Below are 112,172 nucleotides of genomic sequence, written 5' to 3'. Positions count from 1 at the left end.
CCCACCCGCGCGCACACCTGCCCGTCCTGCGGCCCCAGCGCATGATGTAATTCTGCTCCACGTTGCAGCACAAAATCCAGGGCTTTACAAGCTGTAGCTTTAACAGCTGTTTTCTGTCTAGTCCCAGACTAGTCCAGAAAGCCCTGTCCGCAGCACAGGCTGCCCAGCCATCTCCCACAGCCAGCTTCCCTTGACCTCGATTCTCCCTGTTCTCAGGTGGCAGCAGTCTGATGCAGGCAGCCAGGTGAAAGGAAGTGTCGCCGAACTCCTGAGAGCAGATTTACCTCCTTAGGACCTTCACCTCCTTTGTTTTCTCTTCTGCAGCACAAACCCCTCCACAAGGAAATGATCACTGGCTTTGCTCTTCAAATATCTCCTATGTCTCATTTGCATTTCTTTCTAAATTAACAGAATCATAGAGCCACCTAGGTTAGAAAAGACCTTTAAGATCGTAAAGCCCAATTGCAAATCCAGCATTGCCAAGCTCACTGCTAACCCATGTCCCTAAGCACCACATCCACACGTCTGTTCAACCCTCCAGGGACGGTGACTCCAGCACTGCCCTGGGCAGCCTGTTTCAATGCCCCACAGCCCTTTGGGGAAGAACCTGTTCCCCAGATCCAACCTCAACCTCCCCTGGCGCAACTTGAGGCCGTTTCCTCTGCTCCTGGCGCTTGTTCCTGGGGAGCAGAGCCCAACCCCCCTGGCTCCAAGCTCCTTTCAGGCAGTTCAGAGATCAGAAGGTCTCCCCTCAGCTCCTGTTCTCCAGCTGAACCCCCCAGCTCCCTCAGCCACTCCCATCACACTTGTGCTCCAGCCCCTCACCAGCTCCGTTCCCTTCTCTCCACTCACTCCAGCACCTCAAGGCCTTTCTTGGCATGAGTGGCCCAGAACTGACCCCAGGGTTTGGTCTCCCCAGGTCACAGCACAGGGACAGTCACTGCCCTGGGCCTGCTGGCCACACCAGTGCTGGTACCAGCCAGGATGCTGTGGCCTCTTGGCCACCTGGGCACTCGCTGGCTCATGTTCAGCCGCTGGCACCAACACCCCCGGGTTCCTTTCCAGCAGCTGTTCCCCAGCTGCAGCGTTCATGGGGTTGTTGTGACCAAAATGCAGGACCTGGCACTTGGCCTTGGTGAACCTCAGACAACTGGCCTCAGCACACTGATCCAGCCGAGCCAGATCCCTCTGTATGGTCTTCCTACCCCCAAGCAGATCAACGCTCCCACCCAATTTGGTATCCTCTGCAAGCACTCTTATCACTGCAATTAGTAGTAACCATAAATCTACGGTTTCTCACCTTCAAAGACACTACAAAATTCATAGTAGTTCCTCAGTTCAACTCAGATACTAGTTATACTGCCTTCTGTCTATACATAATTTACCACTGTAAATGGTAATATTCCTATTTTCCTAATAGAAACAAAATTTCCTATTCAAACAAATTCCAACAGCCCTAATTCTCATGTTGTTACAAGACAGTATTTGGTTTTTTTGTTTTGTGTGACATTTGTTTGTTTGGGGGATTGTTTATTTTGTGGTTTGGCTTTGTCTTGTTTTTAAATCTTAAGCCTATCACCTTCTGGGATCAGGAAACAATCTTCTCTGAAAGTCTCACAACGGTGCAGAAAACCTCATGAAGAGTGAACAATATTCAAGTGGTGGGGGTAGGGTTCAAGACACTTGCAAAGCCCCCAGTTTCTCAATAATTAGTAGAAGAATCAATTCACAATTATCTGACATTAAGATTTCACTATCTCCACACAAGGGAAAACAAACCAACCCCCAAAAGACTCAAAATAAGTACAAGGTAATCACTTTGATGGAAGGCTATCTGGAGATCACTCTGTGAGAACTGGAATTTGTTTTAATCTTCATAATGCACATGGGGCCTGCTCTCCCCTCCTCGCCACTCCAACTATCGGCAACGATAAACCTGACGTGTAATTGCAGCAACAGCAACACCGGAGTGTTGGTCACACACTCACAAAAAAGACAGAACAATGATTTAGAATATTATGTCAGCAGCTGATTTTTTATGTGAAGCCAAGCCTTCATTTTGATTTTTAAACAGCTAACAAGAAGCAGGAATCCCCTCATTTTATGCTCACCTGGCCAATTTTTAGCACATGCCACATCTTTCAACTGTGCTTCCAAATAAAAAGCAACAGGTTTTCCTCAACTCCTGCAGATACTGCTTTTCTTCTTCAGACGCTGAAATAGAGGAAGAATTGGTAAGAGAAAATTAATAGAAACTAAATTGGTACTTTCATCTGCCACATGGAACCAGGAGCTTTTATGGAAGCATGCTTGTTAGTGGCAAGGCATACTGGATTTCCTGCCTGGTCAGCAGTTATTTACCTCAGTGTAGAGCAAGCACAGCAGGAAGTGAGCAATGGAAAACAATGGCTGAGGGGAGTGAACACCCTGAGTAATCGTAAACAGAGTTCTACCTTGGAGAGAAAGCATGAAACCATCGTGGTGGTATTAACAATCTGTGTAGACAGACGTGCTACAGTCCACCTTCAGTCCTGGACACGACTGCAACAAACGCAGGTGGATCTTCATTATCTTCATTCAAAGACTTGGTTTTTTCCTCCCCAACTAATGAAAAAGAAAAAAGTCACACAGAGTAGCTGGTTTAATGAAGATTACTAAGTGAGGAAGGTGAGAACACAGGTTAATTTAATCAAACATTAGTCCTCACCAAGAAACCTCCAGACAGGGTTAGTTCACATCTTTCAAGCATTTCCCTCCTCCCCACGTCACTCTCTGCTCTTGCCTGGGCCAAATCCGGCTACGTTATTCTACAACCTGTTTTCAACGCTGAGCAGCAGAACGTCGGTTCCACCAGCTGTTAAGGATGAAGACGACAGAGCTGGCATCCCAGTTCTGTTCCAGTTTCCCCACAGCTCTCAAATCAAGGTTGTACAAGTGCTAAAGATTATTCACGAAAAATGATGGAGACTGAATAAAAATTTTGTAATAGCTATGGTTAGTAGAGTGACAACAGTGTCACTGAGTGATAACATGCAAAACAAGTATCCGGACACTTCTTCACATCCAGAAGAAACGATAGCCAGAGAAACATAAGGACAGAATAAAGAGAAGTCTGCTCACCACTACCGTAAAGAAATTTGTGTGGCTGAAGCTCCACTAGAGCTGAATCTGGCCAGAACTGCAAGGGACAACTAAAAAAGGCTTTTAAAATATGTTAATGGGAAAAGGCAAGCCAGAAATAACATGGTCTCGTTACTTGATGAGGATGGTCACCTCACGAACAGGGACACAGACAAAGCTGAGATATTTAATGCTTTCTCGCCTTCAACACCAATGATGGACTTGGGGGCCCTCGTAACTCTGGGCTAGAAAACCATGGCTGCAAGGACAATAAACTCCCAATCAATCTGAAATATGTGCAGGATTTTCTGCTCCAGCTTGATCCCTGCAAGTCAATGGGGCCTGACAGGATTAATCCAACGGAGCTTTAAAAACTGGCTCATGTCATAGTGAGACCCATCTCTGATTTTTTCAAGGTAAACACTTCAAAGTATCCATCATTTTTAGGGTACAGAGTCAGCACAGGTGTAATAATTTGTTAAAGCATTTTAATTTCTTTCATTTAAGAAAATAAAACTGTTCTTGATATCATGGTACAGAGCCACTTGTCTAAGGGTTTTGGAAAACCATGTAAGCTTTGCTCATTAAGTCTCATTTATCTACAGTTTTATTACTTCAGAGAACCATCAGGTTTCCTAAAATAACCCTCTAATCTGGCCCTGTTATATCTCCCGTGAAGAAACACTAAGCGAACAACAGGTTTATCACCAAGAGTTAGGTCAAAACCTAGCTAATAACTTTGGTGTGTCACCCAAGCGTCAGGAGGGTTTAAATATTTTCTTTGGACATGAAGAAATCTTGTAAGTGGACACAAGAGATGAGCAAGGAAAAAGAAATCTCAGCAGGGTGACAGCTCTGCTCTCACAGCTGCAATGAGCCCAATGCAGCTCCTATCGGCCCAGTGCTCGCAGGGCTCCGACCCGCAGTTCCACGCTGCCGGTAACTCCCGGCAGCAGCGACCGCTGTAGCCTCCACGAAATCTGAACCGGGATTCGCAAGGCCCTGCGAAGCTCGCGAGGACAAAAAGAACCGGGAACATGCGGGTGCGGGCAGCACCTCTGCAGTTCTGAGGCACAGCTGACTTCTCTTCCTCATCCCCAGAGGATGGCGGCCCGAGGCTGTTCGCCAGCAGTGCGGCCGCGGCGGCGGGGAGCGCACCCCGGGAAGCCAAGTGTGGCGGCGCCGCAGCGCTCCCCGCACTCACCCGCACGGCGCGCCCCGTGCTTCCGGCCCCGCCCGACTGCGCGGCGCACGTGAGCTCGAACCGCGCTCTGCTGGAGGGGATGGAGGGGCGGGGAGCGCTGCCGGGGCGTTCCGGCGAGCGAGAGGTGTTTGGGGCGGGAGCGCCGGGCCCGCAGGGCGGCGGCAGAAGGAGCGTTCCGGTGCAACCGGGCGCGATCGCAGCGGCTTGGGTCGCGTTCCGGCTCAGAGCAGAGCGGGAGGGGCTGGGTTTGCACCCGCGCTGCCCGCCGCGTGTCCCCCTCGCGCTGCGGCCGCGGGAAGGGACATTTTTTCGTTCCAGCCTTGACCCCCGTCCGTGGGTTTGGCGTGGCTGGAACTGAACGTGCCTGAGTGAGGACAAGGCTCCTTCCAGCTCTATTTCCTGCAATGAGGACATGTCACGGGAGCCAAATGTGTGCTAGAAGACACGACATGTTGGACATCAGGGATATGGAAGAGAATTACAACAGTAACATAACGCATTCTTATAGCACTTGCATGTACTTGCAGCTCATAGAATAAAAAGAATCTCTGTACTCACCTAATTGAATTATCTCAATAATGCAGGAAACAGAGATGCCAGATCCTTTTAATTCAAGCCATATCCTGACACACTTGACAAAGTGACACCTGCCAAGTTTCTCCAGTTAACTCTGTTCAATTCAGTTATTGTCACCTCTAAATTAATTTTCTGGATTCTGCAAATTAGGAGCATGAGAGGACGTGTGACATATGCTACAAATGCGTTTTGCTAAAAGCTTTGCAAACACGTTACAGGTCTGACTGGGATCACCGCTCGCTGCTCGCCTGTGAGCCCGGACCCGCCGCCACGGGCTGCCCCACGGCAGCAGACACGCACGAATTCCTTCCAAGCCACCAGAAAGTTAAACACGTGAAGTTACCTCGTAATCTGAATAAAAGCAAAACCACAACATGCAGATTATTGCCTCTGATATCCTAACTGATTACAAGTTTTTAATTCTATTTTTGCACTCTTCTGTTTAAGTTTGTAATGAGGAAGAGCAACAGTTGCTATGCACAGTACAAAGGCAACAGGTTTTGCTAAAGGTAGGCCAAATTTTCCTGATTTTCTTGCCCATCATTGATTCTGTTGGAGTACTTGACATTAGATGGGGCAGATTTTTCCATCATGTGAAGAATTTAAGATAATAATTTGCTAAAAAAATATATTGTCATCCAACAACTCCAAGGAATGATGGAGCAGATTTCCTCCGCCTGTGTGATACAGTGTGGCAGGCTTGATAATCAGATCACCTTCAACTTCAAAACCAATAAACTTACATTATGGTCCCAGAGACTGAACCAGCAGTAAAGTACCGCAGTCAGCTTCAGTCTCATACTACATCTACAAATCCTTCCTAAAATAACTGATTTTCTTCTTTAGGACTGTTCACAAATCTCTCCAATGTGCCACCTAGAATTTCAGTGGCTATCATGACCAGCCCAGTTCCCATCTGGAGCCACAAGAGAATGTCTCTTGTGTAGGAAAAAACATATTCAGGTCTGCTTATTCAAGAAAGAGAAATACCAGGAAGAAAGCTGTCTTGACAAACAACTAAAATTCAATTATATTTCAGAGGATAAGACATTTACAATTACTTTGCTTTGTGTAACACTATTGTTAATGTAAACAGTGATTCAAACACAAATTTCAATTGAATATCTGTATTTGAACAGACAGAAAAATAAGAGTCAACACCTGTCACAGAGGCACAGTCATCATGTAACGAGGACAGGTTCAAGGTGACTGGCGACATGTCTACTCATAAAATAGTAATTCAGGCCACCTGGGGGGGACTCCTGTATTTTAAATGTTCAGTTAGTTCCACATAGAAAAATCAGGTCCTTCTCCAACAGAAAGATGACTGAATGCAGCTCCAAAACACGGACTGAACTTGGTCTAGAAAGCACTCCTGGTTTCTAGGAACAGGGAATGTTCACTTTAATGTCCTCCTCCTTGTTCTTCGTTAATGCGATTTCTCTGGATCCCTCCACCTCTCCCATGTTTCACTGCAGTGGGGCTTGCAGGTGGTGCGTATGGAGAACAGGGCCGTGAGAGGACACAGGACAAAACCAGCCATGCAGCTCAATCCAAGAACAGAAGGCACATCGGTATCACAGGCACAGTGTAAGAGCCTGAGGAGAAAAGTCTATGATCTGCATAATTTTCTGAATGTATCAATTCACTGACAGGCCCTGTCTCTTTGACTTTTCAAAAGCAGAGAATACTAGACATTATTAGAATCAACAAAAAACAGGCAGCCAGATCACCTCTATAACTTCTTTCAAAATTCATTGCCACCTTGAATGGGAAAAAGATGTCGAATGGGAGTTTCCAGTGCACTTGTGGCTGGCCTCGTGGGGGCTCTGGCCATTCCGTCACGTCCACGAAAGTAACAACAGCCGCCAAAGGTACTGCGCTTGTGCTTAGGAACTGCGACAAGAAGGAAAGCACAGAGTTCAGCAAGCTTAATACAAAAGACAGATCTCTCCTCAATGCTAATGGAGACCCACTGTAGGTGACTGGCAAGCCAAATGCCTTTAGGATGGTAGGAGTTGAGTGTTGCAGATATATTTTTTTAGTGGAGTAACTCCTCTTCCCCCAAATCAATCCTTCTCTGGTAAATGGAGGGCACAGGTCCCAGGAAAGATCAGCAGCTACTGCACATCATATGCTACAGATCTCCAGAATGGACGCAGTGACTCCAGCTCTGCGTAAGCAAGCCTTCTACTCACAGGAAAGACACCGGCTAGTTGGTAATGAGAAGGAAAGCTAGCTTTATTTTTTATAAAATTGTACTTTTTATGTAAGACAAGATCACCTGGCTCTTTGAACACGTGATTGCTGCCAGAAACAGACAGGACTGCCACAAGATTTGATCCTTTCAAGAAAATGCCAATAAAATAAAGCAGGGACCTGATGCAACAAGGAATTTATTTCTCACGTTGTAGCATGGCGTTTCAGAAAGGAGGCAGATTGGTAGGTCAGGCGGTAAAGATGGAAAAGGGCACTGAACTTCCAAGGCCTCAGTTCCTTTCTGTTTCAGCAGAACGCCGTAAGACAACGCACACGCCCGCTCCTGGAGCTGCGCGGAGTTTCACGGTGAGCCTGGGCTGATCTGGGACCGTGCTGGGGCCGACAGAGCGACCTCGCTGCCTGCCCCGGCCTCCCAGCTCTGCACGCTGACCCCAGAAAAGGGGCCCGACCGGCAGCACCCCTCTGCGCTTGCACTGGTTTGCCAGCCTGTGAAACCACCACCTCATTCCTTCCCTGGAAACCAGCTGGAAGGTTGCCTTTAGGGCAAAGTTGTGTGGAAAGTATTTGAAAAAGCTCCAAAACAGAGTTCATTAGTTTAAAGAGAAAAATACTGAGAATCCTGCTGGGGAATTGCTGTGGTAGCTCACAAGGCAAATTAATAACACTTTTGTGCTCAAATATAAAAGCAAAATGTAATGAACAACGCATTGGGCAGAGTCCTACTGCAATACATGGTTCTATCACAGGTCTGCAAAGATGCGTCATGAGCAGAGCCCTTAAATCCACCTGCACCAGCCCCAACCCCGAGCGCATCAGCATGAGGCCCCTCAGCTGGGTCCATCCCCCAGCGCAGCTCTGCTGCCCAGAGGTGGCCGCTGAGCACCCCTGTTCCAGGGCGGCTACAACACATTTTACAAGGTGAACATTTTCTGCCATGTTCTTTTTTCACGTACATTGCAAGAAGGGAGGATAAAGAGGTACCAGGAGACACATCCAAACAAGTGGTGTAAAACCTCATTTAGACGGAGTCTGAGGTTCAAAGAGCAGCAGCAGATCAGACACTTGCCGTGCCACAGGAGCGCCATGGGCAGGTGTCAGCTGCTCCCCCTAAGCCTTGAAATCTACATGCTACCTGACTGGCTGTCGTGTCAGGAGTCAAGCCTTGCACCAAAACGGGGTCCACAGACACACTAGAAAAAGACTTAATTCTCCTGTGTGGACAGGTTAGCTCCACCTTCCTGCTGGCATCATAGAACCACTGAAGTTTGGGCAGGAAGGGACCTTTAAAGCTCAGCTGTCCAAACCCCCTCCAGTACACAGGGACATCTTCAATTAGATCAGGTTGCTCAGAGCCCTGTACAACCTGACTCTGAATCTTTCCATCATATAATCTTCTCTTAGAAACTTGCTTTCTCACTTACAACCTCTCCCTCTGGTTCTTCAAATCTTCTGCCATCAGCATTAGCTACCTCTTGGTGATTTCAGAGCCCCCAGAGAAACAAAAACATCTTATTGCACAGATGAGCAGCATGCTATGGAGTCTGTTAAATACACATCAACTCACACTCCCTATCAAGGCTTTAAGAGACAACTAGATAAACATACAGTTATTGAATATTTGTAACTACAGTTTTATATCCAGCATAATTAAAAGTTTAAAGTTTGAGTCCTTAAGTGGCAGAAGGCCGTTTGGGTTTGGAAAGAAGTCACCTTTTCCAGCTGTACAATTGATTGAGGACAGTCCTGGTAAGACCATAAAACCACCTTTCTCTATGGAGCTGTTAAATACGAACTCTTGCTATTGCAGCCAGATCATTGCTAAACTCAACTCAGTAATATCAAGATCATTTGATTCCTTGGTTTTTAAATAATGTGAATCCCATTCAGTTACCTCTGTGACAGGGAGCAGGTTTAGATTCCATACCTTCAGGGGCTGGCACTGATAAAGGTATCGTGCACCCAGTATCTGAGCTTGTGGGCTGGACAGGAGGCCAACCTTAGTCCACAATATCTGTATCTCCAGGGTCACAGGAACCATGCAACAGGAAGTACAATTCACAGCCTGAGAACAAAATATACCCCAAACACCTTAACATAGTATTTTAAATGTGAAAAAGGACCATTATTGTCAAAATCTCATTTCTTTTTTAGCATAGGCAACAAAGCCTGAATCAGTCACTTCAGCACTAACCCCATAACTTCTGGTCAGGTCAACCACCCATTTCAGAGCTGTATCTATCCATTTCATAGTCACCTCATTTCCAAACAAAATTGATCTCAGCTCTACCACTTGGATTTTTTATTCTATTAGGCCATCTCCCAACAGATTAATAATTATTAAAATAGAATTTCCTCCATAAGTACTTGGATTGCAAACTTTTACCCGTATTAGGTAATACATAAATATGGCTAGAAACTGGAAAATCAGAAAGGACAACAATATTAAAAGCACCACATTAACAGAAATTAACCAGGTAGTTTTAGTTCTAGAAGGCTATCAGAAAGCTAGGTAATACACGACCGGATTCACTGTTAAACTCCTTTTGCCCATTTAAACAGCAGGCACAGTGTTCAAGAGATATTAAATGTCAGGATTTTTTTTTAGTGAGTATCCCAATGCTACAAACCATAATAAGAGTGACTGCTTACACGCTCTAAGACCCCTGAGAATCAGTGGATCATCGCACAAAGAAAGGAAGCCCAGATAAACAAGCTGGTTCTTTTTTTTCTCCCATGTCCATGCTTCCCCGAGGGAATATGAAGATAAGAAAGGAAAAATGTTCACAGCTGGTGTTTTTGCATTCAGATTACCTGCACACTGCAGCTCTGAGTCAGAATGGGCGTCCACTCTTCTGCCTGGCTGGAACGAGCACTGCCAGTTACAGCCAGGTCTGCTCCGCTCATCCCCTGAAGAGCCCTGTGCAACTGCTGCTGGATGTCACTACAGGTATTGCCTTCCGGTGTTTGGGATAGGCTGGAAATGAGAAAATAACAGCTCTGACAAAGTGATCTCCTGGACAGGAAAAAACCACTATCAACATCCTTTGTTCGTAAAGCGTATTACTTCTGCTCTTGTAAAGAGTCAACAGAACCATGATGAAGTACTGATATTAAACGGACACAGTTTCAATGCTCTCTGCAATGAGAAGGGAGAAGAACAACATGGGAGGGTCACATGTGGTAAGGAAAACTGACAGCTGTCAGTCATCTTATCACATCAGTGGTCATATACCTGCCCCGTCAACAACAAACGAATGATCCAGATCATCAACACAATCACTAAGGTTGCATTATACTCCACTTTTCAAATAAAAATTCCACTCTTGCCCAAGACATGTTGCCAGACTACAGTGTCAACATGTTGCAGAAAACCTTCGCAATGTTCAGATTGTTCTGGAAGTCCAGCCTCTCTCTGATATTCAAGTCCTGTTAGCAGTATATGAAAGACCTGTAGCGACCCATTGGTGACCTCAGGAAGGATCTAAGCTCCACAGCAGTGTGTGAGACTACAAAAAACACGCTAAGCCAGTGCACGCCTCCCAAAAGTGCCAGGAAGGGCAACTGCAGAGTGTGTTGTTACCTGAGCTTGCAGCCTGTCCTCATATTTCTTCCAAATTGTACTGTGTGTCTGAGGAACCGTGAACAACTTCCATCACCTTCGCTTTGTAAAACGCTCATCTGACAGACTGCATGTCAAGAAGGCAAACAAAAGCATAAACAGACAATACTGGACATTCGGCTTGTATTTAACAATCCTCTCTCCCCACATTCCTCTTTATCCCCATCGCAGGACTATCATTTGGTCATGACCAAAAGGCCTGCTGATGGCTGCAATGTAATACTGAGGTACCTCCTCACAGGTAAAGGTATCTCAGGTAAAGAATCTCAGAAGTCCAGACAGTAGAGTAGCAGCAGTCAGTAAACCCAGTGATAAATAAAACCTGACAGCAGACAAAGGATACGTGCTGTGTGGCGCCACTGTGTGCAGTCAGCAGTGGTGCTTCGGGGATGTAGCCAGGGTTTCCACTTCTAGGCAACGTATGAGAGAGAGTCCTGGTCTATGAAGAGGCAAAGGAAGGAAAGGAAGAGGAAAACATTAGCATTGGTAAGATCCATTCTTCTCAGAAGATCAAATTCACATTCTCAAAAACTTAAATGTAACCCATTTTTTGAATGACCAAATATTACGCGCTACTATACATCCATTATTTGTTTCCAAACCCTCTTTCTTACCTGGCAAGATCATCTGCACTCTAGGAGGTAAAAACTAAACGTCAGTGCCCTGAAACGTGGATGCTACCAGGACAGTTCTTGAGACAACAAATTCCTGTTGCTCAACATTTGTCCCAAAGGAAGTGAACATACCTGTCTGGGCAATTCTACAGATGATGAGCAGAACAAACCCTGCCTTGACCCTGATTCTGAAGCGGCAGGTTCCACTTCTAAATTGTTTTATGGGGAGAACCTCTGGGGAAAACCTCAACAAGGTTGCACTGCACACTTATCAGCCCCCGAGGTCACCACTTATCCCACGTTACATTGCCTCTATGGGACAAGGTTTATATGAACTTCAACACACGTTAGTATTTCCCAGATTTCCACCCCCTCCAAAGTAACACTTTTTTCCCTGCTGCACAGGCCAAGTTAAATAAGTACCTGTAATGAATTTAGAAACTCTGTTTGCAAACACTGAATGCCTCAGATACAGCACAGCTCCAACCCTTCCTTCGCAACACTGTGCTGGTGATCCTGATGGTGTTCTCTCCCCTCCTCCCCCCACCAAAATAAATCCCCAAAGCAAATTAAAAAAAACCAACAAAAAATAGATTAAAATAATCACGTCCTTCAAGCTTGTGCTGTGCAAGACTGCATGCTTGCGCTGAGCTTGAGTTTTTCTACTAATATGATTTATTTGAGACCAGAGCAGTGCCCCTCCTTCCTTTGACCACCAGCTGTGTCCCAGGGTTCTAGTACTTCCACACCACAGTGACACTGCTCTAATCTTTCCACATGTCATCTGCACAACACTGGGTCACAAACTACAGACAACAGACTTGGCAAGAGTCCGGGAGAGCGCGGGCACTGACCCAGAAGTGGAAAGTGAAGCGCTGCTGCAGAGCGGATCCCGAGCTCCCAGAGACGCTGCTGACTTTGAACCGGACAGAAACGCTCTGGATCCCACGTGTGCCGCTGAATTCTATCTCATAGATCACCTGGAAGTCCAGTTCAGAGAAGGATCAGAGGCAGAGGCAGGTAACAGGGCCATGACTTTAAGCTAATGTTGAGCTGACTAAAGGAAAGAAAATTCAGATACCTGAGAAACAACATTGTGACATGTGTTATTCTTCATGTGAGGCACTCCAGGTGCTGCCACCGCGGTGACCTTTACCTGGAGACAGTGAGCACGTTAGCAATTAGCAGTTGTTTAAAACAACTGTGCCTTTCTCACTCTTTCCCACTGCTTTTCTACTTAAGTCAGATTTACCTCCTGCTGTAGCTGTGATCTGTGGGCACATAACCCTGCTACAGATGCCCATTTTTTTCTATGAAAACAAGCTACCTCCCTGACCCCAGCCCTATCTATGCCCATTCATTTAGAAATACATCTTTCCTTATATCCCTGATTTTTTTTCTATAATGTCACACTTCTGTCCAAAAAATTTGTCTCAGACACAGAACATTCCCATCCTCCAAAGTTCCCAACCCATGGACATTACTATGAATGCCTAAGATTTCAGGAATGTTTTATTTCAGAAGCAGAAATTATTTTCATTACCTTCATGGACTGCACGATGGTGTCATTAACTGGGACCTGGGGAAAACAAACAGAACAACATACATCACCAAACAGACAACCAGTTTCCTAGGTTTGCAAGTGCCTGAAGTCGTGAAACTATCACTAAATAGTGCCTACGTATTATATTGAGAAAAACTTGCTTTATTCCAGATATGTAAAACTTGTAATCAATTTGTGAAACCACACACATAACTCACACACACGATCCACAGAGAGCATTTTTAGAACATTAGAAGACAATTTATTTTTGGCCCTGCTAATGCAGGTACTTTAAAGCATCAGCATTTTTGATCCATTCCTGCAGCTCCCCCTTCTGGAAGCAAGTAATTACATCAGCTGCCATTTGAGGAGAAATTACACTTCGGGCACAGGGACAAAGAAAGGCCCGAAAACATGGTTAAATGTAATCAGTAGAAGACTTTATTACAGCTATGTAGATTTAGATTTCCAATAGAAGGGTAAACTGAGCCATTAGCCTTAATAAGGTGTTCATATTTACACCGCTGTTTTACCTTGGAACACCAGAGAACTCTAGGAGGAGAAAAGAGGTATTTTCTTTCATGCTAACATCCAGTAAGACCACCATAATGAACCCAGAACAATTAATCAGCTATTTTGAAACTATTGTCAGGATAAATAATGGAGAAATTGATATGGAATTCAATCTGTGAATGTAAATAAAGCTAATATTAATAAGTAGCCTTCAGTGTGGTTTTAGAGATAACATATTGTGTAAAACAAATCCTCATTCTTTACTAAGAACGTGCACATTGCTCGGCTGAGTCATGGAATGGACAGTAACACTTCGATAAACAGTCTGTTTAAAATGAGAGTTCTAGTTAAACCATTAAGACTATGTGTACTAATGAAGTACCTATTAAACGCATTAAGAATTTGCTAGTAACTGAAATTTCCTGGAAAGTAGTTTGAATTGAGGATTATCACTACCATGTCCGTTTTAACAGGATTTCCAGCAAGAAGGCCTTAACAATCCAGAGATCAGGGATGACACACCAGATGATCTTTAGTTTTCCAGATAGGTGAAACTGGAATGGAAAATCAAGCAAATACGATGTTGAACAAAAGGAAGAAATGTGACACACACCTTCAGCACAGAGAAGTCACGGTAGTAGGAGGCAGCATCTAGGGCAGGGTCAGTAACACAGCTCCTGCTCAAGTTGGCAAAAATCCGAGTACAGCTTGTGCTTTTACTGTCCAGGAAGCCTGAGTTAAGACATGACAATGGATAAAACAGACGTAAACCACCCCAAGAAATTCTTCCCCCTTTACTAACCAGCAGGATTTCCATCAACACAAAGTCCACTGGCTCCCATTTTTACTGGCTGTCTGAGCGTGCTCAGTACAGATGACGAATCGAAGTAGATCAGGATAGGATCACCAGCCTGAAAAGACAATTTGGAGAAATCACAGACAAAGCCACTGTGGGATACAAAGGCCAAGTGCAAGGTGACGACAGCACCAGGGCACAGAGGCAAATTTATACTTCTCCTTAGTTTTGTCTAACTTCTAAATACAAGAAACTAACAAAAAACTTTTCACACAACAAGGAATTAAAGGAGCAGAGAGATAATACGGATTACAGGTAGAAGAATAAGAACCTTTTCATCTGGTCTCGTTAGATCTCATTACAGACAGCTTTAGCAAAAACATGTCTGCAAACAGATTGCTGTTTCCTTTCAACTCACCCGGTAAAAGGCAGAGAACGACGGCTGGACTTGTGATGGTGCTAAGAAAGAGTGTTTGCCATACTTCTCTAAAAACTTCATAAAATCAGATTCCTTAATATCCTGTGGTTGCTGGAAATAGTTCAGCTTTGCTAAAGGGTAAAAAGAGAAAAAAAATAATCCACCAATATCAAATTTCTAGAAAAGACAGATCTAGGAAAAAATAAATATTGTGCCAATATTTTTAAAAGGAACAACTTTAGTAATCATAAGCTAGATAACACCTTATATTAATTAATGCACAGTAACACTACTAACAGGCTAATATGAGATATGAACAAGATGATATCCAGTTCACACTGTTTCATGGGAGACAGGTATCAATACACAAATGTGACTTTACAAAAAGCATGAAAACTGCTTAAGTTAACTATCTTAATATGTGCTCTAATTATTGTAGGATGCCCAAATTAGACACACGACATTTCGATGACAAAACACTACAGTGTGCGAGTTCACTAAAAGTAACATTAAATGGATTCAAAAGAATTAAGGGTGGTACACATGAATAGGAATAGGCATTCTAAAAAAACAAAAACAAAAAACCACCCAGACTTTCTATGGGTATCCCACAGTGATGCCCTCCTGACCCAGTGGTACTCGGTACAACTACAGCATTACAACATATTAAATTATTACTACAAAAACACTAAGTCATAAAATGGCAAATTATTAAGAACATACTATGTAGACTCATGCTAATGGACTTGTTTGAACAATAAACTTTTTAATCCGTCAAAATACAACGTCTTATGGAGTTCGAGGACTATAGATCATACCACAGAACCCCAGAGTGTCAGGGGTTGAAGGGCCCTGGAAAGCTCATCCAGTGCAATCCCCCATGGAGCAGGAACACCCAGCTGAGGTTCCACAGGAAGGGGTCCAGGCGGGTTTGAATGTCTGCAGAGAAGGAGACTCCACAACCTCCCTGGGCAGCCTGGGCCAGTGTTCTGATATCCTCACTGAGAAGTTTCTTCTCAAATTTAAGTGGAACTTCTTGTGTTCCAGTTTGAACCCATTACCCCTTGTCCTACCGTTGGTTGTCACCAAAAGGAAGAAAGGGCCACAGAGAGCACAAAAGAAAGAGGAGATTTGGAGTGACGAGCTATCAAGGTTAGAGGAAATGCCAGAGCTATAAACAGCTGTCAGATGGAGAACAACAGTCTGAAAAAGTAGAAAAATAAAACAACTGAGGGATGGCAATAGCCAGAAAAATAGGCAAGAAAGATGACTGGATAAAGCAAAGGATGTTCTACACTTCAGGGAAGACAGCTGAAATAGAGTACTGCAGTCAAGAAAGAATGAGGACAGCCACAGAAAGAGCACTTAGTGACAGGCAGAGGAAGTAAAAACCTGCAGTAAAACCTGCATCTTTCAGAAGTATCATAAAGAAGTATCAGTAAAACTTGAACACCACTCTGGTATCTGCTAGCAATGGCTTCAACGAGGTGAAGTCAACTTGTGCATCACGACCTCTGTTACTGGCCACAGTAATTCATTAGGTTCAGAGAAGGCTGGATTGTATTTCTGGCAGCAGTAGCTCCTGTCACCATCCACCCTGGAAAGGCTTCTTCCACAAGCAGTTGATGAGAACATACGTGTTTCTATATTTCCTCGGGGAAGGCCAATGGGGAAAAGGCTGTTTCTGCCAGAAAATTTTATCATCTTTCAGGTGATCCCAAATAGTCCTTCACAGATGTTCTTCCAACAAGCACAGAGAAGGAAAATGCCATGCGAGTAGTGAATTCTGTTGTTCCCAGGTGTGCTATACCTCACGTACACATGCAATCAAATGTCCAGGGCTTGTTCAGTGGTCCTGATCATGTGATAGATACAGGGTCCAAATATTAAATGGACAGAAAAATCTGGTACTGTCAATATGGACACAGATGATTCTTCCTTTCCATGAGATCTCAGACACAGAAGCAATTGATGAAGGCTGATTTGTGTTAGGCAGAGACCCTACTTTTAAACTGAGTACAATGATCTTTTTTTCCTGTTTGCCTTTGGTGATGGGACTCTGATTCACTATGGTCTCTCTAGAATTATAACAGCCCAAGTAATTAGTAACAGTTATCACATATTAATTTTTAAAAAAAAAATATTCCCTAAGCAGAAGCAACCTATGAATTAAACATGTGGAAAGAAAGGTCACTCACAGTCATCCAGCTGCACACAGAACAGCAGATCACGTCCACCAGGGACAGCAACGATATCAGTAGCATAAGGGGTGTTACTTCTGAATACAAGTGATTTCTCTACACACACTTGGCTCACAGACCTGCAAAGACAAGACCCCACCCAGCAGACTGTTAAAGAGGCTATTCTTGATCACTTCATATCTTACATTACCAAATGCCAGCAGACAACACAGTACTACTTTTCATCATCTTACAAGTTACTGCGGAATTTGCATTGCTAATCAATTACAGAAAGCCTCTCTCATCTCTATTTGTATATTTAGAAATCACTCAAATTCGGGAACAAAAAGTAGTGAAGAAATACAGTGTCTGTCTGTTACAACTCCTCTTGGTCCTCCTCACAACTGCAACCTGCAGAGACAGGATTCACCCGCAGATGTTTACTCTCCAGCTCAAACTGTCTTGCTCGCTGAGAGCATCTCACACTCTGTAATCGCTTTACTGTCTGTCAGTTGTGCATTAAAGTTCTTTTTCCCTCAGCCCCGCTCCCACTGCCAACCGCGTTCCCACAGAGCCGGGCTCGGCTTTGCCTGGGCCGGTGAGCGCTGCCTGCGGGAAACCCTTCCCGGCCCGGGGCGCACAACCAGCTGTGACCCCGAACCGCAGGCGGCCGAACCGCGGTTCCCGCGGGTGCCCGGTCCATCTCTCGGCCCGGCCCCTGCCCACCTGCTGCCGCCGGAGTGGCGGGACGCGGCGGGGCCGCGCAGGCCGGAGACGCCGGGTGGTCGGTGGCGGTCGGGGTGGCGGAGCGCGGCGCGGGCTGTCCGCGGGCGGCGGCGGAGCGGAGGAGCGGGACGGTCGCGGCGGAGCCCGGCGGCGGGGAGCTGGGCGCCGGAGACCGGGGCGGCGGCCCGGCCCGAGGCCGCGTCCTGGCTTCGGGGAGCAGCCCGGCGCGCGGCCCCCGCGGCGAGCTCGGAGGTGGCTCCCGGTGCGGGGCCGAGGCCGCGGGCGGGCAGCCGCGCCAGCAGCAGGGCCAGCAGCAGGGCCAGCAGCAGGGCCCGGGCCCCGCTCATGGCGTCGCTTCGTCGCTAAGAAACACGCAGAGGCGCATGCGCGGGCGGCGTCTGCGCCCCCCTCCCCCCCCCAGGCCGGGGGCTCCGGCGGGGCCTGCGCTGCCATCGCTCGGCGGCAGCGCGGGCGGAGCGAGAATGGCGGCGGGGAGCCGGTCCCGCCTGCCTGGAGCTGGGGCGGACATGGCGTCACCACCCTCATCGGGAAGCCCCGGAGACTCAGCTGCTGCTTCTCCCTTTTTTCGTTACGGAAAGGCTGACGTTGAACCAGCTCGCAGCTCGCAGCCGTCGGAACTGCTGCGCTCGGTTCCGTGTCCCGGCGCCGTTGTTCCCGCGGTGCAACCCACAGCGAACAGCTGCGGCCGGCGCGCGCGGCTCCGCAGGCTCGGGCTGTGACGAGCGGCACGTGCGAGCGGCACAGCGCGCGGCAAGCCCCGCCCGCACGGCGGGAAACCGCCGCTCCGGGAAACCGCCGCTCCGGGAAACCGCCGCTCCGGGAAACCGCCGCTCCGGCTTCGGCGGCCACCGCTGCTCTGCAGTCAGAGCGGTGCCAGCGCTTCTCCGGGCGTGGAAACCTTCTCAAGGCTGTATAGTGAAAAATAAAATGAACTTATGCATGGGAAAAAGTGGAAAACTCCACCTCACAAAAACAAAACAAACCAAAAACACAAACCAAAAACCCCACACAAACAAACCCCAAACCACCAACAAAACAAACAGGGATTTTAAATCTTTCAAAATAAATTATTTCAGTAAGAGACAGAACACTGAGGTTTAAAAGCGGAGCACTGAGGCCACTTCCCGCGTTTCGGAACGTCACAAGATGAGCTCACCGGGCGGGAGGAGAAGGCTCAGCCGCGCAACGACGCGCTCGCTCTGGCAGCAGACAACACGGCTCCTCCAGGGATCGGCCACTGCTTCTTGAAGATACTAATACCTTAATGTACAGAATCTGTTATCCTAAAGGCACGGGTACCTGCAGAGGCCTGCTAGAGGAGACGGCACCTGCTCAGCGCGGGTGGCTGTGCAGAAGGGCAGCAACTTACTAAGGACCAGCACTACCAACAGTTAATCATAAGTAGGATCATCCCAGCATAGCTCTGAGGTAGTGGAACTGGAGATTAACCTCTAACTAACCTCTAGTTGACATAGTCATCTAATGATGATCACCTCGTGCCTTCTGCAATTATTTTTTTTTAATTACTTATCCACATGTCAGAGTTTCCACTTTTGAGTAACAAGACCTTGTCCTTGCCCACACTGAGTCTTCCTTGCCCAGGGCTCTGAAAGCTAAAAGGCAACTGGCAGCCAAACCAAGTTTGTTAAACGTATTTCTCCGTGTTTCTGGCTTCAGCTGCAGTACTAGTACCTGCTTTCTCTTCCATTCAGCTCTCCAGGCTCAGAGCAAAACCCCCCAGATAAACCAGTTCTGCAGTTCTTCAGCTCTCTGACCTGTGATCCTGCTCAGAACAAATCCCCCGCGCAGGAGGGCTGGATGGGGCCCTCAGCCCAAGCCGGGCCCAGCGCTCCGCGTGCTGAGCCTCCATGAGGCTCCTCTGCCGCTGCTCCCGCAGGCGGGCAGGGCAGACGGTCTGTCCGCAGCCTGGCCGGAGCAGTAACGCATCTATCGATGGGCTGAACCGCGTCGGTTTGATTTTAACCTCAGCGAAAATTATTAGCCAAGAAAACAGAGTCATGAACATTAACAATAATTCTCATATCAATTATTGAGAAATATAATTTGTAAATGATTAGTGAAGATTCTTAGAAAATGTATTATAATGTTCTTTATTATAATACTTCATATTATAAATGATACTATTCTTTCTCTTTATTACATTTATATTGGAGCCTCTTTCCTTTCCTTTGTCACAAAGAGTTAAAATCTGTACAAGAATTTAAGAGCCTTTCAGCAATTTGGCACATCAGTTTTAGCTCAGCTATTATCTAGCTGCATCAAGATATTAATGTAGTCATCTCTCTTTAGTCTCAATGAATTGCTATAAAAATGTCAAACAATTAAGATTATATTGGCCAACACAGCCCTGTTTGATTGAGTACAGATGTAGGCCACGTCCCCTCAATCATACTGATGAAGAAGCAGAAAGGCTTGTAGAACTCCTGCACAAATTTATTTCAATGTATGTACCATTTAGGTTTCTAATGTCAGTACTTGCAATACTAATAAGCAAAAAATGCTAAATAGGTATTTTCAGATGGAATAAAAGTCAATGTCATTCAGGACAAATACTAATGAACTCCGTTGGAGGAGAAAAAAAGAACCCTATAAAAATAGCACAGGAGCCAGTACGGTGGTACGAACACAGACACTGCTCCGCTGCACAGGTGCGACTGCAGCGAAGGAGCAAAGGAACGTCTCTCACTGAATGGAATCGTGCTGCTTAAATTCTGCTTCTGCCTGGACCAGAAAATGTAACCCATACGATACTTCTAGCCACATTTACTCTGTGCAGATGTGCTTGCTGCTCTGTGCAGGTATGCGGGAACACGAGTAAACGTCCATTTGCTGAGATAAGCAGCGAGTAGCCAGAGTGCAGGATCAGAGCCTGAGTACCTGCAACTGGAGCGGGGCCCTGGGCCTCGAGGCCCGCGTGTCGGGGCGGCTCCGCCCCTCGGGGCGGAAGAGCCGCAGGCTCGCTGTGACGCGCAGCAGCGCGTTCCCGGAGCAGCTCCCGGGGGGACGCCCGGAGACACGGACCGGGCGACGACGTGCCGCGCTCTGTACACAACAGCAAGGCTCAGGATGACCCGGCTAAGGTAAAAGGACAAGAGAAGACATTTTGTTTACTTTTGAAAGACGTAACAGTAGTGGCTGCGGCAGGTGCCGAGTGCGCCAGTTCACGTTCCTTCGACACCGTGACCGACGCTCTAGCAGGGCACTGGGGTGGGCAGGAAAACCCACCTCTGCTCCCTCTCCTGACAAACCGCGTCTTGGCAACTGTGCCTCAGGTAGCAGCGAGGGCTGCCCGGGCTGGGAACGAGGAGAATCCCCGCGCCGGACACGGGCAGCCGCACAGGTAACACAGCACTGTTATCTCCAAACCCCCTCTGAAGCGAGTAGCTGCATTTTTTAAAGTGAATATCGCTGATCGGGTAGGTGAGAGTTCCTACAACTGCCAAGACATTTTGTTCTAGCTTTCTACTAATTATTAGTCAATGATGAAGACAATATGTTTAGATATTTCTTATGACTTCTAAGTGACATCGGGGTCCTGATTCAGTCACCAAGCACTGGAATAGTTTTTCTTCTGTTAAATACCAGGCCAGTATCACACTTATCGCCCTATGCAATTTAGCTGCTACCTCGCAGTCAGGATTAGCCGCATGATTACAGATACGTCACCTCAGCTGCAGCGTCTTTCATACTCATTTATCTTCTGTAAGCTACTTCAAGAGTTACAAGTCCAGATAAATTGAGGACATGACTGAACTGCAAATATTTTTGGAAATACTTTCTTTCCTTCCAACAGAAACTCTTAGTTAAGGCTCTGACAGTGTGTTGACAGGCAATTGATAAGTATCTGTCACAACAGTAGAACAACAGACTGTCCTGGCTGCTCCAAGAATGCTGAGAACTTAGCAGACAAGCTCATTAATACCAGAAGGGTCAGGTTGTCTGCTCCGAGCACACCTGATGTTTTCATCACAAACCTCCCCCCGGACACCGATTCAGCTCCACCTGTAACTCCACCGGCGCTGGTGTCTCCTCAGCTTTGCTCTGTACTTAGAAGTTGTTCTCCAGGCCACCCACAGCGGTTTCCAAACGAACACTTCAGGCCTGCAGCATGAAACCATTTTTCGTACTGACTGTGATCGCGCCTTTGTTGTGCTAACCAAAACAAACTGTGAACAGGGATCTGCCCCTTGAAATCTTGGCATTAAACAGAAAAGGAAGACAGAGAAAGCAGCGTGGACACTGTCACTGTGACACAATTAATAAGCGTATTCTGTTACCCAGTCAGATAATAAGACACCCACAATATACAATATTTTCATAAGCAATTTAGCACAGTTTCTGATTGTCCAGGAAAATGACTCGCTGCACTTCTGAAAACCCCTCTTCTCCCTCTTCTGCAGCCCTCCCTGTAGTGCAGCTGCCACCGACTTCTTTCACAACTGATACACTTGTGTGAAATTAAGAACAGTAATTCCCAAAATCAGTAATGGTCCTGATTCAGTTTACTGTTCTTATCTGTAGCTTACCTCAGTGCACCTACAGCATGGGAAACTTCTATGTCAGCTCTTAAATTATTGAATTGTTGAATATGAGTACAGGAAAAACCAGAAGTCTGAACCGTCCATTCTGGTAAGAAACTTAACACAGTAACTTCACTGCTTTTAAAAAAATTAAGTGATCCACAAGGTTAGACAGAAATACAGAACATGAAAAAATTATTTTCAGATATATATTCAGAAAATAAATACGAATTCCTAATTAGTTCAGCCCTTTTGGAAATTTCTGGAAAAGCTGTCCATGTTTGTGGACGCCGGGTTTCTCCTAACGATTTCAAATGGTAAATGCCAAGTATGAGACCACCAAGGAAAGCGAGGGGTCGCGAGCGTCGCTGCGGAAAATGGCGCAGACGGGGGTCAGCGCTGACCCGCTCCGTGCCGGCGCCGGTTTTCACGCTCTTCGTGTGTCAGGCTGAAGCACCATATGAAACACAGGAAAAACAAATCACAGTAGGAACTCGGTGATAAAGAAATACCTCCATAAATATTTCCCGTAGTAACGGACACTGCCAGGAAACTGAAAATCTCAGTGAAAGAGGGGGATGCTACATTTGAAAACATTCAGAAAGCTGGTCAAACGTGTGCAATTTCTATTAACAACACCCTCATTTGCTGATGGTGATACAAACACTAAGGCTTAAGATTATGACTATCGAAGATCATCTCCCTTTCTTGCATCTCCTTAGGCTCAGATACAGGCCTTTCCTTCTGAAAGGGGTCTTTATTTTGTTAGCTTCAACTGCACTGAACTGTTGAACACAACAGTACACGTATATTCTCTTGCCAGCAGAATACATTTCACAGTAGCTTTGCTACTGTAATTACAATGTTTATTTTAATGTCTTTAAAAATATACCTATATATAATAATAGGAAGATTCAGATTCCAGGGAATATAATTGATATTTTACATACCAGCAACATTGTTAATGTATCGCACTGCAACTCTGTAAAAATGGGACTAAGTTATCTAAAGCTATTCCTTACACCACCAGTCTCAGACAACCCTCTGGAAAGCTGCAATTTATGAAAATTGTTTCCTCTCTCCTTACACATAAGTGAAGACTTCAGTGACTACTGCATTTGAAATGGTACCTCCTGGGATCAGAAAAAACTGCCCAAGTTCTGCTGTCAGCGGCAGAGAAATTACCCCCTCATTACCCAGGTAATGGCTTGGTAGTTCCACAGACGGGTAAGTATTTCAAGACACCTAAACATGCCTTCAGTTTTAACTTGACCATATTCTTAAAATCCATACTATTAACTGTTATTGTATCCACACAAGGACAGTTCAGTTGGCATTAGTACCTGGGGGGACTTTACGAAGCTCTTCACAAGCCCAAGTGGGGCGGTCGGCCCAGCACCGACTCGCGTTCACACTCGACGGGCCGGCTCCGCTCGGCACCTTCCAGCTCCAGCTCAGGGGGTGAAGTCACTAAATCAACATTCAAACTCAAATGGGCTCAGTCATGGAAACGTATCTTGACAACAACCCCAAACCTGTTCTGTTCCCCCCCAAACACTCCAAGTTTGGCATCTGCTCCACCACACCCCTCTGCGAAGGGGACACACCTGCCCAGGCCCAGCTCGGAGAGGGCAGCACGTGGTGAGAACCCGCAGGGACCACTGACAACAGTTCCATTTCAGAGCATTCACAACCAGGTTATGGCAGTTCAGTTCCATTTGGGAGCGTTCACACCGGGTTCCGGCAGTTAGTTCCATTTCAGAGCGTTCACACAAGGTTATGGCAGTTTAGTTCCATTTGGGAACGTTCACACGGGGTTCCAGCAGTTTAGTTCCATTTGGGAGCGTTCACACCAGGTTCCGGCAGTTCAGTTCCATTTCAGAGTTCACAACCAGGTTCCGGCAGTTCAGTTCCATTTGGGAGCGTTCGCACCGGGTTCCGGCAGTTCAGTTCCATTTGGGAGCGTTCGCACCGGGTTCCGGCAGTTCAGTTCCATTTGGGAGCGCTCGCACCGGGTTCCGGCAGTTCAGTTCCATTTGGGAGCGTTCGCACCGGGTTCCGGCAGTTCAGTTCCATTTGGGAGCGTTCGCACCGGGTTCCGGCAGTTCAGTTCCATTTGGGAGCGTTCGCACCGGGTTCCGGCAGTTCAGTTCCATTTGGGAGCGCTCGCACCGGGTTCCGGCAGTTCAGTTCCATTTGGGAGCGTTCGCACCGGGTTCCGGCAGTTCAGTTCCATTTGGGAGCGCTCGCACCGGGTTCCGGCAGTTCAGTTCCATTTGGGAGCGCTCGCACCGGGTTCCGGCAGTTCAGTTCCATTTGGGAGCGTTCGCACCGGGTTCCGGCAGTTCAGTTCCATTTGGGAGCGCTCGCACCGGGTTCCGGCAGTTCAGTTCCATTTGGGAGCGCTCGCACCGGGTTCCGGCAGTTCAGTTCCATTTGGGAGCGCTCGCACCGGGTTCCGGCAGTTCAGTTCCATTTGGGAGCGCTCGCACCGGGTTCCGGCAGTTCAGTTCCATTTGGGAGCGTTCGCACCGGGTTCCGGCAGTTCAGTTCCATTTGGGAGCGTTCGCACCGGGTTCCGGCAGTTCAGTTCCATTTGGGAGCGCTCGCACCGGGTTCCGGCAGTTCAGTTCCATTTGGGAGCGCTCGCACCGGGTTCCGGCAGTTCAGTTCCATTTGGGAGCGCTCGCACCGGGTTCCGGCAGTTCAGTTCCATTTGGGAGCGCTCGCACCGGGTTCCGGCAGTTCAGTTCCATTTGGGAGCGCTCGCACCGGGTTCCGGCAGTTCAGTTCCATTTGGGAGCGCTCGCACCGGGTTCCGGCAGTTCAGTTCCATTTGGGAGCGCTCGCACCGGGTTCCGGCAGTTCAGTTCCATTTGGGAGCGCTCGCACCGGGTTCCGGCAGTTCAGTTCCATTTGGGAGCGCTCGCACCGGGTTCCGGCAGTTCAGTTCCATTTGGGAGCGCTCGCACCGGGTTCCGGCAGTTCAGTTCCATTTGGGAGCGCTCGCACCGGGTTCCGGCAGTTCAGTTTCATTTGGGAGCGCTCGCACCGGGTTCCGGCAGTTCAGTTCCATTTGGGAGCGCTCGCACCGGGTTCCGGCAGTTCAGTTCCATTTGGGAGCGCTCGCACCGGGTTCCGGCAGTTCAGTTCCATTTGGGAGCGCTCGCACCGGGTTCCGGCAGTTCAGTTCCATTTGGGAGCGCTCGCACCGGGTTCCGGCAGTTCAGTTCCATTTGGGAGCGCTCGCACCGGGTTCCGGCAGTTCAGTTCCATTTGGGAGCGCTCGCACCGGGTTCCGGCAGTTCAGTTCCATTTGGGAGCGCTCGCACCGGGTTCCGGCAGTTCAGTTCCATTTGGGAGCGCTCGCACCGGGTTCCGGCAGTTCAGTTCCATTTGGGAGCGTTCGCACCGGGTTCCGGCAGTTCAGTTCCATTTGGGAGCGTTCACACCGGGTTCCGGCAGTTCAGTTCCATTTGGGAGCGTTCACACCGGGTTCCAGCAGTTCAGTTCCATTTGGGAGCGTTCACACCGGGTTCCAGCAGTTCAGTTCCATTTGGGAGCGTTCACACCAGGTTCCGGCAGCTCCGTTTCACACCAGGGACTGAGGACAGAGCTGCACTTTGTTTTTTCACTATTTTGTAGCAGCCTTGCTGCAGTTCTTCCCTGCAGAACACTTAGAACTGCACACTCTTCTTGGACAGGCACCTACTGCTCAAATTATGTTCTTGTCCTAGAATATTACCAATAAAATCACCGTGATTTTTTTTCTCCTCACATTTTTTAGATCACATAAATTTTAGCTGACCAATTCTTTTCATCCTCCAATATATTACGAAATGTCATTTCTGTTATAAAAGCTAATTGATAATGTCATTTGTCACGTTGCTGAGACATAATTCAGAAAGTTATTTTAAAGCCGTTGATACATGGAACAGTACTAACTGTTTAATATTTCTTGTGTGAATGGATACAGCGCACGAGAACGACGCAGTGCCATGCAGATGAAATATTTTCAGAAGCTTTTATTCCTGTTTGGGCTTGTGCCAATGTCTTTCTAGTAGATAGCTCATATGTCCTAAGCTGTATCTACTGTAATTTATTCCTTGGTCATTAGTTAGTGGGATTTTTCCCTCCAAGTTGCTGAACAATATATAATATTTTACAAATTAAGAGCTCACAGTCAAATAAATGGAGAGCATTCTCTAGAATACTCCTCCAAAAAAGAAGAAAAGTTTTTGTATTTAATATTCTTAAATATTATTTAATAAAAATCACTTATCAGTTAATATAATAATTTTTCAGTTAATATAACAAAAATAACTCCTCACTCTGGCGACCCCCACATCCTGCGCCAGTCCTGGGTCCCAGCACAAGAAGTCCTGACCTGCCGAGCGGGGCCGGAGCCCCCGCAGAACCGACCCGGTGCTGGAGCAGCTCTGCCGGGGACAGGCCCAGAGCTGGGGCGTTCAGCTGGAGAAGAGAAGAGAAGCTCCGGGCAGACCTGGGTGCGGCCTTTCAGTACAGAAAGGGTCTGACAAGGAGGATGGAGAGAGTTTTCCCAGGGCGGGTGGTGACAGGAGAAGGGGCAGCAGCTCCGAGCTGCCAGAGGACAGGTTTAGATTGGAGATCAGGAGGGATCTGGCCCAGGCTGGCCGGGCTCTGAGCGCCTGGGCTGCCGGGAGGTGTCCTTGCCCATGGCCGCGGGTGGACCAAATAGTCGCCAAAATGCGCTTTCCAACCCAAACCGTTCTGTGAGTCTATGATTTTATTTACACAATATTAGTACCAGGACTTACCTTTTTGAATTTGTTCTTTGTACATACTCAATGAACAGTTTAAAATAATTGCATCAGCATTTCACCATGACTATTTCCATTGCAGTTATTAGGGAGTACTCTTCCTGCACAAAATCTTGTATGAAATTAATAGTCTTAATTCTGCTTTTGTATCAGTAGCTGAAAATTTTGCTCCACTCATTTCATACCCAATGAAGACCTTCAGCGTGGCACCTTGTATGACTATACTACTATTTAGTTCCCCAAATAATCCGAAGCCGAGGATGCTCTTGGCGGTCTCGTACATCAGGCTGCCACAGACAAACGTACCCTCTTTGCTCCCTCTGTGCTGCACACAGGGGATTTGTTCTGCCTCCACCGCCGTCTGCTGGCTCACTCTGGGGACAAAGCCCGCTGTTGTCAGTCCAGATGATCTGCTGTGACAGCACCTCACTTTTTTGTTTTTTGAACCTGGACTTGAACAGAGGTGATGTTCACCCAGACCTCCACGTGGCCTGTTGGGAACTTGACACACTCTTCATTCCATGACCGCAGAAAACATCGGGGAACCTCTCTATTTTCCATTTCTTCACTCCCACTCTCGCCCCCCGTTCCAGACTGAGCAGCTGCCGCCTTGCGCGTCTCAGCTGATGGCAAAAGGACTCAACAACAAACGGGAACATCCCCATTTGGTCTGGCGCGGGTGCCCTGAACTATCTGTCATGCCCCATTTCCCGGAACAGAGCTGGCTGACCCCAAAGGTCTTAAGTGAGAACAATCACATTTCTGCAAAAGCTTCTAAATTGCAGCAGGTGTTTGTGCGTGTGACAAAGCTGTAAACTTCGGACTTATTTAGCATTTCAAATGCTGAGACTCGTTAGGCATACTACAGTGCATTTATCATTAACTGTAAATTGGGCCTTTTTATGTTTCCCAATTAAAAGTAACTTGTCCTCACAGAGGAGTCCTGTCTAAACTTTCAATCACAATCTGAAGAATATCAGATGACTTTAAGCTTTTAGTTGCCTATTTAGATCAGGTTGTGAAACAATTTTTCTACAGCATTTCTTCTCAACCTTTGGTCAGTTCCACTCACATTTACTGTCGTTTATAGATAAGCATTCTGAGCTCGAAACCTGTATCAGCTGAGCTGCTGAATCCTTCCTCTGTGTAAGAAGCAGCTTCTTTTCCTTTGTTAAATTGCCATTGTAAATTTAAAATATAAGAGATGTTAATTTGTCTATGCTCTTTTTCTTTTTAAATTATTCCAAATTCCACTATGTATCTTTTCCTGAAGTGACTCTTTTGTACTAACATATAATAGAAAAGCAGGTATTACTTGTGGTACTAATTCCTGAAGGAATGAATGAGATGATCTCCCGTGCCACTGAATGCATACCCACTGCCGCCTCAAGGACAGTTTATCGTCTGCTCCTCTCGTCCTACTACCAGCAGCGACTTTCCCGACTGGGATTCAGCACAGCAGCACGCAGAACACTGCTAATACCCCGGGCAGTGTGGCTCTTCGTTACTGCCTCAGAAATACCGACCAGACACACTGTAGCTGTGCATCCGTCCTCTTTCGCTGTACGTACCCAGCACACAGGGCCATTTGAAGGTTCTCTCTGATTAGCGTTTCCAGTACCTTACTCTCAACAAGTAAAGCTACTGGTCCGGTTTCCTGGACAAGGCCATTGCTCTTTATCAACTCTTTATCAACGCGCTCTGATAAAGCGGTGCTGTCAGACCGTAAGGACACTTCTGGCCATACTCATTCATCTTCCTGACAGAGGCTGCTGCAATGGAGTTAGGGCTGAGGTATCAAATACCAATGGGAACATTTTGGGAGAAAAGCACTTTGGCAGGTGAAGTTATTTCCATCAGTTTCATAAATAAACCACAGTATTAAGCTATTGAATGAGCCCATTGTACTTGGATATCCGTGGTTCTTCTAACCTTTGCAATCTTGCAGTTTTATCCTGGATTATTCTCAAAGAATGACACTGTCATTTCTGAAGAACACTGTCCTTTTCATACTTCACTACTTATGAAACTTCTTATTTCAGAAAGGTGGAAGGTAATACAAATTCACGGAAACTGTCACGTACCAAGACAGATGAGGCTTCACGATTCCCATTAAATATACTTTTTTCAAAGCCTTTTATGTTACAGAAAAAGAGACAGCACCAGAAAGATGCCATTGCAGGTAGAAAATGCCATCAACAGCAGGGAAATACAATTTCATAGCAATGAATGTGTTGGAGAATGATGTGGAAATTAATCTCAGAAACAAAGGAATTAATGATATAGTGGACATTTGCTACACTGAACAAGCGTGGACCTCTGCTTCTTCCAAGAGAAATTGCTTCTTCAAACTCAAATACTTGAGGTTCCCAAATACCATGCATGGGATCTTAAGGAAGCAGCTGCGTAATAGTGATGCACCGAAAAGGACTTAAAAGTAAGTAAATAAATAAAATGCGAGAACTTAAGGAAAAGGACCCACGGCCACGTCTGGTGAAACACGGCAAGTTCAGAGACTCAAAGATTTTACACGGAATCCTTAACTTAAACACAGCCTATGGCCTCGTGGTTACTTCATTTGTATTGTACCAAATGCCCAGATACACTCCATTAAAAATACATGTCCTATGTCTAAATAATGGGAAGGAAGCACAAATTTATACTCTATTGTGTGCATTTAAAAGTATTTTGCACATCATGATTTTATAATTATGGTCTATATAGCCCTATAACCCTTGTCCGGTTGTAATTAACTCTAGCACAAGAACAGTATCTTTTCAGTGCCGTTTTAATGCTCTATCAGGAACAGAAAAAAATGTATCACAGGAAACAAACATTATTGGGGGAAAAATGGGTTTAGTGGCAATAATGGTGAAAGCCTTGTGTTTTCCGTAAGTGCTAATTATTTTACATTTACCTCTACTGTTATCACTACAAATAGAAGTTTTAAAGTCTGTATTTTAAAAATGCGCTGCTGATTAACAGGCCATGCCACAAAATCCACACGTTATAATCTGATTTGGGATTTTTGAATAATTTAATATGTGTTAACATGTTATTCAGGAAAACTACAGGGAAATAAAGAAAGCAAAACTTATTAAATGTTTTATTTAATACTGCCTCGTTTTCTAATTAAACCACAACTACCACTAAATAAACAGTTAAACATCAATTCACTCAGAATAAGGTGACTCGGCGCATTTTTCAGCAAAGCTCCTGAAAAATCTGCCACGTAAAAATAAAATACACCAAGGAAAAGTCTTTCCAAACGGAGGAATTGACAAGGACACATTCCAACTCCACTCAGCCAAAAACAATAGTCTAGCTTCCTTAAAGCTGTGTTTGTACTCAAATTCTTTTGAGGTATTCACGGCGTTCAGAAAACCTTGGCGTACTCGCTGAAATCTCTGAAATACAGTTTTCGTATTCCTGACACTTCCTCTAACACGGAACTCTCTGCGCCTGAAGCAGGAATCCGCCCGTCAGCACAACGCGCGCTGCGCGGCGCCCGGTGCCGCAGACCACGCCACGGCCACGCCGGGCAGCCCGTACAGCACGCAGCACACGGCCCGCGCGGCCTCGTCCTCAGCAGAACCGCCAGAGTCCGCTGCCGCTGTGAAAACATTTTAAACATTGCTGTTTCTGAACACAGCTGAATAGAAGGGTGCTGTAAATGCAGTAATTTATCACATCTTCTCTTTGACTTATATTTGTGGTTATTTTACATTCTTTTAATAACATTAACACCTGCCACTATATCCACGAAGCATTTCTGAAAAAACAAGGCAATGTTTCTGATCTGCACTCTTTTCAATTCTACAACAGTGTAAGTTATAATTAAAACTTATTTTATTGACCCTTGTCTTAAGAGCTAAGTCCTACACAATGAAAAATATCTATGTAATTTCACAAGCAGCATATTAAGAGTTGTTTTACTCAAAAATCCTTCTCCCCTCTCCAACCAGACGCCAGGTGGAATTCTGTGTATACAGTGTGCCCTTTGCAATGCAGACTGTTCGATCCCTGTAGACTCAACTTATCTTTTTGCATAATCCATACAATCCATACCATTCATATTGTTCATGTCATGCTCCTCAAGTAACTTTTCAGTCACAGTACTTCATTTTACAACAGTTCAATGGAGAGAAAATGTCAGCTTTTGGTCAGTTGTGACAAAGCCTCCCCCAAAATTTTATATATACAAAATACAGCTACTCCAATTATAGAACCACATCAGCGGTCTTCCCACTCTCCATTCTTGTAAGAAGTGTCACAAAAATTTGTCAGAGCTCATCTGAAAGATTTAATTTATACCTCTGAACTACCCATGGGTCTACTGGGTTCCTGTTAAAGCTGCCAGTCTTTTGTTCTACACTTTTTAATTCTTACTTTTAATGGAATCCGTTTCCCCGTGAATCTTCCTCTTTTGAAGAATACGGATTATCTGCCCAGTTGTTCTACCAAAGCTCAACAAATCTGGAAAGAAATGTTAGTTGCTGTTAGTTTTTAATTAAAGTTTTGAAAAAAAAGAAAGTATCAGCCTTACAGCCTGGTGTCCTCCCGTTTCAAAGCCGATGAAAACAGATTCCTTCACAGATTTAGTTCTGCGTCTCTGAAGACCTGAGTTATCTCCAGCCTCTGTTTCTCCCACAGCTGTCGGCACTACGGACTGCCGGGTCCCCGGCGCCGCTCCTCGCCACAGAGGTCACCCTGACCACACACAAGCCCCGCTGAGGCTGCTGTGCTGCGTGCGGAACTCGGTGAGGCGCAGAGCAAGAGGAGAGATGGGAGACAAGGGGGCACGAACAGCCCACGAGTGCACACGCACCACTGTCTGAAACAACACAGGCAAGCGAAGAGGAACGTGAAGGCGAACACTCACTCTCGGACAGAACGTCCAGCCTCTCCGCGTTGTCCCGCAAGGTCGTGTACCACTGGTTGGCCAGCACGGCACGCACGCCAGCGAGGCTGAGCAGCATGGCGCTCTCCGCGGGGCTCTCTGCCGCAGCACGGGGACCACTGCGGAAACCCAAACCATGACAGCCAGGGACTAAACACGTACAACATATCAAAGATATAACTAAATATACACTGCTTTTTAATAGAAGGCGAAAAGGAATGCCAGACTGCGTTTTCACGTACGCCGAGCATAAAGCGTTCTCTACTGTTCATACAACACCTTCAATTTAATTCAAAGCATGTACGTAACTTCCCCTCTACATCTTTACGTGACGCAATTTGACAATGTGGATTCTTCCATCATGGCACCATCCTGGGCATCTCAGGAAATGTGAAAGGGGTAGCACACCGACTTTCACAAAATACTGCAGAATACCCTTTATAAGATGGTCAAAATGTTGGGAATCAGGTGAAAAGACCTGTACATTCCTGCTTAAGTTGCTAAAGGGAAACATAAAATATTGCAGGAACAGAAAGCTTGCTCTTTGTGATAAGTGTGGCATTGATTTGGAGGCTTAAAATCAAATAACTTGTATAGTAGGATTAGATATTTTATTGCTGAATATTTAAATAAGTATCTCTGGTATTATTGTTCCAGTGATGGGAGGGGGTGATACTCTAGTGTTGGAACTGCCGTAAACTGAAGGCTAAGTTTTGGGTTTATTAGCCACTGCTTTTCACGGTAACCTCATCAGAAGATGATAATTACAGCTTTCTGCAATGTTTCGGGAGATGCTGATCGTCCATGCAGTTATGTGACTCAGTTTTAACTGACTCTAAGTTTGCTGGAAGCTTTTAGGCTTAAACATGTTGATAAATTTACCAATCTATTAGAATGAGACTTCCAAGTTCAGAGTTGGAAAGGAACCGCATTTTGTTTTCATTTAGGAAACGGTTGTTTGGGGGAGGTAAAAAGGATATTAAAAATAAAAGGGAGGTTCTTGAGGCACTCAGATGCGTGTATAACCTGTCTCACACAAAAGTAATTTTAACTTACACATTGTTGCATTGATTAAACAGTATTTTCAGAGAAGCACTTTTTCTATTTATTTTTCATGGAATGAATAATCAGAAAAGTCAAGAGGTGTTTACGCAGCCCTAACAGGACTGGATATAAGATCTGACTGGCTGCAGAACTATGGTAGTCCCAAAAATGACATGGATGAAGTACATTTTGATATGGTCTCTGTGACAAGGACGGTATGGGATGGCACGGCACAGAGTTATGGGTCACGTGCCGTCTGTGAGAACGCACGACGACACGCAGTGAGAGCGAGTGCACCCTTCCACCTCCCGACGGAAAAGCAAGGAAAACACCGAAATGCTTTTAAGGCTAAAAATGCTCTGATAACTAATGGTAAAGATTCTGAACAGGTTATATAACATGCCATAATAATTTATTTAAATTAAAAATGGCTGGTTGTTAAACTCTTCAGTGTATGAAACTTTAGACAGACTCTTAACAGTTTATCTGTTAAAGGGAAGTTTTATGTATCTAGTTAGAAGATTCTGAGAGTCCTGAACTCGGAATTGGAAGGTATATGTGTTTCTGTGTCACATTTTCTGGCCATTGCCTTTAACACAGCTTTCAACTTATTTAGGTCCTATGTAGAGAATGAAGCTACAAGATACAGAGCCAAACTTCTCCCTTCGGTGCAAATACGAGCACTTCTACTTGCAGAAGTAAATAAGAATATTTGTAATTCAGAATTTTAACTTTACTTTGGAATAAAAATAATCTGCTTTAATGTGGACTTTACCAAAATAAACTTTATCCTACCTTTTGTGGATACCAGAGTTTGTAATTCTGTGATAACTTTCCTTTGTTCGCACCAGATCTAGAAGTACCATCAGATGGCATTCTGGAAAACAAATAAATTGCAGCAATGGTATTTGCACTAATAATAATGCATACATAATAAATATAAGTAAATCAGGCCTTTCTTAAGTTAATGACTTCTTGAACACAACCCAAACAACTAATATAAATGTGATATATTTGAGCCAAAATAGTCAAATATTAAGCAAAAGAACACTAATAAAGTCATCCTAACAGTATTTGATGTAACTTTGCTACACTTTTCCACAGTGTCTTGCAGGGTTTCTCCTGTGCTACCACAGTATAACTAACAACGGAATCCACACACCACCCTACTACCGGCCAACCTGTACGACCGGTTGTGTAGTCACAAACTCCTGCCAAATGGTGCGGAGATGTCACCCACTGCAGCTCCTCCCACAAATCAGGACCAGCTACATACGAGAAAACAGACTTTGCTACCAAATGCTCAATTCCATAAAAGGGGAGAGGAGTTACCGGGAAAACCATCGGATTATGACTCAGTTTGTGGAACTTAAGAAATTCCAACATTGGGAAGAGGAGAAGGACTGACTTGTGAGGAATAACAAGAAAGTTGTGCAGCGAATAAAATCTACGTAAGTTTTTCCTGTCAAAGTCCTGGATCTCGAAAAAAGCCCTTAATGGGCAACGTCAATACTGTGATAATGACACAGCATGAAATAAACACAACTGGGAACAAAAGGTGGTGTCATTAGAAAGGATTTTTGAGTTATCTCACGTGGGATGTTCATGGCGACCAGCCTGTCGAGTACAACGTGAGACAGGAACGTCTCCGTCCCGTAGAACAGGAACGCGCTGCAGTGCGCCAGCAGCTGCTCCCACTCGGCCGGGCTGCAGGGAGGAGGAAGGGACCTTACCGCCGGGCCACGGCTTTACAAGAACGTTCTACAGAGAGTATCCAGAGCAAACACCGCAGCGGTATCTACTCCAGAAACGTTTGTAAGAGAAGTCAGCATGGAAAGCAAGGAGATAAGACTGCAGAATTCTATGAAAAGTGTAATAACTCACGTGGACTATTAATAATTATTATTTTAATACAGAGGGATACTTAGTTTAGTAACATCTCATATTAAACAAACAAATATCATCAATGTGTGTATTGTACAGCTTTGAAATAACAGTATTTAGTCTGACTTTCAACAGTATTCGCATGTGCACCCACCAAGATTCGCAGAAATTAGGGTTTGAAAGGAGATGCAAATAACCAGCCCAGCTGGCAGCAAACCCGTGCAACTGCTATCAGGTCACAATCCTTGTGACCGCTGTGAGGAAACACTAGAGCACCTACACAGCGACTTCACCTACGCAAAGAAGATTTCAAAGCACCGATTAACCTGGCGGTTACAATGGAAGGCCCAGTGGCGGTTGTGCCGACTCACAGGACCTGTCCGTGCTCGACCTATCAAGATCCCTTTTATCCCTCTGTTTCTATGATCTTAAAAGTACTTCTACAAAGAATGGAGTCTGTTTGTGAATAAACTCCGTTAAACGGTACTGTTTCACAATAAGATGTTTGAAATTGTAGCCTGTGAGATGTACCTTCACTACTTTGTGTCTGCAATCAGTGCACCAGTCTCAGAGCTGGCTCAATGTGCAGGGGGGTGCTACAGCTTCTAACATTTGGATTTAAAAACAGTTACGAGCACAGCCAGAAATCACATTTAAGCTGACATATCATATTAATCTAAGACTGCACCAGTAGACTTTCTGCCAAAATGACATGGTCTACATATATGGTAACTGATGCAATCAATCTGGCTAAATCACCTTATTTCAGATTCTTAAAATATTCTGTCTACAAATCTAAGTATGCATTTGAAACGAAGACAGTGGTTAGCTACGTGTTTACCAGCTCACAAAAAATCTGATCCTATTTTATGTCTGAACAGGCACAATTCTGCGACAAAAGGGGTAAAACGCGAAAGCGGGTGGAACGTGACCCACCTGCGAAGGCGCTCGCTGCCCATCACTCCTCGCCACTGGAGCTCACCGTGTTTTTCCAGGATTTCCTTCAGTTTTTGGGAAGGACTTAAAGCTTCTGTAACAACAGAATTTAATCATTACAAGCGTAATACGCTACAAGGGATGTTGGGCAATCTTAATTTCAACTATTTATAAATGACAATATAACATCTAGGGTTTTTCAGGCCATCATTAGGCCTTAAGTTTTTGAAACCTAAGTCTGGCTTTTAAAACTGTAGTAGTCGTGCTATTTTCTGGGTAAAATTGTTTTCAATTCCCATTTGAAAGGTGTATTTTATGACTGACAAGGATTATTCAGTAGACAGGTTAAAGACTTTAAAAAGACAAAGAAAAAATTCTAGATACCCTGAGGAAAGTGTGAAGAGTGGAACACAGGAGGACGGCTCATGGAGGTGGGTCCCAGGGGCTCAGAGAGGGGAACAGCCGAGCTTACAGAGCCCCGACTTCAGAAAGCAAGACTCCAAACCCACCTCTGCTCTGCACGGACACTGCACACTTAATGATAATTCCTTTTCTCCTTTCTTGAGTACATTTTGCTACTACTGTACAATGCAGACACACTCTACAGTCAGATATGAGCACATGGTAAACAGTGGTGTAGTTTAATCTGCTGTAAATGAGAAACTGCAAACATATTATGGTACCGATTGTTCAGTAGCTTCTTTTGCATTTAGGTTTAATAACTATATCAAATAAAAACCTTCATTAAATCAATTTTCAGCATTTGATATACATGTGAGTTCATTAATGAATGTGAGGCAGTTAAATTCTCACACACACTGGTAGAAGTGAGGTAAAACTGTATTATTAAGGCGTCTGTCAAACTGAGTTAGTGCATGCAGAGGAGGTCACGGAGCGGGGGACGCGCTGCAAGGCGCTGGGGGAGGACACGGGGTCTGTCTGGTTTGGAGGGGGCTGTGCGGTGACCCCGGCTTGGCAGCTTCAGGAGGGACGTGGGGAGGGGTGCTGAGCTCTGTCCCGGGGACAGGGCCCTGGGAATGGCCGGAGCTGCACCAGCGAGGCTCAGACGGGACGCCAGGAGCCGCTTCTGCACCCCAGGGCTGTCCAGGCCGCGGCGCAGCCTTCCCGGAGAGGCGCCCCGTGCCGTCGGTGCTGAAGAGGCTGCGGACAAGGCCCAGCGACGCACTCTGGCTTTCGGTCAGCCCTGACGGGGCCAGGCCGCTGGACCCAGTGACCGCTGAGCGTCCTTCCAGCCCAACAGTCTGTTCTATTCGTGTTCTATTCTATTGATACAGTAAACGCCTACTGCCTCGACAAACACAACCCAGAAGGATGTAATGACTCTCTCAAATACCCTTGTAGGCTCTGCGTCTATCACACTGCCCTTCACCTTCCAAGGGGCTGTAAAAACTCCACGTTACACTCGCTTTTTGTGCAGTCTTCATTTTGAGAACTGCTGGTGAGTCCCGCTGTCCTGTCCCAGCCCCTTCCCACTCAACACCTTTTCTTCCAAGCCCTCTCATGGCTTTCAAGCAAATTTCTTGTATAGCAAAGGTCATACAAAGCATCACAGCCTTCCAATTAACCTAGCCAGGGACACTGTATCATAACAGCATCTAGCTGAAAATTAGAAACGCTATAACAAGTTCCTCAAAGTAAGCAAGTGTTTTTAATTGGCTTGCATCGTAAGAAAGATTACTCAAGTCATTATTTTCTTGGCAATATTAGGTCAATATTAAGTGATATGAAAGACATAAGACAATGTCATTTCTTTCCTGAATCTAAACCAGGTTCTATCGTTTCACGGATGCACCATTTGACAGGCGATAAGCAGCTGCTGTTCCAGTGAACAACCAGACTTTTCTGTCAGCATCTTGATGCCATGGCTGCATCTTCTGTTACAGAAATTTCTAAATTCCATGGCTAGTTTATGGTGAAATCATCACTTAATATACATTACCTGCCTCTCTTCCTTCATTATAGGGATCCACAATATCTAATAAAAAGTGAAGTGTAAACAATACAATGTAAAGAACAAAAAAGGTAAGTTTAACTGATAGACTTAACTAATAATTCACAAAAGGATACATTTTAAATGACGAGTATCAACAGACAAGCAATTAGAGGGTAAATCACGGTTAACTGGTGCCTACAAGTGAAAACAATACATATTCTATTACATACAGGAGTTTCAACCAAATATTAACAGTATTGCATTTTTTGTGTCAAAGAGCTATCAAAAACATGTCGGGATTAAAAGCAGCACGACACTCAATTGTCAACGGAAAGTAAAAGCACAAGCTATTTGCATTATCTACAATGCATATACATACATTACATATAAATATATACACACATGCGCACAAGCACACGTACATACATACATTTATAAAAATATGTGCATCCACAATATACAATATACTATATTGTTTGGGAAGTATTTTAGCGAGTCGGAGCAGCTCCCGGGTGGGTTGTTACGTCTGTCACACAGGGACTGTGATTTTCAAAGAAACAACGACTCTGTCACTATTGCAAAATCAACAAGAAGCAAAGTCCCTACGACCCACAGCAGAACCGCAGAGCCCAGGGTTGGAAGGGACCACCAGGATCATTGGGCCCAACCTTTCCTGGCAAAAGACTTACATGATATTTATTTCACTTCAGTATTACAGCATGTGTAATGAGTTTCTATAGCAGCTACTTGTTGTTCTTTAACATTTTTACACAAAAAGAAGACTACTGCTATTGAGTTCATTTTTAAAATGTGGAAAATTCACCTTTTTGCCATTCTTCTTCTGATGAGCTTTTGATTTATTTTCTTTAGACTTGTCAACATCCGTTTTAACATCAGTCTCTGTGGAATCGAAAAGAACATTTTGTAAAGATATGGGCAGTTCTAGAAAACACGGCTTTCCTGAAGGACTACTTGTCTTTGTTCTGATGCCGTAACAATATCAGATTAAACTACAACAATAAAAATTAATTTCACAGCACAGCAAGGCAAGAACATTCCCCAAACCTTCCTGCCTAAAAATATTGGTTTGAAAGCGGAAAACAAGCAAGAGAAGCAATTCCTTGGACATGCAAATGCTTCGTTACATCACAGGTTTAGGCCGGAGTTGAACAGTGGTTACCAAAGCACTTTCTAAGCAGAAATTAAAAGCAATAATTGCACTAACGGACTTTTCAACTACGCTTCCTCTCATTTATCTGCTTCTAAAATGATGCAACTACAAGAAGTTTCATGTTAAAAAAGGGAAAAACAGAAATGGAAAAAACCCCGTGTTCTAAAACCCCTGTTCCTAACAGACCTGTAACGGTACATGCTGTGTATGTAGACTGAAAATGTTCTGATCTCTGATTATTCACAGTCCTTTCCCTTTAGAAAGGAGGCGTGAAACAGAAAACCCCAAGACAGGTGACACTGACAGCGCTAAATATCACAGATATGAACACATACTCAAGAGTCTCTCTGAACAGAGCAGTTCCACAGTACACAGCCAGATTTCTAAACTCGGCCTACTTTTATAGTCTTAATAATCCAGTCTGAGTTAAAATGTGCTTTTATATCTCCCTTTCGCCCTATTGTGACTTCCAATTTTTTAACTTTGGTAACAAAAGGTATCTTTGATTTATACAAAAAAAGCTGCTTAGTGCCTGCATTTATTACTCACTTTCAGAATAAATAAGAAATGATTTTGAAGATGCCATAAGGACAAGTTCACCACTGTCCAAGCACCCGACTAACACACCTCACGCACACTCTTCGCTCATTTTCCTCCGTGCAGCTGAAAACAGCTCTGAAGAGTTTAAGATCATACTTGTATAACTTTGCAAGCCATTTTGGATTCCATTGAGTTTTACATAATTCTTTCATATGTAGAGGTCATTTTAAATTAGCACTGCAACTATAGTCAGCCTGTACATCAGCAGAAAAAGTCTACTCTACTATCTATTCCATCTGAAATACTGGAAACCTGTTGTATGCGGCAGTCTTCCAGTAAAATACAATACACAGAGTCACAGAACCATACAATGGTTCGCCATTCATATTGTTTAAGTTCTAAGCACTTTGTTTGCTGCATCATTATGCTAATACAAAGAATGTCTAATAGTACCTGATTCAGCCATATGTATTCGATTGTAGAGAATCTGAAGAGAAAAATCTCTGGATACAGAACTTATTCCTTCTGCTTTAAAGATCCTGAGAGCTTCCAAAGGCAATTCCATCAGCGATGCACCTCCCAGCAACACCACACTCAGTCCAAAGTCCGCGGCTGCACCTACGGAACACGACTGAGATTTAGTAGTTCTTGGTAGACATGTAAATAATTCAAGTTAGATGTAAAAATCTACATTTCCTCTATTGCGTGACACCCAAACTCCATTTTACTGTGGATTAAGTGCATTATGCAAAATTATTTCTTTTGATACGGTCACTTCTAAGATGCCATCAAGCTTCTATGCACATGCACTTGTGAGCACCAATTCTTCAGAGGGAAAACTGCCCATGTGTCAATAACCAGCCAGCTCAGATGGAAGCCCAGGTACAGGTATTCAAGAAAATGATTTCTGGAAATGCAAAATTGCCTTAGTGGTGTTTGGCCAAACAGTACAGAGCTGTAAAGGAGCTCTTATCCAATACTAACTGTGCCTTTCTGCAGGAAACCTTTGGGTTGTTTTTAGGAAAACAGTACTGAATCTCATTATGACAACACTCTCCTGTTCTGCAGAAAGACAACGAACACACGAAGACAAGTTATTCAGTCTTTGCAGAACAACAGAAGCAACCAGCTGCCAGACTGCAGAAAGAAACTCTTCTAAGTAAAAGCAAATGTCTCCTTATTTTTAGTAATTTTTCATTGAGAAACTTCACTGTTCCCCAGCATAAAGCAAAAACCTTGTCCCGCAGGCAAGCCGTGGGGCTGACGCCCAGGGACGCGTTCCACCACCAGCCTGCGTTACCGCAAACAACCCGGGAGACGCCATACAGGAAAAAGCACAAAAAGACAAAAACACACAAAGAGACTTAAGAAAGTTCATTCTTTTGGCTTTTCTCCTGAAAAGTCTGGTTTGTAATAAAGGCATTTAATTAGCTGCCTAGAGCACACACAGTTTAGAAGACTCTAAATACATGCAGAAGGATAGGTCCATCTCACGTATCAATAGTCTCTTTGGAAGTACACTAAAATATTTGATATGGAAAAGAAACAGACCCACTGCTAAAGCCATCTTCTTCTCCCTGATGTCAAAAAAACGGAAACTAAAGGGACAGGACCTTTGTTTATTCACACACACACTGCACTTGAGCGCACGTACCCTGCATCCGAGTCTGCCCGGGGTCCTTGTCTTTCGCTTTTGCTTTCCCCGATCCAGCTGCTGAAGCCGATGTGTCCTGTTCTCTGCGCAGAGGAACCGCAGTGAAAGCATTGCCAGCACTAACACTTGTGTAAGGAAAAGTTCTCACAGCAAACACAAGGACAAAACTGCTGCAATCTCAGTGACGTGTTACACCACCAAGGATGTGCTCCCTCTGGAGTTCCTTTCTTTGGAAATCCCACCCTTGACTAGTTACATTACAACGTTTCATCCTGAGCTCACTACTGTATAACTCAGTCTATCATATGGTTCAATCCGTCTCTCAGGATGTAAGAAGTTCATTCAACAGGGTCTGTTCTTGCTAAACCCCCTCCTGTATTCGCAGGACCCGAGTCACCAATCTGTTCTCACAAACGATGACAGAACAAGGATAAATGTCTCACCTGGTATCAGAAAAATCGACTTGTGACAGCACTGGTTTCAGATAGTCTTCCATAATTTCTAATATTTCAGAGAAATCCGATGTCAAATCGTGTCCATTATCGTGTATTTTCTCTGTTGGAGTCTATCACGCACATTGCAACCGAAAACAGAATGCTTACAAAATGTTATTTAATAAGGATGGAGTGTGTATTATCTGTTAAATCAATCAGAGGCTAAGTCAAATAATTTGAAACATCATAAAATGGAAAATACAAATACAGAAACTGAGTTTCTAAACTACTTTGCTCCAAAACATCACTCCTAGTAGCAAAACATTCCAACATAGGAGTCAGTACAAGATTTCAATATTTATTATTTAAGCAATTAATGTATTTCTGCAATTTCAGTGGGGAAAGTCCAGCAGCAAGAAAAGATAACAGGATGCACCAAATAACAACTCTGAGAAGGAAACAGATTCCAAAGATGAATGTGGAAGCAGCAAGTGAAAGTGTATGGAGAGACCAATGGAGCAAATTTGGTAAAGAAAACCTGAACAGAATGAAGAAAATAGATAAGGAGATAACAAAATAATGTAGGAGAAGATGACACTAAAACATGAAGCTTCTGAAAGCCAATAGACACGGACACAAACGCCAGCTGGGAAAGAGTTCAGTGAAATGGTGAAGGGTGCTGGTGCTAACGAGCGGACCCTGCCCCAGTTGCCGGTGCGGCTCTGTGTGCTGCACGCACAGCCGAGGGAACCTGCCACGCACACGCATTTGAAAGCCCTAAGCCACTTGTTTCTGGTCTGTTCTACCTGACATTATCTTTTCTCCTTTTTCTCTACTTACACAACTACGGCAACCTCCACGTCACTTGCCATCACAACAAAGGCCGGCCAGGGACAAGAGGAAGAGTGATCAAGCAATAATCAGTGTTTTAACTGAAAGAAGCTAACATGATGAATAGTACAGAATTCCAGTTCATGAACCAGATGTCTTAAAAGTGTGTGATTAAAATAATGAAAAACTGGACAGAAAATTCAATATTATCTATATTTTTTACCCTTACATTAATCATGGAAATAGGTCTACACCAGCTTTAGTTAATATGCTATATTTAACAGTGAATTTTGATTTATATTGAAAGCCCTAGATTTTATCTAATGGAGCCAAAACTGAAGTAAATTAGAGCGGATGCAGACTTGCCCACCCCACGTGCAGAACTGTCACCCTGCAGCTTAAATGGTGTGGGAGTCACAGGCTCTTCCAGTGTGACCTGACACTGCACGACTTGCTTCGCTGGTTGTGAAGAGCAATGTCCTTACAGAACTGACCCTTCCCGCAGCAACACAAAACCTTTATCATCTACATTTTAAGGATTCATAGCCACAAACTTGGAATTCCAAGGAAATGTGTCCTGGAAGCAAAACTTTGTGACTTAACAGACTTGGATCAACTGCACTCAGACAAACAGCCATAGTGCAAAGGATAACGTGTTCTGGGTTGGAAATCAGTAATAATCTCTGGCTGAGATAGTTTCGAGTAAAGGGTTAGATCTGAGATCCCTTTTTTCCCTTGGGACAGCTGGGTCTTTCCTGTGACGTGAAAGCCAATGCACATTTGTAAATGCAGATCTTTTCAGCTCATTTTAAAGTACATTGATCTCAACTGCAACAATTTCAATTCTGATAAACTACTCAACATTTCAAAACTGCCGAATGACACTGAAAACAGTGACGAGATAGCACAGTAAGATTAACTTTTGAAGCAGAGTACACAGCATTTGGTAACTGTGAAGACTGGGTGTTACACTTGGAATAAACTGAAAATTCTGCACAAAGAGAGTTTATAATCGCTTTTTAGTACCTGTTTTTCATCCTATTTTAAATATAAAGTAATCAAATACATTACCACATCTGTTCTGGACGTGCACTCTTGCAGGTTTTGAATGACAGTCTGTTTAAGCTGACTCTGCATCTGTTGCTGCTTGTAAAGATGCACTTTTTCCAACAACACACAAAAGGTATCGGGGTTCACAGGAAACCGAGACACTTTAGCTCGCACTGTTGAAAGGAGGATGACACCACCTTAAGACTCTTTTTGAGAAATCATACTTGTACTTTAAGAAATGACTGTACAGGGAACATCAGTTTCTAAAGCCATGGCATTCTTTGAAAATTAAATAACTTTATATATTTAGCACCAAATACAAAGAGAAATGTACAATGAAAAAAAAAGTCTACACTTACTTATCTATAACAACTTTAGCCTTTAAATATAAACAAAGCCCCTGTAAATTGTGACCAGACACATGCTATCTGATAACGGAACTCATGTATTTAGGTATTAACTTTCCTCTGGTATTAGTCAGAGTCACAATTATTTCCAAGTGCTGGTGGCAGACGCGAGCGCCTCGCAGCCTGGGGGCGGCTGCTCTGGCCCCTGGGGTGTCCGGGCACTCACCCCCCGGCCCACCGGGTCTTCCCTTCTGCTGCGCAGCGGCTGCTCCCGGCTTCCCAATCAACGAACTGTACAAATGTGACCTGTGGAGCGCAGAAAACGAGCAGATTACCTGACTGTTCAGCCTGTTTGTATGATGCAAATTTATCAAACGAGTAATTATTATCCTCTAGCGTTCTTTCATTACTACGTTTCCAGCAAGGTAGATTTGTATTTGTTCCATGACAACCATTTACGACTTTTCACAATTGGTGAGGATACCCATGGTCAGCTGTTATAGCTGAATTTATGAGCAGTCACTAATTAGGCTGCAGTAATGAGATCATTTGTGGCTTTATACAGCTAAATAGGATCCCTCCTGACATTTTGAAGAGCACAAGCAACAAGAGCTGGGAACTACTAACAGAATTTAGAAGGATACTAAATCTGGACTGAAACCTTTCAAGTGACCCCTGGAGATTAAAGAGATAACCAGGGAAATCAAAGTACAGGGAAACGCAGAGCTTGAGCTGCAGGCAGTTCTGTTTATACGTTAATCTGTTCACTATCATAGAATTCAAGCCCAGCAAAATTAGAAGTAAAGACAATAAACAACCAAAATACTTTTTTTGACCTGTAAATAATCAGATTACACTTGTAACAAACAGAATGCTAAACCAAAAGTATGAAATTTCATACCTGTCTTCTGAATGTTGGAGAATCATTATGTAGAAATTAGATGGCAATTCATCCATTATATTAAAATGTTCAACAGGAATACAGAGATTTCTCCATGCCTGTACAATAATTCCAAAGTAGCATTATTTTAATACATTTTATAATCGCCAATCTCAGTTCTTTCATCAGAAAATTGATAATAGCTCTAGGGAAGACAGTGCTAACATTAAAGAGAAAGAAGAGACGCGAGCACTGGGCAGCTGTGCCACGACAGGAGGCTCGGCGCAAACAGCAGGGAACGCTGTGTCGCCGTGGGGCGACGGCCCCGGGAAGCTGTGGAGTCTCCGTCCCTGCAGATGCTGACAAGCGACCCGGCTGCAGGCGTCCGGCTGAGCGGGGCTGGACCTCCAGAGCAGGAGACTCCACACCCCGGGCAGCCGGGCCGGGCTCTGGCACCGCGAAGGAAAGAACTTCGTCCTGCGTTTGTCTGTGCCCGCAGCACCGCAGCTCGGCCCACGCCCAGGCTCACAGGCAAAGCGTTCCTATGGACGAATGAAAGAATATCGGGCTGCTTCCATAGGGTGACACCTGCATGGGGACCTGAGCATCTCAAACAGGATGACTGTCCAGACAGGGACAAGAGTCTCTGTTGCAGGGTCCTTTACAATAACATCTGCAGCTGGATGGGGTGAGACTCACACAGAATTCAGGATTTAAGCATGCAGAGCTCTGACATCCAGCTATACCAAATTGTAACTATAAGACAAACTGGAACTGCATCCTTAAAATTTGACTTCTGACTTAAACTACACAGCTCATGCCACACAGATAACCTGGCAGGAACAAAACCACAGGATAGGACATACCATACTAATAAAAAAGTATTTCTATACATGATCAAGTCAACCCATTACTCAAATAAGGAAAAAAATAAAACAGATGAAATATTAATTCCAGGAACCACCGAAATTACAAATACTTGTATATATCTAAATGTATGTCTAGGTATATATGTGTCTCTGTATATAAAATACAAATAAACCACTAACAAGCAGCATATCTCAAAGAGTTACCACTGAAGTAGCAGCCAGGTGCTGCTCCACTCTGGCCAGAAGGTCGCTGGTGTTCCTGGTGTGCGTAAGCTGCCTCTGCAGGTGCAGCAGCGCTGCCAGCTGGGAGCTGCTGGTGTCAGATGCGGCTGCTAGGAGGACGCTCTTCATCCTCAGAGACACCGAACAGCTCTGTAAAATTGGTGTATCTATTTATTTTCCCTCCCCAAAATAACATACGTATGTATATAGTCTATATGTGTTATAACATGTATATATGTTAAAGTCTCTTGGTTGCAAAGTGAGACAGATTAGCCAAAGCCTATCTGCTATATGTGTTTACAATCTAATGTAAACAGGCTGGCAATAACTATGAAGATTTCTTAAATACGAATAGCTAGAATTAACCTCTTTGACTACATCTATCACCTATGTTCCTGCATTTAGTCATCTAAGGTCTACACGGACAGGTAACTGCCTGTGTTCTGAGCTGAGCTTTTCGAGTAAGCTGAGTCTTTCCTGTGCTCCTGTGCCTCCGACTGCACAGCCAGCACATCAAACACTTTAACAGACTTCCTACACAGAGCAAGATAAAGCGTAAGACTTCACATCCTTTTATTTCAGCAAACGCACCAATCCTGTCCTTTGAACCAATGCTTGACAAGAGCTAAGGCATCTTTTTTTTTCTTTTAATGCAGATGTCACATTAAAAATTGCAATTTGGGTTAACCTAATAAAAAAATCCAAAGGGAGGCCTAATATTAACATGGAGTGACATTTTTGTATATACAGACCTTTCTGGGCAGCACAGTAACTGAATCAGCAGAATTGTTTGCCCAGTAGAGGACAGGACTGGTGGTGGTTTTGGTGCCTTGATACGCATTCTACTCAGCTTGTTCACTAACGAGTATGACAGCAAACCAAAAATAACCCTGTGTGCTGCAGGGGTACAGGAGTAAAGGACTGGACCACAAAACCAGCGCTAGCTGTTTCCTGATTTATCAGAAGCCCTACCCAGGCCGCTCCGTCCGCAGGCAGAGGGGGTGCAAACCTGAGAGCTGGCACGGAGGCAGCTGCCCGCGGTGCGTCCCGACCTGCGGCTGCCTTGGCGCGGCAAGAGGGAATCGGTACAAGGTGCATTTCTGTATTTCCACACGGAGATGATGGTGTAGGAAGGGTGTATGATTGGTTCCTGATATAGGGAACATAAGCCTTATAGACACTCGTCATCTCTGTGATGAAGGCGCATACATGAACGATTCACACGCCTTCAAGCCACCTACGGGACCACGTGTGTAGGTGTTGATTTGACAAACCGAATGTAAACCTTTCCCCTCTACTTCAAGATAACGAATGAACAAGTCCAAAGAAAAATTTTTAAAATTATTTCTCAGGGAAGGAAGAAACGGTATTTCACAGTAATGTCTTATCCTAGTTAATCACATTATAGGTATTTATTAATATTAAAATAGTTTCATGTATGCAATCGTTAATGATAACATCAAGTCGAACACAACAGATACTAGGATTGTTAAAAAGCTACTGATCAAACATCTTGAAATCAACAAGCATATGTTTTTGATTACCTGTATTACTCACTAGTTCTTGTATGTATGTGTACACCGTGTTTCGTATGACCAGTTTTCAGGCTACATGAACAGACATTTTTGCTTATGTAACTTAAAAGACCCTTTGTATAGTGGACAGAATCACAACACATCAGCTGCGTTACCTGATGAAGTGCCAAGAACTGGCTAGCTGAAACGGGATCGAATTGTTGGAAGCATTCGACCATTTCCAAACTGGCAGGAGCCAGGACGTCGGTAACGTTGTGCCTGAAGGCAACGTTCATACACCGCAGCAGCGCTTCGCTGCACTGAGAAAGGTACTTCCCAGCCAGCCTATGTTCCTTCTAGATGATAAAAATAACAAGGTTTATATTCAAACATGTATTAATATTAAATATTTTACATGCATAGAGATTACTAGTGGTTTAGAAAATATAAGTATTACCTTTTCATGACTGATTTTAATGTTTTTTCTCCTTTTTAAGGCATTTACTTAATGTATGATCAAAATATTCCAATATAAATTATTTAGCAGACACCAACATTCATTATACATCAAAGAATAAATATTTTCATAATATACTCTCTTTAATATAAAGTGTGTACTTAGCAGAATAGTGTTTAAATTCTGGGCAATATGAGCCATTTAGAACAAAGGAATTTTCTGTCAGTTTTCAGTACAGTTGTTTCCACTATATTTAACACAAATAAGCCCATGAATCTCTTATCTCAGGTGTTTACTGACGATAGTAACACCACGAACGGTGCACTCCCCAGGCCTGCGGTTCGACCTGCAGCAGTTACTCGGATCAGCTGGCCATACAACACAGCTGTATCGGTGAGGGTTCCAGAGCTGCTCTGCGGCAGCAGCGCTGTCTCCGCTCCGGCCCGCGGAGCGCGGCGCTCCCTGCGTGGGGCGGACGGGGCTGCCTGCGCCTCCTGCCCCGCGGCCCCTCGCTCAGCAGCCGTCCTTTACTCGTGGGAGCGCCTGGAAACGCTCGTCCCGGAGCTCCCGCTGCAGGGGCCGAGGGGCAGGACAGAGACGGGTTTGGGGTGTTCTGAGATTTCATCTTTTGAGAGATCAAATTTATGTTACAGACATTTCTGTTACCAGTTCAAACAGAACGGATAAGGTGAGGTGACTATTACTCCATCAAAAGGAAGCACACGAGTTCTAACACGAGCACATATGCTAACATACCTTTAAGTCCTGTATTTTCCTCCAGTACCTGTCATACTGACACCGACGGGCCGGTGAGCTGCTGTCTGTCACCTCCTGCCCACTGCGTGCTGCTGAAGTCCGGGCAGCTCTTGCGATGTCTGATTCAGCTTCTTCCTACTCACCACAGCATAAAAAATAATTAATCATCCCACTAAATATGTCTGGCTCAATTTTTTCTGTGAATTTAGGAGAAAATGGAACTCAAATTACCTCACTATCTGAATCCCTTGATAGTGAGAGATTTAGCAATATTATCAGGCATCAAAATTTCTTAGTATGTATGACAATATGACTAACAGAAACCAGAAAGACCCCATACAATCTCTGAGAATTTGATTTTCTGGTACTTGTCCTCAATTAATCTCTTCTGAACGCCGTAATTCATCACTGAATTTATGACTCAGCTTTCCTTTTCTTACATGGTATTCTTACTACAACACAAAAGGAACTGACAAGGCGGAGCTTTTCATTTACAAGTCATGACTTGTTTGCATTGATTCAGAGACCAACCTATCCGGCCCTTTAAGGCATTCAAGGATATTTTTCTCTCTCATTTGAAAATACTGTATTTAGCATATCTCAGGAACAAATAAAAAATTATCTGCATGACAATGGCATGTAAGCAGAAGCACTTTTCTGAAATTACTTGGTTCAGTATTAATTTTTATGATGCTTTGTATGCAATATGCAAAACCTAGCCCTACAGAAAGTGTAGTATACAGAAAAGATATCCCGGCAGACAAGCTTTACACATAGGAGCAAATGTAAAGGCAGAAAAGAATGCATGCCATAGCATTTGGCTTCCAGTAAACGTCTGAATGTAAAAGTAGAAAAGAATGCATACCATAGCATCTGGCTTCCAGTAAACGTCTGAATGTAAAGGCAGAAAAGAATGCATACCATAGCATCTGGCTTCCAGTAAACGTCTGAATGTACAGGATCAGTGCTAAGGGCCAGTAAATGAAGGGTTTTCCCAGTGAGGTAGAGGCATTTGGACGTGGTGTCGGGACAGCCTTTGCAAAGGCTCTGCACGTTTGCCAACTGAGCCAGTGCGATATGGCCCACAGTGCGTTCCATACGCTGCCAGTCCTGGTAAAATACATACTTATGTTTATTCGCTCATATACGCCCCCCGCCCAGAAACATACCTAAAAAAAGTAACACAAATATTTACATACAAACATGTCTCTTAGATGTGATCACACTATCAACTACAAACAAGCTGTCTTTCCCAGATATACAGACTAATTAAGAACTGACTAACAAAGACCAGTCAGTGCTGAGGCAAACACGGGATGAGGGGAGGCTATGGCGGCGAACAGTGTCACACTGTGCTTGGCTGTGACAGCATCTCCTGTTGCCGGGGGCAGAAAGGGCAGTTCCAGGGGGCTCGTCTGTGCTCTCGTTCACCAGCTCAGGCAGCTCTGCTCAACACCAGCTGCTTTCAAAAGGAGATACAATACTGCAAAAAACCCTCCACATCAATTATGATCCTCAAGCAATTTCCCTGCTATTCTCAGCGGTTTTTAAGTCTCTGCATTCGAGAAACAAAATCTTTATGAGAACACAAAACCAGAAAATAAACAAACACAACAACCACCAACCAAAACCCGAACCATCTCCAGGACAAAGCCCACGCACTCAAACTTTCTTTGCTGCACAACTACACGGATGGTCCATCGACCCTTTTCCTCAGAAGTGGAAGAAGTTCTGCCACGGCAAATATCCCTGGGAAACTTCGTCAGACTTTTGTGTGTAAATCATAGGACTAACTACTTTGTATTACCCGCTGCGCCGCAGCGCCTCCAGCAGCTGCTCTGAGGAAAGCCTCCACAGCACCACGACATGACGCTTCTCTCTCTTCTTTAAGCTTTTTCTCAGTAATAACAAGATGAAAAATATCCAAGAGAATTTCTACAAGATTTAGTTTCCTGTTAGCTAGCTGCCTCATTAACGGGATACTAATATTTGCAGTCTGAAATACAAAAGAAAGCAGAATTATTATTTCAATTATTTTTGCAAATTTACCTGGTAAGAAGTTAGAATGTTGTATTTCTTTTAACTAAGGAAGGAAACATTTTAACAATATCACCTCAGTATACCAGAGATATTGCTGTGAAGATATTTAAGTAATTTAAAAGATGAAGTTCAGTGTGAAATATATTACAAAGCAATCAAAGTAGCTGCATCGAAAAAGAGCAGATGGGGTTTTGCTTTTCACATGTTTTGTGTACCTGGTAGAAATATCTAATTCCAAAGGAGTCAGAAATGTGTACATAAAACCAGAAATTTAATATTAATAGGTTTGGAAGCTGCACAAAACCACTTGTTCTTTGAAAAGGTAAAGCAGAACACGGAGCCGGGAGCCGGAGCACACACACGAACGGGCTGCAAGCGTCCACTGCCGAACGCTGGCTCGCTTTACTCACACAACGCTCTGCGCAATCCCCTCCTGAGGAAAACACCCGCTGTGGAGAGCTTTAGACTTCTCGGGTATTTAGGGAATCAAAAATATCTGCAAGTTTAGACTTTTGTAGCTATTAGATAAACTTCAGAATTAAATACAACTGACAAAGACGAAAAAATTCTCTCATTTCTGCTTATCTTCTGCCCTTTTTAAACTATAACATCTATTGGAATGCAATTTTTCCTTCTATATTCAAACAATGCCTATAATTACAGGAAGATAATGTCATTTGGGGCTTCCAGGAATTATCCAAGAATGAGTGAATAATACAAGTAAATTTATTTTCCATGAGTAGATATGCATATATAATCTCCATACCTCGTTAGCTGCAAATAAGCTACTAACATCATGAAACACTTCCTCTGTCTCAGATACTGCCCTCTGAGCTAAGTCATAGGCATCTAGATATCGACTGTGTTTTGCTTCTCCGCTTCTTCCCTGCTTGGCAATCACCCTGAAATAAAACAAAAACCAACCACCATAAGCCCAAAGGAACCAATGTAGGAAGGTGTTTATTTTTATGGTGTCAAAACTGTTGGACATATATAATAAAATAATGAGATTGATAGATTAGATTAATAGATTAAATAGATTAATTCTGTACACGTCTCCTCAACGTTCAAACAGGAAAAGTGAACACTCACACATTGTTCTCGGACCTGTACTGCTGCCAGGCAAGACGACGCCGAGGCACAGGGAGAGGAAAGACACAGAGCGCTCCAGAGGACTGCTCACCGGGACAGAACGGCAGAGCAGTCGGCCACCCAGCGTATCTGTCCTCCGGTGGGACACCCTGGAACCAGCCGGGGGCCACGGCGTAGGGTACCGTGCACTTCTGCTACTACAGCAGGTTCCAGAGAACCGTTTCAAAAGTAACAATTGTAAAAGCCAAAATGCCTTTAGGCACGGGATGACAAAAAGCTGACTTAGAGACCTGACACTGTGTTTTGACCTCCAAGCCAGCACAAAAATCACCAGTACCATGTAAGATTAACTCTGCCTTCAGTGAAGAGAGTTTCTGATTCTACAGTACTTTTCTGATACAAAACACAGGAAGAATACAAATAGACCTGTAACACCAAGATATAAAACCTGGCAAAATGATCTGCTCTTTGCCATCTTCGGTTAGACTACAGAAATGTAAACAATACGCTTTGTGGACTAGTTGAATAAAATTTTCCTCAAAGGTGTACTCTTACCTGTGAATATTTGCACATTCTAGCAGTATCCCTGCGCTGCAGCTTTTGTGCCCATAACGAACAAAGTCCTCCTCGATTTGAACCAATTTATTGTAATATCCTTGTAGCATATCTGGTAGCTGACAAGACTCTGCATTAATCGTCATACAATCTTGGGCAAAACGTATCTGAAGAAGTGTTTTCCTAGGAAAAAAATCAAGTACAAGATAGCAGTCAGAAAGCACAGCCTGTGTTTGAAAACAGACTTATTTCTCTGCTCTCCTTTAAATTGCAAGAAATCTAGAAAAAGCCTCTTCATTCTTCAAATCTGTGCTCTACAAATTATACTAGGTCCTGAAAAAATCAAAATACTACATTTTCAGATTAGAACTGAAGTGTGACTTGTTCCATGTATCTAATTATTCAAATTGTCTAGGCCTAATCAGTCTTCTAAATGTAGCCAAACTGAGAAGACTGTTGGTCTTCCCTCTCTAATCCAGAAGTCTCACACTTCTGGAAAGAGAAGGAAATGTAAATGTGATAAGCAGAGCGCTTCAAAAAGACAGACCCAGTTTCAGAGATGCAGTGAGTTCAAAGCGGGTCCATCTTTTTAAACACCCTCCTCTTCTCTCCTTTCACCAACACAGTTGAACTTGTCTGTGCTCGGATTTCAACGTAACCAAAGCAACCTTGGTTTCGCCATGGAAGGCCCATTGCGTCACGGTGGGAAGCGGGTCCGCGCTGCAGTGCTGCGGGAGCCTCTGCAGAGGCCACCGCGTCCCGCTCTTCGGGAAGCCTGCAGCACAAACCCTGCGCAGCGCTGCGGTGTCGGAACGGCTCACTCGCCCACCAGAATGAGGAAATCGGACATTCAAATTTTAAAAAAAGCAACATAAATTACTGAAAATTATTTGAGAATCCACAGAATGCACCATACTAATATAAAGATGACCAGCAAAAATCACCATGTATTTGCAATGTGGCTGCATAGAGGATGGGCATAAACCAGTTACCTGGCTTCAAGGGATGCGATCATAAACCCCAGCTCCGGCTGCCTGTTAGGTCTCCTCAGGAAAGCAGATCTGAGCACACTGACAGTGCGTTCCAGGACCTCACAAGCCTGCAGGTAATATCAGACATTTCATCATTCTATTTTAGACGTCTGTATATAATACTAAACATTCATTGAGAAAGCTTAAATTTTGTGCAGAACATGTTAAGTATCTTTCCCTAATATTCACCAAGAGGACTGATCCTTGACAACTGTAAATCGGGGTCTAAGAAGTATGAGTTACGACCATACTTAGGTATTTTGATATGACAAGTGAATGGAGCACATAGACACGTGGGGAGATGAAGCCAGACTCAGAGGAACACAGAAAACAACCACAGGCAGCACATTCAACTGGAAGAAGGGGAAACCTAAAGAGATGTTCCAGTGTCCGGCCTCCACAGTCACTTTTGGTTTTTTCCTTGGCTTTCAAGGCCGTGGAATCTCCATTCTTGGGGTATTTGAGAAGTGGCCGCATATGGCCCAGAGCAACGTGAGTCACCGGTAAGGTCAGAAACTGCCCGTTTCACCTGGGCTCAGACCAGACCACCTCGAACTCAAATAGTGATTGAAATCTGTGTTTCACTGGCATCCTCTTAGGGACAGATTCCTGCATCGTTCCTGACCAGCATATTAACCCACAAGTAAACCTTACACTGCTATAGTTGCCACTGGGGGGTGTAAAAGAAGGCCCCAGTTGATAGTGTTGAATGAAAAAGCCCTTAGATGATGCTCAAAACCTCATCTCCAGATTTGTCCTTTTTAAAGAAATTGCTGCTGCAGTCACTTTGGTCAGATAAATGGAGGAAAAAAAACCCACCACACTCCATACATTTCATTAACAGCTATACTGGTAAAACCTTAGTAAGTACTCTCACTGGTAACCAGGTACTTTGTGCTTCAACAACAGTAAATGTGAAATCAGCCCAAATCAAATCATCCCTCTCTACAAAAGAGTCACACAGATTATCAACAAAGGACAGATCCTCACAGACACAACAGGCTTGTATTCATGCTGAGACTCCTGACAGTTAAGGGTTGAGCAGTAAATGGATATTTTAATGTTAAGGGTCAGATAGGAAAAGGTTTTAATAAATGTATACATTATACTTACAGTAGTATCTTTCAGAATCTAGAAAGAATATTTGCAAAACTATTTTAAATAATTTAAAAGGAAGTGTATACTAGAAAATAATATTGGGAGTTATAATCTTTATTAAATATGGAAAAGAAACACAGCAGTGTTAACAGAACTGTCTCAGTACAAAAGCATTCTAGCCCAGGGGATCGGATCTCTGGGACTTAGTTACACATAGTGGATTACAATTGCTCTTCTTTCAGTAGAAAGATATAGAGTTTACGATAAAAACATCCTAAACTTCTGCAGATAAAATCTCATTCCTATAGGCCTACATCTGTTTGGAATCTGCAATTAATGTCTGTTGAACGCACAACAGAGAACACAACATGAACTGTGCTGTTACTGAAACGCACGGGCCCTTTCCGGAAAGAGGCACGCGCCGGCCGGCCCCGGACCCCCTTACCGCGCCGGGCGCTCCCCGCGCGCCCTCCTCCAGCACCGCCCGCGCCAGGGCCCGGCCGCACTCGGCCCAGAACCGCTCGCCGCCGCCCGCGCGCTGCGCCGCCTGCAGGAGCGCGCGGGCCTGCCCGGGGTGCCGCTCCCGCCGCGCCAGCGCCGCCAGCGCCTGCAGGCACCGGGACACCTCCTGCCGGGCCCCCAGCTCCTGCAAGAGACGCGCGGCCGACAGACAGAAGGTCGCTACTGGTGCTCATACTTCTGTTCATATTTCACATTAAACTTACGAATAGGCACAGAAATAAGTAGTGAATGTTATTTCCCCAGTTATCTGTAGAATTTCTGAGTTACTACTTATATTACTTTCATATTTTCAAAAAACATGAACTCTCTACCTCATATCAAGAACTTCAAATATACCTTATATACCTTTATATTCACTTATCTTCTAAATAGGCTATTTTTCTGCCATTATTTAGTATGCTATGTATATCTGCTGTAATTTTTCAGTATCTGATGAAAAAAATGTGACGAAAAATTTTTTAGTGAGCTGGGATTTGATACTTGAGATCTCCAGTAAATTTACAGTGCTATTTTGTGCTAGTTGAATTATATACTAGTATATACAAGAAACAAATACAGTGTACAGTACGGATAGCACACTAGCATACATACAGGATACTACTAAGAAATTACATCGTTAGAATTATTGTCCTCCCTAATGTCTTTTGAACTTTTCTCAATGTACAATACTAAATTAATGTGTTAATAAGAGACATATTTTATTAACGATTATTATTTTTCAAAGTATTCATGAGCCAAGTTAAATATACATAGGCAGTTTTTACTTAGATGAGAAAAATTATTATAACAGGATAACAATTACATTTCTTTAAAGGGAAAGGATTTATTGCAATAGTTATGATTCAGTAACCCATATAACCAAGACAAGAGCTCCAATGGAGAATATTAGATAGAGGAAGAATATCTTCAGTGTAAACCCTTCATGATAATAAGAGGATGTGGATTTGTTTGATGGACCGTACGGACGCTTATTTCAGACCTGCCAGAATTCTGAGCCACGGTTTCAGCGTCAGTGGCTGCTTATCAAAGCACAGTTAGCAGTGAAACTGTAATGAAATTCAAAATGATATAACTATTCATTTTTCGTTTTCTATTTTGTTTCTGAGGTACCTGAGCTGCCGCATGTGCCTCGGAAAGCAGGAGTCTCGCTGGTTGATACAAGCCTAGCTGAATCAGCACTTGAGCTTTTTCTATCCACAAATAAGGGAAAGAAAGGGCGCTCAGTCCTTTTCCTGTTACTGCATTTAGCTCAAAACCCTGAAAAAATAACAAAATATTACCCCTTCATATATTTCAAAACTAAACCGGATGGAATACAAATTGTTATTAACTATCATATTCACTTCTTGATAAATCCCACAGCCCAGCTCAATTTTCTAACTTCAAAATCCAACATTGTATTAAGGGAAAAACAGGTTTACTGTGAGATGTGGACTTTGTAATCCTCAACGGGCATTCAACTACTAAGTATATACTATTAAAACTAATTTTAGAACAGATTAAATACTTCAGATCTGCTACTGTTGCAAATAAGTTGATTCCTGGTAATAACTATAACAATTAAAAACTATTTGCAAGAGCCAGAAGAGGTGACTTGAGAGGCATTGTGATTTAAAAAAAAGATATTTTACAAGCACAAGAATGGAAAAATACACAAAACCAGCTGAATGATATGACGGAAACAAGGGCAGGATTGCCATAAAGAGAGAAGACAGAGGTGAGCTTTAAGAGTGTCAGTAAGGCAACGATCTTACTGAAAACACACAGAAAAGCCAGAGCTGGAATATTTGCCTGCCTTCAAAACAAGGTCTCGGCGGGAGCAAACCAGCGTGCAGTGCTGCGACGGAGAGAGGGAGGTGACAAACTGGGACCAGGGGCTCAGACACCAACGTCTCACTGTCTTTTCCACTCATTCGCCTTAGTCACGAATGCCCCTTGCGGAAAGGCACTTTCACTGTGCACGAATACAGACTCTATTCTCCTTGTTCCACAATACAAATACAAATAACATGCCAGGCAAACCCAGTTCACATGCCGCTTATGCCTGCCAGCAAAATTTAAGTAGAAAGAAAAACCTTTGCACTCGAAGCAAGGACACTCTCCACCCTGCTACCGTTCAGCTGGGCATTCTCCAAACACGGTTTTCTTTCTTCTGCTCTAGTATGTGCTTCCTTTTCTTTTTTCAGTGCAATCTCTTGCCTACACCTAAATCACAAGAAAGAAGAAGTAAATTCAAGAATATTGTAAAAGTATTTCATAATTAGTGTAACAAAATGTATTAGTGCATTAGGTATACTCACCATACGCTCACTCTGTGAGTAGGTACAAAACAACCATGCACAGGATTTTAGGGCACAACAAATACACCCAATCTATGTTACGAGATCATGTTTTTAAATACTTTTTCCCAACACCACTTATCAATTGTAGGCAAAAAACCTCAACCAAATGCAGTTTCTGTAGTGAAAATACATACATTGCTTGTTCTAATCCACTAATGTGTGCTTCCCCAGCAGCTTTCTCATGATACAAAGATGCCTGGCTCAGTTTTAGGTCTGAACATATCAGGGCAAGTCTACAAATAATAAGAAGAAACGTTTAAGAAACAATCAGAATCTTTCCTATGTTGCTTCATATAAACACATCATATACAAAGGCTGTGCTTTCCACATTTCTCAGTCCTGCCACCTTATGTCTTGATCAATATTGGCAATAACAAAAAAATTAAATTAAAAAAAGAGGGAAGTGCAGTAGCTGAGATGACACACGGACAGAGGTCAGAGACCAACAGAGCGGCTGAAGATCACCCAGCCCAACCCGCCCGTGGGCAGGGACACGTCCCCCAGCCCGGGACACGGAGGGACGGGCACCCCCCCTCCCGGCCCGCCAGCAGCGCCCCCAGTCGGCGGTGAGAGCACAGGAACACGTCCCGCGGGGCGGGGCCTCCCTGCCGCCAGCGAAACCCCACACACGTGTGCCCGCTTCTCTGCGCCCAGGGACAGGACCCAGCAGGCACACAGCGCTGATCACGCACAAAAATCAGGTCACGGATATAAATAAAATGCCACCAAATGAAAACAGATCTGGAGGAGTCAACCAAAAAAACCCATCTGGCAAAGCTTGGCTGCAAATCCATTTCCTATTACTAAATCAATGTTCGTTGTGTGAGATCAGTTGGCAATCCAGATAAACACACACTTGTATACGTGGATATTTATCCCTTCTGTTACGTGGGATCAGCTCGAGGCATTCTAAAAATACATTATTTGGCACTTCACAAACTATTGGGAATTAAGCAAACAATTTCAGCTTATAACTGTTAATGATTAAGCAAACATTACGCAATACATTTCAAAAAAGCATGATGCAATGTTTTAACGAAGATAGCAATAATTTGTCATTGCATGCATATTAGATATTTTGAATCAAAACTTTTAGGGCTAACCATCCATAAAAATAACAGAATTTTGGTCACAAAGGCAAATTATATAAAAGAGAATGTGTTTATTTGGGGTACTTACTTGCACTCTTAAGCTAAAGCAAATGTATTTTTAATGCAAGATGTTATATTTTTAACACAAGATAAATACCTAAAATGTAACAACACTTTTATTAACTTTTTATTTTACTTTGCTTTTTTTCAGGTAGGTGACAAAAAGGCATTACCAAAATTATTCACGTAACTGCGGCCTGAGCTCCAGTCCCGCACACCTTTCCTTGTGCAGTGACAAATAGTGCCGCAAGCAAACCAATTCATCAAACTCTATTAAACTTAAAAAAGGAATGAAAATAAATAAAACCCATTAAAAATATAAATCAACAAGTCACAAAAAGCTTTGTTATTATTTACTGAAATATTAATGGACAGCCCACTGCATTCAGTTTCTCTTTTGTTTGATACAAACCGAAGGTGGTAGAGTCCAGACAGACTCGCACATTCCACAACGTCAGTAGCAACAACTTCAGCCAGCTGGAAGACGGGAAGAACCAAGTGGGGGCAAAACATTTTCTGTAGTTCATTAGATAAAAGGTCCATAAAATACAAAGTGCAAGTCTGAAAAAAAATTTTAAAATTCAATTAGTATAAACATAATTTTGTAGAGAATACATTTTAAACTGATGACTACATCTTCTGTTCCAAACGCTACTGTTAATAAACAATCAAGTTTCCAGTTGGAGCGGCAGCTCGGTACACAGAAAGGCAGAGAGTTTATTCCGAAAGCTCAGTTCACTTCAGAATGCAGAGGACAGACCAACACGTTTGAAGTGTTCATGAGCAATATGACAGGGGGTATTTCTGACAGCTCTCTGAGCATTATCAGACAGAGAAACTGAAACACAACATAGTTCTCTGCTACTCGCTTTTTCCCTAAATAATTAATGCTCTAGAATTCTGAGGAGTATACTTACGGGTTTGGGGAAATTATCCCAGTTAATACCGTAACTATTTGTCTTCTGTTTAAAAGCATCTCTGATTGCACTGGGACAGTCGTAACGAGCCCACTCTTCCACAGTTACTGGTAAGGTGTCACCCCATCCTGTCCCTTTCGGCTTCTCTTTCACAACAGAAACTTCAACCTAGATAAAAACCAGGGACATTTATGAGGCAAATTAACATTCTTGTTGGTATTAAATATTCAGCTAACATTTAAAAACAAGTATTTTCTTAATATCCTTTGAAGTTCTGTCTTTTGTTTCTGTTTTACCTCCAGACTGCACATTTTACAGAACAGCAGTATTTTAACAACTAAAGAAAAATAACTGTAAATGTGTGACCTGTCAGGTCCATGCAATCGAGAACGACTGTGTGATATACAGACTCACAGACGAACCCTTCACAAGTTACAAGAGACTCTACAGGAAAGCAACTGAATTATTTAACAGATGAGCCCAGGGAACCGGCTCTCAGGAATAGATGATTGTTTTCATTCCACAAGGGCGTTCTTACTTGTTTGTCTTTCTTTTCATCCTTCTCTTTCTTCTTTTTGTCCTTCTCTTTCTTCTTTTTGTCCTTCTCTTTCTTCTTTTCGTCCTTCTCTTTCTTCTTTTCGTCCTTCTCTTTCTTCTTTTCGTCCTTCTCTTTCTTAGGAGCAATTATTGACTCCACCTTCTGAGGAGCTGTAAGTTGTGAAGACGATGATGATACCTTTACAATAGATCGTGCTGCTGACAACGACACCTAGATAATAAAATAATTACAGTTAATGATTTTCAGCTTTCAATAATAATGTCGATTTCTAGTGATACTGACTATTCACTGTAAGTCACCATCCACAGCTATTAACAATGGTCACATACCCAGCTATGTTTGCATAAGCAATTTCTTCAGAAAGCTAAAATTCCAAAGATTCTTAGATGTTTGCATTACCTGTACAAGCACTTAGGATGATCGAGACCATGCACTTGAGCAGCTGAACTGTCAGAAGATGACACTGCCCTGTGATAAACACTGCTGCCCTTTTACCCTTTATTGTTGTGAGTTCATTTAAAAAACTCCAAACTGAAAAACTTGTCTAGATTTGTTATCTTCTACAAGGGATGAATTTCATATCAAAGTGATCTGGAAGACCTTCCAGATCAGACTTCAATAAGGGCACGCATCAGTGTCGCATAAAAGACATTTGTAAATATTTAAGCATATGAAAGTATCCATTGAAAATTTCTCTGAACATGCAATAGCACAGCTGCTGATCTTACCTAAATGAATTTTAAAAAAACCCAGCTGAGAATATGAACATATTTTGCTGGAGGGATCAAGAGTAGAACACACAATACAAACAAAAAGTAATGCTGGATGCTGCACAACCTGTAAACAATTCAAATCAAAGGTAACACGTGTCTTTAACAAAGTCAGAGGCGGCTGATTTGGCTGGTGTTATTGAGGTGTTCAGAGAGCATTTTAACATCTTCCAGGGAGTCGTGGATGGAGTCCCAGCACCTGAGAGCCTGCTGCAGAAACCTCAGCTCGGCCTTACCCTGCACACGAGGCTCAGCTCAGCTGTCCTGCGGGACTCGCGTTCCTCCAGGCCCACGTGGCTGTTCTTGAGGCTCAGCTCAGTCGTCCTGCCCTGTCCTGCAGGACTTGTGTCCCTCCAGGCCCACGTGGCTGTTCTTGAGGCTCAGCTGTCCTGTCCTGCAGGACTCCTGTTCCTCCAGGCCCACGTGGCTGTTCTTGAGGTTCAGCTGTCCTGTCCTGCGGGACTTGTGTCCCTCCAGGCCCACGTGGCTGTTCTTGAGGCTCAGCTCAGCCGTCCTGCCCTGTCCTGCAGGACTTGTGTCCCTCCAGGCCCACGTGGCTGTTCTTGAGGCTCAGCTCAGCCGTCCTGCCCTGTCCTGCAGGACTTGTGTCCCTCCAGGCCCACGTGGCTGTTCTTCCACAGTGCTGTTCAGCTGTGACTGTGAATTAGTGCCATTGGCCTCAAACCGGCACTGACAGCTGCATTAACTCTCCATTTTTAATCGTTTATTCAAACAGCGATACTCCTGCCAGGTATTTTTTCTCTACTAAGACACTCAGACAGTCAACTTCAGGATATTAAAATTTTGCTTATGTAAAATCTGAAAACATCAATATTCGATTTTTATTTTTCAATTTCCTGTCTTCCATCAAATGTTAGAGTCTAAACTGATTCCAGAATGAAAACTTGATCATAATTACCACAGGAGTAACTAATTGCAGGTTTTTACAGCTAATTGGAATAAAATTCTGCACAAGCTATGGCTTTCCAAGCCACCTGATCTGTCCCCCCTGCAGCACTAAGATCGTTTCTGGAATGATTTGCAGCATTACTATTATCAAGCAGAGATTTAGGCCCTGCGAAGATTTACTCATGTTTAAGGTATAATCGTTTTTTATGCTTTTTGCTATGATTGTAATTTAAATTAGGTATTCATATCGATGAGAAATGAAAGAGATTTGTTTGATTTGAAATGCTGTAACAATTAAAAAATGATTAGAGAACAACAATCAGTGAACACCGCCCGTCTATACTTTTTCTTAAAACTTGACAACCAAATCAACATTTAATTTAATTTAATTCTGTCACACGATTCCTTTCAAATGACAACCCTTTGGATCCAACCCAAGTGCAGGTCCCTCTCTAATTACGGCCCTCGGAGCTTCCAGCAATGCCTCCGGCTTGTGTTCTGCCATTACTGAGTGTCTTTAACAGACAGGAAATACAAAATTTGATAAACTTTTACACCAAACAAACGAATGAACACTAAAGAAATGACGGACCACTACTTTTATTCTTAATGTCTCTTCTTTATTCTCCTGAGCTAAACAATTTTCTTGTTTAATCCTTAAAACAGAGCAAATATCCTAACTATACCATAAAACTGGAAATTCTGAATATGTAGTTAAAACATCACGGGAATAGCTGGCACCATAATCACACAAGATAACCTGAAATATGCTGGCCACGTTATGATATACCAAATCTCAGAGAACCTCACCTGCCAGATACGGACGATACAAGCGTAGGCGATCAAACAGCACCGCTGGTGCAGAGGAGAGCTCTGACCAGCAACCACAGCCAGCAAAGTCTGCGCTCTGAACAAAGCTTCCAATTGTCTAATATTACTCAGATCTTCCAGATTAATCTGGCGCCTGGTATCATTTGCTCCAATGTCTATCTTCACATTTTCTCTAGGCAAAAATTCTGGTATATGATTTTTTCCTGTTAAAAAACAAACATGTTTGCAGTGATTGGCATTTTTAAAAAGTATTCAAAAGTTTACATTTCTGACTTGAAAATGAAAATATTCATGAAGCAAAACCAGAGGAATGGAAATCTATCTGCTGAAGATGTTCTTATGGTGATACAATGAAACTCGTACCATGTTTTCAACGAGTAATGTAACAGTTACATATATCAAATGATGCAATCCGACACAGAAATCCACAGCAAGCACGCTCAACTCTGTCTTCTTGGAAACAAATCTGTGGGACAGACAGTCTCACTTGTTTGTTTCAGGCACTCAAGCTGCGCTGCAGTCAAATCAGAAACCCTCTTGGCCCTGGTCTGCGGTGACCAGAGACCACGTCCCGGCGGGTCTGAGCCGGCAAGCAGCGTATTTGGCCAGCACTCGTTTCCACAGCAGGAGCAGGCAGCAATCCAAATACAGATGGGCCAGTGGCACCTGAATCGAGAAAACAGCTCAAGCTCATCCCCGCGTTTTAATGGGATCTCTTAATGGCTCTTCGTGGCAGCGACAGCAGACACCGTGCTACTCAACCCTCTCTTTTGTGCCGTGTAATTCCAGTAATTTTTCAGTAAACACTGATGTTCTATAGAAATTGCAACTCTAATTGAAATTCAGCTCAAAACCAAGTAATTCAGCAGATTTGCAGCTTGGAGTGAAGTCCTACAAAGCCACGTTTCTCTTCCAACACCAAACCGATGCTCCACACACAGCACGCAGCAGAGCGCGGCGACGCAGACCCGCCGCGCAGCCCAGCGCAGCTCCCGGGGCGCGAGCGGAACGCGCCGACACGTCCACACGGGCATTGCGCCGGCGGCAGCTAATGCTGGAGACAGCACAGCCACGCTGCTCACAGTCTGTGGTGACTAAGTTGTCAATCAAAAATTCCCTTCATTTGCTGCTGAGAAATTCTTCTAGAAGATATACACGTTTTACATACCTTCTTGTGAGGATTGCACAGAAAATTCCATATGTAGCAAGAGATCTACCGCCCAGTCCAAAGGTTTAATAACATCATGGAGAAGAAACTGGTTACAATATAACCATTCAGCAAACTCCATCAGGTAATCAACTTTCTGCCATTCATTTTCTTGTTTCTATAAAAGTAATAAAGGAAGAGTTTGTTTATATTCAGTGATGGAAACCATTATATTCAAAAGTCCACTATAGTCTTAACACAAGAAAAAATAATTTGACAGTGAGTAGTTTTATTGGCATCACGTAATCAGAGTTATGCTAAACAGAATGCAGCAGAAAACTCTACCACTTAATTCTTTGCTTTATCAAAACTTCTTGCAATTGGCTACTCTTAGACATTTTTCTCTGACAGGACTCAGCTGAACTGTCCCTGGATACCAGGATTGGTCCATACAGCAATCTCAAAGTGATAACAAGGAACGGGCAGGTCACTGGCCCTTGTACCAGTTCACTGTAAACCTGCGATCCCCCCAGTCACTTGAGGAACATCCTTGTATCAGCACTTGAACATGCAGCAAAACCTGACAAACCTGCAGAGCCATGATGGCATTTTGAAAACAGCTTAACTGCCCAGCAGCACTTCTGGAGACTGGCACCAAATGGCGCCACACACGCGACAAATCATCTTCACCTACACCTCCGAATTTCTGAATGTCCATCACAACATTGCCTCCCAGTCCTGCCTTCACTGTAGCCATGTGTTTAAAGATCAGGCTAGAAAAAGACCAAAAACAATTGCCAATTATTTGCATTTGTACCAGTAAAGAAACTTTATGAGTGGGACAGATAGATTAGCTCATGTCGGTATAGTACAGAGACGTGAAGTTCACAAACTGACAGAAAAGGGTGTAAATCTTTGAACTTGGATAAGACAAGGTAAACAGTTCCCTAAATAATTTAGTTTCCATTTAATGTAAATGGATTTACAGCCAGGAAACTTTCTGCTACATAGCCACATTTCATGTGCCTACCTTCTTGAAAACTTAAGATACCACTTTTGTACAAGTTTTAAAAAATGAAATTTACAAATATTATGAACAGATTAATGACTGGAAGCACTACCGGTGTATGCCTTCTTCACCCAAAAGACACAACAGTGTTTTCTGTTATAAGAAATGACAGGGTGACAAAAAGTAATCATAATATTTTCCCAATGCAAAATAAAAAGAAATACAGAGTTTTACAGTTCTCAAGAATCAGGATACTTGTTTTAATAACCATAAGTCAACCAACTTACAGCCTGTGTCTTGACTGAGGCAAAACTTCAATAGCTTCATCCAGGACTTTCAGTGCTGCCTCCCAGTCAGCTTTATCCACATATATATGGAATAATAACCCATATAAGGAGGTTCTTAACGACAGATCTTCCTCAGCACCTTTGAAGTACGTTCAAATGATTTATTAATATACTGCAAAATTAGAATAATATCACAAAATACTGAGGTTTTTCTTTATTACCAGATCAAAAGAAGGAAGAACATACCTGGGAGAAAGCATCCAGCCGATAACCCAATACTCTGAAAATCCTTTGTGATCCACTGATGCAAAGGCAACATATCTCCCTTCTCCTAAAAAGACAAAAAAGAAGACAAAAAAAGCCTTTATCTTTTGGTCAACATACGTCTTCAAGTATTACCGAACTTCTGTTTAATTTGTAAACCATTTCATATGGTTAGTATGAACTATTAACATGTTACTTAGACAGCTACTTGTGCTGGAGATGAAAACCACAGCCCTTCCTCCAGAGTGAGCTCTGTAACACAAACCAACACAGAAATACCCAGACTCTGTAAGATCCAACCAGCTACACTGATAAAGAACACGAAATCTCCAAGTGAACTGCCAGAGAACTCCAGATGGGCTGAGGCAGCTTCAAAGATAATCTAACTCTCTCGTTCCAAAAGCAGATTCATACACAGTTCTACTGATACACTGGCCACCGAATACATTACTATACAGTGTATAGAAATACAATACAGTTACTATATAGCCTAACTCAGAAGAATCGCTGACATTTTCAGACGGGTGGTTCTGTGTGCATGTGCACTATGGGAATGCAGGTAAGAAACCACACGTGTTTACAACAAATAAGTCACTTTCCCCTCTCAGGAAAGGTATCTTGAAGTATGCACCCAGAGCTTCAGAGCAAACCAATACGCTTCTTTATCATCAGCACCGACCACTAAACACAAGCGAAATGAACAATGCCTATTGGATATTCTTACTTGTTCATTTTTAGATTCTGCTTTGATGATATTCTTAAGGATTGTGTCCGCAGGTTCTCCAAGCTGCTCTCTGTCCCGTGGAGAGCCGAGCAAAGGCACACAGGTGTTCCAGAAGTGTCTGGCTGCAAACATTGCCAGGGAGTAATTCCCAGCCTCACCCGCGTACCTGAAGAAAGCGAAGAACAGCTTAATGAACGAAAACAGTTACACTCCAGGTACAATAAAGGCTTTTACTTCTAGAAACATCCATGTTACCTGATCTGTGCACCACCACATATAATCTCAGCAAGGAGGTATTAGCATATGAGCTTCATACAAAAGTTACTTTCTATTTTTATATACAAAACACCTTCACACATTTAGCAGAAGTAGCAATAATCAAGTACCATATTGATGGGTTTACTCTATCTCTGTGTAATCTTAGCTGAAGAGCCTTCACAAAAAAGAGCAGAAACCTACTCAAGATGTTATCATTGGAATAATTTACATTTTTGGCTTCCTATTATGTTTATTTCTCATTCTAAAACCATTTAAAAATAGAACAAAACAGTTATTAAAATGCTATGGATTTTGCATAGTGCGGTACCGCTGCAACACAAGAATATACCCTGAATGCCTCTAGCTGCTTTCAAATTATTTTGAGTATATTCCATGTAAATGTTACTCTGAGTTAATAAAATGTAATAATTCTCCAGATTGCAACACGGTGCTCTCATGAATGGGCTAAAGCTTTAGAATTTATCTAAAAATTATGGACTGGTATTACACAGCCACACACTGAACAGTCTAACTGCTTCTAAAGGAGCAGGTTTTCAATCTGGCAGTCTTTGCCACTTTCTGGCACAGTTCCATGATTTTTGGGGTCCATATGCTCACATACCTTGTTCAACACCAGACTTGTTAAGGTCCAGCTTTTGCTCACCACTTGCTGTCTCCCTTTTGGAACGTGTTGAGCTATATATTAAATGTATGCTTAGCCCTTCCTGAAAAAGCCCCTGTCATACCATGCAAAGTTTAGAAAATACAGATTCATCTGCAACACGACACCGCCTCAGAGATCCGCTACACCGGCCAGTCTAACCTCACTCATCGCTCTCTTTTTAATAATAGAAGGAAGAAAGTGTTACAACATTCACAACCTCACATCAGCCACCACACCTTCATCTTCTAAGAGTTCTAACTGCTACTTTTGCTCATTAGTTTATTTCTTCCAGATAGCAAAGAACTCAAACCAAAGTCGCGCATCAGGCACGCATGACCTCCTCGTGCCCATTCACTATGTAAAGCCACCTTCCCCGCGGGTTCACGGCACACGGGTCACAGCACCGATGGTTCGGAGCGGACGGCACCAGAACGCGGCCGTGCTGGGCCGGGCCCGCTCCCAGCGGCCGTGTCACCCCCGTCCCTGTGACAGGAGACCCCCGCGACCCTGTGACAGGACGAGTACGGCACTGGATGGACTTACTGTCAAATCCCTTGTTAACCATCTCAACTCACAACCATTTTTATTTTTATCAGTCTTGGGAGAGAACATGGTCCTTCCTAAACCTGTAAATCGAATTTTAGGTCTCTACTAGTCTTCTCTCCAAATAAAACATACCTGGCACTCTGAACAAAGGCTTTTGCTGCTGCTACACGCAAACTTTTTCTTCCACGGCAGTTCTCCATGATGCTCTTCCCTTGTATGCAGGCAGCAGCGCTCAGCATCTCGCATCTCGCGCTGTGAGCAGGCCTGCAGAAAGGCAGACGGGTCAACAGCGCAGGTCTGCCAGGCTGAGAACGCACCGCTTCCTGATAACGGTGCTGCCGAGTTGCTGCCAAATAGATGCCCCCAGCTCTGGAATTTACAAATGCTTCCGCTGAATTTTTATTTTAAAAACTGAAAATATCTTTTTCGTAGCTCTAATGAAAATAACCGCAAAATCATGTTTTTAAAATTGTTATCTACAGTTAGAAAGAGGAGAAAACAGATTTGGGGTTTTCTCACCATTACTCACTACTGTACATCAGAGCAAATATTAGTCTCAAGTCAAACCCACATAGCAAGTGATTAAAAACAAAAATAGGGAAAATGAGACAATCTTTGATACTGTCTTTTGAAAAGTCCCTCATGTCTGGTCGAGGATGCTCAGCACTCTGGAGAAATCCATTTGGACCATATTCCACTACATTGAAAAGAGAAGAATTTAGACTTCAGTCCCAGCAGTTACTCAGTTAAAAAGCAAAAAAGTAAATCAATTCTATATCTTTGGTTAATAGTGATTTTGTAAGAAAAGTAGTGATAGATGTTGCAAAAACTTTTAATGTCTTAGTTGCAATGAGCAACCATATAAACCCACAGACGTTCCAGACGGTGCAGCTCCACTCTGCGGGAGAACTCCCACGCCGTTGTGACCTGTGTCCCGGAGAGGACACCGCAGTCTGACAGAACAAGGTAACAACCAAGCACAAAACAGATATTTAACCCTTCCTTGTGCTGAGGTCGTGCTTTACCGTGGGAGGTAAAGCCCCAGAGCCGGCTCCCCGCCCCAGAGGGCTCCCCACCAGATCCCCTTTGCAGCAGCAGCAGGGCTCGAACAAGCTACTTTCTGCTTGGAAATTATGAAAGCGTGAAAAGACCATGATTGCCAGGGACCATTTCCTGCTCCCCAGGAAGACACTCAGACACCTGTATGTATTGACTCGCTTGGGTAACTAAACCCGCGTATCTTCCCGAACTGAAGGCTGCGGTCTGATCCCACGCTGCCTTTTGCTCAGGCTGCACTGCAGCGTTGAAACATCCCCTGCAGCACTTTAGTCACCGGTAACGACTGAGGCAGCAGAAGCAGGAACATTTTGCTTTCACCTCCAACAGCAGAGTTTCTTTGTAACAAAGATCCTTTCACTTTTGATTCTGTGATCAGATGCATTTACCCTATATAATTTATGTTCAAAACCTAGTTCAGATATACCACAGTATCATGCAAAATTCCACGTACTTACACCTCATGTTTCTTAGCATCTCTGCTGTGGAAGCACTCATATGACTGCAATATCCTTCGGGAACAAGTCATCACTGTCTCGTGGTCACGTGCCACATACCCAAAATACACCAGTCGTGTCAGGGTCTGCAGCCCCACCAGGGAATCCGGCCAGCGGCACTCCAAAGCCAGCTTCGCTAGCTGGGGAGGAAAGGAACACACAAGACAAACAAGGCTAAATCTCAGGGGTTCATAATTCTCTTTTCTACAGCCCTTTCTGTACAGCCCCCGGACACGGAACAAGTGTGCGGTAAAACAAGCTAGAAAACCAAAGAGTTACAAGAACAATCAAAATATACAACAGAGAAGCACCGTTCAGCCTGTAGTAAGTGTTATAAATCCAGGTGCAAGCGTGCATGCGTTTGGAGCAGCAGTGTCTGTCGGGACTTACTACGTGTCCTGAGTCCTCTCCTGACAATCAGTGGAATGGGACTTCTGAACTTAGAGCCCATTTTTGTTAAGTCAAAGGTAAGAACAGGAGACAGAACTAGTTTTACAACAACAGCGTTTCATATTGAGTTTCATTATAGGATCTAAACATCTTCCTTGCTTTTGCATGCATCAGTCAGAAAGTTCCATCTTTTTAAGATAATGAGAATTGTTAATGAATTAGTCATAAATGAGGATACTAAAACACTGCTCTACAAAACTAAGCCACTGAAGTAATAGCTAAAGCTAACTCATAGTATTTGGCATGTATGTGTAGACCAACTAGAATTAGATAGCTATACATAAGGACCCAGATCCTGGTCTTCAGAAAAAAAGACTTCTAGAGAAATGTTAGATATCGTCACCAGATCCCTGACTAAATGGGAAAATACATCTCATTCCTTTAAGAAAGCTCTTCACACAGAGGTGGAAATTATAACTGTGGTAATCCAGCAGGTAAGACTAAACCTCGCTGTTCTGAAAACGCAGGGTATAAACCTTGTGCACCACCCTCCTTGCTCCTGGCTGCCCTGGCGCCATCGGGGTCACGGGGAAGCGCGGCACCGCTCAGCCTGAGTTACCGTGGGAGGCTGAGCCAAAGCCAGTTCTTTAGGTCTTATACAAGGCAGAGTTTCCTAATTTTTAAACAGTAACAAATGTAGTTGTGTTCTACTTTGGAACTGCCAAGAGTAATTTCACTATAACATGAAGTTTTCTGTTCAAATTCCATAATGCTTCCAATATAGACCCTGTCTCCTGGGTAAATGAAAATATTCAGTCACAAGTATCTTCTGCCTCCTCTCATAACTTTTTAACCTCCTGGAAAGTTCTCAAGGAATTAATGGTACAATGAAAACGTCAAACTGAAGTTTCTGTCTATCCACATTGAAACTGAAATCACACTTATACTATGAGATTTCTTAAAACCTGAGAGCTAATAAAACAAACTACATACCTGAGATAAGCTGGGAACAGTGAAGTCCATGAGACCCAAGCCGTTACATGAATACATTTCCAGACCAACCAGAATTCTCGCTGTAGCATCTTGTGCTTCATCATTATTCTAAGCAGAAATTAAAAAATCACATTAACAGTGGTTTTTTCGGTCTGCACGTAAACATTATCAAGGACATTAATTGAGATGGCGAGGTAATCATAACAACAACTATGCCTGAAAACCCTGATTTCCATTAAGCAAGTCTTCCACTCTTTATCGTGCCCTTCAAATGGAGGATTTTATGTAATAATTTATTTTTAATAAACACTGTGAACTCTAAACTACTCCAGTTTCAACATTAGAAAAAACATAGCAAGAATACAATTAATGTAAATTTAATAGATCACCAAGGGATTACGGCTTTATAGACATAATAAAATTAAAATATAGGAATAAAATATTAATTTCCAACTTACTAGGTCCATATTCTATATACAGACAACATTAAATGTTGATATAAATAGGGTTGATTTGTCTTAACATTCTTAGTGTAGCCATTTCATCTTTTTAAATGTATGAATTCAAAACTAAATATGTTATATAGTCATCATAACTAAAAAAAACACGATAAGGTTAAGAAACCTAAACTCACGGTGATGCCTGACATGGAAAGTCTGCTGTATTCCATAAAGATTTACAGGAACTACAGCCAGAATTTATTGTCACATTGTATTCAAATATACAGAAGAAAATAAATGTTGATAACTTCAGTCGTTATTAAGTGAATGTATGCATTTAATTTCCGTTTTTCAAAGGAAGGTTTCACGGTTCTGCGGGGTTTCTGAGCAGCGGTACCTCCTCCTCCGCCCCGGGGCTGGACCCGACCTGCTGCTGCAGCAGCTGCTTCGCCTTCACCCAGGCAGCCATGAGTTGCTGTCGAGCGGCAAGCGGGGCTGCGGCACCGGCTGCGCTCCCGTCTGCCACGGCCAGGGCAAACTCACAAACCTGAGCGTCGAGAAGGAAACAAGACAAACACGGGAGAAACATGAAAAGCTCTTTGTGCGGAACGTGCCATCGATTCGTTCTTCTGAGGTCACCGGACATGCCCCTCCACGCCTCGCGCCAGCCCGCGGAGCAACGCGAGCTCCAGCCGAGCCGCAGCACGGCCTGCGGCGGCAGCAACTGCCACCGTGGGAGCTTGGCTTTCGGCAGAAATTTCTACCATTTAATTTATATGAATTGTAATATATGACAGCAGACCGAGAAAGACACAGAAACCGAGGCGTTTGTACCTCTAAGGCGGCTTTGATATCAGGAAGTCCACGGGGATCTACTGAAAATGACTGGATGATATCTGCTCTTTCGTGGTTCTTTTCCGAAGCTTTTCTGCTTCTGTCTGCATCTTCTTCTTTCTTCTCAGCAGGTTCTGGCTTTGGAATCCAACGCAGAATTAGGCCCCGAGCCACAGCGTTGCACAGCATCAATAAAACCACAGTGCTTCTGTAGGGGAAACGCAAATGAAAGTGCACACTGCATCAGATCACAAGGAGAGGAAGCGATAAGGTTCATTACTTTTGAGTAATAAATGATACTTTAAAGTACAGATTTTTTTTTTTGGAAAGCAAAATTATGGATGTTACAAAAGATTTCCTATTGGAAAAACTGTTAAAATGGTTAAACACACAAAAAGCACAACCAGCTTTTACAGTTTATATCGTATTTTTTCAGCTCTTCCTACAACTGAAGCTTCTATTTCCTCACAGAAAAAAAATCATATTTATGTCAGACAAACACATTTAAAATATAATTTTTATTAGTGGGCTGCTATGCACGAAAATAGTAACTATTTCCTAAAAAATTTATCTAAGCAAAACCTGTTCCATAAATCCATTTATTTATTACACTGTATTGTTGTCAACCAGCCAACCCCTGAGCTGGAGTTACCGTTTTTGTGAACACACGAGCTGTGTGACTGAGAGGCTCTTGCGGATACGTGGTAATGCACATATCAGAACTAGTAAGCGCACAACGGCACTCCAGGCCCTGCTCTCCAGTCTGCTGCCGGCCTCACCGTCCGCCTGGGGCCGAAGCCACTTCAAGAATGTGCTGCAATCTCTGGGATTTTGCCCCACAGTCAGATTTGCCTTGAGCGTCCCCTCCGTCAGTCTCTCCCATGGCATTCAAAGGATTCCTCCAGACCACTCTCGAATCCACGTTCCCATTTGCAGTCTATTGATCTGCACGTTCCCTTTTTTCTTTTCTCTTGTATTTCAGAACTCTGATTAGAAAGACTTACAATGAACTATATTTAGAACATAATTCCACTTCAGAGCAACTGATGCAAGCAAACGCATCTCGAGCTGTCCAAAAACTCAAAGAAAATCTGCCTGATTCTACCTGACCAGCTTCACAAAACGCTGTTTTCACGTACACGTCGCTGTTCCACAAACAGAAATCAGTACTGCTTGGTCCAAAATTAATATAGATTATGTGAATAGTAACAAAGAACAAATAGAAATTACTGAAAAGTCATTTTGCACCACAAAATTAATCTTCTGAACTACCCTGTATATACCAAAGTCCTTCTACTAATAACAAAAGGTAGCAACGAAAGTCTTTCACAGCACAAAGTGATTTACAATGTTTTAAAAATGTTTTCTGTTTCATAAGAAAAGAGCACGTTCATAACCAAACACGTAAACCCACCCGTTCTGCCCGACGCTCCTGATGGCTCCGAGCAGGGTCTGCAGGCCCGCGACGATGTCCCGCTGCCTCCCCGCCGAGATGAGGCGTCTGCTGTGGTTCAGGACGTACACCGCGGCGTTGTGGACGATCCAGGCTTCCCCCAGCTCTGCTCCTATTTCAGCTGCACGCTGGAAGTTTTCCATAGCATACCGAGATAAGTGGTCTATCCACAAGCTACAGAATTAATATAAAGGAGCTGTTATTCCAAAACTTTGACACTAAAAGGAATTGTATCATAAGGTTAAATATGCAGCAGCAGATCTCAATCAACACCACCAACATTTTAATTACTTTTCAGTTGCATTTATTAAGTCTTCATCCATTAACTTGTATTTTACTTGAACGAGGAGATGACTCAGGGAAGGAACTAGCATCAACATGAAATGAACAGCCTCTGACACTCGAGCGCTACCAGCTTAAAAATAGTGGCTATAGGTCACGCTTCACCCAGGTGTTTGTTTAAAACGCGCGCGTGACTCCACACACCAGCGCACAGATCACTGGTGTCCGTGACAGGGCTCTGCTGGAACAGACCCCAGGCATCCGCGCAAGAGCAGAGGAGGCGGCTTTTCCACTTAAAACCGCTCGCGTTCCTGCTCTCAGTGAGCTCCGGGTGGCCTGAAACGCTCGGTTTTAGCAGAACATCACCTTTCTCATAGTCTAGACAATAACTTTTTTCGATGACTTTATTTCTTTTTTGTCCTTAGCTATCAAGATGTACCATTACTTGGAAAAAGCAAGGTTAACAACAGGGTCTTGAGTGACCACAGAGAGTGGCCGCGGCTGTCACAAAACCGCAAGCGGATGGGGGTAATTCCACGTCAGCAGAGACCAAAGGGCTCTTTCCTGGGAGTTTTTTATCTGATTGGGTAAACTCAAAAACAGCTTAGCAAATTTTGGAACAATGTCCTCATGTTCTTTGTCCCTTGGTTCTGATCAGTTCATAGCTTTCCCATTTTACTGAACATTTGTGGATGGTGAGAAAAGCATCACTCAACCATCAGACGGTGGGCGGCCTGGGGACACAGCGCTGACACCTGCTGTGCCAGCATCGGTATGAACGAGAACAGAGAGTTTAAACACCAGCTTCGGAACTCCCCCTGTCCTCTCCTTCGAAAGAAACAATTCTGTGAGACCAGAAAAGAAAGATGCTTGCTGTGTTCTAATCGCCCTTATTAATTTCAGTTGATTTGACGGAACAGATTAGTGTTGCAAACTGACATAATTCATTGTATGTATTCAGGTACTCAGACATTGTTATAGTTATAGGAGCCATAAAGCAAGACAAAGAGTTTTCTGATTTGGGGAAATGTATTTTTAAATATAGAACTTCGTGGTCTAAATATCAATATAACAGATTTAATAGTTTTTAAGGCTGGGCTACTAGCTTCTAGATTTCAGAGAATTAAACGTTAAATGAAAAATAAAATGCACACTCCAGAATGAAAGCAAACTAAAGAAAAAAGAGTTCAAACAACTTTCTAATATTCTTTTCCTTTTCCGACCACCATGAATATCTAAAAATATGAAGCATCTGGTGACAATTAATTTTAGTAACTAGAAATAACTTCAGCAACTACCATCCGTGCATGGTAATAACACTCTGCTAGAGCGCCCAGTCCTGTCGTACATCACAGAGTACATACAGCACCTGTATGTGTTCCACTCAGGGTCACTTTCAGGAAGAGGCGGATCCTGCCTCCCACCTTCTGGAGGCTCAGCGCGGTCGTTCAGCTCAGCCCCGCCGTTCAGCTCAGCCCCGTGCAGCCGCAACAACTGAACGGTCGCCTGGGGAGAGACAGAGGAATCAACCTCCCGCCCGCTGTAACGGGAGGACGGACCGCGCCGCGCTGCCAGCGCTGTCACCTCTCCAAACACTGAAAAGTGCAAAACGCTTTTCCAAATGTTGTACAACTACCTGAAACACAATGTAAAACAGTCCAGAACACTCCAATTAGATGCAGCTAATTTTACTAAATAATTTCATTGAGAAAAGAAAAAATTAGGTTTTTTTAAAATCATATTGGAATTTCAAGGATCCAGAAACATGTCACATGTCAAATATTTACTGCAGAATCCCTTGTAAAAAAGCGTTATCACCACCTCTAGTGAAACCATTGCTATAGTTACAGTCACACAGATTTTGGTTCAGAGGCTTCATTAAACTACTTCTTCCTTTAGTTCCTATGAAGACAGACAATAACTGAACTCAAAATTCCAGTGCTTTAAGATTTATAAAATTATACATAAACCAAAACCAGCTGTTAATGACAGCTGTGTAATTTATTTACCTCTCCATTAATGAATCTTATTTCTGCTAATATTCTGAGTAAATCTCTTTCAAAAGAGAAGGCTTTATCGGGCAGTGGTGGTCGTCTTGCTGAGCTGTCACCCTGGTCATCATCCTTCAGAGTCGCACCAGCTTTCTTCTTCTGTGCTACACCTAAATAGAGACATAAATCCACTATTACCATGCAAATAAGAAAAAAATAAACCTTCATTTTGAAATTTAGAAATCCCTACACATTCTTAAATCCACAAGAAAGTTACCAAGTACAGACTTACAATTATTTCACTTCTTTTTCATCAGTACAATTCATTGCACTCAGCGCCTCTAGAGCAGTGCTGAGGGCTTGGTTACCTGCAATTTTGCTGCATCTGCGCATAAACCTCAATATTTGCAACAAATAACTTGCTTCAGTCGTAACGTGCGTACTGAAATTACATTAATAAGAATGTAACCACGGCCTTGCTGCAGCACAAGCGGAGTTCCAGACGCCATGCAGTGGCTAAAATCCGTGTGTTCCAGTCACGCGTGGGGTGACTTTCTGGGAGCACACACATCAATAAAGAGGAAATAGCGTGATTTTTCTTTGGGTTAGCAATGAAGAGAAACACAAAGAGCGGGCACGGCAGCTGTCCCGGCGGGTGCTCCAGGAAAGGCGCGGAAACAAGGTGCACGAGGCTACTGCTCCTGGTGCCTTCGGCTTTCCAGAGTCTGCACCCAAGGATGTCCCGAACCAGAGGTTCAACCCTCTTAAATAAAATCTAACTTATCAGTCTCTGTCTAATTTTCTAAACCATACTTAGATATTCAAAGAGAACTTTTGAATTTCTGCTAAAAAGTAATATTTTTGTTTTCATGAAGCTTGTGATGCTGACCGGACCGTTCCTGGCTCCCGGATCAGTCACACGTTTACTTTCTCCAGACTAGCTGCGTTTCATATTTCATCTCTTTTCTAACTAAAGAGAAAAAGAAAGATGTACCAGAAAGTCAGGGCAACCACACACCACAAGCATCATTAAGAGGAACTGGAACGTTTTGTTTCTGTAAGTCTAGAATGTCTTGAATTATCTGCCCTTATTCAGGCCTCACGACCCAGCAAGCCTCTGTAGGGGGTCATCACTCTACAATTATCTTTGCTCTATCCTCAATCTGATATATATAAACACAACCCTTCCTTTTTCCCACGTTTGATCCTCAAATCAGCAGTCATAAAGAAAAATCAAATGGAACACGGAAACGACCAGCGCCAGCGGCTCTCGGAGAACTCCGGCCAGCCGTACCCTGTCCTCCCGCCCCACCGACCGCGGGCAGCGCTCCCGCCGGGACCCGCCCGCCACGGGCTCCCCTCGGCGCCACGGACACGCCCGGGGCTGCCGCGCGGGAGCCCCCGCCGCAGGACAGACCCCAGCGCCACAGCACCGCTCCGCTCCTGGGGAGGCTCTGCCGTGACAGCACCGGCCACCTTCGGCAATCCCGTAACCGTGACTGGAACACAGCAAACACGTCTGAACAGCCCTGAAGCGTCTGTCTCCTGCCCGCCCGGGAAAAGGGTTGAGGCTGACATGGACAGAATGATAAAGTCCTGAAGCATTCAGAGTATGAGAAAGACACCGTTACCTTGGAGATGCAAAACTCGTGAAAGAGAAACACAGCATACCAGTTCCTATTAATGATGCCTTTGGTGCATGATTGCCCCAAGTTTCTGGTAAGTATTTATTTTTCCCTTTAGTTTCGAAAAGAGATGAAAGATGAAATATGGCTCGCCTAAAGATGAAAAACTCATGGAAGAAAAAGTAGGGCATCAATTTATCTGTTAAGTGGACCTTGGAAACAATCCAGTGGAAAAATGTGGAATAGGTTCACTAAACATTGGCTAGAGAAAAAAACAACAGCCAACAGGGTGTCCATTTATTCTTAAGGGTGAGATTTTCAGCTCCCAGGCAAAAACCACTTCAACAGAGACGGGCAGAAGTCAAACAGCCCGAGGTCCGGACGCGCTCTCCCTGGGCCGAGAACTCAACGTGTGGGACGTTCCCAGCAGGGCCTCTGGGAGCAGCGCTGGAGACCTCGCAGGACCACTCACACAGAACAAGTGTGAACAACGTCACCACGTGAGCCTCGTACAAGTGACCCATAACCCATCCTCTGCTTCCTCAGATAATGGATAACACGGACCTAGATGACCACCAGGGAATGAAGCAGTTTTCTCAGGCAGATACATTTCATCAAGGCTCTCCAGCACTGCTGGAACGCTCCTGAAGGCAGAGTGTGGTGTCCACAGAAAAACGCACTGACCCATTTCTAGATCCAGAGGTACAAAGAATGTTCCATGTGTGCCAAGATACGGGGACAGACAAGAGCCCGGGAACTCTGGGAATGGGAAGGAAGAAAATAAAACTGGCTACTCCTTCAAGCAACTCTAATGAAAGAGGAAAGAGCCCTTATGACATTCACATGTAGCGTTCACTTACTTTCTCTCGGTTTTTTTGCCTTCCTAAACCAAGCATCATCGTACAGGAGACAGAACCTGCAGGCTGCGCGGCAGACATCCCAGACCCCGTGCGCACGTGCGGCTCTGGCCAAGTCTGCCCAAAGTATCACTCTAACAAAGAACAAACATACATAAAATTACCTGATAAGCAGGAAACACTAAAAAAATAATGTCAATAATAATGGTCATCAAAACTTAAAATTTAAACCTAATAAAAATTAATAAATTGAAGGCTTCCCATCAGTAGCAAAGATAACACTGTTACTTTTATTTAAAAAACCAATCCCCTCAGCACATCGAGGTTGGTACTAAATTTTTGCTTTAGGTAGTAACTATACAGAAATTCCAAAATGTATGTGACATCCCTAACCATCTATCTTATAAAATAAACTACGTACTTCAAAACCCACGATGAGAATTGCAAAATCAGTCTTGAAAACGAGTTTGGATTTAAAATTTTTTAGAAAATAGTTTGAACTTCATCACAGGAATTTTTAGTGCAGCAAAAAAAGGAAACACTTTTTAAATAAGCAATGATAAAATTATACACAGTCAAATCAAATCCTGTGGTTTTTCTACAGATTAACACTTTTGACTCTCAGAATGGACTACTTAATTTCTTTATCAAACAACTTGCAGCATGTGATGTGGTACAAGGAGCTAAAAAGACATTTTGGCGAAGTTTCAATTGTACATCAAGTTATTCGGTCTCCAGCCCTAATCCACTCGCTCTCCCGTGCGCTCAGCTCACCCCAACACAACGGGGCGGCGAGGAACACAACACAACGGGGCGGCGAGGAACACAACACAACGGGGCGGCGAGGAACACAACACAACGGGGCGGCGAGGAACACAACACAACGGGGCGGCGAGGAACACAACACAACGGGGCGGCGAGGAACACAACACAACGGGGCAGCGAGGAACACAACACAACGGGGCAGCGAGGAACGCGCAGCGCGGAGCCCGCGCGGCTCCTCCGGCGTCTGCACACCGAGAGGCTTTGCCAGGTCCGGCTGCAGAACCCTCACACGGTATCATCCAATAACCACCGCGGCGAAACTTTGCACTGGAGACTCCTACACAAGACCAAGAAGATGCCTCTTGCCCATGGTAATTACCTCTCTCTGTCATTTTCTTGTAGGTGTTTGGAATCCTCAGCAGCTCTCTCCACGCTGTCCATATGATGCCGTGCTTTGGCACAGAGCTCGCTTGCTTGGCTCCTACTGTCACCTGAGAAAACTTTGCAAATAAAAAAACAGTTTCAGGCAATGTTTAAGTATTAAAAAGCCACATGAAGTGTATGCAACTTGATTCATATCTACTGTCTGAAACACACAAAATCCAGCCCTTTTTTCAGTCCCTTAAGTTTTTCCAAACCCAACTAACCAACAAGGAAAAGCCCAGTCTACCAAGCATCTAATTCTGTTTTTCCTGTGTCTTTGGGTACAGTTGTCTCACAAAATCTGATTTATACTTGTTTGAGCCCCAAATCTCTCACGTGCACCTCTTGTCTGACAGGACATGCACTGCTCTCATCAGCCTCAGTCAGCACTAAATGGATGATGTGATACATAAAGGTCACATTCGCACCAAATTTTAAGAACACTTATGTGATCAAATACATTTTCAATCTATATTAAAGTTGGCTATTTTGCTTTAATTTTAGAATACTGACTTTTGTTCTACTTAGTCAACAAGGTATTGGGCAGAAACAAAGAAATAACCAACACAAAAAAATGATGCAAAGGAGGAACACACCACCCCCCCAGACAGAAAATACCCAGGGGTACCCATACACCCGACAGAGATCACTTCTGCAGCGCAGCGACAGGGGAGATGTTCTGCATCAGAGTACAGGTAATTGATCGTGACTGGGAAATCGCACGAGTTCGTACATTCACCTGAACCCAAGCAATGGCCCCTAACAGAATGCAGACCCAGTATCAATTTGATCCGCAAAAACATTGCCAAATAACAGCAAGAAATACGCATAAAATCCGTCTGGCTCTAAAAAAAATGCACAAGCAGGTTCACTTCCCTTCACTCACAATGAAGAGAGGAGGGCGTACCGGCCTACCGTTCCTGGCACAAACCTCTTGCAATGCATTACCCAGCATATGGTGACGCTGCGTCACCCCAAGGCGCACAGATTGTTCAGGGTAATACACAACGGCAGTTATATCATGCAAGGCTGTGGGGTAAATAATGGTATTGTCCTCTAGATCTACGGGTACAACTCTCACTAAATTAGGCCAACACATGCACCAAGATGCACAGTTATTTATGTAACTTAAAAGAAACAAAATAACCGTACAAGTCTGATGTCCCGTCCTATGTATATTTTAGTGAAACAGTTGCATATATATTTTCTTCCTTCTTCAATAACCATGTTTAAGTTTGTTGTAACACGTCATGGAAAAATCAAAACACTCACTCTTTGGATGACAGCCTCACGAAGAGCGGGAATATCCCACAACAATTTCACAAGAAATGGGATCAAGTGATAGGAAGTATTGTAATAATTGTAATATAGTGATAATCTCACTCATTTTAGTGGTTTATCTTAGAAAGTTAATGTGTAGCGAGGTTTATTCTGAGGAAGTTTGGATATAATTTTACAGTTATCGCCTCGAAATTGAAGAGCAACTAGAAGCACAGGCACACTTTCACTTCTCTTCATTGTGCAAATACGATGCATTTTATCAGCTTAACCCATGCACGAGAATGTTTTCCAACCAAACCACTTCCACACACTGAAACGTCCTGCACAAAGCGGGGCTGTTGACTGTGTGAATGACACTGATTTGTGTGCCATGAGCTGGCCAGGTCCGGGATGAGGACGTGCGAGGGGAACACGGTGCCCCGTCCCCGGGCGGGCCGGGGGAGCCTGCGGCGCCACCGCCAGCGCTCGGAACGTCCCGTTAGTGACGAGATCAAACAGACGGAGCGTTCTGGAAAACCTGCTCTGCCCGCTCTCCAACAACCAGCGGTACAGTCCCAGACAGACTGCCTGTGGCACACAGAACCTGCCTATTTGCGATCCATGTTTTAGAAAGTAAATGTACAATTCGTGACTAGATCTCCGTGCAAAACTCGGTCTCTCAAAAGCAAGATTTCAAATAGAAAGACAATTACAATATGGAACGAATACCCACCATTGTATGTAATTAACACAGAATATTATGGGGTGAAAACTGAGAATACCACTTAAAATTGACCTTAAGTAAGAACATTCAGGAGTTGATTCAGATGAATTCAGAAGGGAAAACAATAATATTTGCTTTTTCCAGTATCACAATATAAATCTTAGACCCCTAATGAAACCAACAGGAGCTTTGCCACAGAACTGTCCCTTCCCCTGTGTTGCCATGTCCACCTGCACCACAACGCTCTCCGCGTCGCCCTTCCACATCACGTCCGGCCTCTGAGACTGTGCAAAGCAGTCCGAGGCAAGCACGGTACCTTTCAGTCACACATGTGTGCCTTACCTTTAGCTTCGTTTTCACTGTCAAGGACTATTTTAAACGCATCAGGAGCTAGTGCAAGACCTGCATTTATCAGAAGGGCCCTCTTTTTCCTCACATCATCCTCCTGCTTTCCCCTTTTAGCCTACGGAAAGAAAAGAACAGTTATAAGGTTCATTTTTATTATGCTCGTGTTTATCTATCTTTTTTATTAAACATAACAGAATGCAGATCATAGAACTTGGTACTACCAAAAAAAACCTTTAGGAGTTGTGTATCTTCATGTATCTTACACACCATTCTGCAGTATTATTGTTACTGAAAGTCACTGTAGAACTCTGGTTGATCTTGACATGAATACATCAAAGGTAACTGAACACAAAGTACTGTTCCTGCTCCTCATGGATCTTAACACTATATTCCTCAGTACATCACCTGTCATTATGTTCTACTTTCTTAAATGAAGAACAGTATTTATTTAGAAACCAACAATAACACATCTGTTGTGCAATAACTAGGAATTGCTACAAAACATGAAAAAATCCTAGTCCAAGTCAGAGGAGGTATAAGTGCTTGTTTAAAAACAACATTTAAACAGAGTAAGCTTGCATGGAAAAGCATCCAAATTAGACAAAAAAGCTTCAGTTTTCTTTGTCTTAATCATAGACATGAACTCATCAGTGGCTTTCCAGAACTGATTTTAGGTTCCGTGAACAAACCTTGATTTCTGTGAATATCCCAAAACGGTGCGTAGCCGGAATGTCTTTTGGCCAGCTAACAATCAGCTGCCAACATGATTTTTGTTCAGGTGCTGAGGCACCATAACAGAATTAGATGCAGTAACTCTTGACAATGTGAATTTAGATTGCATTATGTAGGGTCACTTGTAAGTGTGATGTAATACTGATTTATTCATATTTCAAAGCCAGCTGGGATGTTGAGCTATTTGTTCCATGCAATGAAATCTTAACTGTTGACAGTAATGAACGGGCTTTCTTTATTAGACAAATAACCCCCCCTCCTCCAGAAACAAGCTTTGAACTCTACAGGGAACACTCCTCTGTCGTGACCAGCAGGGTGGGAAGCGGCAGGGGCACGACAGTCTGGAGCATTTCGGGGCCACCAGTGCGGGAAGAGGCAGCGGGGGCAGTGGGGGCAGCGGGGCTGCGGCGGCGGGGGCCGCGGGGCTGGGGCGGCGGGGGCCGCGGGGCTGGGGCGGCGGGGGCGGCGGGGGCCGCGGGCCCTGCGCACGGGCGGCTCCGCTCAGCAGCCGCTCTCACTCTGCCAGCGCTCCACAGCAAACCTGCCGGCCTCATTCTGCACCATTACCTGTTCAATCAGCAACGCTGCCCGATCCTCCAGGCGCTCAGGCGACTTGTACAGCATGGTGTATAACTGAAGACGTTTCAAAGACAACCTTAAATATTCTTCATACTGCCCGCCGTTGTTTAGATGTAAAGCTTTTTGCAAATGTTCCACAGCAGCCTCTATTCTGTCGCCATCCTCTTCAATACGAGCTATTTCCATGTGAACTTGGCAACGCAACAAAACCAACATGCTGAGGAATATGAAATCAAATGTAAACCATTAAAACGAGGCAAACTAAAATTAGACCTAAAAATTCCTGCAAAGTGAAACTCAATAACTAAAAGCTACTCCAGTATGAAAATATATTCCCTTTTTAACTCTCTCTCATTTTCACTACCCTGACTTTTAAAATGAAATTACTTAGAAAATACAACTGCATTTTGCTTCCATTAACCCTGCATGAGAAAACACAGCCATGAGGAAGCACCACATCTTGTAAACTAACTCATCTTTGTGTATCAGCAGAATTCTTTTCCAGTACCACACTCAAGTTAAGACTTCGGAATGCAAACCAACTATTTATTAACTCCCAGAGAGACCACGATGTACTGGATAGTGGTCACTTTTGCTAAAAGTTTGTGAGGTTTAAGTAGAAGCAAATCGTAACACGGAGCCCGGCTGTCCCGGCTCAGCAGGCGAACACGCTCGCGCACACCCGCTGCGGCAACAGCTGCCCCGGTACCGCTGACCGCGTCCCAGCCCCGGGGACCCCAGGGACCCCCGGTACCCTCTGCCCCAGCACCTCTGACCCCCCTGCACCCACGTGTTCAGTGCACAGCGTCCCAGCCCAGGGGACCCCTGCTCCCCACCAGCACCTCCCCAGGGCCGCTCTTGGCAGCCTGGAGCTCTATATGCTGCTGGAGGTTATTTCCAGGAAGAACAACAAGAAATCAGATGAATAAAAGCCACGTTACGAAAAATCAAACAGAGGGCAGGTTTTCACGGCTATCAAACGCCACAGGTCCACATCAGAGCCAGCCTAAGCAAGGATCACCCTTTACTGCTGACCACAGTACTTGCAATTAATGCTACAATCAAAACAAAAATGAAGACAGGTAAATTAATAAGGACAAGTGACTTCATTCCAACTCCAGTAACGAACCACCTTAGAGCTGAGGGTGAGTCTACCGCACTGTTCGGAATATACGGAGAACAAAAGCCAAAACCCTAACCCCAGAAACCTAACCTGCAACCTTCTCCAGAAAAACCGTCGTTACTGACATTCGGTATAAATATCCAAGCTGCATACGCCAACACTGCGCTCTTTATATGGAAAGCATAAGAAATGCTTGAATAGCAGTGCAGAAATACAACACAGCAGTTTTACCCATGTCTATATCTGCATCTTCGGGCTTCCATTTCCTCTTCATGCAACCAAAGAATTACATTTCAAAACCACTGAAAATACATCCTCACCTTCCTCTGTAACACTTTAATCAGAAACCGCTCAAACGACAGATGACGTCTGTTGTAACCAGCTCTACCACAGAAGTTTTGGTGCCTGTCCTTAGCAGCCAGCCTACGTACAGGTCCAAACTCAACTAGCACCGCTAACTCAGGTTCACTTGTTCCACTCAGACTAGTGAGGAAGGTGAAGCTATTTAGGTGCTCAAGGTTAAGTATCGTGTAACAGCAAAGAGAAGAATAAGTCTAAAGTAATTGTACATTTTCTTAAGAAAATAGGTTTTTCAATTAAAAAGAAGTATCACTGAAGACACAAAACCAGTACCTTGCAAGAAGTGTCTTATTTGACATGTAATACAGAAGCCATGATGGTTTTTAAAAATAATTTTAAAATTGTATGTTTTTAACGAATAGAAGTTACGTTAATACAAGAATCTAAACCCCATCCCAACACATTTACTCATACTGCAGCTTTGGAATTTTCTCACATAATTTTGATTAATTATTTTCATTTCCTAACAAATTTCAATATTTCCTACAGGCCATTAAACAGCGTAAGATTTTGCCTGAAAGAAGAATATATTTAAATGATTAATGAGGAAATGTAAGCAACATGCAGATGTTCACTTGTTACAAGCTAGCAGAAAATTTTCAAAAGCATTTAACAGTACAGAGCCTGAGCTTTCCCAGGAGCCTGGCGCCCAGCCACTGGACCTCCCGGAGCAGCAAGCACACGAGCGCAGAGCACGGGAAGCGACCTGTCCGTCTGCTCCAGGGCGGCGGCGACCGAGAGCAGCGGGTCCCGCAGGCGCCGCCGCAGCCCGCGCTGCAGCAGGGGCAGGCACACGTTCCACTGGCTGCAACAGGCGGCCTGGAGCACGGCCGGGTCGCCCACGGCCACCGCGTGCCGCAGCGCCACCTCGAGCCTCCGTATCAACGCCAGCTGCGTCTGCACAAATGAAACACTAATTAGCACACATTGCTAATGAAGGCATGAACACAACTTCTTACACGATCCTCCAACTTCAACCTTCACCCTCTATGCAGCAGGAAGCAGCCAGCCAGCTTCTTTAATGAAACCTGTTCTAATTTTAATAGCATTGATAACTAAGTGGTATTCTCTCCGGCGCTGCTACCACGGATTCCAGGCAGCAGTCTGTCAGCTGCTCCCCTTCCTGTGACCAACAGAAACCGATAACTGCAGTATCTGTCAATTCAGTAGGGTTGGATCTTCTCTTTAATACTAAATTACAAATGCGGTGTAGGACAGGAAAAAATGAAATATTAATGGGATTTGCCATACTGTCAATTAAACTCAGTTCCTATCAAATCTCAAAGCAAATCCTTACCTGCAATACAGACACTCACTAATTACCCAGTTCTTTTTAGAGGTTATTTGATTAAAATAACTAACTAAATAACTAATTAAAATTTAAAAACCAAACCAAAAAGCTCCCTGTGTACACTGTGGTAGGTACATTTAGAAATACCTAAGTATCTAAAAATCCTATTTTTTATTTAAACAGTACTAGTAGTGTTTCATATTATGAAGAATTAATGATTTATTTTTTTCAAAAGGTGAATTAAATTTCTGAATCCTAAAATAAGAACAGTCAGAGACAGGAGTAGGTTTATGCACCATCAGTTTCCATGAAGCATGTTCATACTCTCTATTTTAGGAACTTTAATTGTCCCAACAGCTGTTCTCAGTTGTTTATGGCATCTGTCTAATCCCATTGATAATATTGACCACTTAGGCTTCTGCTTTTGATGGTCTCAACTATAACTGAGTCAACTGGCTAGAGAAATAAGAGAAGATCCTCCCCAGTGTGACAATTTATCAGGAATAATCTGCATTTCTCTGACACAGAAATTTGTACAAGATGGCCCATAACACACAACAACAGCTGAGTGGACTCCACGGTCCCTGTGGGTCTGCTCTGACCGCAGACATCGCACGGAAACACCTCCCGTAAGCGCACAGGATGAACCCAGCCCTGGGACAGGGACGCGCTGCTACAGGCAGACAACACCGAGAGGGAACGTGCCGCTGCTCTCTATCCGCCCCTTTTCTTCTGGGCAGCCCAACCAGAAAGAATATCAAGTTTAACATGATTTCTCATCAGTGTAACATAATAAAGACACACGAGCCTAATGCAATTTTCCTCATTTAACAAATTAAAACTTGTACTTTTCTCTCAAAGTTAACGTTAAAGAACATACCTCAACAACTCCTTTAGTGTAAGTCATAATTTTAGTGCCAATTTTTTTTGCTTCATATTCACATTCCAGGCATTCTATTTCAATAAGTTTCCCTTGCTCCTGTGAAGAATTAATATACAAAATGTTAATTTTAATAATTAAAAAGGAACACAAGGCAGATTAAACCCATGCAATTACACTAACACAGCACCTTACTTTCTTGCTAAAAATCCCACTATACAAGCTAATTAACTGAAACAATGAAGAAGAGAATTTGTTGTTGAACGGATGTCACTTCTTACCAAACCAAAGCTGCAAAACAACTTTACCGGGACTTTCAGAGTCATTCACTGCCAGACTCCGCAGTAAGAACGCCAGGGTACACTTGATCTCTCCTACACTGTGCTTTGACTTCAGTTCCAGTAGATTCTTGCTCACTAATGTTATTAAAAAGGTACATGCTTGGAATAAATAAGAGCTAGTCAAGAGAGAAAGGATTCATCTTGATGGGTAATGAAACTTCTGAGTGAAAAAAAGAGGTTAGGTTTTAACAGCTCAGGAAAGATCTGGGTATTAAATCACACAAATCATACGTATGGATCACCTAAGGTACTTTGTATTTGGTTTCACGTGGGGCAGCAGCGAAAGCCAGACAGCATCGCCATCCATCACTCGTTATGAACTATTGCCAAATCACTGCGCATGACCTGTTAATTTAACATCCCCACGAGTGGAAAACAGATGAGATACTGAAAAACCCAGATGAATGCACAACTGCCACCATCAGGTAACGACAAACACACAGAGAGATGGAATTGGTGTTATGGCTGAGAAATCTGTCCGCACCCGGCAAAGCTGAGGCACTGGAACCCCAGACGGATTTCTGTCCTTTGCTGTGGTCACTGTGGAACGAGGCCAGGGGACCCAGGGCTGGTCACCGGGACACCCCGAGCTGCCCGGGGACGGCCACGGGGACACCCCGAGCTGTGCAGGAGTGGAGGAGCAGCAGCAGGGCCTGGATGGTACGGGGGGATCCTGGCGATTCTGCCTGTGCACACAGACAGACTGCCCATGAGCCCTTGATCTGGGGAATCCAAACGCATCTTCCGGGGCAATGCTGTGGAACTGAGTATGATTTTAGACTCGCAGGAAATTTTCAGAAAGAACAGGCCCGAAGCAGCCGCCTGGAATAAAACCATTTCAGTGAGAATAAGTGAAATTTACTTTACAAGTAACCCAAAGTAGGATCACTATAATAGAAATCTGGAAACATGTTTTGGAATTTGGCAGTATTTGCCACTAATATTTCCTTACGTGCATATTTCCAATAACTAAAAAATTACTCATGGGTATCGTCACAACACAACCAGGCACTTTTTCATACATTTTTGTATCTGAAACATACTGATTTTCTGAACACAGTGACAAACAGCTGTTTCTCAGTGGGTGGACTCCTCTGGCTGAGGTAGAGTCAGTTTCCTTCATGGCAGCTCGTGTGGGCTGTTCTGGATCTGTTCTGGAACACAGGGATGCTGTGGCCCAGCAGCCCCTGCCCGGCACCAAGGGCTGTTCTGCCGCTCACCCAGCAGCGGGCTGGGGGCGCACGGGGAGCGGGGGACATGGCCAGGATGGGGACCCCAGCGACCACATCTTGTTCAGTAATAAAACAGGGAGAAGGTTGCGAGGGGGCTGTGCTTGGGACCCGGCTGGGCCTCGGCCGGTTTGCCATGAGCAACCGTTTTCACTTGATTCACGTGTCTTTGTTTGGGTTTTATTCTGCCTGTTATCTTTTTTCCCTCTTATTTTCCTATTACTATTGTAAATCATTAAGCTGTTTTTATCTCAGTCCAGTACTTCTCTCACTGCCACCCTCCTGGTTCTCTCCCCGCCCTGCTGAGGGGTGCTGAGTGAGTGGCTGCGTGGTGCTCAGTTGCTGGCTGGGGCCACCACAACAGGGAAGGAACAGAAAGAACAAACCCCAGAGCAAGCTGGATGCGGGAACCAAAAGGTGCTTACACAGTGAGAGACCGGTTATCTGGGAGACTACACAGAATTTTAATCTAAGAGCACCCCTACACCTACATTACACTAAAAACACTACAGAAGTGTAAAAATTATGTTAGTAAATAACAAATCAAACAATAGTTTGCTGGGAAATGAATCATTCCTACGAAAGGACTCTGGGCAATGTGTAGGAACAAACACTATCAGAAAAGATGCACAGAAAGGAAAGGATTAGGGAGTGCGGTTTGTGGCACAACGTCTCTACGTCTCTCGCTCCAATGAGAACTGTACTGCTTAAGCTAACAACTCGGTTTTGTCTTGTTTCTCTGCACGATTTTGAGCTCCTCCTTCCACCAGTCCCCCCAGTAACGCTCCAGACAAATGCTCTGGTTTTTCCTCATCAAAATTTGAAGGCATATGCAGTTCTGCAAGGGTGATATTGTATTCATAAAGACCACGTTCATGTATGTAACGTTAGCTGCTCTTAGAGCTTACATCGTAGTGACCAGTCACAATCTCAATGGGTAAACTGCTCAAACCTTCAAAACTGAACAGGCAGCGTTTAACTTCCATGAAACTGTTCCACAGGTATCATTTAAAACACACGGGCAAAAACTTACAGTTAACAGGTACTGGCCAAAACTAATCTTGTTAATTACCCTCTTCTGCCTGCACCCTACCTTCTGACCTTACATCTTCTCTTTAGCTTCGCCATAGATCACTCATCTAAGTAGTTATTTACATTAATGAATATGTAAACAATACAGAGATGGACAGAAATCCCAGAACCATCAGTTTTAAAGTATAACCACAGGGGGGCGGGGTGTTTGTAAAAAAAAGGTAAATCAACTGTAATCAATACTGATACTCACGGTAATCCCAGCTCTCTTCAAATCAAGTACACAGTCATAGGCAAGCTCAACGCAGTTAACTTTCAGAGAAAAACGAGCTAACTCCAGAATCAAAGGAATCCTTCAAAACCAGAAAAACATCACTTCAGGGAATCTGATACTGCTCTTCTATGGAATTAGAAAAACGCTATGTGGAAGTAAATCTGAAAACTATGAAGTCACCTGAATATTAGAGGATGTGATTATACTATAATAGCAATGCTCGGTTAACAAGGAAAAAAGCAGAATAGTAAAGTTGGCTACATGAAAAGCAGACGATAAACTTCTGTATTTATGGAAAACAATTAGTATACTTAGTATAATTAGTATACTTCTACTGCATTCTCACACAAACTGCTCCTGAAGAAAACTAAAAATACAGAATGAAATGTATGCAGCACAAAGACGATGAAATAGCAAACAAATACTGCAGGTAATTATGTAAATACAATGCAGCCAAGTGGCACACAAACCACTCAGATCCGCTGGTCAGACACTTAGGGACTAAGAACCCACAACACACACGGCAGGAGAGCGTTCTACACGACTGAATCTCCAGGAATAACCCAACGAGCACAGCGCGCGGTCTGGGGCAGAAGCACTGAGATACCTGAACGTCATCAAGGATGAGTGACCTCCATGAGTGAGAATGTAGTGTCACTGCCGTATGTAACGGCTGTGATATAACTACCGGAACGGACAGTTCAGTATAGTCTGCATTTCAAAATGATGCTGAAGAACTGGGAAGGGCCCCAAGAAAAGCTAAAAATGAACTGAAGTTTGAAAAGCACTTGTCAATTCTAAGGCCTTTTAAAATCTCCTGTTATCAACAAGAAAGGTTTATGGAAAGATTTAATCATGTTATACAAACAAATATATATAAGAAAATATTCAATCTTGGGGTCTTTATTAAAGCCTGATAGGACCTTTGTCTTTTTTTAAGATGACCCAGGCGCCAACGCAACACAAACTACCATAACTGAGCTCGCTCTCTTCAGTGTCAGGAGTTTGTCAGAATCTGCGGGAACAGCAGCTTCAGCACCACCCGTCCCGGGACACGGGGAGTGACACTCACTTCAGGCCGCGCACGGCTGCTGGAGGCGCGTCGTATCGCTTCAACAGCGCGTACACAGAACTCAGATCCGCGGCGGCATCGCTCGGGAGCTCGCCCGTGTCCCACTGCCTGCAACACAGTGAGAACTGATCACAATTCTTCACAAGAAGTATTATTGCTTTAAAAGTTTGAAATAATTCTCATAGCTCTAGAACGGATGGCGCTTAGTCCAACAGCATCAGCGGGATCTTTGAAATATCAAAGACAAAAATTACAAAACAAGTCAACAAAACCTCATTCAGTATGCCAGTGAGTTACCGGAGACAGACGGATGTGAAGCACGAGGAACATTCCAGCGTAACAATTAATATTTCAGACAGTAAATTTTATTCCAGAAGCACAGAAAAATAGTATGCAAAACTCCTTTCCTATAATGTCAATAAATATAATCCATTGTTACTAAGAAAATAATTAATACTTTTAAAACGGGGAGGTGTTGAGATATTAAAAAAAATAAATGACATTTTGTTATGAAGTCCAATTTTCAAAATTGTTTTGTGCTTTTGTGCCTTTAAGAAGTTTAGAAAGTATTGTGCTTCTCATCCTTGTGATCCATGCATTTACTTCAGGTGTGATTTCCCACTCCACTGGTGACACGACTGGTGCACTGAACCGCAACCCGGTGGGCACAAAGCGTCTTCCAACCTCTCCAGCTCTCCCGGCGGTGAAGACCCGCACCACGCACCACCCACCATCCCCACGTCCCCACGGAGCTCCCTCACGCTCCAGCTGAGGCCGCTCTCCAGACGGGCCCGACAGTCACTGCCCGAACGGCCATCAGAGCTTTCCTTTCCATAAACTAGTCTTTGCAGTAGATTTTTCTACCCGCCTATGGGACAGCAGAACCTCACTCCATCCCTGTAATATCAAGCATCAAAGTACAAGTGGAAGGATACATTTTAATACTCACAGTTTTAACATCTGCATTTTATAAACAACTGCAAGATGGATGGAATTCTGTATTTCCCTCTCTACCTGGGAAACATCCATTAGTTTGTGATACACCTACAAAATAATTTAGTCATTGACTAAATAAGCGAACATAAGACAGACATTCCACAGGGCTCAAAACGAAGCAGGTATGTTGACTGAAGACTTTTTCGTGGACTTTAAGGGCAGTGAGACCCCTATGATCATTGATGATACCGCAAAGGTCACCTGGTAGAGCTATACTAATACTGATCTTCACATAGTGAGGAGCAGAAGTATTAGCAGAAACCTAAATGTGGAACTAACAGCTGAGTTAGAATTCTGATTAGTGCATTTTTAATAATATCCTTTGATAACACCCATTCTGAAATTATCTCATCCAGCTAAGAATATTGATCCCTATTTAAATGTATCTGTAACTCTAAATTACAAAGAGCAAGAAATGTTAAGAAGAAATGACAATAACCTGCAGTTACTTCAGTTTAACTGTAGAGTTACGCACTGAACACGCGCACGTGGTTTGTTCTGCGCCGGCTGCCCGCTGCAAGCAGCGCTGACTGCAGCTGCACACAGCGAGCTCTGCAGGGCGGCCGTGCCCTGCTCCGGGGGTCACAGCGCGGCGGGGGTCACAGCGCGGCGGGGGTCACAGCGCGGCGGGGGTCACAGCGCGGCGGGGGTCACAGCGCGGCGGGGGTCACACTTTTTTCACAAGGCACTTTGACCTTGCCTAAATGTTATCACTTCATTAATACTGCACCTCTGGAAGGCTGTATATTGGTTCTCTTAATCCAAATGTTAGAGAACTTCGTCTTACAAACGAATGTTTTCGAAACGCAGCGATTGGGAGTAGACAAAGAAGGACAATAGACAGTGTCGCAGAAAGAAAGCAAATATGACCACAGGCAACTTCCAAGTTTAATTGCCTGTTTCTGCTTTTGCCACATTTGTCTTCACCCTCTTGTTTCCCAAATTAAGGGCATGCAAGAAATGTGAACAATTGCCATATGCTCTGATTTCCAGAACTATTTATAGAGTTCAAGTTGGGTTGTTTAAGTATTTATCAGCATAAGAAAAGTCAACAGATGCTAAATACACCCTCAATAGTATAAGGCAGGTTAAGCTGCACCCACTACATCTTCTGTGTTAATACTAATTATATATTAGGTTGTATTAAAATAACATGTGGCTGTAGGGAGCTCTTTAGCTTTTAGTATCAAAAATACACAAATTGGTAACAATTTGCATATTTACTGTATTGTTTGGGAGCTCAGAATTTAAATGGAGACAACATATTTAGCAATTATAACTATCACCTTATGAAATGTAGGGAAAGGTCCTGTCTTACTGAGAGTTTAAAATATTTTACAGCATTACCATTAGAGAAAATAGCTGAGGGTATTTATCTGGAACATTCTCCTTAATAAAGATAGCTGCTGTAGATGAAAACTCTTTTGCTTCTTTCAGTTTTGAAGCATCAAGGAAGCACTCAAGTAAATTTCTGCAGAACAAAAAAATATTTGTATTAAATATTTATTAATGCTTTCTGAAATAATTTATTGATATTTTTTCAAGACACTCTTTATATTCAAGGTACCGCTCCCAAATTGGCTGTTTCTTTCATTTCAGGGATCAGATGACAGAAAGATCTCTGTTTATCTGTTTAAAGGGTGTGTTTCTTTACCTGAAGAAAACAGGAGTCCGTCTTTCTCCCCCCTGGAAAGCGCTGCACATAAACAACGACTCAGGCACTACACCCGAAACTCTGATACCTCAGATCAGACACACGGCCTCTGCCGCTAACATTTCGACCCCAAAGTAAACATTAAAATGAAGCACCTTTTATGTTAAGCGTACATTTCTGTATCTTTAAAAAGCTATAAATTAAGCTTTCCACAACAAACTTACTTCCAATGTTACCAATGAAACACACGTTATTAACGACAACCTCAGGTGGCAGCCACGTGTACAAGAGACAACCGAACGGCCACATGGAAAACACACTTACATCATGAGCTCCGCTCTCCACTCGCTGTCTCGCTCTTCAGTTCGGTTTAACGCGTTAACAATCCGAGAAAGGCTGGGAATAAGACAGTAGCGGAATCCAGGCTGAAGATACGGCCTCACAAGTTGCCAATAAAGAACCGAGGCATTATATATCAAAAAATGGTATCTGAAAAGCAAAAATCAAGAATTTAGTTATTTCACAGACTTAGATACAGACAGAGTATTTTAAAACACTTCTAAGAATCAGGAACTGGAACTTTTTCTATGTGTTCAGATAAGCACCGTCCCTAGGAACTGAGAACACAGGTGCAGCTCCAGAAGAACACAGCAACTCTTGCAACTACACTCTGCCCAGTAACCACTCAAAATGGGCTGACGTGGTGCTCTCCTTCCACTGAGCGCAAGTTCAGCGGCAGCAGAAACGCTCTGAGACGCGTGCCAGCCTCAAACAGGCTCCATCCGCCTGCTGAGGCCCGAGAGGCGCCCACAGCAGCTGCGCGAGCGCCGCGACAAAATGCAGGGAGAATGCACGAAAGTAAAAAACCCCAAAGAACCCAGCTCTAGACCACCTGGTGAAAACGTGAGAAACTACTACGAAAGCCTGACTTGGTAACGTTCTCTGGGGCTTTAGGAGGTAGGGCCTACCTTTGATCATGGGCGGCAAAATCTATCGCCTTCATAAAACACAGCACAAACTTCTCAAACTCTTCCTAAACAGAACAAAAACATTGTTAATGCAATCTGAATATGGCTTTTATAAATCAGTACATTATTTTCCTATTTCAATATGTTCACATCTCGGGATTTTTATTTTCAGATCAACCTCAAATAAAACATGCAGTGTTTTCCCGATTTCAAATTTTAAACCTACACTTTTGGTTTGTTTCATTTCTGCCAAACTTTAATTATCAGGCCTGAAAATTTCCAAAATGGCAAAGCTGTGTTTTTAAGCTTTCAGCAAAGAAAGCTCAGAAACGTCCAAGAGCAAAGCCAGGGAAAAAAATGGTTTGTACCATTAAAAAACTGGAAGTATAATTTTCTTCAGAAAAGTTCCAACAAGCCTTTGTCAGCTAAGTGGGGATCCCATCAGCGCATACAAACACCCGAAGGGACGGTGAGAAGAAGATGGACGGGACCATCAAAAGGGATTTCTGAAAGCCTAAGATGCAGTGGAAACGTAAAGTAGACGTGGAGCCAGCTGGGCAGGAAGAGGGTGACACCAGAGGGCTCTTTACAGCGAAACAGAACAGCTAAAAACTCCGAGAGAGCTGGGACTGATGTACGGGACTCTGGGACAGGCACAGAACAACGAGGGGGAACCGCCCAGACACAGAGAAAACCAGGATTAAGAGTCTGAGAGATGGTAGGTACTAAAGCAGAAAAGTTGCACTTGGGCCTTAAGAACACAGGCATCTTAATCAGCTAACAAGGACTCCCTAGATGGAAACCAAAGTGAGGACCCATTTATCTTTTCCAAGCAAATTATGGTTATCAGTCACACACCACGAGATGTTGCACCACTCCTGTTTTCACACGTGAGCTACAAACACATCAGTGAAAACACTTTACAGCTGACACAAAGCCTGTCTGAAAAGTGCATTACAGCACACAACACAAGGGACCAAGTTAGAACTGAACACGTACTGGGATGGTTCTTAACTTCCAAGGCATTAGCAAAAGTCAAGAAGAAAACAGGAAAAATCGGCTGAGACTTAGAAAACATCACAGAAGAGCCGGTTTAATTTAGAAACGTAAAAGGCTACTGAGCATTAGAAAATGCTTTCTATATGTGTACAGAATTTAGAGGGACTCCTGACCAGTTGTTCTGCACATATGCTCAGAGAGGGCAGAGGAAGGAGAAATAACATGCTAGGGAAAAGATTTTAGTTTGAAAGTTAATTCAAACACATTATTCAGAGAAACTACAGCAACATCTGTCAGGGAAGTCTGTGAACACAAATAACACACATCTGTTCAGGGCATTTTAGGGGGTCAGATCTCACTGACAAATTGTGAAGGTGACTGACCACAGTACGAGTGATCCCACTCCCTTTCCAACTCAGCAGGAGGTAAAAACGGGTCAGGTACGGACACGGCACCACTGAACAGAAACACGGGCAGGTTTTCAGAGGCAGTGTCCTGCGAGCTGCCCCCGGAAAGCGTCACCTCCCATTTCAAAAAGCCGCCCGGGGAGGTCACGCTCGGGGACACCCGGGCCCGACCCGCGCACCTCCCCTCGGCCTCCCTCCCCACAGCGCCGTGAAACGCAACACCACCAGGAGCCGTCTGACCAGGTGCGCTAACGCTCCATCCGAAAGTGCCGCGTCGATGTGAACAGTGAAAAGGTTGACTTTAGAACAATCAACCGTCTGAAAAATTTTTCAAGCACCCTTTTTTTTCCTCCCCAAAGTACTTGCAACTTTAGTCTAATTCAGCTGGTAAGTGGTGTTTACTCCCAAACTACCCGTTAAGATATTTCCCTTGGACCTTTCCCACAATCCTGATTACCTTGTGTATTTTAAATGGCTGAAAGCAGAACGTTAAAACCTAGCAAGAAAAACTCTTTAAAGTTTCTCACCAAATTATCCGTAGAGAGTGGAGTGTGCAACTGGCCTTGGCACAAATACGCTCTGCCAAGAAACTGGTTCACGGGAAATCTTCCTTTAAAATACATCTGCAGACAGTCGGCGCTCATTTCCAGATGCCCCAGCTGAGACCAAGAAAAGCATTTCAATATTTAAAAAAGCAACAACTAAATCAGAATTGTTAGTTTTTAAAATGACACGGCTACTCAAAGTGTAACATCTAACTGCATAGCAGTATGCAAACAATACTCCATAAAGCTGCACATCAGATCTGGTACAAACCCATCAAGATTTATTAAAATGTAAAGCGAGACTTTTGTCATTACAAATATCTAGAAAAATGGGTCATTTTTAAAGGTTCCTTAGTCACTCAGTCATATAACCCCTTACCGTATACAAAAAAGTTTCACTTTTTAATGTCAGTTAACAGAATTTTTACCATAAAGGCAAAATTCTCAGAGATGTTTTTGGAAAGGACAGACATCAGCCTGCAGGATTTCATAGGGATGTCAGTGCTGCATCTCAGTTTCCAGACAACAGGTGGAACTTGAGGGCCTTGCAGCTTGGGGGAAAAGAATGTTTTATCAGAAAGTCCATCTGCTTGAAATCCAGGCACTTGTACCCATGGACTGCAAATTAGACAATAATTCAAAATTAAGAACCTCTACCACGTTTTATAGAAGTCAGTTCAACTAGCAACAATCTCTCATAATTAAAATGTCATCTTTTCTTCTTTTGCCCAGTAGGGACTGTTCACACACCCATTTTCTTTGGTCATAACCAAATTGCTAATGTTAGCTTTCCCTAACAAGAACAAACAGGCATGGCAAACTATTTTACATCGCTGTGGTATACCTTGAATGTTTTGGTCTAATTACAAACTTCACAAGCCAGTTTGATAACCGATTATAAAGAAGTGATAATTTAGAGGCCGGGTTTTAACTGAAAATGCACGTTTAGACAATGGCTCTCCAAAACCAGAACAGTGTCATATTTTTCACATGTACTTCTGGGAATATTTTTAAGTAGTAACTTTAACAACTGTAAATACAATACATCATATAAATGTTTTTATTGAATAAACTGCCTAAATTACAAACCTCAAATGCTTGTTCAGCACACAAAACATATAAGTCAGTGCTGAAATTATCTGATGAGTCCAGTACAGATTCTCCTTGAGAGGCTGATTTGATCAATTCATAAGCATCTTTCAAAGCCTGAACATCTGAAATAAAAAAGGAATAAAGAAGGTAACAGGGAATTCATGCTTCAAGCCGGACTGACGGACATGGTTACATTATTTCATCCTGTTTCTCCTGCAGCATTGTTTGCAGTCAGCCCCAGTTCCAAGATGAAGCACCAACAGCTGTCCTGCGGTGTGCGATGGGTGTCAGCGCACAGAGAACCGTCTGAAGGCCCGGCTCGCCACTCCCTGAACGCGACGGTGCTTTCTGGTCACAAGGAAACTCGAGATTTGATCCTGAACGCATTTATATGAAGTAAACTTGACTGGAAGAAAACCAGATTAAACGAAGAGCACTATAGCGGTTATTTCTCCTAATTAGGCAGCAATTAAAAGCACTCGTAACAACAATACGTTTTCTATCTCTTTAGAAACGGAGCTGGTTAAGATCAAGCAGTTCCCGTGGTTAAGTGTGATTTCTATCCGCTCATTTCCCAGACGGGCCCGCCTCACGGCAGCTCTCACCTCGGCGGCGGCGGGCGGCGCGGAGCCGCTCCCGGACCGACCGGTCCATGGCCGCCTCTCCGCGGCCTCAGCGGGACGTGCGGCAGCTCCGCCGAACCGGCCTGCGACGGCACCTGCCAACGGCCGCCCCGAGCGGCTCTGCCTGCGGGCGGCGGGCCGGGCCGTGTGTGCCCGCGGGGCCGGGCCGGGCCGTGTGTGCCCGCGGGGCCGGGCCGGGCCGGGCCGTGCCGTGTGTGCCCGCGGGGCCGGGCCGGGCCGGGCCGTGCCGTGTGTGCCCGCGGGGCCGGGCCGGGCCGGGCCGTGTGTGCCCGCGGGGCCGGTACCGCCGCGCGGCCCCGCGCGCACCCCAGCAGCGCGGGCACGACCCGCGCCCCGAGCGGCCCGGGGACCCGCGCGCCGCCCCGCCGGTCACGGGCCCGAAGGCGCCGCCGCAGCCGCAGGCCCCGCCGGGGATACCATGGCAACCGCGTCACACAGCGCGAGGCCGCAGAGCGGGCGGCACCGAGCGCGGCTGCTGGAGGCCGGGAAACCCCTTCCCCGGGAAACGCTCCCGCGGGGGGTGGCGCAGGGCGGTACTGCCCTGATAGAGCGCACTTGGGCCAGGGCAGAGCCCGTGGGGCTGCAGCCCCCTCGGTCAGGGCTGAGCTCTTCCCTCACCGTGTGACCCGGGGGGTCCTGTGACTCTGGCTTTATGTAATGCACACTTTCATATTAAACAGATCTGCATAAAGTCACTTAGCTAGCCGCAGGCCGACAACGGCAGTGACAGATGGCTTCCCGAAGATACACGCATTGCTAAGAAAAGCTATCACCAGTCACTTTTGTCCTTGTCAGCGGCAGTGACTGAAGCTTTGGCCTCAAGCAGAACGAAATGCCAGAGTGCATGGGGATTGTTTCTGCCCACGCAGAAAGAAGCCATTTCACTCTCTGTCACCAGGCACAACTATGATTTAAACAAAAACCAAAACCACCATACCCAAACCTTCAGAGGACAAGATCCCAGGAAAGAGTCAAAAAATCCGGCAAGCTCCCAAGCACACTGACACCAAGACACCAAATGAAGCCTTTAGGCCTTCATGATCTCCAGCTGCTCAGTCATGGCAGATTTTATTGAGGTACAACACCACAGTCATGAAGACAATAGAAAGGGTTATGTATATAAACTCAACTTTGAATTCTAAGCCCTTTGCAGTTGGAGCTAAATTGAAATTCTACAGTGGTAGGGTGTTCAATCCTGATGGAGTGAACACATTCTGAAGTGCAGCATTGCTGGTGAGGTTCCAAAGATGTCTGCAGTCATCAGCTAAATGAAATATGAGTATCAGGACAGGCCATAAGGGTGACAAAGAAAAAACATGGTAAGTGCAACAAATTCTTATGCTGCAGGCAGTACAAACGTATACAAGGACCTGTAAAGAACTCGGCATTGGACTCCTTCCTTCTTCTACCTGCTCTACCAACTCCCATCCACACAGTCCATTGAAATTAATTAACTGTCATGCTTGGAAAGAAAACCTCACAGCAAACGTGTGGTGATTTGTGAAGCAAAAAGCAACACACTGGCCTTGTGTAATTTCACTAGGTAGTTACAGCAATGGCTTACTGTGACTCACCACACTGTGCCTACAGTGTTCACACCCAAGCTTTGTTCCTTGAGTCAGCTACAGTCCAGCCACCTCTTGATGTCCTTTGGCAGAACCCCAAACGCAGGTAGGACCAGTGTTTCCTGACATTAACATCGAGATATGGAAGCTCTACAAATATTGACTCAGGAAGAACTCCTCAAATGCAGATTAACAGCCAAAATGGCACCACAACACTATAAAGGTCTCAAATTATGCCATTTATTATTCATCCTCATAAAATACCCACTCTAAGAGTCCAGCTGTGTTATTCCCAAATTTAATTAAAAATTACTGACTGCTACATGTCTATTAAATTGTGCTGGCAAGTTTCAGATTTTAACGAAATATTGCATGAAAAAGAACCTCACAGAAAGTACCTCCAAAAATACATACATTTAAAAATGTAACTTTACAAGCTGAACTCTGTCAAGAATTAGCTGGGTTTAGTTTTAACCAAGCTCTGCCATTTGTTCAAGAAAAACTTCCATAATGTCAAAATTAACAAACTTCTTCCATCTGAACCACTATATGGAAATGCTTGTATTAATAATTAATAGTATAGAATTAGTGAAATGCCGTGTTTCTTTCTAGGCAGCTCTGCAGACCACATGATGCACTGTAACGTAAAAACAAGATTAGTGACTCACTCGATTTATATCATGCAAATGACAGCAGAACAGGCTCTCATGTGGAGTGTTACATACCACTGCTCTTATGAAATCATTATGCCACAATATGAATACATTAACACTTGATCATTTATAGTATCTTTCAAAGTACAGTATCTACAGTTAGCTGGAATTAAGTCCTTTAAATATGCCACTTCAGAAAAACAAAACCCAACAAATTAAACACTACATAACTACAGGAAAATATGTAATTCTACCAGAGAAATAACATACCAATATTTGCTATGAAACACCACCTTTAAAGCTACAACATGCCACTTAACTTTCAAATATGTATGTGCACATGGCTGGCATCACAGGACTATAACATCACTCCTCTGCTTCCTAGTTATCCCCTGCACATCGCCGCTGTCTGCGTGCTGTGCTGGGAAGAGTCCACAGGCAGCTCCGTGCCACGAGCTGGTGCGCTAGGACAAAGCGGGCGCTCCAAGTGCGGTGCCTCTGCAGCCGGAGGCAGCGCCCAGCGTGCCGGGAGCCCGCAGCACCAGCCACTTTGCAAGGAGAGTATCTGTGCTTTCAAAAAAATCTAACAATTTTGCTTAGCTTCACAACTCTAAGCTGTGCTGCTGGCCCCTTCTCCAGAATTCCTGCATAGTTGTACTTTCCTAGACCCTACTGACTCCTGAAGCTGAGTTAACAGCTCAGGTAGAAGAGACCCACAATGAGCATTTAGTCCAAATTACTTCAAAAGTTGCCACAAGCACAGACTTTCTTGACAAAGAGGGATGCAAAGAGAGCAGCTGACCAGCTCTTGTCAGGGCCTGTTTCATTGAAACAGTGCTTGGGAGCCTGGATGGCTTATCCGAGTTGCTGGAGACTGCAGTGGCCCAGAGGAGGTTCTCAAGGACAGACATAAGTGCAGAAGCTTTGCCTCTTTTTTGTAAAAATACCAAAACGAACAACAAAAAAAAATCCCTCAGACCTGTTCTTCCCTGCACCTCCATTGGCTGAGATGGAGCCAGCTGTGTGCCATCTATCATTTGTCCATTTGCACACTGAAGCCATATGCCACTTGATGTTTTTGTCCAGCTGACCAAGGAGCTGTCATCAGCATACAACTCCCCCATCCTTACCATCCTAGAGCCAGCACCGCTCCTGATGTTACTCTCAGGACCAAGCGGCCTGTGGACTCGGAACAGAACATAGCAGAGGGAGGCACCCACCTTCTGGCAGCATGTTTGACTGCAACTGCAGAGCCAAGAAACACTTGTGTGCGCTCAGGAGCCTGGAATCTCAAAAGCCAGTGTCCACAGGAACGTAACACCCCCACTGACAACATTTTCTGTATTAAGAGATGGTAACAAGGAAACATGCTGTAGCACTGCATTAATGATTGTACCTCCCACCCTACAAGGCACAGATTTTATTTTCCGAAGCTGACAACTGAGCAAAAGATTGGCAATTCCTGTGTTGATCTCCAGTCTTCCTCTTAGAAAGGGTGCTATGCACTGCCATGGTGGACATCTCACTGCCTCTCTTGTCCTGGGTTAGCATTGCTCTCTCTGAAGTCGGGTTCATGTTGGACTCCACAGTTTCCACAGCACTACAGCTGAACATCTGAATCAAACACTTCCTGAACTAGAAAGTTGAAAGAAAAAAGAAGATCAGTCAAAACACATACGGAATTTAGAAATCTCTCTATAAAGCAGTTTGTGTCTTAGCTAAAACTTTGGAAATTCTCATGAGTGAGTTTGGAATGTAAAGAAATAGCCCCATAAAACATATTTGCCTGTGGCACCATAAGAACTCTGAGAAATAATGACATGCTAAAAAGACACAGACTGTTTGAAAATCTTGCTCTAAAAATAAGTTTTCCTGTGCTTATTACTAAGCACAACTAATGGACAGAATTGGGCATTTCCCCAGGCTCATGAGTGGCTCTCATGTGCCAATACCCAGCTATTCAAAGCTGGTTTGTTTCCATGGCATTCACATCCACTAATGGGGGGGATCAGCACACATCTGCCAAGCCCTGGGAGGTCAGGGTACTGCCCGTGTGACATACAAGCAGTAGCTCTCCCTGCAGGACTAAAATACATGCATTCACCACTTCTCATTCAGTCACTTCACTATTTTTGTTCTTTTCACCTATTTGCTTATACTCTGCTTGATGCCACCACTCTCAGTAGCTACATTCATCGCATAAACCTATTCCAGTTTATTATCACACACACTCTTGTCAATCCGTCTCTACCTCCAACCCTCCGCCGCCGTTCCAGAGGAGAACGCTCCCTGTCCCACAGCCACGTGAGGTGTTTCCGCCCAACCTGTACATACAGCCCCAAACACAGCACGACACCAATTCAAGCAACAGGAGCATTCCACCCCACCTCAAAAACCAACTCACTAGCATCGCATTCCTGAATTATAGAAGTGTACTGGGACAAGTCTTGAAAATAGACTTTTCATACGGAAAACTAATTGATGTTAACTAAGGGCTGAATTTCTGTTATTATATCCAAACCTAATAATTATTCATGTTCATATTTCAATAATGCACAGAGGCTTACGCCATCTTCCAAGAGGTAGATACACAGTGACTTCTTGTTTTAGTTCTAAATGTTGGATATTGCAATGCTATTTAACTAACATGCAGGTAAGCAGAAATAATTCTTTACAAAACAAAACAACAAAATTAACGTTAACGACACAGAGCATACAGTACCTGTTTGTTCATAAAGACATAAATAATTGGATTGTAAACGGTAGCTGTTTTGGAGAAGAAAGCTGGAATTGCTGCCAGGCGAGGATCCAGCTCAATGGAGGGGTACGCAGTGACTAAGATAGAAAAGGCGGCGTACGGCGTCCAGCAGATCAGAAAGGCAACGATCATAACAACGACCATTCTAGCCACTTGTCTTTCAGGCTTCCTTGTAGTTCCCAGCCTGCCCTGCGTATCTGACACCTTCAAAGAAAAGAGAAGATTCCAGAAAACAAACAAGGCCTCCAACCACTGAACCCAGTGAGCAGGCTAATGATCTACAAGGAAAGACCTGTTCCTCTGGAGTGCGACAGCACAAAAGGATCCTGATACTCAACCACAGGCTGTGGGATTACTGTATACTGTCATTATTAATTTTTTATTTACTTCAGTATCTTTGTATTTGTATTGTCAAAGTGAGACCAAAAGCAATTACTAGGGCAATCTGTGTGGAAATCAAATTGCAGTCACACAACAATCATTAACTAAAACTCAAAAGCTTTTCTCAAGTCTTTTAAATGTTCCTGGACAATCAGGTGTTTTATTTCCTCAACAGCATTGCATTATTTACAAATGCTACATCTTATTCTGCATGTAGGTGTTAGAGTATTAGCCAGCACTCCCAACATTTACAAATGCAGTAATTTTAAGCTAAATTCTGATTTATCTGATTTGAGCCTTAAGAAACATCACTGAATGGAAGTATAATTGTAAATAAACCAATTCTGGGTCACCCACCTCATGAGGCAGACATTCTTTCTGTGACATCTGGCTAATGAGATGCACTGATAAGCGATGCAAACTGCACACTTTGAAAAATAATTTCTGACCAGAGCATAAATTATAAAACAAGAATTGGTAACCAAGTGCATTTGCTGCCTGGAAATTTAATCTGCTTATGTCTGATCTTTATAGAAAATCAAACAAAAATTGAAACATACACTTTTTCGAAGTTTACTTATAAGTGCTTCATCTTACCTTCCTTAGCTTCTGCATCAGTTTTCCATAGGATACCACAATCACCAATAAAGGCACTATAAAACAGGTGATGAAGAATGCAATAATGTATGTATGGTCAGTATAAGCTCCCGAGTACCTGTATAAAACACAGAATACATTGTGCATGTATTACTATTATGTGTTTATTATTTTCTTGAAGTATTAATTTTGCTCTTCAAAGCTGTCACTGCTATTTTTGTCAAAAATCCATCTCCAATTGTGTCAGCAGACGGAGCCCTGGGACACGTCCCCAGCCTGGGCTGGGATCCTGGGACCACGAGCACAGCACCACGGACACCAGAGCTGTGGGACAGTTGGCTGGGAACAGCCTGTGTCCCCCCTCCGGCTCAGGGGCCATCAGCTGTGGGGTCAGAGCAGGCTGCTCGGGGCAGGCTGCTGGAAAATCTGCCTCTGTGGACCCTGACAAGAAGCACAAGGTACAAGACGACTATTTTCATTAGAGATGGAACCTACTCTTTTTAGATTTTTAATCTGTTCTTGGCAATTTTCTCAGTTTTGTTACAACTTCCTTTACGTTCATTTTTGCAGAGATTGACATAATCTTCAAACCTTTCCTTAAAACTCCCACCCGAGACATCCTGAGCTGCAAGTTTCATTTCTTCACCATGCTCTGCAAGGGTGGCCTTACCAGTTAGGCTCACAAGTAGTTCCGATCTTACTGGTCGTGTAACTGCTCCAACCCATTGTTGGTGGGATGGTCCAAAGGAATGAAAAGACCCACACAAAGGCAATACCTAGGGCTGCATGCTTTCCCCTCAAGCGCACACTTCCCAGTGGGCGGCAGATCACGATATACCGCTCGAAAGCCAACAGAGCAAGAGACCAGAGAGCAACGATGCCTGTAGGAAGAAACAGCATCAGCAACTGGGGAGACGCACTGAAAAGCAGACACCACCCACATTACAGAACCGTTCAGGTTGAAAGGCATCTCTAAGCTTTTCAAGTTCAACAACCCCTCGCACTCAAGCGCGGGCCATACAGCAGGTTGTCCGGGACCAAGTTCAGTTGGATTTTGAGTATTTCCACAGATAGAAACTCCACAGCCACTCTAGGCAACCTGTTCCAGTGTTTGCCCACCACATCAGGCATCTTCTCCATCCACCCAAGTTGTGAAAGGATGTGCAGTTTATGTGCATTGTCCTAATATTTGTTAAGAGCACAAGATTTTCATGCTTGTCTAGTTTGTCACTCTATACTATAATGACTACAAAGTCAAGAAGCTGATCAGGTCATTTAACTGACAACGACCTCTTTTTTCATTTTGCTCTAAAAAAAACCTGCAAATTGTGTAGCTGCCAAATTAACAAACTATTTATTCAAAACAGTATCTTCGCAAAAAATGTCATATTTCAGACTGTCATGAAACTTCAACCTACAGACAGCTGCTTGCAACATGAGATTCAGTTTATTAGGCACATACCACCTGGTTGGCAACCAAAATCTTGAAACAGCCTGATCTTTCTCCATGGGACATGGCTTACATGCCACAAACTGATCTAGTAGCATTGTCCCTCACCAGTATTCCCTCTCTGCAGCTTAAACAGGCTGAGAGCAACTGTGAGATTCCTGTTGAGGCTGAGGATCAGCACAGTGTGTGCTCAGAGCACTGACAGTTACCAGGTTGGCTTTACTGTGCAGCTTCAGGAACAGGGAGGCAGGAATGAATGTCACCCTCAAGTACATGGATGCCCCATTTTAAACTAATTTCCCGTTTATTCTGTAGATTTGTATTTAGAGAGGGAACCATGTGGTGAGGATTTCCCCATTTAGAGCAATTTCAATACTCTTTCTGTAGTTAGTAAAACAAAGCCAAGAAAAAGAATCACAAAAAGATGTAGGTGTCACAGGTGCGTCACCGTTCCTCAGAACCACTGCAGGGTAGTAACATGTTTCTGTGCCCTGATAGTTCTTGCAGTTCAACAGCAGCCACTCTCTCTCATTCTCTTACCTATCCATATATGTCCACACCTGAACACAAACCCTGAAGACAGTTACACATGGTGAGGGGGGTTTTTTGACATCATTTAACCAAAACCCCCCCAACACTTATTAACCAGCTTTTTCTCATTAAGCATATTCAATGATCAGTACACACGCAGCAAACCACTGACATATGACAGAGATAGTGATACACGTTATTCACTCACACACGAGGTCCACTACACAATATATATAACTGGGGGAAGAACCAGTGAGTTCCAAGGCATGCAAAGTCAGTGACGGGGAGGCTGCAGGATAACTACTAGAATAGTAGAAAGAAGTGAAAAGAATACACAACCACAAACAAAATCCAGCTTACCAAAAAACGTGACAGCAAATCCCTCCAGTACACAAGCCCAGTATCCCATATAAAAATAACCTTTTAGATTGGTTAAAAAGCTGATGGTGCCACCAGTCAGTGAAACCAGGAAATCAGCCACAGACAAGTTGACTACAACATAATTGACAGGTTGTCTCAATTGCTTGAACTTAAAAGTTACCAGGATGACAGCCAGGTTCTCAGCAAGCGACAGGGAGGTCACCACCAACATGAGTGCTGCCAGAAGCCGGAAGTGCCAGGGCTGGATGGAGTCCAAGGGACGACGGAAGGGATCCCATCTGCCTGGACCAGAGGAACTGGACGACAGCGACTCATTTTCAGGTGCTCTGAACACATCCATTTCTTCTCCCCTCACTAGCAAAAACAACTGTATAATACCACTGCTTCTAATTTGTAAGCAATATTCAGGATTAAAAGAATTTTGCTGCCTCCAACAGAAGTGTGAGCAAATTCTCCGTGCTCCTGCTTCCCAGCAACAGTCCGAAGTTTTCGTCAGAGGCAAGTCCCGTGCTGTGCAGCGAATGCGGGACAGGGATGAGCGAGATATTCTCTTAGAACAACTTCTGTCCCTCTCTGTCAGTAGTTTCCTGTAGCGGTGTCTTTGTCTATAATAAAACTCAACTATGGAAGCTGCAGCAACCAACAGCAGTGCTTAAATATCCCTCAGATCACTCTTGCTCTGTGAGGCAAAATGAAGCATTTGCATGGATCCCTCCCTGACCTTAGCACTAAAAATGAAGCTTTCCTCTTGTTAAAATCTCGCTCGCACCCTGTGCTGCTGGGAGCACAGCCAGGGGAGCTCCCGCCTGACTCGTTCACTTGCAAAGGGGCAGCCCTGAATCAACTGACACTGGGCTACCGCCGCAGCTTCAGCTGGGCAGGCAGACCGCGCCGCGAACACAAACCCTGCCCGCATCCCGGGCAGCTCACGCCTCACAACTTAAGCTCCAAATTAAGTAATTTTTCTACTTTTTCAGTGGAATTTGAATTTCTATCAGAGACAGCATAAACATTATCCCCGATGAAGACATCAGTGTAACTGCAGCTTTAGCACTAAAAAATCAAAAGATGCACAAAAATATTTCAAAGATAGAACTTGTAAATACATGAAAAGAAAAAATCAGTACAGCATGACAATAGACAGTGGGAAAGTTAATAGCTAGTCACATAATTCTGATAAAAATGACTGGATGTATCTACACTCTTTAATAATCATTAGCAGCCGGGTTAGTTGTGCTTATTTCCCAAGACAAGTAGCTCGGTCACCTCTGCACCCCAGTGAGCCAATTCTGCGACAGATATTCCAGTACTCACTCTGAAGGGCTGTCAGTCATTATTTCACATATTAAGCTGGATACCTCAAGAATGTGGAAATCATTCAGCTGTGTTGTGAGGTAATCACTGGGGATCATAATTGGTAACCAGAGCCCCAGCATGTTCACCAGAGTCAAAAATACAAAAGCAATCCAGTTCATCTTGGAGACTTCACACTTTGGACACACACCATAGACAACACACAAATAAACAAACTGGAGCTGGAGTGAGAGCAAGAATGAGTAACACTGCCTGTACATCCATTCCCTTGAGTTTATATCTGCTTTTGTTTGTAAATGAAACGCTTTGTTAACATGAGTTCAGATCTTTCTGTGCACAGGAATGGAATCAGAAGGGTTTCTGGACACAGGCAGAGTTTCAGAAAATTTCACAATATTTTGAACTAAGAAAAATAACTCCTACTCAATGGCTAGGATATAATCAACTGACAAGAAACAGTGCTTAAGTAGTTCAAATCTAGTAAAAATACTCACAAAATAATATTCATTCAACAAGAATATTAAAAAATTCTAAGTGTCATAAGTAAAAAATGATCACCACACAAACACCAAAATGCCTCCAGCCAGTCCCTGTATGGCATGATCCAGCACAGTTCAATACCCGCATACTGCAGCAGAATATCCAGACTACAAATTTAAAACCAGGTTTGACTATTATGTTTGAAATGATACATGATTTTAAATTCTTGAGGATGTCAGAATGAAACTAGAATGCTGAATTTAGCATACAGCAGAGTAAGCAGTATCTAGACTTCTCCAAGGTACAAATCTGACTGTACATTGAAATCCCCTTAAAGAATGGATAACGATTGTTTCTAGTTATTTTGTTGTTTTATGCTGTCATATTGTTCAGTTGTTTGTATGAGTTATGACTTTATTTACAGTGTAAATGCATTCTCTACGCTTTACCTTGTGCTTCCTCTTTGTTTAGATTCCTTCAAAAACATTCCTATACTGTCTTGATTGCCTGTTTGCTTGGTTTTTCCTCCTCAACAGGTCAACTTTATCATTGAATGCGATTCTCTGTGACATACTTTCTTATTGCAACTTACAGCAGTTGCACTTCTAGCATCATGGGTTTGCATTTGGTACTTTGCTCTGTATTTGCTACCCCTCTTGCAGTGCAGGCCTTTTTTTGGTGCAAATAATACAGACAAGGATTTTATTTTGGCAATTTTGTTGTGAGACTTGTTTCTGAAATCAAGATCAGATAAATTCAGAAAGGTAAAGCATTGCCTTATAAGCACAGGGAGAACAGGAGCATCTCAGGTCTGCAGCCTCCATTCAGAGACAGCTGTTCTGCAGCCTTACCTCAAGATCTTCAGCTGCTTTTGTTAAGGTCTTGATTTCCATTAGTGCCAAATTTCTCTTCCTGGACTTCCATATACTGAAGGTTTTTTGATAAACCTGGAGCACATGCAAACGGAGGAGTGTCTGTTGGACATCTGTCCCACTGCAGTCATCCTTTTCTTGGCCAGAATTGAAGCGGGACTTGCCTTCTTAGCAAGGTGTTCCTATCAACACTTCATATCAAGAGGTAAGCTGGAAGACAACAAAACAGCCTCAGGCTACGGTTAAACTGCTGCTGGTTGAAGCAGGGAACATACAGTCCGTGAGATGAAGAGGACACGTAACTAATAGCACTTGTGTCATATGCCTACGGTAATCTCAGCTGTTCAACTGCAGCGATTAATCTCATTTACATCTACTCTCAGTATCGGCCCCACACTCTTCTAGACCCTGTTGAAACTTGAATGTAGGAAACAGGTTTTCTAGTCAATGAAACTTCTGGTACTTTAGACAAATATCCTTCACCTGTGGTCTGACTAAACCAAAACCATTCTGAGTGTCACATCAGGAGTGGAGCAGGAGTTGTTACTCCTGTGCAGTACCACATTATAAGGATATTGTAAAGTACCTTCCTATAGCCCATTCAGAAGCTTCTGTGGGAAAATGCTTTATCTAAAAAACAGCCCAAACATCCAAGAGCCAATGCAAAAAATACTGAGTAAAGTGGGCTTTCCCAGCTGACCAGGCTGTGCCACCGACACACTCATTTCCGGGTGGTCAGTTTGCGAGTATCTGTACAGAAAGTTCTCCAGGTGCTGGCACCCGTTTTTTTTTAAATATTTCCTCCATCCTTTTTCTTTAGCTGCAGTTCTATTTTCTCACAGTTATTGAAAGTCAGCAATTCCACATCTGAAGTCTCAGAAAACAACTATTATAATGGAAAAATTTGTCCTTGCCCTTTTGAGTGACTTGGCAGAAATATTTTGCTCTCCTGCTCATTAAAAGAACAGGAGTAGAGATTTCCTTTTGTCAAAAGATAAAAGCTGTGTACAAAAGAGGCGTTTTACACTGCAAAAGATACCAGCATAGTTGCAGGAATTTCAGTAACCAGCAATATTTAACAAAGCTGGTAGCTAAACACAACACATTCTATTAACTATGAATAAGAAACTAATTCATATTTTATAAAGGCACATACTAAGCATCAGAAAAGGAAATAATGTGTTAGCAGGCTGTATTGACTTAAGACATGTTAACATCTTGCAGTCTGGGGCCTCACCTGAGCAGGTAAGACTGTTTAATTTATGATAGCACAGTGCTTTGCAAAGCACAGTTAAAGCCAGCTCCCCGGGCATTACACAGAAGCAGTTGAGTGAAAGGCAATGCTTTCATACTTTTATTGATTCTGACTGGAACTGTTTTGCTGTTGCTATGGAAGTTTTTCCACAGGTTTAAGCTTTTCATCTACTTGCTTTCACATGATACTAATCTGTTAACACTTCAGTAAAATACATCATTGTTTCAACAATAAGCAATGAAGTTAATACACACTGAAAGAGGTATGTAATTATAATTACCAAAAGAACACTTCAACTGTCTGTTTTGCCCCAAAAATTGTGTATTCCCCAAAAGATCAGTGTGAATTGTTACCCAGTATATTCACCCGGCAGCTCAAAGTAAAAAAACCTGTTCACATGATATTTCTTAGTTAAGAGAAGGTTCCTATTATAAAATCCTCATTGAGAAGAAAGAGAAATTAATCATGCAAGAAATCCTGTCTTGAGGGAGATTATGGACATGTGAATCCTCAGTCTTAACAAACTTTTAAAAATAATGGTTATTAGCTATAGTAAATACATTTTTTCTATTTTGCAGTCCCTGAAGACAGTAAATGGCATTTGCCCTAAACTTGGCATTAGATTGAGACCAAATATCTGAAGAAATTAAGGTAAGAATACAATTTTCAGCTTTGTTAAAAAAAAAAAACAAGTTATACAAATGAAGATGTGTTACATTTACTGTAAATATCATAAAGTTGACATGTTGTCCCTTACTTGTTTAATCAGAGCCTAAAGTCAATATTCAACTAGACCCTCACCATCATCTTTTCAAGAGTGATTATATGTAAAAGTTTTCTAGATTTTTTTACTTCTGTAACCCTAGCTGTCACTGATAATTTCTACATCATAGTCACAAAAGAGACTGTGATGCAGAACAGTCACATCAGCGCAGGTGACATCCAGGCCTGCTGTCTGGCCAGGGACAGGCCCCATCTCGTCCTCCCACGCGCTGGTGGGCCCAAGGGCAGTGAGGTGACCATGGGGACAGCAGCCCCACCAGCAGCAGGGTGCCCAGTGCAGTCCTGCCAATGGTTGTGCGGTGCCATCACTGATGATCGGCCTCTGGATGGAGCAGGCACACCTGGACTGACACAGGAGAAAGGCCTTTGGGACCAGTTCTGGCTGGGAGTTTGGAGACTGTGGAAGTGGTACCAAACTGCCTCCACTCCTGGCACAGCAGCAGTCAGTCCTGTGCCCTTGGGAAAGCCTGAGCTGGCTCTGCACTGCACAATTAACAGCAGCCAGAAAAAGCCTCTACACACAAAGCAGAACAAAAAAACCAAACCATTCTCTGTTTCTCCCATTATCATTACAAACTCTTTCTACAACATTCAACTTAAAATTAATTTTTATAGCAAAGTCTATTTTTTAATCATGTTTACAAGTCAAACACCAGCAGGTCATAAGATGACTTTCACTCTCCTTCCAGCAGAGGCAACACCTCTTCAGCTGCACACTCCTGGTAGAAGACAGACACATTCACTTCCTTCTGTTACTACCTGTTCAAGGAAAACAGTAAGAGATAGAAGACTTTAAAATCTGTTTTAGGATTTATGTGAGCACTATCATCAGTCCTACATCACACAAAGACTTAGCAGACAAGTCCCTGCAGGCTCCAAAGTGTTTAGCTCACAAGTTCATTGATCAATTAGGTGCCTGATAAAAACTGAGTAAAAATCCCAGAAACAACCCAAAACCCAAATACCTTCTGTTCATTCACATAAATACATTTTTTCAACACTTAAAGTCCCTGTGAACTGCAATCTGCTCCATCTGCCAAACTAAACAGACACACAGTCCATACAAACCCATTAACATTCTCACTGCAGCTGTGCAGGTGAGGACGGCCCAGGCTGTCAGCACCATTCACAGCTGCAGTTTGCACCAGACTAGCACCAGCCCTGGGAACTCCATTTGTAGTTCCTTTAGAAATGAGTCTACACCAGGGTATTTGACTCCAAGTCCCAATATCCACGAAAGCTGAAGCTCTTTGAACGACGGATGTTTGCTGAAAGCCCTGTCTGCTGCCCATATTAAAAGTGCTCACTGTGGCACAGGGCTGTGCCCACAGCGATGAGCAGGAGCACCCCACCCTTCAGCCCCACGCCAGGCCTCAGACTTGAGACACACAGTTCACAATCCCGATTTCTTCCACACAGCAGCCTGCTCACAGGTCCTGAGGACAGCCAGAAGAAAGGGAGCGGAGTCCCGAGTGCATGGAAGCTTGGTGCAGATCTATGCCATGCTCCTACCAAAACTTCAGTTTCTTTGTGGTATCTGTCATCCTGGTTGGAAGCATGAAACTGAAGTAAGGGAAATATTTTTGTATTTGCCATTTCTAAAAATAGACTATTACACTAAAAATACTATACACCACTGGCCTATGCACTTGGGTATGTCCACTTGTTTAACTACATGTACACAACTACCTATGGTTAAGAAATAGGGGCCATCTCTCATTTTCCACTTAAACCCTACATTACAGTATTTATGCACTTCAGTAGACTCTGGATTCAGGTTTGAGCCTTAGGATTGTCTCCAGCTTCTCAGTTTTCCAAAGCAATTCTCTGATGAAACAAAATCAGTCACTAGCCAGCCAACAGTATCTCATTAGTATGATATAAATCAAACATAGCATGACCTTGCCTTCTAGTCAGATTTATTTATACTTGTTTAGGGCCAAG

At 43.8% G+C, this 112,172-nt stretch overlaps 3 protein-coding genes across 12 annotated transcripts; all 3 read right to left on the bottom strand.

The window, feature by feature from the left end:
- Positions 1–5,906: 5,906 nt before the first annotated feature.
- Positions 5,907–18,068, bottom strand: TCTN3 (tectonic family member 3). Its single transcript, XM_065843936.2, has 13 exons — positions 17,530–18,068; positions 16,822–16,943; positions 14,624–14,754; positions 14,212–14,320; positions 14,023–14,141; positions 12,897–12,932; positions 12,435–12,509; positions 12,208–12,333; positions 11,083–11,178; positions 10,701–10,798; positions 9,932–10,094; positions 9,045–9,182; positions 5,907–6,796 (listed from the first exon to the last, which is right to left on the bottom strand). Exons 1-13 carry the CDS (start codon positions 17,874–17,876, stop codon positions 6,575–6,577), a joined length of 1,782 nt encoding a protein of 593 aa, XP_065700008.1. The 5' UTR covers positions 17,877–18,068; the 3' UTR covers positions 5,907–6,574.
- Positions 18,069–25,506: 7,438 nt separating this feature from the next.
- Positions 25,507–97,338, bottom strand: CFAP46 (cilia and flagella associated protein 46). Of its 9 annotated transcripts, none has more exons than XM_071812285.1 (59): positions 97,170–97,337; positions 96,562–96,686; positions 95,455–95,586; positions 93,522–93,586; positions 92,878–93,042; positions 92,247–92,370; positions 90,853–90,947; positions 89,904–90,011; positions 88,811–88,910; positions 85,956–86,054; positions 84,491–84,681; positions 82,290–82,518; positions 80,985–81,105; positions 78,615–78,735; positions 77,474–77,604; positions 75,007–75,158; positions 74,367–74,503; positions 72,677–72,889; positions 71,263–71,470; positions 70,826–70,975; positions 69,989–70,096; positions 68,567–68,745; positions 67,185–67,421; positions 65,585–65,750; positions 64,843–64,927; positions 64,597–64,735; positions 63,890–64,073; positions 63,322–63,478; positions 62,133–62,356; positions 59,623–59,853; positions 59,085–59,252; positions 58,580–58,728; positions 57,151–57,249; positions 56,750–56,879; positions 55,785–55,931; positions 54,598–54,798; positions 53,016–53,122; positions 52,024–52,206; positions 51,143–51,278; positions 50,144–50,332; positions 49,258–49,446; positions 48,337–48,471; positions 47,300–47,479; positions 45,592–45,759; positions 44,540–44,637; positions 43,865–43,944; positions 43,313–43,464; positions 41,420–41,541; positions 40,977–41,059; positions 39,776–39,940; positions 38,435–38,511; positions 37,746–37,806; positions 37,618–37,653; positions 35,658–35,751; positions 34,432–34,544; positions 33,633–33,714; positions 31,776–31,912; positions 31,283–31,369; positions 25,507–25,824 (listed from the first exon to the last, which is right to left on the bottom strand). In XM_071812285.1, exons 1-59 carry the CDS (start codon positions 97,216–97,218, stop codon positions 25,769–25,771), a joined length of 8,049 nt encoding a protein of 2,682 aa, XP_071668386.1. In that variant the 5' UTR covers positions 97,219–97,337; the 3' UTR covers positions 25,507–25,768. The 9 variants fall into 9 exon arrangements, 7 of the variants coding, with proteins under 7 accessions (XP_071668386.1, XP_071668385.1, XP_065699272.1 ...); XM_071812284.1 differs by lacking the exon at positions 25,507–25,824 and adding an exon at positions 29,988–30,506; XM_065843200.2 differs by lacking the exon at positions 25,507–25,824 and adding an exon at positions 29,988–30,506 and having other exon boundaries at positions 67,185–67,316.
- A 1,719-nt stretch (positions 97,339–99,057) lies between these two features.
- LOC136104328 (opsin-VA-like) lies at positions 99,058–110,717 on the bottom strand. Of its 2 annotated transcripts, XM_071812283.1 has the most exons (7): positions 108,170–110,717; positions 107,768–108,052; positions 105,504–106,577; positions 103,833–104,043; positions 103,163–103,280; positions 102,149–102,388; positions 99,058–101,061 (listed from the first exon to the last, which is right to left on the bottom strand). In XM_071812283.1, exons 3-7 carry the CDS (start codon positions 105,862–105,864, stop codon positions 100,831–100,833), a joined length of 1,161 nt encoding a protein of 386 aa, XP_071668384.1. In that variant the 5' UTR covers positions 105,865–106,577; positions 107,768–108,052; positions 108,170–110,717; the 3' UTR covers positions 99,058–100,830. The 2 variants fall into 2 exon arrangements, with proteins under 2 accessions (XP_071668384.1, XP_065699271.1); XM_065843199.2 differs by having other exon boundaries at positions 105,504–108,052.
- Positions 110,718–112,172: the final 1,455 nt, after the last annotated feature.

The sequence above is a fragment of the Patagioenas fasciata genome, chromosome 8, assembly GCF_037038585.1.
Source record: "Patagioenas fasciata isolate bPatFas1 chromosome 8, bPatFas1.hap1, whole genome shotgun sequence".
NCBI lineage: Eukaryota > Metazoa > Chordata > Aves > Columbiformes > Columbidae > Patagioenas > Patagioenas fasciata.
The sequence above is the reverse complement of the archived record's forward strand: the minus strand, read 5'-3'. Positions and strand labels throughout refer to the sequence as shown.

Coding starts and splice junctions, on each gene's coding strand:
- TCTN3 (XM_065843936.2), bottom strand. CDS start 17,876: ATGAGCGGGGCCCGGGCCCTGCTGCTGGCCCTGCTGCTGGCCCTGCTG. Junction 12,510..12,896: donor CCATCGTGCAGTCCATGAAG/GTAATGAAAATA, acceptor CACTGTCTCCAG/GTAAAGGTCACCGCGGTGGC. Junction 12,334..12,434: donor GTCACAATGTTGTTTCTCAG/GTATCTGAATTT, acceptor CTGGACTTCCAG/GTGATCTATGAGATAGAATT.
- CFAP46 (XM_071812284.1), bottom strand. CDS start 97,218: ATGGACCGGTCGGTCCGGGAGCGGCTCCGCGCCGCCCGCCGCCGCCGA. Junction 58,729..59,084: donor GGGATAATTTCCCCAAACCC/GTAAGTATACTC, acceptor ATTTTTTTTCAG/ACTTGCACTTTGTATTTTAT. Junction 31,370..31,775: donor GCTGGACGTTCTGTCCGAGA/GTGAGTGTTCGC, acceptor ATTTCTTTCCAG/ATTTGTTGAGCTTTGGTAGA.
- LOC136104328 (XM_065843199.2), bottom strand. CDS start 105,864: ATGGATGTGTTCAGAGCACCTGAAAATGAGTCGCTGTCGTCCAGTTCC. Junction 104,044..105,503: donor ATTTGCTGTCACGTTTTTTG/GTAAGCTGGATT, acceptor TTCTTCCTACAG/GCATCGTTGCTCTCTGGTCT. Junction 103,281..103,832: donor ACTACTTGTGAGCCTAACTG/GTAAGGCCACCC, acceptor TGTTTTATACAG/GTACTCGGGAGCTTATACTG.